Below are 136,959 nucleotides of genomic sequence, written 5' to 3' on the forward strand. Positions count from 1 at the left end.
CAGAAGGAACTGACGCATGCACAAAAGCAACAAACTGATGACACAGCTTAATACAAATATGAGTTTATTAATGATATCATGAAATTGTGATGTTGCATGGAAGGACTTTTAAAATGTAACTGAAGGCTAAAGAAGATTGAGTGAGGTTTTGGTGGAGAGATCCACCTCACTCCCAGCACTGAACAAACAAATACTTGCTCTGTAGCTGTCTGACAACAGTTTTATTTTCTTGCCCAGTTTTGGGCTTCACATTTACAGCAACACACGGGGAATTGGCCATTCCCTCCATGACCTATTACACCCTCAGTGACACAGGGGCACCTGCCACTCACTCAGGGACACCTGTCCCCTCAGTGACACTCATATTCCCTCAGCGACACTCACATCTCCTCAGCATCACTTGGAGCACCCACCTCTCCCTCAGTGTTTATTGTGGTCCCTACAGATTACCTCAGATTTTCCTTCAAAATGTTCTATTCCATTGAGATTACCTCCAATTTCCCCTTCATAATGTCCCCATCTGCACCTATACATTACCTCTCATTTAAGCCCCAAAATGCAACCTACTGATTACCTCCAACTTTACCTCCAAAATGTCCTTTTTGTCCCTGACTGATTTCCCTCAGATTTTCCTTCACAAATTTTCCCTGTTTTTCCCATACAGATTACCTCGGATTTTGCCTCAAAAATATTCATTCAGTCCCTTGCAGATTACCTAAGATTTTACCTCAAAAACTTCTTTCAGGCCCTTAAAAATTACCTCAGTTTTTATCACAAAATTTTGTCTGCCTGTCCTCCCCAAGTTACCTCAGATTTTTCCCGCTGTTTCCCACAAACAATTTTCCCCTCTAGAGATTGCCTCAAATTTTCCTGCCAAAAATGTCCTCCACAGATTATTGCATCTTTTGTTGCTACAGTCCAGTGGGAATAAAACTCCTCCACTTTACCCCCAAAATGTTCATTCTGCACTGTCCAGGTGATGCCAGGGAATTCCAGCATTCCTCCCCTCTGAAGTTCTTGCTGTTGCCTCTGAGTTACCTCAGCGTTTCCCCTCACAGACTGAACCACCGTGCAGTCCTGTGATGGTGCAGGCACATCCATTTTTTACCATAAAATCCTTGTTCTTGGTTTTTCAATTGTTCACAACCATTTCACCCCAGTGTGACATTTCTTATAGTTCTTTCTTTCCCACTGCACAGGTTTCCAATTCCTGTTTTACATATCCATCAGAGTTTTACTTCTCTTCCTACCATCTGTGTTCCCCATTATCCTTTCCTATTTTCTCCCCTTAGCATTCAAGTAATCTTCTTCCAGCTTGCTCTGTTGTTTCTTATGGACATCTCCAATCACACCCAAAGCTTTACTTTCCTCTTCCTGAAAAGAAAGCACTTAACCCTTCTGGATGCTCTCTGGACAAACTCAGTTAGGGAACAGGCTAGTAGCACTTTGACTCTCACTCTGGGTAACTGCCTATAGCACTCACAGGTGACCCCACAACCATAACCTTAGTGTTCTGCCATTCCCAGGTCTGGAGATCTCAGTCAATATATTCAGGACATGTAACGACTAAATTACAAATCCATTACAAATGTGCAATTATTATCTTTTGTTTAAGGCTGTAAATGTAAACACTTTTGTACAGTTTTGGTACACAAAGAGAAAGAGTGTTCATCTGAAACAAAGCCTACCACCTTCTTCCCCCTGATAATTTTTAGCCCTCACTCCAGACTTTAGGAAATTTAGAGACAGGATTACCATCGGGCTTTGAAGGCTTTTTTGTACCTTGAGAGCACTGTTTAACAGCCTCACCTCTAGGATGGCTCTGTGCCCAGAGAAACTGCCAGAGAGCCGAGCCCAGTGGAGACAACAGCAAACTCTCACACGGCTTCAGAGCTGCTGGGAGAGGAGAATCTGATCGATTGACTTGCTCCCCAAATAGCACCCACTGGGAAGTGCCTGACTGGCCAACACCTGTGGTGTTTCCATCTCCAATTGAGATGCCAGGAGTCCTGGATGGTTTCCTTGAAAACCAGAAGAAATGCACAACCAAGATGCACATGACTTTTCAGGTGCTGTTTTAACTCCTGTGGAACAATGAGCTGCCTCACCAGAACTCAGATAAATAAAACCAAGGTGTACAGCCAAATGGTGAACAGCATTTATGTTCAAGGGCAAATTTGAGCTGAGCCTGAAATCTGCCATGAAGCAAACCCTCAAGAGAGCAAGCAGGCTGGAAGTATTTCTCCCATTCAATAGGGCAGATATCTTGCAAGATCTTTGTTATTTAATAGCCTTTAGATTAGAAATTTCAAGAGATGGAGGTATTTCCACTGAATATATAGATAAATCTAACATTGAATTAATTTGAATGTCCCTATTAAATCCAAAGGCTTCAAATTTCAAATTTCATTGCAGACAATGCACTGTTCATCAGAAGCACTAGGGGCATTTATTGAAATCAGAACATGTTTTGAAATGATTTTTACAAGACAGTGTAAATGTTAAGCCAAACCATACAACATGAATAGGAGCAACAGTATATTATTACTGATTGTTTGCATGTAGGTGTGGTCACAAATTTTCTATGGACAGTAAATTCACTGAAAAATTAATATTTTCATCAATTCAAGTTACACTGACAAGCATTTTTAGCCCAATTAGGGCCAGTATTTTTTTCAAGGAAGAATTCCATTATAAAATATCAAAATACATAAGAATTTCAAGAGGAAATGTTATTTTAGGTTTCATAGTTTTGGCATTTTGTTTGACACAAATTAGCTACTCCTTAAGGGAAAACTAAAAAAACTAAAAAAAAAGAGAGAGAGACAGCCCCAAGAAGCATTACATACAATACATCAACAAGTAGTGTTTAAACCAAAAATATGTTGGGGATTTGTTTGGCTTTTAGATGGAGGACCAAAATATTATTACTCCAGTTGAACAGCTTTATTTTTCAGTTTAGTAAATAGTCAGAAACATCCATTTCCCTGCTTTGTGCTTGGGAGGAATAAGCACATGTGAGGAAGGCAAGGAGAAATTGAAGGAGATGCTGTGGATCAAATAAGCAAAGTAGAGGCAGTAAAGGAAGGACTTATCAAAGGTGACAAGCCAGATGACAAATGTAAATGTTTTTAAACTCTATCTGCTGGCATCAGGATACCTCATAATCATTTCCTTTCAGGCCTTTCTGATAACTCTGCTCTTTCATTAATTCCTTCTCAGTGAGCTAATAGGGAATTACTTTGTTTATAAAGATCCAAGAAGGCTAAATATCCTGATAAGGCAGTTTTATTTCACAAATAATATTGCATTCACCAATATAATTAAATTGTAATGTTTTCTGCAGCAGGCCATGTCCATAGCAATAGGGTATGCAACATCCTAATCCACAGGAAATTTTGGCATAATGAACTTGTCCTTTCCCAGAGCTAAGTATCAGTCAGTGAAAAATCATCAAATAGATAGTTTATTCTGAGAGAATATTTAATATCCCAAGAAAAACCAGAAGAACCCTGACCACTGACTTCGTCTGGAGTAAAATTCCCCATGCCTGGGGTTTTGCAACAGCTTATATCCTCATTTGGTTGTAGGTGCAGCCTCAGGGAAGGAAATTATTCTCAAATTGTCTTCCCCCTAATCAAAAACTTCCCTTCTTCATGAAAAGAATATCATAGATGCAAATTCTGAACCAAGGTGTCAAGGATGACTTCTGCTCAAAAGTCAAAACTCACTGATGCAGCATTAGAAAAATCTTGCAAATAATTTAAGTAGCTGTTCTTTTACCTATATTTCTTAGCACTAATCAAACACATAATGTAGAAGTTGCCTTTAATTTGCTGGCATTCCGGAGATGTTTTAGGACAAATCAAATTGCCTGTTTAGTCCAGTTTACAGCAGGTTACTGCAGCAGGCACTGACTCAAACCCTGACAAAGTGCACTGCCACATCGCATCCTGAAACAAGCACAGAGAGGTCCCACAAAACCCCTTCCATTTCAATTTCTGGGGATCCCAGTGGTTTAGAGAGAAATTAATATATGCTTTTCTCTCAGAGTTAGGGCCCTCTATTCATTTGCAGAATGAAAGGTTCTCTAAGCTTTTAATGTAGGTCAGAATACACTCTTCATGGTGTATTCAACCAAGATGCAGCTATTAAACTTCCCTTCAAAATATTCTCATTTCCCAAGCCAAGACCCCCAGCTCAGTGCTATAATTATAAACTGCAAGTTCCAAAATTAGTGAGTGGTAAAGGTGAGAAAGGGTCAAAGCACACACCCATGATTCATTATTTGTTGAATGAGGTTCAACATTGGATGGGAAAACTAATAAACAGTTTGTGCTTTGAGCTGACTCAACAAAATGCATGGGAAGGGCAATTTTCACAGCAAGCAGAGATCCTGCTCCAAAGGCATAGATGTTCCTCTTGCGTTAGTGTTGAGGGGAATAGTGGATTTTTCTTTACAAACAAGCTGTGGGTCTGCTGGTAGATAAAACCAGCACTGGGAGATAAAAGAAACAATGGGAAGGATTCCACTGATTGATGAATGGAAAAGATATTTGCTTTTACAAATAAACTTTAGTTTTGCTGATAAACGAAATTAGACATTGAGAGATGAAAGAAACAATGGGGAAGAAAACCCCCTAAATTCCATAAGAATTAAAAATTTAAAAGGGAGGGTTATACATTAGAGGGAAATCTTTGGTATCAGGTGTATTAGAAAGTCTGTACCTCTCAAGTACCTCAGCCAATGGGGAAAGAGAGAAGGGAAATGCGGCCAGGAAATTAGGATAAAAAGGAGGCTGCATCCTCCAAAAATTTGAGAGATTCCGGTGGAATGCCCCATGGTCTCTCCCTTTATCTGAATAAAGTAAAAGGATTCCTCTGTATCCTTTTTGACATAAACCTCTGATGTTTGTGGACTAATTTTCCTAACAGTGTGGAACTCTGGTGGCTTCAGCTGACGAGGGACCTCTGCCAGATCTCTGCAGAGAGAGACACTGCAAGTGCAGGCATCAGGTGTTCAGACAACTCAAGTGTCTGGCAGAGACCAAAGCAACAATTTCACAGAAACTATAAAACTTCTGTATGTTGGAAACTGAAACATTGTAGTATTTTTTCATTTAAGACAGCAGTCCTTTCATAGCAGAAGAGGAGAATTCAGGCAAAATCAAAAAATGTATTTTGGGAAAAGCTGCTGGATGTGATGGAGGCTGTTTCCTAATCCAGAAGTGAGATTTCCTAATCTGAAGACCTTCCTTCTTCCACAGTAAACAGGCTTTGTTAAAACAACAAGGGAAATGCATTGATTTCATGTTTTCCTGTCTTGTTGCTTGACTGCACTCCTTTGCTTTTATCATGAGCAGTAATTCCCCCTCACATATCCCCTGCTTCAGCCCACAAGTTTCCACATTACTGTAGTAGGGTTTGAGTGCTGTTTAGCATGGAAATAGCATCAGATTACCCATCTTAATATTTTGCCAGGGTTCAATAACTGTAGTCAAAGGATGCTTTATTTGTGTATCAGTTAGTAAAGTAATAATTTTTCCTCTTTATACTTGAGGGGAATTTTAAAATCCTGGGTTTAGAACAAGCTGATCTTTTGTGTTGCTCAGGAGATCTGAAGTGTGTTTAAAAAACAAACAACCTAACATTTAAAATCTTCAAGTGTCCAAGTCATACCTGTCCTGTCAGAGCTGGCGCTCAGCACAGAGAGCAGGAGGCAGCCCATAAAGGAGTCATTGTGTGGGGAGCAGCAGGACACAGTCCTGCATGGAGGATTGACTGTTCTCTCAGTTTTTTAATCAAGCTTTGTCTCAGAGCACCACAGTCAAATATCCCAGTGCACCTTTGCCTTTCAAGTGCATCCTTCACTTGATTGTCAACATAATTCATCCTTGTGTAAAGACACTCCAGGCTTTGTTTTGTTAGTGAGATCACCCTCTCTCCACTCACCACCCTCGATGCCTTGAACTGAGCTGCTTTTTCAAGCTACCAGACTGATTTTAGTGCCATTTTTATTGTTAATTTTCTCTTTCTCAGCATAAGAACAATGACTAAATAAAGCTATGTTTTAAAAAAGTTTAACTTCTGTGTCTTGCCAAATTACTGGTTTCTGGAGGCATCTTGAAACTTAAAAAGAAATAAAAGAAAAAAAGGGAGGTGTAATTGTGTTTTCCTTCTCTACAAGCATTCTTTTTCATAAACAAATTTGGGAGAAAAAAATGTGGTGACAAATATCTGCTTTCCACAGATGCTGAATGCCAAGGTGCTCATTACCACAACTTTTTAAATTCAATTATTTGAAACTGATTTTCAATCCCTTTGCAAATATTCGGTGATTCATGGGCAAATTTTCTATGTATTGCTTAATTCCACTGCCTACCTACTCCTTGTATGCTTTTGAAACCACCAATTTCCACAAAGAACAAACAGTCTCTGCTCAGGTAATTCAGTTCTGCTTCTTCTCTCTTTAACTATAGACAGAAAAAACAATATTTCAGTCATCTCTTTTTTAGAGGGTCGTATCATGGTTTGGGAATGGTATTCTCCAATTTAGTGCTCCCAGTAAAACTACTCCCTCCTCCCTAGGGTGGGATGGAAAGGAGAACTGGAGGCACAAAAGATAAAACTCTCAGTTTTTTGTCTTCAGCTTTGAACTTAAATTATGTTAAACTTTATGCTTTTAGTTTCAGCATCAAGAAACCTGAATTAAAAGAACACTTTAAATTATATTTTGAAGATAATCAATGATGGCTATGTGTAATTTCTTAACACTCAGATTTCAGCATCTCTGGGGCAGACAGGATCTATGGGGCACAGGGGATTTATAGGGCAGGATGGTTTTAATTTATATTCTTCACAAAGTTTGGAATGGAAGCATGAAATAATTCTAAAGGGCTCCTCTCCAATGTGTTTATCATGGGCCAGCCTCCCTCTCTCATAAATAGACTGTGACTGGAAACTGGAATTACTCATTTAACACAGCTTTGTTTAAAAGCCTTCCCTCGGCACCCCCATCCCCCCTGAACCTTCCAGCAGGGAGAACGAGGATATTTTGCCTGTTTCACTTAAGAATATGCCTAATTTCATCATAGTCAGCAAAATGCTTGGACATGTGCTGTGCTTTATCTTTTGTTTTCTTTTTAAAGTGGCCTCTTTAACTTTGTAAGCCCTTAACTCCTTTTTCAGAAAGTAGAGGGATTTACAAGTGGTTTTATATCCCTTTGAGTTCTGTTAAAACAGAAATGAGATTTTTGCTTGTCCTGAAAGTGGAAAAAACCCAAGCAAAACAAACAACATAAATACACTATTTTTTCTGAGGAGAAAGATTTTCAGGAGATCACAACTTTTCCTGTAGCAGCTGGCACAGAGGGAGAAAAAAAAACATGGTCCAGATTTCCAGCCTGCAAACCCTTCTTCAATTCCAATACAGAAGATCTGTAGAGCACAAGGAGTTTTTCAGTTGAGTTTTACTGCACCAAGCATTGAGACAGATCCTGTAATACCTTGGGAGCCCCAGGGTGTTCCATGGACCTGGAGATTTTGTGTGTGCAGGAGCTCCAGTCCTTCTCTCCCACATTAGTGAAGCAAGTCCTGCAGTTCAATCACACATGAGAATCCATAAAGTACCACTCTTTTGCTTGGTCTCTTTCCCACTGGCATCTCTTGGCCTGTGTGGATTTAAATGAGGTGGTACAAGATAGGATTTTTTCCTATGTTTTGGGTGTTTTTTTCCCTTTCTTCCCCTTGCTTTTACTAGAAAGACAGTTCTTATGCCTTCCCATGAACATTTTATAATCATTTTACAAATTTGTACTTTGGGCCAAACTCATAACTAATTCCTCCTTGCTCACCTTGAAAAAATGAGTCATAAGTGGGACATACAAGCACCCAGGGAAAACACAAATTTTTTCCCGAGAAAACACAAATTTTAGGTAGCTGCTGCTAATTTCACATCCTAAAATGCAACCCTTTTCAGATTCAGCTGAAGTAAATCAAGGTGCAGACAGACGGTAGGAAATAGCCTTGTTTTGACAGGACCAGGAATTACCTGGAGGGTGTTTGTTCCTGCATAAGCAAAGGTGACTATTGACTGAGTCCAGCCCACTGGGATGATTCGAATTAAGCACCAGATTCAGGTCTTGATGTTCAGATCTCAGTCACAGAAACTTTTCTGAGAGCTGGCATGCAAAGCTGTTTGTATCACTTGCAAATAAGCATTTATGGCAGCTTTTCTGTGTGTCAGAAGAGAGAAATAGTTCAGAAATAGCTCAAAGACACAAGTAAAAGCTGTCAAATTTGTGTCTGAAAGACACAAATAGAAGCTGTCAATTGTTTGTTTGTTTGTTTGTTTGTTTACAAGAGGGCAAACAGGGACAATACAAGCCTGGGATAAGGGTCAGAGAGAAGAGGCTGGGAGAAAATGATAATGCAAGGTGTGAATGCAAAACAATTGCTGAGTGGGCTGTTTTGTATCCTAATAAAATATAGTGAGTGACAGGGGAGTTTTATGGTATAAAAGGAAAAAAAAAATAAAGGATACATGCAGTACTTAGAATGGAAGGAGCTGTAGGGAGGCAGAGAAAGGAAATTATCCTTTAGGAATCTGGCACATGGACAGTTATGCTGTTAGTATTTAATAATATTTCTGGGGAGAGAGAAAATTACACTTTTCTAGTCATTTTGCTGGCATCTTATCTGTCCAATTAAATTTTAATAACAAATGGAGTTCCTTCAATGTGCTTCAGTCAATTCCATGGGCACATGTTATTCCTGTCTTAAATTCCATGTCCTCTATTAAGATTTTTAATACATCTACTTATGGGAAATGGAGAGGAGCAAGAGTTCAAATAATAAATTTGAATAATTGTCTCTTCATCAACTTCAATGCAGTGACAACAATTGACATCACTAGTAGCTCTGTCCATATTATTCATTATTCCCCTCTGTGTGGTTGGGAAAAGGGGATGTTTCTCAATTGACTAATGGCCTTAGTAACCTCCCTTGCATATATATTTTCCATGGTTTCCTCCCTTGCATATATATTTTCCATGGTTTCCAGAGGTCTTCAGGTTCAGCTGCCAAAAATTGAAACCAAGCTGAAATTATATTCAGGCCCTCTTCCAAATCTAGCTTCATTTCAGTATCTCCTTAGGAAAGGATAAATAAAACAGCAGCAAACTGAGCTGGAGGGAGGAAGGTGGAGTACCAGACTCAAGAGTGCCAGCTGTGGGTACTCACTCCAAAAATACTTAGACAAAAAATAGAGAATACCTCTCACTTCTTTCCACCTGGTTAAAAATCTTCCTTTTGCCACTGACATATCAGACAGTCCTACAAATTATTGCCATTTTGATTTCCACTGTATCATTTCTATGGCTGAATATTCAGCTTTATCAAATAATTAATCAGTCTTAATATTGGTGTGATAAAGCACATCTCTCTTTTCAAACATGTCCTTAGGATCATGGCATTTTCAGACTGATAATATATTAAAATTAAATCAATACATAAATATATCAGCAAAACTTCTTCCTTTTTAATACAGACTTCCTTCTGAGAATTCAGCATCTATTTCTGGACATTTCTGTTTATGGATATTTCTGTTTATGGATATTTCTGTTTATGGATATTTCTATTTATGGATATTTCTGTCATCATAAGGCTACTGATTTTAAATATCCTGAATTTTGATCATATGGACATTTTCCCTTGAGGTAGTTGAAGACATTTGTAATTGTCTGTAATTGTTTATGGATTAAAAGGGGATTAAGTTGTATGAAGAACAGAGGATAAAATGTTCTGTCCTCTGCAACACAGTTTAAAGGTATTAAAGTTCCTTCTCAGGGTTTTTAAGAGTATGTTTTATACAGCATTTTGCAACACAGAAATAGCTGAGACAAATGTAAAATTTAGAGAGTTTTCATAAGTCTGTGATTATTTGTAAAAAAGTGAAGGGAATTAAAAAAAAATAATGATGAAAAAAATTTAAACCCAGAGATAAAAACCAAATAAGATTTGATGTCTCCTACAATAAAAGATACAGGGTGATTGTATTTTGTAATGAAAACAACTTGCTCTGAACCTGAGAATTCTTTGGTTACAAGGATATTTCCAACAGCACTGAAGGAAAATGCCAGCTTAAAGATTAGCCAATAAATATATTCTAAATATCAATTGTCAGTGCAATAAGTATGTGGCGTCACTGTCATAACAATATAAAAACAGATTAAACTTATATTGTTCTACAGCAGAAGATGCAAACACAATGGAAATGTGAACTACAGTGACAATAACAAACTACAATGACAATAACCTAAAAAATCAGACAAAATTATTAGCAAGATACTGGCAGAAATATTGAACTGTGGATAAATAGTCTCATATCTTCTTAGTGAATCCCAAATTTAGAGATTTGATACAGAACAAAATTTGTTTAAATTCCAGTTATTAGTGTTATGGACAGGAGATGTTCTGAAATATTGAAATTTGACCAAGCCAGGCACCTGCTTATGTAGCCAATAAATACATTTCATCACTACGGTTGCAAAAACAAATGCTGACTAGCAAAATGTGGCTAAATGAAATAAAATGATTGAGAAATAGAATGACACACGGTCTGAATTGCATTAGCCTCTAGGATGCTTGAGCAAAAGTGGATTTAACTGGAGGAACTGGTGGAGTTTGCTGTCTTAACTGCTACAGCAAGATACATTTTATTTCAATTTAAACTGCAGGACCTAAGAGCAATGCCTACTTCCTTGATCAGGGACTTCAGTCCATACTGCCACATCAGAGCGAGATCTGTTCTGAATCATCCCCTCCTGTAACTTCATTTCCATTGAAAGAAAAGCTAAACAAGTGTGCATGAGTTGAACCACAGCTTTATGAAATTCATCTGTCTTTCATTCTGCCCTTCCATTGCTCTTCATTTTCCTTCAGTAAGTCCCTTAACACTCACAGAAAATACCTTACAGTCAGCTCTAAGTTACTCTATTACTAAAACGGACAAATTGAAAGCCAACTTGTTTAGATGTTGAATGTTTGGACACAGTGCAGTGTTGTCAAATCTTTTTTTGATTTATAGATCCCCTAACTTTTTCCATTGATGGGAAGGACACTGTGCAATAAATCTGATCTACTGACAGTAGACTCTTGTTCTAAATCCACTGGTGGGCCACAGATGGAACAAAATCTCATTTCTGCATAGCAGGTTCCAGAGTAATTTACAATGAACCTGAGGAGCACACTGGACCTCCAGTGCTTGGCAGGAATTTCACCACCACTTGCAGTTTTATGGAGAGTCAGATGTTTTATTTTGGGGGCAAATCATTCAGAAGGAGTCAAGGAAAGTTAAGTTGGAATAATACGTGTGGTTTAAGTCTGATCCAAAGCACACTGATTGTCAGAGGGAGCATTTGCCCAAATATTCCTCTGCTAGCAAAGATAACTTTTATAAGAAGAAACCATTTTAATGACTCAGAGTATAAATGGATTACATGAGGTCATCAAGGTATTTCCATGAGGTCCATAAAGATATGTCCCTTGCCTCCACTGCAGATCTATGGCTCTTGCATGGCACAGCAGTACATATTTAGAGCCAGACAGGCTGCTCACAGAGGTTCACTCCCATTCTCTATAACCTACAGTGGCAGGACTCAGTTTTATGTGAGAAAAGGTCTATTTAAAATTAGTAGACATGTACTGAACCCAGCACTGATCCTGAGGCCAAAGAAGATCTCAGCAGTCACACAGCTTCACAGGACAGGTGATGGGTTCTCTGTCATGAAGTGACATCACACCCAGGCTGGATTTCCCTGTACACCCAGAGTGAGGTAAATGTGCACTTTAATTAAAGGCAATGAAGTGTGGTATATATAAAAAACCCATCTAATTTAAATATTTGATTTAAAATTTAGAAACATCTTGCTGAAAGTAGACCCTGAGTTTCTGCTTCCTCTAAAATGATGTATTCCAACCCTGGTGGAATTAATTATTTTAATTAAATTCAAGAACAAGTGGAGAGTACTGGAAAAAAAAATTCTTTTTGACTCAGTTTGTGTCTGTGCTATTAGAGGATGAGAGAAGAAAAAGTTACATAATTCCTTAGGACAGGGACAGGTAGCTGAGCCTTTCCCAGCTCAGAGGTACCTGCATGCTGTGGATCTCAGTTTCCTCAGAGTATGTCAGCATCCCAACCAAATCCCATTGCCATGCAGTGTTTTCACCCTGTGGTATGAGATCACAGTTTTCTCCTAACTTAAAAATTGCTATAAATTACCCATGAGCACCATGGCTGCTTGCTTTTTCAGTGGATGAGTTCATCCCTAAGGAATGTCTAAGAGCTATAAATAACCCTTAACCACCTCATGATTGAACTGGTGGAATGAGAGCTGGCAGTCAGAAGCCAATGCTTTCACTATACACTGTAAGTATTCTTTTCAGTAAAATAAACTCCAAATATTTCAGGACTTAAGACACAGAAGCTCAAAAAATCCAACGCCAGGACAGCCCACTTTGGTAAATAATTACATTTTGGAAAAATGCAGGATAAATTTCATGATGGGCAAAAGTGTATTAACTTTCACAGACATTTCAGATAAGCAGAGGAGCTACACCATTGGTGTCAGAGGGATCTAGACTTGAATATGCCTCAGAGGATGGAGCCACTGTCATTTTTGGCCTTTGCTATCCCACCAGAAGTCCTGAGCAATCCCTGCATTCCCAGAGCCCACTGGAGTAGCAGCTTGTGGCAGCAGTTATTGAACAGGTTTAGCTGAGCTTGGAAAACCACAAATCTCATCTGTTTGAGATCAGAGGAGCTGATTTTGACAATTCCACATCACCCAGTTTAGGATTTTATCCAGCCTTTTCAAAGGCCAAACAAATGCAAGGAACAAATTTCAATCCCAACACAAGGACCAAAGAGAACTCATAAACCCAGCCTTTCAGAATGTTGGATCTGGGAGTATGTATTAGCAATTTAAAGAATCAAGGTCCCAGATCAGAACTTTACTTCCCTTTATCCCCAGATCACAGGAGTGCAAGAGGCAAAGTCTAAGTGTGATTGTGCTCATTGGGAGCTCTGCTGACCCTCAAGCAAACAGGCTCTTGAATTGAAGTTAACACCCTGAATTAAAACCAGCAGCAGAACAGAGGCAGCCAGCAAGGCCAGGGAAGGAGAGATACAAGTTATTTACATAAATCAGCTCTGGAAGGAGTTAGTAAAACCTAAAATGAGAAACATTTTATGTTCCCTGAAAGCAACAGGCAAAGCCAGGTCTAAACCATAGTGGAATCCACCTTTATTCAGCACTTTGAGATCTAAATGGGAGATCTAGAATATGGGGTTCTTCTTCAGAAACAATGAGAATCAGTATCCACAATCAATATAAAAAAATCTGTCACTGTCACCTCTCAAAAAAACCCAAATACTACCAACACCACATCCCCCCCAAAAGATCTTTTCTTTGAAGACAGACAAAACCAGGTTGTTATTACCTTTAAAAGCTGAGTCACACCATGTGGGCAGTTTGGGATTGCAGCAGACCTCTGAAGAATGGGAATCCCTCCACGCAGAGCTCTGAGATGGGATTTGATGGCTGCTAATGGTAAATAACTTTTCTGGGGGTAGATGAGTATAGGATGATGTTCAAGCTTATTATTTCATAGCTCGTGGATATAAATTTTAGGTAGAATAACTCTAACTGATTTATCACTGCATATTTGTGTTATCTAATTTTTTGTTTCTTTTAAGGGGGAATCACATAAATATGAATCTTTCCCTGAAAATAAAACAGTCCTTCGTAAAAAGAAGTGTGGCATTGTCACAGATCCTCTATTCACTTGGAAAGTAGAAATTGATACATTTTTAAGAAGAATTTTAAATTTCCTAGGTGAGCTTTTCCCTGGCTGCTTTAAAAAGGGGAATTGTGAAAAACTTTGATCTGCTGGGTAATTTTTCTTGAAGACAAAAGTTCTTCTCTGTGAGGGTGCTGAGGTCCTGGCACAGGTTGCTTAGAGAAGCTGTGGCTGCCCCTGGATCCCTGGAAGTGTCCAAGGCCAGGCTGGATGGGGCTTGGAGCAGCCTGGGATAGTGGAAGGTGTCCCTGCCCATGAGGGGAATGAGAAGAGCTTTAATGTCCCTTCCACCCAAACCATTCTGGGATTCTGTGATTTAATGAAAAGAGTGAATAATTAACTGGTAGCATGATTTTGGAAAGTTTGATGAAATTGGCTTTCCCATTTATGCCTTTTCTTCAGCATTTGTTGTATTTTAGGACCTCTGTTAGTTTCACAGCCTTGCAAGAAGTCAGAGATGATGTTTTACAGCAAACTTTCCTCCAAAGGTATTAATGAGCTTAAAAAATTCCACCCATCATTTTTTCTTCTTTTGCTCCAGGTCATCCTACAGTCAGGAAGATTAAATATTTTTTCTTGTGTTTCTTAGATTAATTTGAAATTCAGGTTTTCCAGCTCTATCACAGAGAAGCCCTTCTTACTTCAGCCTTGCTCTCTTGCTTGTCTTGCCCTTCTAAAAGACAAATGAAATTACTGAGTGATGTTGTTTGGCTGCTGCTCAGCTGAACTCAGGGACACAGGGAGAAAGTGCAAGTGTTCCCAAATGAAAGGAAGAGAAAGTAATTTTAAATTATACAAATAATGATCATTAGTTGTGTTTCCTGTCAGCTGCTGGATCCAAAGGCTTCTTTCCTCAGGAAGGTGAATGAAATTGTGGAAGAGTGAGGGACTCTGACAGTTCTAACAAGCCAAAATTAATCCAGAATTATTTTCTTCTCATCTTCAAGAAAATGAGGCCCACAAGAGAGGTGTTGCTGTCCTGTCCTGTTGTAAATACATCACAACATCCTAACTCCTCCCTATTTGTCGAGAGAAATTCTCATCTGCAGTCTGAGAACTGTGGCTGAGAATCTGAGCTGGAGCTTCCATTTTCCTCACCTGCTTGTGAGCTTTGCACCCACAACCACAGTACATTATAAAAGTTGTAGATGTGCAAAATCAGACGACTCCACACAAAGCCACTGTGCTGTAAGAGCAAAGCTCAGACACATTTTTGCAAGCTGTGTGTTCTGGTTTGCTAAGTAGGCCACGTTTAAAAATATTATTTTCCATATTTACAAAGGGCTAGTAGATATAAGCTAATAAGCCCAAATTCTGAAGAAAGCAAGACTGACCACACCAATTTGGAGTCTGGCCAAAGCCCTAAATGTGATGCTGCTCTCCTGAGTCTGTAACCATCTAACCTTTATGAATGCAAGGGCAGTACAACCTCACCAAGTCCATGGAGCTCTGCCTAACAGATCTGGCCCTTTGATTACATTTATTTTCTCACAACCACTGCAAAATTCAAGAACTACTCCATGCAATTTGATAAGAGGCAGAGAAAAAAATCAGCATTCAAATGGTCAGAGCATCAAGTCACAGCTTTCCAGAGGGAAATCCAGCAAGACATGGGCTGGCCAAATCTTGGCTGTGCATGAGGTCACACCAGAAAGATTTGTGATGAAGTTTTCAATCCAATCATTCTTAACATTTCCAGGTTCCTGTGGATATTCCTGTGAATCCCAGCCTGGTTTTTTAGCCAATGAGATGAAGGGCTTGAATTTACCTCATTCTGGGAATGTGGGACAGTAACAAGTTCAATGTTTGCCTCACACTACTTAGAGCTGAGTAGCAGGCTACTGCTAATAAGTGTTGGCACTGCTTTTCCTGTTTAGACTGTGCTAAATAGGAATTTGAAGATGCCTGGAGGGAAATGTGCTCCTCTGCCACGTTCCCGTTTTGGACAGGAGCAGGAGACCACCAAGAGAAGAGATGGGGTGCTGCACAAACAAGGTTTGTGACTCGATAGCTTGGCTGGTCCTTGACTGGTGCCTCTCTCCTCACACAAACCAGGCTCCATTCCAGTCCCATTTTGTGTTCCACTGCAAACTCTGCAATCACATAAAGCTGCAAAATAGGCTTCCAAATCCCAGTGTAGGCTTTAGAAATGATGATAAGGCTGTGGAGTTAATATTTATTTACATAACTTTTCAGGCAATTGACATAAACATTTGTAAGTTGTATGGAGGAATGTCATGGTGGCTCACAGGGCTGTATGGACACATGGACAATCCTCCAGACAGATTTAGGGGCATCTGCTGCTACTTGTTCAGTCCAAGAGAAAAGCACAGCCTTCTCTCTCCATATTTTTACATGTGCTTGGCTTTTAAACATGTGAACAGTGTACACAGACCCAGTGTTTTGGCAAAGGGAAGAGAAAGGGACACATTCCACAGGGATTTCATGGATTATATTCATTTCCAAACCAAGCCTATTTAATTAGGGTGAGAAGGAAAAGGGCAGGAAGAATAAACACCACAGGCAATGGCAAAAAAAAATTTACAATAAAATATGTTCATTCCTTTAAGCAATGGCCACCAGGATCAACCACACTACACAAATACTCCAAGCCACAGCAGAAGGGGAAGAGGATATTAAAATAAAAATCAGCCACACACTGCCTTTGACAACAGACTTGGAAGAAGAACCAAAGGGGATCACACCTCACCCCTGTGGCTCAGAGAAGCAGGGCAGCAGCAGCACAGCCTCCCTCTGGCACAGTGCTAAATGCTATAAGGCAGGAGTCAAAGTCCAATAAAACAGAATGCCCAACTGGGTTGATCCAGATGAGAGCTCTTCTGGGCCCCGTGTTAGTCTTGGCATCCTTGGCAATGCAACCAAAATGGAGAACTCTTCAATTCATGCTGAGCTCACAGCAGTACAGACTTATTTTAGCGTAAGCACCTGCCCTACAGACCAGGGAATCACTTCAAGAGGAGTAGGAAGACAATGCAGCGGGATTTGTTCAAGTTTATGAAAGCAGAAGGAAGGACAGATATCCTACAGGGGGAAAAAAAGGACAGCATGTCTGTATGGGCTCTGGGATCCTCTCCCACTATGCAGCTCCGAGTTCTCTGCTGATGGCAGTCCCATGGGGAAGGAAGGAAGGAAGGGCAACTCTGGTCTCCTACAGCTGGTGGAGGGTCTGTAAGAGCATGTGGCGAGCAAATGAACAGGAGTCAAGAGCACGGTTGGGTCTGTGGAAAGAAGGGAGAGAGAAATTTAAAGTACTGAATTTAAGAATGGCTTTGTGTCTGCCTTTGACTAAGCAAATAAACACTGTTTCCAATGCATTGGATGTGTATGCCCCAAAACCTGCAGATTTTGCCCTGTTACCTTTTCCAATACCATTCCATCACTGCTGCCCAGATCTCTGCTTGCCATTCAGAGCCTGCTGTGGAAAACTCTCTCCTGAGAGTCCAAGTCAGGAAGCCAATGGCCAAGAATCAGAACATTTATTTCCATAACTATAAACAATCTGCTACTGACTTTTATCTCTGCAGCCCAGTGTCTCATTCTGGGTAGAATGATGGAGGTGGAAACCCCCTTCCCTCTCTTCTGGCAAAGGGTTTTTCCCATAAAGTTTCACTGTTTAGAGCCCCAAAACAGAGGAGATGATCCTGTGAGCACTCCAATCTTTTCTCACCAAGTCATCTGCTAGCTATCCAATGATGACTTTGGTCTCAGGACTTTTAAAGTCTTTAAAAGAGGCAGCATAACCTTCTGTTACTCTTCCCTGATGTCAAGTAACACCTGACTGGCTTTGCTGGGCTGACGCTGTTTATGTTTTGCCTTTTTTTCTATGTTCTCTGTAATCTTCACACATGCATTTGCAGCTCTGTGGTCTATTGTATTAGTGACCAGTTTTCCCAGTACTTTTCCATAGCCTTTCCTTAAGCAGAAAGACAAAACAAATTCCAGAGCTCGAAGCCTCAGGAGGTACAAGGCTCCATACTATCTTGGTTCTTCCTGGGAACCAAGATAAATTTTCATGGACAAAGTACAGCCAGTGCTGAAGGGGGAGGTTCCAGAGAAGGGGCTTAACCTGGGGGGAATTGCATCACCACTTGTCCTCCTAATTGGTGCTTATTATCAAATATGCTAGTTTTCTAAAACCTATGAAATGTACTCACCCCTGGGGGGATGGACTTTTGTGGACATCTTTCCATAACTGCCTCTGGAGGTCTTCAAATAAAGATCCCCTTTTATATTACCTCCTTACTAAAATTATCTCAAGTTTCATTTCCAGGCTGGGAAAAATGCAACAGGGTCACCTTTCAGGGCGCCTTACAAACAGCCCACAGAACATGCAGAACATCACCTGAAAGGGCCCAAGACAGAGGTTGCAATAGCTAAGTCAGATTTACACAGAATAACCTGCTCCCTGAAATTAAACCATGGAAATACACTCACAGCAGGGTTAACATGAGGCTAAATTTCTGTAACGTTTCCATTGCCTCCCAGTAATGTATATTTCTGTTTCTGCAGGCTAATTGCTGGCTCAGCATCACTGAAACTTTTACCAGTCTCAATCCATCCATTAGGGAACTTCCTCCAAAGAATTTTAATCCAATATTTTCCACTGTTCTGAGAATAGAAATCATTCATTTTACCTCTCTCCCACCTCACCTCAGCAAAATAACCTTTAACAATGCACAGCTGTGAAGCCTACTCAATTTGGGGAAAGGGGTGAGCTGAAATAAAGAGAGGAATTTCTAGGAAGGAGCAAGGAGTTCACCTCCAGGTGTAGAGCACAACCAAGAGCTGCAGAGGTTGTTTGGTACTTCACTCCATGGCTGCTGCTCTTTAACAGAAGCACATCCTGGAGAAGACTTAACCCTTTTTATTCCCCCCCAGGACCATTCATACTGAACACACAGTGTCCCAGAATCACAGCTTGGAGCTGATCTTCAAAGTGCTGGAGATATATTTCAGCCCTCATCTCTGGAAGACCCAGCCCTTTTTGCAATGAGGGAGCTGGTTCCATCCAGGCAGCTGCCCATTTTTGGAACTAGAGAACCTGGACCACTGATGTTGATCAGACAAGATCCCTCAGCCCCCTCTCTTGACACTAAGCCTCCTCTAGCCATAAAATTCTCCTTATTTGCTGTGGAGTTACCAGCCTGCCCCTCTATGCTACAGACTGTTGGAAGAGACCAGTGATGTGATGCAATTCAACAGCAAAGAGCAACATTAAAAAAAATACCCCAAAAAACCAACCAAACACAAACCCATCACCTCCAGCAAGTCACAGGTGGGCAGGCAGACATCCACATACTTTCAGTATTTCCACTTAAAAAATTATGGAAAAGCACATGTGGATTCACAGCACCCTCTTGCGTCCAAAAAACCCAAATAAGGCTTGACAGCAAGCAGAGTAAGATGGATGCTGTTTACAGTCTGTATCCAAAATTCTGTAATTATTATTGAATAGAGAACACTGCCTACAACAACAAATTGTCACAAAAGGAAGGAGGTAAGTGCCTGTTCCAGAAGCCCCGTGCAGTGAAAGACAGCAGAGCTCTGGCCTAGGCAGCTACAAGAATTTTACAGCTCTAAAAGCCCAGAAGATCTAACTGCATACCAAAAGGAGAAAAGAAAAATAGAAAATACCACAAAAATGCACATTAGTTTTCTGCAAGTGAAGGAATCACAGGTTTGACAGAGTGGAATTGGATTTGTTGCAGAAACAGAGGCCAGATGAGTTTTGAACATTACTAGGTTAACCAGGCAGAGGTTTAATTTTAAGATTGCAATTTTATTCTGACTGAATTCCAAGAAGAGACAAGGAATAGAGGTTAATTGAGAAGCCGTGTGTTGGTGTTGGCTGGGATAATTTTCTTCACAGGAGGGGCTGTGTTTTGGATTTGTGCTGGAAGCAGTGCTGCTAACACAGGGATGTTTCAGCTGCTGCTGAGCAGGGCTCACACAGCATCAAGACACTTTGTTTCTCACCCCAGCCCAGCAGCAAGCAGGCCAGGGGTGCACAAGAAGCCAGAGGGGACAGCCAGGACAGCTGACCCCAGCTGTCCAAAGGGATAGTCCATAGCACATGGCATCATGCTCATCAGATAAAGCAGAAGGAAGAAGCTATGATGGAGCTTTCCTGGAGGTGGTGGAAGTGATAAATTAATTCCTTGTTGTGCTTTGCTTGCAGATGCAGCTTTTGCTTTACCTATTAACCCACCTTCACATCAAGCCCCATTTGCCCACTTTCAGTCTTTCCCTGCTCTTCCCCAGCCCCTTGGGCTGAGAGTAAATGGCTGTATGGGGCTTTGGTGGCAGCTGGGGTGAAACCACACCAGGCTGTTTTAAACTGGACTGGGGGGTTCTTGAACTGTTTACATTTACCCAGGCACAGATTTAAGAGCTGTTGTCCTTGTTCCCTTAAGGGAAAGGCCTATGTTCATATAACAGAGATAGACTGCTTGTATCTAGTATGAACTTCATTATGCAGCACAGGACAAAAGCTTCCCTATAAAATCACAGCTTGCAACAAGTTTGTAAAGCAGCAAACCTCAGCTCCAAGCATTTCATAGCACCAGGGCCAGTGGAGGCTTGGATTAGCACTGGTCCGTACCATTGGAAGGCAGGAAGATCTGCCTTTCACTAAGGGAGGCTCTCAGCTCTCACTCGGCTTCTACAGAGCCTATGAACAGTCTGAACCTTCCACCAAGAGACTCTCCCCTCTTGTTCTTGCAGTGAAATGCTGGCTCTGGCTTCAATAGGGTTGTTGTTGATGAATTCATAAAGACCCAAATTTTACTCTTTATTTTATCAGCTACAGCTTAAAAACATTTTTTTGAGAAAAGCCTACATGCACATATATAGGAAGAGGGGAGACAAGTGTCTTTTCTGAACAAAATGTGTTAGGACACTTAGAATTAAGAGGCTACTCTGGGCCTTGCTACCTGACATAGACTTTGGTTCGGGGCATTTGACTGTCCTAATTGTTTTTCTCCTGTACTCTCAGCTTGCAGCAACTTAAATTCCATTTTGAGGGCTGGGGCTTGATCAATAAGCAAGAGCAAGGCATCAGTGTAGGAAAGAACAGAAATTCAGTGATATGGCAAGTCCTGGTACTTGCTTAAACCTATAATGATTGAGTTGGAGGAATACTTGTTCAGTTGGCAAAGCACATGGTCACTGGCAAGGTTAAGTGCCTTAACCTGATCAACGCAAAGAGAGGAGGCAGCAGGTGAAGTGTTCCACAAGAAGGGCCTCCAGTTAGCATTTGCACATGTGTAAACAAGATGCTTTATTTTCCAAAGCTGACATTAGTATGGTTTGTGTCCCTATCAGTTTTGACAGCTTCAGCCACACCAATGCTTGGAAAAATTCTTTCCCCCCATCACAACTGGCCAGCTTCCAAGCCCAGTAGGACCAAGACAGATTAGCAGTATCTGACTGCATTCCTACTGTCCATGTTTCATACTAACCACAACTGTCGGATGCCTCCACCTTTCACCAGCAAGGGATCCTCAGCAGCTCTGCCAACCCTTATACCATGAAATTCAGGAAGGCTTAAGCCTCATTCTGGCACCTGCTCTCACCCTACGCAGCACATGGTCCATGCTGAGCCAGCCACCAAGCTCCAAACAGATTTCAGGCCTCTGCTGTTTTGCCTGGGTAACATTTTTGGACTGCTTCTCCTCTGACTGTTGAACAGTGGTGTGCAATCCTATTGTAAATTTGTTTGGTGGGGGTTTTCCCCCTAAATATCAATACTGAAGTTGACACTAATTTAATTCAGTAGAGATATGGTTTCCATAGCCATTTAAGACATCAAAAAAGCTAAAGCTGGTGGGGGCAGGGGTTGGTTCTATACCTCTTGTGGATGTAACAACATACAGTACAGGCAGTCAGTAAAAGTAACTTCTTCAGTACTTATGCTCCCCATTCAGTTCTCAGAAAAATCACTAGCTTTGTTGCTGTCACAGTAGGAAGTTCCATTTAAAAACAAATTCAGTCTTTGTGTTTTGCAGTTTTCATCTGCTGGTGTTCAGTGTCACACAGCATGACAACTCTGGCAGAGCTCTGCTGACCCTCTGAACTCTGAAGGAGGACTTGGAGGGCATACTTAGATCCAGTGTATGCACAGTTCACTCATGCAGTGGCCAGAAACCCAGCAGGTTTCCTTAAGCTCAAAACAGCTCTTCTGTGAGAGGCATTAGCAGTCTCTCCTTCAGAGCCACTTCCTTGCAAAGCCAACTTCCCACTTTTCCTTCTTTAGGAGTTTTTTTTTTAACTCTGAACCTCACATACTGCGGTAAACAAGATAAAATAGAGGCCTATTAAACTGTTAATTCTCACTTTCAGAACAGACATTCAGTGGGCTTTCACAATAGCTTACATGTAGATATTAACCCTCAAAGAGTTGCACAAGCTCCCACAGAGAAGACTGCATGGCAAATACAATACTCACTTTGTAACAAAAGCTGAGAGAACTGGGGCCAGGGATTTAGGGAAATAATCCTGCTGGACCATATGGTTTAAGGTCATAAGAATACCATAGAGGCTTGGTACAGTTTTGATCTTCTCTTCACTCTGAGAAATGGACAAGAAATCAGACATCAGACAAAGGGGATTTGATTTAACCACTGCAATTCACAGACAAGGAATTCTCTTCTGAATGAAGTGCTCCCACATGTTGCAGGAGAGAAAGCTGGTCACTAGATTAAGTACAAGACAAAGGCAGCCAATCCCATAGTCTCCCAGCACCTGAAATAATGCATCAAGAACATTCTAGTACTTATCAACTGACAGTAGTACTAATAGGGAAAGGGAAGTAGTGAACCTGCAAGTGAAACAGCCACACCTTCTCAGAGGCTCTGTGTCAAAGTGCTCTCCTGAGGAATTTCACCAGACTTCAGTCCATAAAGAATTCAGTTGCCTTAACAATTTTTATTGTATTATTCTGTAGCTCATTTTTATACCACCTCCAGCTCTTTGACAGGCTCCCTCCAGAACATGATGCAGTGTTCCCAGAACTGGTCTCACAGTTATGTACCAGATAAGGCCAACAGCCACCCCCCTTGCTTACATGATGCTTAAGTTATTCTTACTCCTAATGTGATGTTACCCTGCACGTCCCAAATCTTACATTGTTTTGATTTATTTCTCTACTGGCATTTCAACAAAACTCCTCACTCTGCAAACAGGGCCCAGACCTGTGTTCCTGCTGTATGACCTTGGAGTTCACACTATTAAGAATATCTGTTGCTCACATGCTTCCAGCTACACAGGACTGAAAATGGAGTATGCCCCTTCTCCACATGCAGGGGACTGGGGATGAATTAGGCACATCACAGATGTGAATCAGCAGGCTGATCCTCCTGGGCTTTATCCTCAGTGCCACTTCCCAGCCTGAAAGAATTCTTCAGGAGCACAGGTTTGTGCTTTGTGCCTCATGCTTATTGCTATTTTCCATATGGGCAAGAGGTAGGTGGCAGTGCTCATAACAGGCATTCTGCAGAACCAAATGCCACCTTGGTTCCACTGGCCTTTCTGGGAGTGGGAAGCTCAGTGCAGGTCCAGTATGCAATGAATATAGGGAGAGGCAAAACTGATTTTTAGGAAATGAAGTCATAGCCACGCATGTCAGTGAGGGTCTGAACACCAAGTTGGATACTACCAGAAGGACATTCATAAACCTGCTTAATAGCAGGCTGCTGTAACAGCTTATGGCTTTTCTGTAGTTTAGAATTGTCTTAGTCCAAGCTTATATTCCCAGCTTCCAGGCCTTAAGGCAGTGAGAAACACTAGCCCTTGTAGCTCAAGCAGGCAAAGGTGTTTAAGGCTTTGCAGAGAGAACCACTCCACGGTCACCTCACTGAAAATAAAGCTACTAATTCTATGAAAATCACAGGCTTCCTACTGACCCTCCATCTTCTCACAATGAGTTTATTCCTTGCAACTAATTACTTAACACTAACATTTGGCAAAGAGTCTCCAAAGCATGAAGTTGAATGCCACTGATCTGGCATGAGTAGATGATACACATTTTTGAGACATGGTCTCAAGAAATGCCCTAAAGGACCCCAATAACTACTAACATTGACATGGCTTTTATAGACACCACAGTCCAGCAGCAGCATTACTGCCCTACCTGAGCCTCCCTACCTTCAGGGAATGACTGAAAATGCAGAGCACATTAAGCAGGAGAGGTACAAAAACGAGACATCCTTCATCCTAATGCAACCTTGCAGGTCCAGCAGAAACTGCAAATTGCAGACTTCCATTGTCCCTGGGCATCAGGCATGCACAGGCACCCAGCTGCTTCCATGGCAACATAATTACCCAAAATCCTGCCAGTCTGGCCTTCAACAGCCTAAACAGACCATGACTTAACTCTTTCCTGCTTTCTCACCTTCAGCAGTCCCATGTGGACCAAGAGGTTTGAGATGAATGCATCTGAATTAAATGTGGCAGAACTGAAGGCTTTTTTCATCAAGGCATCTAAAGAGATAAGCACATTAGTTTAATCAACACAAAAAAAGGACATTCATGGATTTCAGGATTAAAATAGATCATACAGAAACTCAGCTGTTAAATCAGTTTTGTGATACAGTATCTGTTAAGATTTCATTTGTCTCTGTAGCTGTAAGCTTTGAAACATTAAGACAGGTAAAACCCCTTAAGTATAAAGAGGAAAAAACATTTAAAACATCCAGCAAAACACACAAAGCCCACATGAGAATTCCCACACTGCCAAGCTTCACATGCAATACCCCCCCAGTCCTGTACACCACCAGCTGCTCTGCTCAGTGCATTTGAGCATACATACATATAAACATGCATATAAACATGAGCAGATGAGCTAGAGCTCATCAAGAGGCAGAGCCTTGACTTCTTAAAGGCCAGCAACAATTCACCTTTCATTTGAAACCACAAACAATGAGAGAACACAATGAGAAAGTTTGTTCAGCTGTTTTCTGGGCTCCCTCAGGACCAATGCTATGCCACAAACAATGGGCAAACCAGTGCTTTAATCTCTCATGCGTACAAGGTAGCAAGGTAACCCATTTTTGACCTCTGACAATTCTGTTTTCTTAGAATGGGCAGAATTCACTGGAGTGGCTGTAGAACAGTGCCAGACATTAACCAGGGCCTTCACTGTCAGCTGATGGCTGCTTTTATGGAAAGAAAGTAATTGCCAGGTTCTACCTTTCCTGAAGAAGCAGGAATAAATATGTAAACAAACAAACTCAAGACAACACTAATATCCTTTGTTCCATTTTTTACTGGAGACCACCTGTATTTTTCACTGATTCAACCCATAACCAACTGCAGAGAGCTATTGTGTTACTCTTTGTAAAACAGTTTCACCAAGTCTGCGAATACCAAACTAGGGAAATGCACAGTACACCACTTGAAGTGGTCTTCAAAATAATTGATCCAATTCTTTTGAACAATGATGATGGGTAGCTCATGTGTGGGAGAACTGAATTGCTGGGAGATTGGAAAAAAATGAAAGGCAGTGGTCAAATGCCCAGGACTATTTGGAAATTCCCATTTCCAAACAAAACCATGAAGGGATATACTAGTAGTCTACAGATTAATCAGACCTAACCCAAACTACTACTCCAATATAGTGTGAGAAATGGTCCTTTCTTTGAAGATTGGTTTCTGTGTCTTGCCCCATGTTGGAAATCTCTGCTTCCTGAAGAAATTAAAGATACGAGACATCAACTAGGAGGTCTCTCTTTACAATCTCATAATACTACACTAGGGAGGCACTTCCTGCAAAACACTTTTTAAATAAACAGCCTTGTAAAGGTAACTGGCCTTAAAACACAGAACTACTGGCTATGGACAGCCCAGCATCAAGAAGATGCAGTAAGGGCAGCATTGGGCCACTACAACAGAGACAGGCTTTGGCACCACAAAATATGCCAGGTTCATAATGAATCTTCCACTCTACACAACAGCAGGGCACAGCTTGGAACTTTGTTATCTGCCAGGGACAAAAGGCCAAATGGCCCAGCTCAGAGGGGCCTTGTGCACCTTGCAGTGGCACCTGTGGCACTGAACCAGGTCACACCACAAAGTGAAGAAAGGCCAATCACCTGTTGTTTCATGCACTGCTGTTTTCACTGGGGCCTCATCTTTGAAGACTGAGGATATCCTTAGGAGGGTTGTAACTACTTTCTCTACATCAGAGATATCTGTCTGAAAGAGGAAAAAAATAGAGATCAGTTAACTGCTAGACAGTGACACAACATGGGTCTCTACTAGGGCTGTGGAAAGAATTGCTCTTCAGCTGACTGAAATCAGCTTTGCCTTGGCCCTGTCACAAGGCACAAGCAACACAAACACTATTATTTTATGTAGAAGCTCTGATGCCAGTTTAAGCATTATCTGCATCATTTGCTTCCATAAGGTTCTTTGGGATCACTAAAGATGCAAATCTAGGTCAAGTTATCATCTCCGGCAATTAAACAATTTTGAGAGAAAAAATCAAGCCCAGAGAAGCACCAGCTCACCCACCTGCTGAGCTATCAGCACAGAGCACTTTGGTCCTAGTCGCAGCAGCTTCTCTGGTGATGGGAAAGCAAGGAACGTGGCAACATCCACAGGAGGAGATGGCACTGGAGTTGAAGCCTGAAACGGGTGGAATCCATCTCAAGTTTATTCTTGGGAGTAAATAAATTGGTTCAGCAAAAGCAGATGGGACAGCTTAGGGTACAGCTATACCAGGACAGAACCTGTTTGGAAACAGCCTGAGGCTGACCTAAGCCCAGAGCTGAAGTGGCCAGGATATGCTAGCATGAGGGGATGGCACTGCATGTACAAGGTCCCCACCATTTCTGATCATGGAAGACTTGTTACCACCACTACTCAGCCCTTCCCTCCATGCAGGTGTACAACAGGCCCACTTTAACAAAACACACTTTTAACTGATCCATTTTATTTCCTGAATGTTGTCTCCCTGGTGCAATAGTGCCAGCCCATGCAGGAATGTGACTGCCTGTCAGCACTTCAAGTTCAGACTTCACAGACTCATTTCCTCCTTTACTCTTCTCCAGCTGATGAAACCAAAATCCATCTGGCAGTAAGCTTACCTGTGAATCAATTATCTTCTTAGGAGTCAGTGACTCCTGCTCTTCTGCTCCTCTCTCCTTCAGCTGTTGCTGTTCCTCCTCCTCTTCCTCCTCCTCATCTTCATCTTCCTCCTCCTCCTCCTCATCATCCTCCTCCCCTTCATCATCACTAAGGTTAGAATGTTACACATTCCATTAATTACACACCTGGAATTCCTGTACACTGGAACTCAAAACTGTTCAAGAAAAAAAGAGCAGCCTCTCCTCAAAGTCCTACTGCAAGAAGCACATCCCACCTACAACACACCAAGAGGACACTCAGACATCAGTCACCCAGCTGAGAACAGCAAGAAAAGACCAAACACAATCAGTTACTTATGCTGAGGTAAGTCCATCAATGAAAACAAAACAAGTTTAAGACACATCCTTGGATGTGCTCCACACTCAGATCCACATCCACCAGCAATGAGAGAGTTCTTATTTTAAAATGAGATAGGTCAATGAAAGTGTTGATGAAAATTGTCAGAAAACTTGTGATTTAAACTCTGGTACCATGCCTACCTCAAAGATCCCAGCACTGATGCCATATTGAAGCCTTCAAGGATCTCATGGAGCTGCTCACACACCTCTTCTCCCAGACAGTTACCTAGGTTGACAGAGGAAAGGGAGTGGACTTGACAGATGCACACAAGTTTGTTCTTGAGGACTTAGCTGTATATTCTTGTCTATCTCTTGTTTCTGAAATCAAACAGTTACATGCCATTTCTGCACAGCACCTTAGAGGCAGCAACACAAACTGCACTTATCAGACAGAATCAAATGATTGTTTAACAAATTTCAGCAGCATTACACAATGGTTGGAGATGAAAATCCCCTAATGCTTCAGAGTTTGAGAGACTTGCTGTTATTTCTCTAAATAGCTCTTGTTCTTAGTGATTCTAAAACAAGGGCACACAGCACAGAACCAGTTAAATGCAGTGACCCAAGGTATGAAAACCAAAAGCCAAAGGCAAAGTTCTCACACTCTTCTGCAGAGCTGCACAAAAGGTTTTTGTTTCCAAGTATGAAGTATCTGAGATACGACTGAATAATTAAGAGTTTTACTGAAAACTCTTAATTATTAAGGTATAGGTATCAGCCTAATCTCTCCACCTTATCAGATGTACCAAAAATGCTTACCAATTAACTGAGTTCATGGTTTAAGAAAACTTTCAATATCTAACCATTTCCTGTCCCAAGGTGATGCAAGTTCAGCTACTGAGTACTGGTTTTTATATGCTGACAATTGCAAGACTAGAATATATGGTTCTGTCAACATTTTTCCTAGTGGTTTCTGACTGGAATCAAACTACACATATTTTGATCTAGCAAACCTACATACCATTGAGATCCAACTTCTCCAATTCTGTCTTATCTTCAATAGCTTCAGCAACAGTCAGAGCAGCATCTCGCTTGATCTCACAGAAAGACAAATTCAGTTCCTAAAAATGCAAAAGAACATTTTGTCTGCAGAATTCCTATTAAAATTTATCATATCCATAAAATTTATGTCCTCACAAGTGTCCTGGAAAGACTCATTTGAAGAGGCTCCCAGCAAAAAAAGAAGTGTTATTAATTGAAAATAAAGCCTGACATATTCCTAACCTCATATACTTAAAAGGGGAATTTTGAAACATACTGGTGGCTAAGAGCAGCACTATTAAAGGTGGCAATTCTAAAATACCTACAAATCACTGCACACCTAAAAGGTAGCAGATACTTCAGTGCTTAGCAGCCAGCTGACTGAAGATCTTCACTTATCAAGGGTCTCAAGAGCACTCCAAAACTCCCACTCTAGTAAGTCTAACAGAAGAAGGGTAGCTACTGTACTAAGCATATTGCATATTTCTTTTGACACCTCAGTTGCATGTTAAGGCCTTCAAAAAAAAAAAAAAGCCATGAGTGGTACTACTTCTGACAGAGCCAGCCAGCAGAGAAACCATGTGGACTAGTAAAAGTAAAGGAATTCAACAGCCAGACACCATCCCCCACCATTCCACATTGTGCTCAATCAATCCCTTCCTGAGAAGGGATTGAATATTAACAGAAGGGAAGCAGTCCTTGAACAGAATGAATCAGCTGCAATTGCTTCATGCTACTTTCCCTTAACCATTTCTGCTCTGGAAAAAATTATTTAACTTCTGTCTGTTCATCTCAATACTCCATTACTTAAGTTTGCTTGGGAGATTAAGACAAGTTCCAGTAGAACCAGCAGAAACCCCAGCAAGGGATCACAAACCACAAAGAACCTGCTTCTTTCTATACCAGGTTCATACACACAAATAGGTATTAGGTTAATTTTTGTCTTTGCAAGAGTAGGAAATCACATGTTCAGCATCTGTCTCAGGGTAATTATGACTCATGGCAGGTGTTTCTAAAGATCCTAGTTTGCTTATGTTATCAAATTTGACTTCAGCCTATCCAGAATGTTGTCAGATTCAAGTCCTGTGCAAATACTGATGTAGGAGGCTGTTGTATCACCAAAAAAATAAAAATACTTGAACCCTTGATTGATGCTCTAACAAAGAAAAAGCATTAACTGTATGAGCTATGAAATGCTGAAAAGACAAGCTGCTCATGAAGTCCCCTTCATGTCAGTCTCCACTCTTGAAGCTCTGGGAAGTTCTAATAGCAGGTACTGCCATGATCAGATTTCTTGTGTAGCACTTGCTGAGTTGAGCCAACAGCAGCAAAAAGATCAAGCAAAGACTAAAGAGATCGCTGGTACACCTCCACATAGCACAGCCCTCACTGGATGGTGGGATGCCACTGACCCATAGCACAGCCTGTTGGTTTCAGCTGTGAGCACAGAGCCTGCATGGGACTGAATCCTATCCTAAAGTAATCAGTAGCAGTAGGAGAATGAACAGAGAAATAGGAAATGGAAAACTTGGCATTTCTGCAAAGAACTGAAGAGCAAGCAGACATTACCTTTAATTTATGAAGCCCTTCTTTAACAGCATCAGCAATAGCAACAGCGCCCTTGGAACGCACCAGGCAGTCCCCAAAGTTGATCACCTCAATCTGACGGAGTGCCTTCAGAGTCTGCAGAGCAAGACAGCACAGATGTGAAAGTGGACATGCAAGTAAGTGAACATCCTATTCCTTCTGGAATGTCATCTTTCCTACTGCAACAGGACATGGTTCCACTAAGCCAAAGGTGCTCATGCCAACCAGACTTGAGACAAAACCCAAAACAATTTCTTAAAACAACTCACGTCTGCCATGGCCACAGCTCCTTTCTCCGTGAAGGTGTTGTCATTCAAGTTTATAACCTTAAGCAGTGGGTTGATAGCAAAGGCCTGTGCCAGTGCTGTTATGCCAGGATGGTTGATTCCATTCTGTGGCATATGAACCTCTTCTAGAGTCCCAATGATCTGGGAAAGGACGTAGACAAAAAAAAAAAGCTTTTAGAGAGCATTCAGCTTCAATTCAACTTCAGCTCAAGAGTATGCTGCTCCACTCTTAGATTTACTTAAAATTGTTTTGAGTTTCAAAACTCCATTGGTTCTTCTACAGTGAATTATTTACCAGCAATTCTATCATAAATCTAAGTAAAATCACAGACACATGGCAACTGCCAGATAAATACAAAGCTCTGATTCAAAGAGACACAAGTATCATTGTCCTATGTGCCTACTCTAAATAACTTAAAACAAGAGTTCTTCACCAGTGGTTCAAGAACACTGAAATAGACCATACAATATCACTTTAATTTTCTAATTAAAATCTACATTTTGCCCTGACCTGAGAAGCAAACATGTAAGAAACCTAGTACAAATATTGTTTATGGACTAAACAGCATGTCATGTAACACAGTAATTAATCGCATGTTGGTAGTGCCATTCAATCTTGATTCTCCATGAATCACGGGAGATATTTGTTGTTATACAACTCTAGTATTTAAAAAGTCTTATTTTTGCCATGATTACTGAATAATCAAAATCACATCTAGGCAGTTCTTTACAAAAAAAGTCAACCTGTAACCTGTGATATCCTTGTCAATATACCTGACAATATGCATTGTAATCCCAAAGTCACTTCTAACAACAACTGAAGTATGAAGAGGGAATTACACAGCCCCAATCACAGTTAATTGTTTTCCTCCCACAAAAGTGCAAGTGGGCCAGTGACAGCTGGAGAAAGCCAGGCAACACTTCAAGCTCTGACCAGATGATCCTAGCAAAAACACCAGGCTGCTTTTGCCAGAGGACTGAGTAAAGCAGCACCCATGAGAACAAGCTGGGATACCCACCCCAGTGCCAGTCAACAACCATTAGCACAGAGAGAGGAAAAGGAACAGGACTATTAAATTACTCAGGAGATGACTATTTCTCCCTCAGGTAACTACTTTACACAGCAACTAGCTATGTGTTTGGAAATTCAGGTCACAAAACCACTCAGTCAGCAACTCTAATTCCACTTGTTGAAGATTCCAGTTTCAGCAGCAAGAAGCACCATGACTTTGGTGAACAGACCAGCAGCTCCTGCCTCCTAGCTGAGGCAAACTCTGTGCATCATCTTTAACACTAGCACTGAATCATACCTTGCTCCACTTTGCTGTCAAAGCAGCTCTGGTTTGATACTCACCCCGAAGGCTTCAGCCAGGGCAGTGGCACCATCATTCTCCAGACGATTTCTGCCAGCCACAAATATTTTTAAAGCAAGAGGTTTGCCCTGGGCACTTGATTTCCTGTGACACTCTTTCAGAGCAGCTGCCAATATCTAAAGATAAAACAAGCAGCTTATACTCCCCCAGCATATCACTCTACAGGAGTCCTACTGTATTTCATAGATCCACCTCTTGAGAAATACTTTGGGCGTCACTGACAGGTACCTGTTTCTACAACAGGTATACAATAAAACTCTCTACCTACAACACTTGCACACTGGTCTCAGGCAAGAACTGATAATTTTGCAACACTAAAACACACTGAGCCATCAAGAACATTTTGCTTCTAATCAGGCAAGCTTATATGGGTAGGAAGTTGACCATAAGCTACCAATACACACTTGAAGCAAAGAAATTCTACTGGGCTGCCCTGGGGAAAAGCACTCAGAGAAGTAGAGATCCTTCTCTACTTAGCCCTGTGAAATGCATCAAGCACAGTGTCCAGGCTCCTACATGGATTTACTGGGGCAAGTCCAGCAAAGGGTGCCAAGGACAATTGAAGAACTGGAGAATTTTACTCACTAGGATAATACTGACCCCTGAGATTAAGGCTGGAAAGAAAAGGCTGTGGGGGACATATCCATGTGTAAAAATAGCCAGAACAAGATAAGGAGATAAGGTGGTATAAAGAAGGCAGAATCAGACAGAACTGCACACAAAGTGCAGAGAAAACACCGCTTTAACACAAACTCCCTTTTTGACTGTGAGGGTTGTTCAACACTGGGCTAGGCTATTCATAGAGCTTGTGAAGTCTCCATATTCAAAACCTGACTAGAGCAAGCTTGAAGAACCCGGTGTACTTGTAGCTGCCTTAAGCAGGGGAGTTGGCCATCACCAAAAATTGCTTCCAACTTCATTCCCAAAGAGGAGATAACCCTTACCTTGCCACCACCAATGCCCATGCCACAGTTATTGAGCTTGAGTTCCTGCAGGGTGTAGCATGCAGGGCTCTTCAGCAGAGCCTCAAAGCCCCGCACACCGTCAGGCCCAAAGGCATTGTCACTCAGGTCCAGCTCCACCAGCTGGGCTCCAGCAGCAATGAGTGCATCCCCCAAAGAGATCTGTAAGGAAACAGATGGCAGTGGGAGGGAGGGAATGGATTAACTTTTAGTGACAGCATCACTGCAGTGGCTAGGTATGACAGTGATGCTGCAAAAAAAATTTCCACTCTGAAGACATTTCTGCAAAGCTGCTTGGGAAAATAAAAGTCTACTACTAAATCCAGAGAGGAAGTTACACAAATTAAGCTAAAGATAACCCTAATGCAGTTACCAAGACTCTATCCCATCCCTTTAAGTCAAATACTCTTCAAAGTGAATTTCCTGCTCTACGCTGAAGACTGTTTTCATCAAGGTTGAGCTATGTTCTGGCTGCACAGGACTCGAGGAGACAAGGAGCTCTGTAATGGTCTTAGAAGACATAGCCATATGATTTACTTTAAAAGCTTAGCTCTCACTTTATCTGTTGGGTCATGAAGATGGTTTCTCCCAGTGAAAAGCTCCTTCACCAGCATGGACTCACATTTAACCTTTAATCAACTCCTCTCCATCTCACACAGGAAGAGCAGAAGAGAACCCCTCACCTATTCTGAGACATTTAGTGCTAAGAGCACAAAGAAGGATCAGCTCTGTACCAAAATACAGACTCCCACAAAAAGCATGACAGGTGAGAAAAGAGGTTATATTAGTTAGAAGTCTCAGATCTAGTTTTTACTTACCAAAGCAGGAGGGATCTCAGACCTTAGCCTGCCTGTGAACATGTCACTCCAATGACACCTCTAAAATAAGAAGCATACAGATAAAACCCACTAAAATATTTAGGTCAACTCAGCTGTAATAAACATCTACACATACAAGATGCTTTGCATCACTGGAGACAGCTTAATGCTGTCTCCCTTCCCTTGGGTTGTCATTTGGTTGTACTAAAGAGTTGCAGGAACCAGTATTGCAATCACTTCACTTGCAAGGACAAAGTAACTGGAATCCACACTATAAACATTATACAAGAATTCTTGTTTGTGTTCAAGTTTCAATTATTTTCTACTGAGAAAATTGCCACTGAAAAAAAACAACAGGAAACAGAGGAATACATTAGCAATGCAGATTTTACTAAGGTATGAAGCACAACAATCTGAACTTACTTGAAAAGCCACATTTGGGTGATTAATACATATCAATGCCTCATACCACTCTCCTTCAGGGGACAGTGTAGTGCTTCTAGTAGCACAGCATCCCCTTAACATTAGGCTAGAGCAACAATAGGAAAACATAGCTTGTGCAAAGATGACCCTCCTGTTGCATTTCCTCCATTATTTCCTCTCCACTCAGACATTCTCTGAAGACTCACTCTCCAGAAGATTTGACTGAGTTTTTCAGAGAGCTTCATTTGAACTTAAGTCTTTTGTTGCCATGGCTTTGTTTACAGATGCTGCCTTCAATAAAGACCATTCCTCACACAGCTTCCCAGCTTTAAGATTGGAAGCATTCTACACAGGAAGCATTCTAACAGGAAGTTAGGAATGCAGAAGGTATTCCTATTATCCCAAAGTCTCCAAGTAATGTTGTATTTTCCAAAGATTGTTCTTCCTCCTGGAAGAGCCACCAAGCAAGCTTCAGAGGTAACTCAAGGCAGGTTTTTGCAGGAAGAGCCTAGACAGGCCTTCAGTATTTCCACATTATTTCTTCCCCTTGACTACCTGATACTTAAGAATCTCACCTTGAGCTCCCTTTTCTTCTCCAAGGCCTTGGCAATAACCTTTGCTGCCTCCACTCCCACTGTGTTGCCTTCCAGGCGCAAGGCTTCCAGGCCATCAAATTCCTCAATTTGCTTGATCACATCTTCAGCTGCAAGAAGCAGATAATCTAGTTGGTCTTTTAACCATTGTCTTGGTTACCACAGTAACCCCCTGAGATCCAGTAAAACTTGCTCAACCTCTAGCAAAAACAGCTAGAACAAAATCTGAAACAGCAATGGGAACAGAGCTGAAGTGTAAAGAAAGAACACTCCCCATTCCCCACCCTGCCTTCTCATAATTCTACTGTTCTATTATATTCTATGTTTTATTCTGATAGCCATCCTTTTATTTGCAAAAGTAAGTTTCTTTACTTCCCAAATAAAATTCTTCTGCCATTCAGCACATGCTTTAAAAGCTAGAGTGAATGTCGCTGTAGAAGTGCAGAGACTAAGTTAAAAGCTGATGAGCATTGGTATCACATCAACAGGAAAAAGTTCCCACTGACTGGCAGAAGTAATGTCTGTTTAGCAAACATATCAGGGTGAAACAATTTAGCTCTACAGTAATCCTATGCAAGGCAAAGAAGCAAGCTGCAATCTCTACTGCCAATGGGCACTTGCTATTGTTCCCAAGCCTTTCCCCATAGTTCAGTGCTTTTGAACTACGAAACCAATCTAGAAAAAAGCTCCACCTTTGGCATTAGCAAAAAAAAAAAAAAAAGGCTATATAGTATATATATACTACATATATATTATTTGCTATATACTATAGCAAATAACCTCTCTGAAAAACATGCTGTTTTTCTTGTAATGACAGAAATGTTGATCTAATACATATAAGTATCTGGAGAAAATGTATTAGCAGCCACTCTAAGACTTATTGTGAAACACACATACAGCAACAGGACAGAAAGAAAGTGAATTATTGCAGCAGGCTAACACATCAGCTCATTGCTCTATGCACCTCTTGCTCCAAGAGCTGTGATACACTCATTTACTGTTCTTAAAAGGAGCACTGACTTCTAATGCCCAGTAACTATCAAAAGCGCTTAGAGAGAACACCAAGAATACAACACCTGCAAACCAGGCACCCAAACCCCAGTTACAGCAGCTGCAGCACTGCCAGGGCACCAGGGGAAAGCAGGGTACCAGAAGGGGAGGAAACATCCCTAGCAGGAGCAGCTGTAGCTGACAGACCCCTCCATCAGAGATATGTTATGACAACTTGTCGATGCAGGATTAGCAGGAAGTTTAGCACAAGATTTGACTACTTCAGGGAGATGCTTTCAAAGCACAAGGGTATTTTCTCTTACCATCTTCAGCTGTGTTGAGTTTAAGGCTCTGGCCTTTGAAGCTCAACTGTCCACCACCCACTTTGGTTTTGGCAAGTGACTCAGCAAGCTTAGTGATGTCTTCTGATGCCATTTTCCCGCTTTTCCCGAAAGTTAAGAACTGCCAATTAAAAGAAGCGGTCATCATAAAACCTCTCAAACTACAATACATAATCTATACAAATAACCATATTTATTTGAACACTCATGTGGTTTTTGTTACTCAGATATCTAATTGAGTTTTCAATGTCATTACTACTTTTCCCCAGAGCTCAATTAAGACAGCTAAGCTAGATTAATATTCCAAAGCCAGCCAGTCAGATGGTGTTGACTCTTCCAACACTGACAATATACTTCATAAATAAACAGAAGGTAAAATTATGGATTAAGGCCACATTAAGACATTACTCTTTGTGCAAGATTAACAATTACAATGCAATATTCCTCTCATTTCAACCTCCATCCTATAATTATATGTGCTGCATGCTTCCCCTGCTCTCTCATTCTAGCAAGCTGGAATGAACACAGTTGCTTTTCCTTTTCAGTGATATTCCCAGAAGTGCCCTTGTCAGCACAGTTCCAGAACCACCGAGTTGCTGAAAACACTGTGTGTGCTGCATACAAAACTCTCTCAGCTTCCTGGGTGCTCTTTCCTTTCAGATGTTCCACACAAATTCAGCACATAATAAACAGGATGATCTTACACTTACAATAAATTAGTGAACATCTAGCCTTGAGACAAGTTTGAAGCTAGCCATGCCTGGTAGCATCTGCATAGCATTATTTAATGAATATTAATCACTGTCTGAAGGAACTGGCCTGCATCCATTGAGCAGGATAAACAGAGTGCATTTCTTATCCCACTGCCTCTGTTGGGATAAAAGGCTACACACAACTAATGCTTAGGAACCACACACTTAGACTTTAGATGTCAGAAGGGATGAAGTTCCATTCTTCCAACACAAAATTGGTTCTCTTCCATTCCTGTCTGATTAGAAGTGACTTCACACTCTTGTAGCTATTCGAGGCCAACAGCACTGGTTTTAAAATATCCTCTATACAAAAACTCTGACTTTTCCTCCACATACTTTCCTTCTGATACCCATCTGTAAAGCCTCCAGCTTCCCCAGAGTATGACTTCTCTTCAGGGCTCTTTAATTTTAATATTCCTTTTGGAAACAAGGGGTGAAAATCTCCAAGGCTGAAGAACAATTTTTCTAGGATTACTATCCTCTCAAGTAGGTGCTGCCACTAGAAAGAAACCTGATGCCTAGCGAGGCTACCTGGACCAGAGGCTAGACAGTGTTAAAGGAATAAAGCAGGTATTTATTAAAAAGCCTTCAAAGGATACACCTTGGGCAGTACAAGAGCCCGGCCATGGCTCCACCAAAGATGGACACCCGGTCATGAGTTTTCCCACTTATACTCTAAGTTTTGGTCCATTTACATATTGGGGTTAATTTTCCAATTACAGCTTATGAAGTTCCATCCTCCCAGATTGCTCTCCTCAGTTTGCTGTTGTTTACACTTTTTGGGCCTGAAGCTACAACAGTGTCCCTGGTTCTCAGGCTGGAAAAGGATTGCTGTGCCTAACTGCCCTGTGAAGAGAACTTGCTGACACTTTATATGAAGCTCAGAGTTACACACTAAGGCAGTACAGAATCTAAAAAATATGAAAGCTAAAACTTAAGGCATCAAACCCACATAACTGACTCCATTCCTACCAGACCACCCAGACACCAAACCCATGGACATTCCCAGCCTCTGCCAACCCAACACTGAGAAGGAAGAAAAAGCGGACATCCTCCAAACCATAAAGGCTTTACCAGACAGGAACAGAAGTTAATATCTGCAGAAGTTAGTCTGTCCACCTAGTTCAAATAAAAACTTTAGTCATAAAAATCAGTTCCATTCTACTATGATCATCTTCCTTACAGATGTTCACATCCTCCCCCAGCTTCTCTTTCCCTTGAACCTCCTTTGTCGTTCTCCACCTTACACACAGACTACCTCCTAATCTCAACATACAAATCCAGCATCACATCCCGGAGCATGTTTTATAGCACATGTCAGCCACACCCAACTGTCAACCTACCAGAGGTCTCTTCACTGTTAAGTCTTCCGCAGAGAAAGCTTGGGGGGGGAAAAAGGAAGAGTTAGTCTGTTTGGCAAACACAACCAAGATCTGAAAATGCCTAAAGACTGGTTTCCTTTTCACTTAAGGTTCGTATGAAACTTTACGCTTCCTGATGATCAAAAAAGTTAGTTCAATACTTTAATTACAACACTTCGTCGACCCCAACAGCCAACATCCCGGCTACCTGCAGCTCACCCAGCCACGGGGCGCTGGCAGAGCGGGGTGACAGCCCGAGGTCCCCGCCCCGCCAGCCCCGCTCGTCCAAGGGTGCCCGAAGGCTCCTCTCCTCCTCTCTTCCCCCGCGGGAGGGGAGCAGCCGAGCGCCGGCCGCACGCTCCCGCCCCGCGCACCGGGGCCAGAGCACGGCCAGAACGCCGGATCGCCCTTCCCGCCCGCGCGGGGAGCGTGGAGCGGGAGCCGCGGCCGGACACGCGTGACGTGAACCCACGGGCGGGGACCCCCGCCCGCGCCTGGGAGCGCCCCCGGCAGGCGGGGCCGAGGAGCGCGTCAGCCCGCGGGATCGCCTCCGCTCACGCACGGCCCCTCCCAAGCCGCTAACGGCAGCGGCCGCCGCCGCCGCTCCCCTCCCCTCACCTGCTCGGGGGTTCCGCCGCCGGGGAAGGCGCGGGAGCCTCACGCCGCCGCGCCGGGGCCGCTGGGTGAGGGGCGGGCGGGGGAGGCGGAGGATTTGAACGCCGGCAGTTCTGCTCCCCGCTCCGGGATTGGCTGCTGCCTCGGGACGTCACGGGACGCGCTCCACCGCCGCGCCGCAGCCGATGTCGCCACGGCGGGCGTGGGCGGGGCTGCGGGGGCGCGCGCGGCGGTGGCCGCGGGGCACGCCGGGAGCTGTAGTCCTGTTCCTGCCCTCGGCTGCGGGCGCGGCTGGGGCCTGAGGGGGCTGTGCAGGGCCACGCTCACAACTCCCGTTCGCGGAAGGGTCGCTGGGAGAGCTTCCGCAAGCCCGCAGGTGGGACACGAGCACCTTCTGATGTGATGCCTCGCCTAGATAATGTCCCTGGGGCCTCCTGTTCATACTCTCATGTTACTATTGTTAAAAACGCCAGTCACTTGTTTCTAAAATTTTAAAAGTTTAATAGTAATAAAGTGGTTATAAAAATAGTAATACAATTAGAATAATAATAATTTGGACAAACTGAATTAGGACAATATGAGACAATAAAGACAAAGAGTTACGGACGTCCGGGTACCTTTTTCTGGGCAGCACGAGCCCGAAAAAGGACCCTTGCTAACAAAGGATTAACCCTTAAGAACAATGGCCCGTTGCATATTCATACACTTCGTACATGATGCATAAATTCCATTCAAATACAGGATTCTGTCTGGTCATCTTCAACTTCTTCCTTCTAATCTCAGCAGCGCCTTCAAGGCGGGAAGAAATTTGTTTCTTCTGATAAGAAGGCAATAAATTCTTTTCTTTGAAAGATTTAGGTGTCCTGTGGCTGTTGTCTGGTGCGAGTGCCTCATTCCTTTCTTAGAAAAACACTAACATAGTTCTTATTTTAACTACCAAAGTTACTTTCTAATTGCAAAACTACATTTATTATTAAAATGTTAATACAGCACTACTAATCAATACATCAAAATACAGATGGTAAATATCTGCATAGAGCCATATAATAGGCACTTTTCACACTGTGAGACGGTTCTGCTAAGGAAGGCATTTCAGAGAATCACAGAATCTGTTAGCTTGGAAAAGATCTCTGAGATCATCAAGTCCAACCTATGACCAAATAATACCTTATCAAATAGATAATGACACTAAGTGCCACATCCAGTCTTAAACACCTCAAGGGACAGTGACAACACCACCTCCCTGGACAGCCCGTCCTGATACCCAATCACCCTTTCTGTGACTAAATTCTTCCTAATGGCCAACCTAAACCTCCTCTGGCACAGCATAGGACTATGTCCTTTCATCTGTCGCTTTCACCCTGGAGTGCAAAGTCATTCCTGCTTCAGGAGGGGAAAAAGCCTTGGTTTGTGTGCACATTGTGCAGGACATTTTCTTCCTGAGTATAGAAACAAAAGTACATGGGATGAGGCAGGGTGAGCTGTTCACAGCCCTGCCTGCTACTGCAGTGGGTTTGCACAGCACCTCTGTCCCTTCTCTGCAACCTGCAACCTACAGGCACCAATGTAGGTGGCATTTCAGGTGACAGATACCTGGAGAGATTGCTGTTGAGGAGGGCCATAGATAGGATTTATTCTGCTGTTTAGTCCCAAAACATTGTAAGAGGCATTTTTCAGTCTCTCACAAAGTTCCCAACTGTGGTTTCAATAAGCAACAGCAAATGCTTATGGACTCAAGAATGTGAGTAGTTGATGGTGCTGGGTGACCAGCCTCATAAATAGTAAGACAAGTTTCTTTTGCAAATTAAGAAAATTAAGAACCTTAATTTTAGACACTAGACTGGCTGTATGTGAGAAGCATAAAGCTGCCAGAATACATACAGCTGATGAGGAACTAAATGAGTGTGATCTCGAGAAGGAGCTTGAACCTGGAGAATATAAGCAAGAAATTTGGCACTGGATATTACTTGCTCACAATTTTTAGTAATAAACAGGATCTTATCAAAAACATCAGATTCCCCTCCCTGTCATTCTCCCAAATACTGGTTTTGCCAGAGGGGCAGGAATAAAGGCATTGACTCTAGGTGCAGCTATATTGGATAGTAGGTGTACCATGCCACTGTAGGATATCTCCATACATTCATTCTTCCTAAAAATAGCTTTACAAAACAAAGTAATTTCTATGACATTGTATGTGGTTTGTAGCAGGGATTTGCAGTGTTTGACTCTTGCTGACTACCTGCACATGAGACTGAGACCTCAATAACGGCGCTTGCAAACTGTGAAAATCTTCATTTTAACTGCTAAGGAAAGATTTTACTTCATGAGAGGAGTGGTGCATGCCCCATGACCTTGCAGGACACCTCTCAGTCTTAGAGACAAAGGAAATTGGGATGGAGGAAAGCATAACATGACTTTCAATTGAGAAATGCAGTCTTGGAAATGAATGCTCTTGAATTAAAAGCTAGTGTTTATTCCAGCATAACTCTTGATTGTGTGTACATTTTTGTTTTGTTCCTCTTTTTTCTCGTCTCCTCTTAACCTTTCAGTGATGTCTTTTCCTTTCACAGGTGCTGCAGGATTGGAGGTGTCCTGGGCTCTGTGACTCATTTAGTGATGGCTCTGTAGGGCTGCCCTCCCACTGTGATCTGGCATATCTGCTCTCCCTGTGTTTGCTTTCTGCCTCCAGACCTGCTCCACCTTTCTTCTGCCCAAAATCACTCCATCAATAGGGTTTGTCATTTAATGTACATTTTACCCAGCAGCTTCTGCACCAGAGGCCCAGCTTAGTTTAGGTTCTAGACATTGTCACAGTGTCACCACCTTAAATTAAGAAAAAACAAATCTTCTGAAGAGTTAATAAAAATAAACATTATCCATAGATAGTAGCAATCTTTGGATCAAAACCAATACCTAAAAATGCACATTGTAATAAAATATTGTGAAGAGCATTAGATAATGCTCTCCAGTGTCATAAGGTACACTATACAAGTCACAGCCTGTATTTCATAAATTATCAGTTTATTGTGTTGGCAATGCTGTCAGAAGCCAATCCTACTCCGTATAATAAAGTCTTTCCTTTTCTGATCAATGCGTTTTAAATATCAAGCAAGGCTAGTATACTTCAGGTGTTCCTTCTATCTGCCTTTGAATCTTGGCAGAGTACACAGTTGCCAAGCACAAGCTGACATTCTTGTGGGTCACTGTAAACAGAGAAGTGAGACACTCAGGAGTAAACATGTCACTGATTAGACTGGGAAAAAATTGGTAATTTAAGCCAGTGTCAGTCTGGAAATTATTAATCTAAGGATATACAGAATCCTTTAGGGAGAGGGAAACTATTCTAGCAGGGAGGCTGTAGGAGCATAAAACTCCTTGCAGAGGGTTATTTGAAGTTAGTGTAGCTTGGTGGGGATGGGTGACCCCCCAGCTAAGATGTCTGTGCATCTGGATCTTCACAACCCATGGTAGAACAGGTCCCACTCAGCCTCCCTTTCCACCAGCAGTTCTCTTCCTGGAGCTCTGCTAGCATGGACTGCTTGGAGATTCAGTCCACTTTCGGAAAATATTGAGGGATTTGGGATGAAAACAAGCAAAAAATCCAATTCCAAAAAGTGTCTAAACTCACATGTGTATGCATAAACATAAAAAAATGTATGCATCCACATAGATATAATATATATGTAGATTGTATATTACCCAATCATATAAAATTTAATATTAATATGGTTTATTAATGCTGTATATATGCATCTACATCTATATAACATATATATATACGTGTGTATATATATAAAATATATGTAGATTGTATAATATCCAGACATATAACACATAATAATAATTGAGATTTAAATTTTTTGTTTGTTTTATTTTTGTGTTTAGTTTGGTTTTCTTGTTGTTGTTTTGTTTTTGTTTTTGTTTGTGTTTTTGTTTTGTTTTGTTATTGTTTTTGTTTTCTTTCTTTTTTTAATGCATATTCCTTTCCACCCAAAGATTTATGTTTTCAGATTATTTTATTTACAGGGCACCCCCTCAGCAGTGCAGGGTGGAGTGAGTAAGGTCTGGCTGAAGCAGATAATTGCTCTGCCATCAGCGATGGCCCTGGCCCCCGTCCAGCGAGCAGAAATGGGTGGGCACAAGGGTCACTGCTTCACGGATGTGATAATCCCAGGGGGGGTCTCACAATTCCTTCCCGCGTTCGTATGCATGCATTCCCTCTGCAGAGGCAGCTTTGCTTTCTCTTGGAGTATATTTTTTTGTATCAGCAAAGACAACCAGGAAGAAAAAATGTTTCATTAAAATTAGAACGGAGAGTCGACTGCTGAAGCGCTTTATTTTTTAGATGTTTTTGTTTTTGTTTTTAAAGCCTAATTCACCTTAAAGAATCTCAAAAGCAGCCTCAAGGGAAAGATTTGTGAGTTTTTGTAATGGAAAGCGGTAGCCTCTAGGGCCCAGTGGATATGCAGGGAGGCATTTTCTCTTGCTGGTGCAGCTGAGAGCGAGCGAGAGAGAGCGAGACCTGGAAATGAAAGTAAAGAGATCAGGAGGCACATGGAGGGAGCTGCAGGGGCAGCCGATCCAGAAACAGAATGCTGCCTTCTATAATTAAATAGCACTTACTATTATTATTACTTCTAGTAATAATACATTAATAATATCTCTAGTAATACAATACCATTTATCAAGGAAAGTTTATGCCTAGTGTGGGGGGGAAAACCCGAGGAGAGGTGAGTTCTTTATTATTATTTTGGGGGGATTATTTTTGTCTTAAATCAATTCTCTGTGTGTTTGTGTATGTAGAAAGGGGTGGACTTGAGTAACAAGAAATTCTGGATGTTGCTTCATTAGAAAGTAAAGATTTCAGATAGTAGCTGCATAGATGAAAGGTTGTGTAATTGGAAATGTAAAAAAATGTGGTGAAAAATAATACGGGTGAGATTTTGAAGCTAAACACTCTTCCGCCAAAAATGTGGGGTTTGCAAAAAAAAAAAAAAAATATTGTCAAAGATCCTAATCCCACCCCCTGGAAAAAAATGTGGCAGTCTAAAATTGCATAGCTAGGGGGAAAGACCCTGGGTTTACGTGGAAAACTTAGTATTAATCGCGTTTGTGCCTGTTTGTGTTTTGTACGTTCGGGATGTGTATTCTGGTCTGTATTTAGGCTGCAGTTTCCCCTCTTGTTTGGTCCAAACCCCATGAAACGGCAGAGAAGCCCTTTGGAATTGCTTTTTAGATGGACCTTCCTTGGGGTCTTCTAAAGTTTATCAAATAAGAAGACTATGTTATGGCTTTTTTGGGTTTTGTTTTGTTTGTTTTGGTTTTAATTCTTTAATGTTTTAGACAGTTTCCGGGTGGCAGGGGACGTTATATGTTGGATTTTGGTTTTTTTTTTCCTCTTAAAGCTGTCTCCCAGACTCTTGAAGACGCGTGATTTTTATTTAAGTGGATGGGGGTGGGGAAGGAGGAAGAGTATGTTTTGGTTTGTTTTCCTTTTCCCGGGGAAACATGGATGTCTCCTGCCCTGGGAGACCCCTCCCAGCAGGGCCGCAGTGTTGGAGTGCCGGGGTGCCGGCATTCGGCAGAGTCGCGGGGGTGCGGGAGGCGCCGCCGGCCCCTCTCCGCTCCAGCGGCCGAGGTGGCGCCTCTCCCGGCTGCGGCCTCTACGCAAGGCCGGGGACCGGCGGCCTAGTGCGGGCAGGGGGGGGAGGGAGCGAGCGAGGGCTCCCGCGCCATCCGTGTGGGAACCAGCCCCCGGATTTAGTTTTTCAAATGAGGCACAGGAATGCGAGCTGGGTGGGCAGAAACCCAAGAGCAAGTGGCTTAGGGATAGGCAGCATTAGCCCACAGCTCTCTCCTTGCTCCTTGCCTGCGCTGCAGTGGGGGCAGGAGGAAGGGTGGCCTGTGGTACATGAAGGTGTTATGTATGGAGTGGTTACGTGTGGAGCTACTATGGAAGGGTTATATGTGGAACACAAGGCTAAAGGGGCTGGAAAATGAGGTAATAGGGGCTGATGTGGTCAGTTGAGGCTTTAGCCCCCACCACCATCCCCCTCTCTGGGAAACTTAAGAGTCACAGCTTTTATTTTCACTGGAGGGTGAGCTGGTTGTTGCTACCTTGCTCTGCATTCACTGGGTGCAGTGAATATTGCTGGGTGCAGCTGGTGGCACCCCAGTGACCCCAGTGATGCTGCAAAGCAGGCGGGGCACTAGTGGGGTGCTGGGATGTGAGATGGTGGCCATGGAAGTAACTTGGGGCGGCAGGTGTGGGGAGGGACAGAGGAGTCTGCCCTGGTGGGCACAGCACAGCGGTGGGGAATCCAAGAGCGGTTGGCTGAGAGAAGCAGTGAAACCCAGGGAGTGGGACATGTCAGAAAGCAGCTGCAGGAGTGAGCAAGAGCCCAAGTTTGTAGTGGGCTCTGCAGTTTGTCCTTTACTTAATGTGTGCCCAGTTAGCTATTCTGCTGTACCACTAAGGTGGCCAAACTGCAGGCAGTGAAAGACTCCCATGTTTTGGACCAGTGTATCCTGGAGTCTTTTCCCTGGGGAGCTCCAGTGTCAGCTCTGCAACCTGCAACTTGCATCTGAGTGTGCTTATTTCTAGCTGAAATGTTACAGTCAATGCCTGGAAGTCAGTCAAGCGTCAGCTCCTTGCCATCTCAGAAATACAGTATGAAAAACTTTGCCCAAATTCAGTTCTGACAGGGTTATGAATAAGAGCTGTGTTCTTGATAAGATAAACTCAAGTCTTTCCGTTCATCTCGTGTTTCTACCATCTACCCATCTAGAGGATATCCACCCAGTTTGTGATTCAGTCACCCAGTTCACTGGCTCATGCTTCCTTCTGAAGGCAAGAAAACTATTTTGCCTGTCTGTAGCATTATATTCCTCTCTGGCAAATGGTTTGTAATTTATTGACAAACTGTGAATAAAGTTCTCTCTACATGCTAGACCAGGGAGGATAAATGTCTCTGGACTGAAAGGATGAGAGCTTTGTAATGGAGGTATAAATACTTGGTATTTGAATTTTGCTGGTGATTTGAGGCTGGAACGATGGGGGAGACAGAAGTGACTGAGTTTGCTGGTGAGGCAGTGGAGGAGGAGGTGTGAGGAGCAAAAAGAAGAGTCTGACTGGCAGCCTCCTGCAGTGGTTGGGGCAGGCAGGACAGATGAGGAGTCTGCCACACGTGAAGGAGATTGTTGATGTGGAGTCACATTGAAGGGGAAAGAAAGGTAGTTGTTCCTGAGATGTGCAAGAAGTTGTTGGGTAGCAGTACAGAGTGAGTGCTTTGAAGGTGCTGCCATGAGGGTATGAGTCTTATGTGCAAAGTCATGACATAAGCCTGGAGGTGCGACAGACCTGTAGCAGAGAAGGCTGGTCACCCGCTTGCAGGGAGGGAGGAATGTGAGGAATGGAGCAGCAGTCTAGAGTGGAGATCAGGCCTTTGTTTTATGTTTAAAGAAGGCAATGGAGGGTTTTGGGTTGAAGAACATTCACTCTGGAAGATGAATGTAGAACTGCAGAGCATAAACAGCGTGCAGGGCATGGAAGGTTGCCTTTTATCAGGGTTTTATAGCAAGGAACAAACTGTAGCTGTGTGTTGTGGCACTTACAGAGATGCAATGGGCTGGTCAACCATGGGTGAAGCAAGGGTGGGGATATTCATGCTGGATGCAGTGGCAATAGTGATGAGGAGAGGAAAAAACAGAAGGGGAACTTCAGGATGGAAGAAGAGTTGGGTAACTCTAGAAAGCAGACATTCTGTAGCCATTCCCAGTAGTCCTTTGGCTGCACTCCAGGTTTGGGTCAGTAACTTTTGAATGCCCTTCTCTCTGGGCAAGCAACAGTAATCAGTTCTCACTGTAACACAGACTCACATCCCGCTGTGTAGGATGTTTTAGCAGCAGGGTCAGGGTAGCTGTGAGAACAGGTACTGATCTCTCCTCTCCTTGCACAGTGTTTTAAAGGCTGAGCTCAGAAACAGAAGTAGACCATGTGTATTGAAAGCTTTTATAGGTGGTCGTGTGTTTTGTGGATATACACAATTGTAAAGGTGTGCCATGGCATCTTTGGAATGCAGCCATTGCCTTGTGTTGACCAGCCAGTGTTCAGCTGCCCTCCCCACAGTCGCCAATAATCTCCCTTTTCATCAGATCTGTGGGCTTCTGCTTCGCTTTCCTGACTTTTGTTCCCCCCAGCATGACTCAGGGAGCAGCAAGAGCAGGGCTACACCTCCAGGCAGGACAAGTGAGTAGCAGCAGAAGGTGATGGCAGTCACCAGCAATGCCCTCACTCACGGGGTACAGTCCCACCACACGTGAACAGTGTAGGCAGAACTAGATGCCAGTAGGAGTGGTCCATCAACAGTCCCAGAGAGGATGAGGTGGTGAATCTGGTCCAGGTCCACTCAGTGAATCCAGTGGTAGGAGATGGTGCCAGAGACTGGACTGGAGACAAGCTGCCTGCAGTGGAGGTCTAAGGTTTGTCCCAGAGGTAGAACTGAGGACTAATTCACCTACAGCATAGCTCAGATAAGGCAGGACCTGGACCTCTGCTGAAATTGAGCTCCTACACCATGGACAGAGAGGCATAGGTGGGGGGTCCAAGGTGAGGCTGTTTGGAATGCTTCAAGACTTTTAGTGTATTTAGCTAGAAATTCTTCCTTCTTCCCTGTGCTCTCCCCATGAGCCTTTGGGAGGGTCCATTTGACTCTTTTGCCTTCTCTTCTCCCCCAGAGTTTCTCTCTTGTCATTTCTTGTGGAGGCCCTTTCCTCACTCTTGTCTCAGATGGCCCTCACAGTTTCTTACAGTGATCTGGGGTGGCTCTGTCCTTTCATGTCTTTCACTGCTGCCTTTGTGGAAATGGTTCCTACTGCTCCTCTTCCGCTTCTCTGTTCTCTCTTTCTTCCTCTGTCTTTGCAGAATTTCACACAGGGAGAAAAAAAAAAATAATTATCTCTCTCCTTGTCTACCTCTCAAGCCTGTCTGCCTGTATCGTTAGTGATCATATTAACCTCACAATCTCCTTGTTAAATTTCCTTCTTTCTTCCTGATTGCTCATTATCCAGGCTATTTAGGAATCAATGCAGGCCTTCTGTTGATGTTGTACTGAAGTATATCAGCTCTTCTCCATCACTTCTGTTTAAAAGCCTTTGTAGAGATGCTGATCATCCCTCACCTTGTCTATTGGCTTTCCCTTTCTTGCTGCACTGCCCATCCTGTTCCAAGTTCAGCTGCTTAAAGTCTCCTACCTGTTGCTTGAACCAGGTTGCTCCCAAATTTACTGTCTGATGACTTAGAAACTACAAAGTATCACTTTCAAGTTCTTGCTTTCTTCTGCTGCCACTTTCTCTCACTCCAGTCTTTTCTGCTTCCCCCCACTCTTCTTGGTGGTAAAGGGCAGGTTCAGTTCTACATTTTGCATGGCAAAGAGCACAATCAATTAAGGGCTTGCTGAGTTGTCAGGATTGATTCTTATGTACCTTAAAGGCCCCTTCAACCTGTGTCATTGATACTGCAAGATATCTTAGAATGATAGAGATGGTCTTAATGTAAAAGGGAGCTAGATGATAATCCTGTCCAAACTGTTGTGGTGTAGAGGTGGAGAAATTGCTTTAATATCTTCTTAGAGACAGTTCTGGGTTGGGAAGGTACAGGGTCTTCATCTCATTTCAGTGTTTCTGTGCTTGCTGCCTTTGTCCCCAAGTTCCTGTTCCTCAAATGCTGAGCATTATTTGTGGTCAAACTGGTTGATGTGAAATTTGCTGTCATCAGCAGCTCAGTTTTACCACAAAGTGCCATCCTTTCTCACCTTCATTATTCTTTTCTTATGTGACAGACCTGTGTACCTTGGAGAAAGGTCACTGGGGAGCCATTTCAAGATTTGCTTCCAAACTGCAGAGGATGAAGTGCAGATAACTCTTGAGCCTTCAGAAGGGTGCTGCCCACCCCAGTTTAAAGCACTGCAGGACAGGGCTCTGTTCCCTCTCCAAAGAAGTGTTCCCCAGTCTGTGCTGCTCTTGCCTGCTGATTTTCAGCATGAAATCCCCATTGCACGGATTCAGTGCTGTCCTTTTATGTGGACCACAGCAAGCAATTTCATCTCCTCCTTTGCATCTCCCTTTGTGCTGTACCTCCATAAACCTTATGTAGATAAGGTATATTTCATATGCTGTGCAATAAACCAATTTAAATCTGTTCCAGATAAATAGTGGTCAGAATTGTATCATGGGAGGGTCTAGGCACACACTCCTGAAATGACTGCCAGTGCAGGCAAAGATGGTATTTGGTTTCTTCCCTTTCCTAGAAGGCAGTCATGATAACAGTTCCTATTGCTTTATTTACTGGCGGCCTAAGCTGGGAGCTCAAATTGAAGTAATTCCTCTTTGCCCCTGTATCCTGTCAGTGGCATGTGAGAAAAAGCAGATACTTGGTAGCGAGCTGCTTGCTGTGCTGTATCTGCAGTATGGATAAATCATGGGCTTTGCTGTTCAGGGCATCAGGTCTGGAACATTTTGTTAATAGTAAATTCGGGCACAAACAAAATACTTTGCTGTTTAATTGCCAGCAAGACCTAAAATGACTCACTTCATGTTGTTTCTTTTTCTTCTTCCTCCACAGCAACCATAATGGAGAGGCAGAAGAGAAAACAAGAAATAGAGAAAGGACTTCAGTTCATTCAGTAAGTGGACAACCTCAGTGTTCCCTGTGGATTTGGAGGCAGTCATCTTTCTGTTGAGGATTGCAGGAACTGAGTTTTTCCTATTCACTGCTTTGAGTTTGCTGCATGGGAAAGAGATACTGTCCTGAGGATTTTGACTGTGATTTTTTTTCAGAGTGTTTCTTGTCCTGTTAGAGGTCCCTAAACTTAAAATTCTGTCATTTTAATTTCCTTTGGTTTTGCCCTCCACTGCAGTTCCAGGATTATCTTTACAGTCAGCATAATGCTAATAGTACTTGGATCTTCTACATCATCTTCAGCATGAAGATCTCAAAGTGCTCTCTTAACAAGGTTATCCCACCTTTGTTAGGAAGGGAGATAGTGTTTTAGCTCTTTAGGTGGGGAAACAAGGTACATAACTTGTTAGGCACCCCATATGGTGCCTATGGGAAAAATAGATAACCTGGGTTCTTTTACAGTTGCCAACCTGCAATGTAGATGTCTCAGATCACTCTTCTATGAATGTCATGTGGCCTTGCAGAGCTTGAAGTGTTTGCTTATGTAGTAGTTACAAATCCTAGTACTTCCTTATAAGATACAGTAGTATTTCTCCCTTCAATGTTTGACTTAGCAGAGGCCTCAAACTCAGGTCCAGGTTCCATGATGAGTAAGGAAGTAGTAAGATTGTAATCAGATTGGTTTCGGGTTTTTTAAGGTCTGCTTTGTGTCCTGCAATTATTATGCCTGAAATCTGTGCCACTACAATAGGAAACCCCCTAGATTTTCCATGTTACATATTTGTATCCTGTAATATGACCATGATATTTTCATCCCAGTCAGAGACTAAATAAGGCTGATAGCCCAGTTTTGGACAGGTAATTGTGAGATTTATATTGGTAGCATTTATAAAAATGCCCAAGATTCTGAAGAAGAAAATAATTTAGAAATATGAGGTGTAGTTCATGCATCTGGGGTGTATCTTGCACTCTGAACCAGGAGCAGTGCCATATGTTGGTTTGTTTTGATGTGAAAGAGGGAGTCCAAATATGTAAGCAGCATGAATATTTCTTACAAAGCCATGACATTTCCTGTAGTTAGTTTTAAGGAGTGATTAGGTGAAATCTAAAAAATGTTTATTCTGTAACCAGTAAGATCAGGTATGCACTGTATGTGAGAAAAGCTATGAAAGGTGCTGAGGATTCCTCTAGCGCCTATTGATTTGTCCTTGAAGAGAAGCAATAAATATATGTGGACCAAGCCTGCATGAATTGGGTGGTCCAATTTGAAGAACAGAACCGTTCTCTTAAGTCTCAGTGCTGTTGTAGGGTAGGTGTTATCCTCACAAGCACTGCCAGTTTTTGTGTTTCAGCCTTGGCCAAGAAAGTTGGAGTTAAATGAACTGAACTCCTGAACCTGCACTGTTTTCTCCCTTCCTTTTGTGGGGTAGGCCTAAAGGCATGTGGCTAAGTTAAGGCAGAGAAAAGTGATTGCATTTATCTCTGTGTGTGTCTCTGGTCTCACAAAGAATTTGAAGAGATCTTGGAGTGCCACTCTGGTGCCTCTCATTAGAGCCGGATGCACATAAAATACACTTGTATTCTTCATGGCAGTCTCTCATGGGACTTTATTAAAGATGGGTTTTTTAGGTGACTGTCAGAAGGCATGTTACAGAGGATCATGTATGCACAGAAAATAAATGAAAATAAGACTCCTCTAGTCTCAAGTCCTTCTTAGATGTGACCATCGCTTGACACCACTGTGAGTGTCACTGAGCATAATGCTCCCTAACTGTATTCTCTTTGCCTCAGCTGCCTTTGCAGTGATAAAACATTCAGTAACTTACTGAGATTACCATCACAGGACTAGAAAAAGGAACTCTTAATCAGACAAAAGCCCTTGTTTACATAGATGCCTGTTTCATGAGTATTTTCTCTTCTTTTTCTTCAGGTCCACATTACCCCTAAGCCAAGAAGATTATGAGGTAATGGAGATTTTGTTTGTTGAAGCTGGGAGCCCTCTGGTTAGCATTATTGTTCTGTTGCACAGCCGTTAGTTTGCATGCCAAAAGTGAAGAATGTGGGATGGTCTGTCACAATTTACCTGTGACTTAAAGTTTTAAGGTTCTGATGATGACAACTTTCAGGCAAAGGAGAAGACACTTAAGTACTCAAGAAGAATGGGAATTTCACTGGATTATTCTCTTCTACCAAAAAACCTGATGTTTTACAGGAGGGTAGGGATGAAGGAGTATCTTAGTGGGCAAGCAGTTTGCTAAAAGATACAGAAAGGAATGGGAAATTGGGAAGCCTCTCCTGTCTCTGAATATCCATTTGAGTCTATTTGTTCTCTCCCTGCTGCCCAGGCCTTTTTGCAGAAGCTGGTGAGAAACTTGTTTGCAGAGGGCAATGATTTGTTCCGAGAGAAGGATTTCAAGCTTTCCCTGGTCCAGTACGTAGAAGGGCTGAATGTGGCAGATTATGCAGCCTCTGATGAGGTGACCATCCCAAAGGAGCTTCTCTGCAAGCTCCATGTCAACCGAGCTGCCTGCTACTTTGCCATGGTGAGTACTTTCCCAAGTCATCCCCAGGAGCCAGGGTTGCAGTGCTGTGCAGTTGGAAAAGAGATATTTCAGCTGGTTTTGTCCACTCCCTGTTCAAACACTGGAGGAGACAACAACACACTGAAAAGTCTGCATTCTCCTCACAATTGCACTATGTCTTGCAAGACCAGAGGAAGGATGTGAGTAGAGGAGGCCAGGCCTAAGGTTCTAAGAACAATGCAGTTCTGCTCTTCAGTGGTGAGGAGTTAGAACTGTCCAGTGTCTTCCAGTGTTGAACAAGTATTTTTCTGGAATACTGTTTATTGTTCTGGAGGCTCTTGCCTCCTCCATTGAGACACTGGAAGACAGTAGGAAGGCTTTGGGTCTTGAAGGAACTTGTGCAGCATACACATGGAAAGGGATTCTGAAATACCCGGGCTTTGAAAGGCTGCATGCTTCCATTTTACTCAGGCATGTAATAGCTTTCCTTCATGGCACAACCCCAGAGCCGGCCTGTCCTGTCTGTAAGGACACTGAGTCCCTTGAAAATTAGCAAGCAGTCACATAATTAAAGACTTCAAGTGTAACATGCTCAGGGTAGAGGGGAAGACAAGATAAGGTTGCTCAAGCAACCTTAGTTCTGTCATTCCTTGACTTTGAAGTGTTTTGAGTTTTGCAAGATTTAACAAAATGTTCTGTTAATGTAGGTGTGTTTGCACGCTGGTCTGTGCATGAGGTAGCATATGTACTTCCACCTGCTGCTTGTATTCCTGTTTTCTGCTGAGAGATAGAACATTTGCATTCACAGAGAAGGACAGTTAGCCTGCTGTGCCTCAGCTGACTGCAGGTGGTCTGTTCCATGCAGGGGTTGTATGAGAAGGCACTGGAAGACAGTGAGAAGGCTTTGAGTCTCGACAAGGAGAACATCCGAGCGCTATTCCGGAAAGCCCGTTCCTTAAATGAACTTGGAAGACACAAAGAAGCGTATGAGTGCAACAGCCGATGCTTGCTGTCCCTCCCACATGTAAGTTTTTGACATACAACTCATCTTGGGTTTTGTGGCTCACAATCTTCCTCTCCTCAACGTGCTTAGTGTGAGGCCAGAGGATAGTGGAAGAGAAATTTTGTCTGTTCCCAAGAACATGCTTATGCCCAGAAATTCTGTCTCTCCGACTCAAAGTTGTTTGTCCTCACATGTTTCTTCAGGCCAAGTCACCTCTTACAGATAGTGCCAGCCAGGGACACCAGCTAGTGACAGCAGGTTCATGGTCTGTTTGTGAAGAACAAACCCCTACTCTAACAAAAGGTGAACTAAAGCCATGAGAATGTTTTAATTGGCTGCTTTTTTATCTCTAATAAAAGTGACAAGGATAAATGGGAACTGGAGCTCTGAAAGGAAAACTTGTATGGTTTTCCTGTGTTGGATATAAATGTCTCACATTTCACTTACTGATTGCTAAGGCAAAGTGATCAAGCTTTTTATTTCTTGAGGAACATGCAAAGGTGCCCTTGACATCACATGGCACACTTATTTTTGTGTACAGTGGTGTGTAAATTTTTGCATGCGGAGAGAACTGTCTGCATATATTAGGGGCTAAATATTTTCCTGATAGTGCTTTTAAGCATCCTCTTAGGCCGGATATTGATCTGGAAAGCAAACTGTGATTACATGGATTCAAGTGAGCACTTTCCTGATGTTGGTTCTGATCCATCACAGTAATGTTGTTAGAAGAAAAATGCTTCCACCTCAGCAGGAGAAGTTAACTTTCCTTTATTATTAGTGGTATAGAAGCAATCTTTGAAAGCCTTGTTAGCAGTTAGTTATTCCTTTTGTGCTTGTAAATTCTAGCTTCTTTACTTGGCAGAACAGGGTGACCAAACCATATTAAAGATATCATTTTTGGGGAGTCCCATGGAACTGTTTTATAAACAAACCCTTGATTAACAAAAGCATCTAGTTTAGGTGTTCTTGTAAAGCTATATTTTACATTGCAGTTTAGCCACTTAATTTAATTTATATTTTAACTATATAGTTATGTTTACATAGCTGCCATTATTATCATTACTTTATCAAACTTCTCTGTGCCAGGAAAGTTCAGCCTAAAAATTTCCATATTGAGTGATCTGTGTTTCCTATTCTAAACAATTCAGCCTTGTAAATTAACAAACATAAATTAACATTGTCTTGTTACCTGCTTAACAGAAATCATAAGCCTTCTCTGCATCAAAGGCTATCCATCATTTCACTCCTGTTTGCATTACCCTCTGGAGCACATGGGTACTTCCATCTTCCCATTGTTGTAATTGCTGAGAACTTTGTTGTGTTCAAAACAGAGCCTGTCTTAGAACTTCTGATGTTAAAGGATGTGCCACTCATTTGGCTCACTGTCTGTCAGAGTTAACTTATTTCTGGGTGCAGACACTCAGTGCTGCTAGTTTGCAGAAGTTCTCAGTTTGGTGAAGTTAATACTTCTCTGTGGTACACTTGTGTTTGGTATGGCATGAGGTGTTTTAGAAGAAGAAATAGACAAGCTAGATTTTGTTTTCATTGAGTTCAGTGAAGATGGTGCCAAGACTAATGTTGAGGGTGTGGGGGAACACAATCAAAAAATGACACTCCAGATTGAAGGGAAAAGTTACTGATATGGTGGGCTGGAAGAACCAGAGGCTTCTCAGCTCTTGAAAGCGAAAGGACTCAACCTGCAAGGAGAAGGAGATTGGAAAGACCAGCATGGAAAGTAGAGAGAAGAGGGCAAGCTTCAAGGTTGGACATGAGGGGGGAAATTCTGGGAGATTAAGGTGAGCTATCACAACAGGTTGGGCAGATAGATACCTTTTTTCTTTTTTGAAAAAACTGTTGAAGTACTCTGATATTTTTGCAAACAGGGAGAGAGAGGAAAACAGAAGGAAACAGTTGCTGGTGATATATAAGTGTAGAAGACTGTGGCAGGTTGTTAGTCTGGGCAGGAAGCCCATGGTGGTGTGTGAGTGGGCATGGACACTGGGCAGGGAGGATGGTAAAATGCTACACAACAGGGAAAGCTCAAGATCTGCTTGACTAAGCTGAGGCAGTTTAGCTGGAGCTGGAGACAGTTAAAATGCCTTCTAGCTAGTAGGTTGAAAACTGAGACTTGGTTTCAGCTTTAAAAACAAACAAGCAAAACAGGCTAGTGGGTACTGTCTGCATATCAAAACTGATGATTAACTCTGCAGCTGGCGGAGAGGGAAGACATGCAGGCTCCTTCCCAGGCATGGAGACCTTGTGGAAGCTGAATCAGTTGCCAGCCTTGGCAGCTCCTTCAGCCAATTTGCCCTCAGGACTCCTGAACCCTGTTTTCACAGAGTGGGTGCTTTGTTGGAAGCAGGTACTTGATTCTGATTTTCTGCATCATTGAATGAGTGTAGGGCAAAACTCCTGGTGCAACTGCAGCATCTTGGCAGGACTAAATGACAAGAATGCTGAAGTCTGTCTGGACTCTCTGGGGCTGTTCTGGAAATTATCTATCTGCTGCTGTCTGAAGTTGAGGCTTAGTGCAGCCCAATGTGCATGACTGCATTCCTCCTTATTTTTTGTTCTGTGTGACACAAAGGCAAAACTGAAAGTGTCCCATCAATTGTTTTGTCCCCAGGATGAAAGTGTCACACAACTGGGGCAGGAGCTTGCCCAGAAGCTGGGACTGAAGGTTCGAAAAGCATACAAAAGACCTCAGGTATGACTTCTTTTGTCTTAAAGGCTATCCTTTGCTTGTACAAATTTACTTTTGCAGAAGTGGTAGGTGCTGCTCTGCAGTTACAGACATGTGTACACAACCCTGCAAACTCTAGCAGGCTGCTGGCAACCCTCCTCGTCCTGACCCTCTGACTCACTTTGCCTTGATCCATTTCTAACCCCAGTGCTGCTCTGTGTCTACTGCCAGGATGTTTTCTGAGTCCCCAGCTGGTGCTGCAGGAGAAATTTCCAACACAGCAGATGCCTGCTGTGTTTTTTGCAGGAGAGGAACGTGTGACCTGATCCCAAAGTAGGTTTTGCATCACAATCATCTCCCTGTTATGAGATGAGAAGGATGGGATCCTCTGCTGCTTTGGAGGCATGGCTAGTTTTGTAGTGCAGTGGATCATGAAGGGCTCCTGCCCCTTTTCTAGGTGTACATTTCTTTGTGGTGGGGGAAAGGCTTGGCTTTGGGAGAGCAATGGGTACACACCTGGTCAGAAGCTAATTGACCCCAGTGGCTGGATCTGTAACTTTACAAGGAGGTGCTGTAGGTGTTTAAATGTGTACCCTGGGATGGAGCTAGAGGGCGTTAGGCCACTGCCAGCGATAAAGCTGCTCTCCCATAAGCTGCCTTGGTCACAGATTTTGCTCTCAGCAGCAGAGAACATGAGCTAGTAGTGGAGGCTTGGAGGCTGATGTTTGTGTTTGCATCCTCGGCCCCAAGCATGGCAGTGTTAAACAAACAGCGTGTTCCAATTGCAGAGGGGCACCTCTGTAGCATGAGGTGGAATGATTGGTGGGCATCTGGTTTGCAGAGAGCTTTTAGGGTAAATCTGGCTGTAACATGTTAATCCTCTCCCTAACAAACCTCACATGTGATTTGCCTACGCTTAGAAAACTCCTTGATCTCATAGCAGTTTTCCACACTCCAAAATGTTTCTGTCACAAAGAAAGGGAAGTTTATGTGGAAATACTTTTTGTAGCTGTTCATTGTATTGGCCTTGCCGCCTTTTTTGCCACTGTCATGTTACTCAGCTGAGATGGGCTTAAACCACCTGCATGTTAGAAATTTAAAAATTAAACACCCTAGAATGCTTTTTATTATTTGAAATTCTGTGATTGGTATTTTGTTAACACTTTTGATCTTTTATGTTGAGTTCCAGCTTTCACTCCAGTGTGGTAATGCCTTCCCAAAGTAGTAATTTCTTAACAAAAAGCAAACCCATCTGTTTCTCAAGGAAGTTTTTTGCCTCTTGGTTGTGGGTTGGATGTTCTGAGGTGTACAGAACAATTAAATGTCCCTTTTCAGTGTTGACAAATGTGCACTCTTGTGTCACAGTGGAGTAATCTTTCAGGGTGAATTTTATTTTTGGGCAGTGCTTGGAAGGAAACCATATTGTAACCCAGCTTTACCTAGTTCATGAGCATTCACAGGCTGAATTCTGCTCTAAGACCTCTCTCTTCCTTGCAGCAGGAATTGGAAACATTCTCACTACTCAGTAATGGCACTTCAATCAATTCATCAAACCAGGTAGAGTTTGCATCCTGTGGTTGTTACTCTTTATGGACTATGCTACTAGAATGCTTTAAAGTTTTATTTACATGCAAATTTATAACTGTCTTTTAAGTTTGAACTGTTTTAATTAGTGTTTTCTGCTCTTAAGGGATATTTCCAAGAAATTAATTTCTTTGAAAACATTTCTGCTGACATAATTTTATGTTGGTAATTAGATCACCAGTGATGGTTATTTCTCTTAGTTATTGTGGATGTTTGCTATCTCTTGCATTTTAAATAAATTTTTGTTTTCAAGTTTTGAATGTCTAACAACAATGCTAAGTAAAAGTCAGAAAGTGCAACTGCTGAAGAAACATATAGAATTAAATCCTGTGATGTACTGAGTAAGGTACATACAGAGTTTATGTATTGTTTGTATTGTCCTGGGAGACCCAGCTGGGCAGGGCAGTGTACAAATACTAAGGTAAAATAGAAGAAATTTCTGGTTTCCTTGGTCTACCACTGGGCAAAAAAAAGTCCCAACAAGCACTTGCTGTTTTTACATGCTGTTTGGTATTCCACAATGCTCCTTAAAGCAAATAAACAATAAAACTATAAACATCATAATTTTGTACAACAAACTACTAAAGAACTACTTTACCTCTCACTGTTCAGTGGTTTGGCTTCACATCTTTCTAGGAAGGCCAGTCAACTTTCTTTAATAGTTGGGCCTAGTTTTTAATTTCAAAATCTTTACCTTTTATAAGAATTGAAAATAGGGCAAACCCCACTGTAATAGATGCAGTATTACAAGACAAATGCTTTACTTGTGCCTTTTTAAGCTTAATCTGAAGGCACATGTACTTACCTCGATTTATGTTTCTGTAAAATATGGACTCAATTTATTCCTTGCCTTGAGCTCCAAGTCAGCAGTTGTCTTGGCAGAAACATTTTCCTGTTTTGAATTTGCTGTAGAAGTTTGTGGTTGTTAGATTGCAAAATACGTGAACTAAGAAAAGGAACGTTGTGTAAGATCAGGCTAATCAGATCTCCCATGCAGTGGGCTGACCAATTGATGTGTCCTGGGACTTGGGACACAGTGTTTTCATCCACACATGAAATACCCTGTTCTATGTATGGAGTTGCTCACATGGTTGGATATTGTGCAGACATAGTTTTCCTTTGTAGCAAAAGGATTTGTCATCTGTTGAAGGTAAACATGAATAGATTCCTTGGATCAATGGCCTCCTAAAGTTCATTGGTTTTACTGTTCCAGCCCAGAAAGAGGCCATAAAGGAAAAGAAGGGGTCATACACATTTAGGAGTAGTGAAGAGTCCCATATGTAAAGTGTGGATGTCTATTTAAAGATTACCTTCTCACAATATTTTTTGTCTACCTTTTCCTACATCCTCTTTGCAGGCTACTTCCAATGGATTGGGCTCAATAGATGACATTGAAACAGGTAAAGATATCTCTCTCCTCAGACTTTTGTGGCTTCAGTATGGTATATGATCGGGCTGGCAGGCTTGAGAGGTTCATCACCTGCATTTGTGTCTCTTCTGCACCCTCCTGACTTTGGTAACTGGGAGAAGGAAAAAGTGGTGGTGCAAAGCAGGAGTGTTTTTCTTACAAAACCAGCGTTTTGTCCTGGCCCTGTGAGAGACGTGTCTGGGAGTTAAAAGGGTCTGCTGAGGTACACAGCTCTCTCCAGTTGTGCTTTCTTGAAGCTGCTCTTGGCAAAGCTTCTGAAATTCTGCTCCAAGACAAAACAGTCCAGATAAAGTGAAGTTAAGGTTGTTTTGCTCTGAGTGCATGTGGTCCTCCAAGACATTGAGGTGGAAGAATTGAAAACAAAGGAGTTGGGAGGAACCCAGGGAGAGCCGAGTTCAGGGTTAGGCACCCAGGAGGAGAAGGAAGATTAACAGGGTTGCTTTTCTCATGCTGGGAAACAAGTGACCTTAACTCTGCCCCTGTAGAAAGGCTTGCTACCTTGTGTGCTGGAGCACTGAACTTCTGCCTCTGAGCACATCAGTCTTTGTTCCTTTGTAAAGTAGCTCTGTGTGCGTGAAGGTAAGTGTGAGGACTTAACACCACAGGTAGCAATTGCTCTTTTTATAGAAAGAAACTAATTTCATGATTTGGGTGCTTTGGAAAGCATGTTAGTTCTCTGTTGAATGCCAGTTTAGTATCTGCTTGCTATATGAGATCATGAGACCCAGTTCTGTGAATTAAGGAGAGTTTTTCACATTATCTTGCTGTGCTAAAATTAACTGGACTCCTCCTACAGACTAATGAATGACCACATCCAGTAAGCTCTTCATCTAATCTGGATTTGGTGTAAGAGCAGCATGCCACCTTTACTGCAGATCAGGCAGACAGAGCCTTTACTGCTAGGAAATCTTTGCAAAAGCACTGGAATTATGTTATCCAATTGCCTTGAGCATGGTGTGCTTCCAGGACAACTGTGGGTGCTGGGTACCCTGAGAGTTTCAGATTAGAAGAGTTTTTAGCAAGGATTTCTGTGGTTGTTGTTTTGTTTTGTTTTAAAGTGCAGACTCTTGAAGCCCTTTCCTCCATGTTTTGCTTGAAGTTATCTGATTAACTCAGCCCAGTCCTGCAGAGAGATCATGGCTCAGATCTGGCTCAGTATGGCCATTGGCCAGCTAATGCACCAGGGAACCACTGCTGTTTTGGAGAGCAGAGCTAGAAACAGTGCTTTTAAAAGCCCTGTGCTTGCCCCTCGGGGACAGGCAGGTGTATGGCCAGAGAAGCTACCAGCTGGGGGGGCTTGGTATGAGAGACTTGGTTCATGGGTGTGTATGGACAAGCCCCTTGTTGGCCTTATAATAATAGTGGGGCTGACTGTGATGGCAGCGGCAGAAATCAGCAGGTGTGGGTGTGCCTGTGAGCTACTCATCAGAGAAAGCTGTTTTATTCTTTTAAGATGGAGCAAAAGTTAGGGGAATGCAGAGGATGCCTGAGCATTCTGTAAGGAGAGTATGTGAGATGTGGGTATCACAGCTGGTGAGTGAGGTCAGCAGATCTGGTGTCCTGAGGAAAGCAGGAATGGGAAAGGAGAGACAGGGAAAAAGATTGGACAAAGTAGAGTGGGAGGAAGTGGCTGAAGGAATAACAGTGTTTGGGTGGTCAGGGAGAGGGGAGTGGACATCTTCCCTCCTCCACTTGCAAGTAGTGGAGCCTGTTGGTCCCTGCTCTTTTCCTTGCCCTTCACATGCATTGAGCTGTGGGGGTCTCATGTTATTGTCTGCCTTTTGGTTATGCATTCAGCATTTCCGGGTTTGGGGCCTCTTAGGGTGTGTGAGGGCCTCTTTTCTTTGCTTCCCAGTCTGAGTGGAAAATGCAGGGCCTCATTCATTCCTCAGAGAAGGTCTGAACTGCTGGATCCTTTGGGGCCCTGTCATTGTGCATCCTTTTGCTCCCCGCTGCACGTGTTCCCTTCCCTTCCAGCATGTTCTGAATTTCTTGTTGGCCTCTGTAGGGATCTTGACAGTACTCCAGATTCAAACATCTGAAAAATGGGAAGGCACAAGCCATCCCTTTGTACTGCAGGGAATCTGGCCAAGATTCCAGCCATGAGAAAAGCTGGATAGCTGGCTCCCTGGTGGCTGGGGGTTCTGCACCAAAGGATGAGATGATTGAGATGAGATGAGATGAGAAAGTCATTGCAAAGGGGGCATGGGGTTGGAGCTGAGCCTGATTGGTGGGGCAGCTGCAAAACTAAGGACATGTACAGCCTGTGGGAAATGCATTCAGGTGCACACCGAAATCCTGTGTTGGATCCCATAAGGTACAGCATGTGTTTGCTTTCGATGGCATGCTTGAGGATGTGGAGAGGGACCTGTGTCTGTTCCTCTCCACTTCCCCTGCTTCCCTGTCTTTGTCATGGTTTAGCCTCCAGTGCCTTGCACAGTGACCTTTGCTGAAGTCCATCCATGTGGACCATTCACAACAAATACTGGAGGAAAGGTTGTAGGGGTTGGTGCTGTGCTCCAGGGGAGGTTAGAGATAAGGGGTCGTGCCTATGTTTGTCATCTCTGCTGTTGTTTTGTTCAGGACTTGGGGGTTTGCTGGAATTGCTAATTTGCTGAGCTCTCTGAGAAAAAGCTCTCAGTTTGCAGCCAGTAACAGGGCTCACTCGCCTGGTGCCTGATGCAGAGGGATGGCCAAGTTCTTATGGGGGTTGAGTGAACAGACCTGCTACAGACAGGATGCAGCATTTCTTGCTGGATCAAGTTTTGTGTCTCTGAAGCTTGTCTAGTTTCTTTCCCAATTTTATCAATCTTTCTAATAAAAGCTGTTGTCTCTCCTTCCAAACTTTGCCTTGCTTTTATAGCCTTACTCTGTTGCAGTTACAGTGCAGCCAATGGAATATCGATGAAGAAAGTAGCACCTTTGTCTTATTTCTTTTCTTTTATTCCAGGACATCTGCACAGGGGCAGAATTAAGGTAGTTTGGGTGCTTGGTTTGAGAACTGCAAATGTAACGCTGCATTTTCCAAATTTCTAACATTTGAACTTTTTTTTAACCTTTAATTTTTTTGAGAATAAAATGCTCTTCTGTGAAGAACATGTGCTTGCAACCTTAACTTCACTTAACAGAGGTTTATATTGCATGATGGGAACATCTTACTACTTCAGTAGTGTACTGGACAGGGGAAGAAACATTAGGGAAAACCACTGCCTCTTTCCTGTCTCAGCCCTGCCTCACATGAGTTCCCAAGGGCATGTTTGCTGATCAGATATTGAGGGGGGAAATGAGTAGCAACCTCCCACTTTTGGACATCAGGAAGAACTCAAGAGCAGGGAATTTACTTGGGTAAAGACAGTCTGATGGGGATTTTTGGGACACATTGTTAGCACAACCTGATCTCACCACTCAATCTCTGACTCTCGTCTCAACAGGGCCTTGTGTTTTTTGTCTTCTTCCATTTAGGATGCCTGTGTTTTTAGAGAGGGTGTGCAAGTAAGCAAGCTTTCAGCTCGGTTATCAAAGCTCCAAGGAGTAGAGAAGGCAGTGATCTCTGCCAAATGCATTAATGAGGAACATTAAAGAAAAACACCAGGTGGTGGGTTATAGAGAAATTGTATTACGTGTCCCTGGCCTTTAGTCCTGGCCATAATGAATTTGGTAACTGCTCAGCCACAGGTTTTGTGTTGTTCCTGGTTGCTCTAGGTGCTTGCCAAATCCTGACAGTCAGACTGGGCACTGGCCCTTAGAATGTATTTCAGCTCTTGGTGAGCCATTGGAGAGTGGGAACAAAAATGAAAGGGCAAGTACTCTTCAGAGTAGAGCCTCTCCTCTCAGAAAATTGGCATATTTGGTTTTTGTGATTTGATGGAGTTGTACAATATTGGTTTTGCCATGTTGTGCTCTATTTGTCTCCTGCAAGAGGCTCTCCTGGTGACTGGCTCTGTTTCTCTCTCATCACAGACTGCTCTATGGACCTGCAGTGCCTCCCAGCTCCTGTGGCCACCTCCATCCCTGTGAATGAGGGGCTGGCCCCTTTGCCTCCTGACTCAGATGCAAAGGGCTTGCCCACCTCACTTCCTGCTGCCAGCTTGCTCCCGTCTCCAGACTGTGTACCCTTGCCAGTGCCTGAGAACACAGAGGACTTCACAGATGGGGACATCATTGGGGAAGAACTAGACTCCCTCCTGGATTCCCTTGCTGAAGGGTCACCATACCCTCTGGTAAGAGCAGGTGCTGCATGGGTCTGCTGCTTCTTTATTCCTTGGAAGTCCTTGGAGCATGAGATGTGCATGCTGCCTCTCATTCTCTTTCTGTAATTCTTTTCTCCTATCTCTTCCTCTGGAAAAACTCATCCATTCTTTCCTTTATTTCTGCTACTGTGAGTATGTAGAGTCCTCCTCCAAGCATGCTTTGCTGTGTGCAGCTTCAGGGAGCTGCCTCTCAAAATATACCCAAGGTAGCCCTTCCCTGACATCTCCTTCCACCTGGCCTCTCGTGTCCGTGAAGTTGAAGGAAGTCTGAGAGTAGTAAAAGGAGTGTGGTGAAGCAGGAATGATGGATGTATTTTATACAGTAGACATGCTCTAATCTCCTTGTATTTTGTGCAGGTTGCACTCAGCCTAAGCTCGTTGAACAGGTCTGGGAGCTGCATAAACAATCTGTATTCATACTTATGTTGGATTTTAGTTGCCAGCGTTGCTTATGTGACCCACCTTGGGTCTGGAGGCAGTATAGTGATTTTCATGTTGGAAAAGCCCTGGTGAGAGGTGCCACGGATCGTGATCATTGCCCTGACCTTTGCACTGGGTGTACTCAGCTGCCTTGTTTCTCAACCTGAGCTAGTTTAAGTGCCCAGCACAGGGGACTGCCTTGCAGACTGATGAACTCAGGTATCCCAACACCTCCTCAGAGATCCTGGTCCAGATTGTTTGCAGTACAGAAAAACTGGGAGGACTGTGGGAAGTCTGCAGGTGGATTGAGCTGCCAGGTATCCTTTTGCTCCAGCTAGTACAACACGCCCTTCACTGGGAGCCTGTTGCTCTCTGTTGTCATGGTTTGACCCAGTCAGCAACTAAGTACCAGACAGCTGCTCACTCACTTTCTTCCTGCCTCTTCCCCAGTGAGGAGGATAATTGAAAAAAGCCCAAATCTTGTGGCTTATCTTGTAGCTTAAGATAAGAACAGCTTAATAATTGAAACAAAATAAAATACAATATTAACAACAGCAATAATAATAGAAAAGGAGAGGGAGGAATAAAACCCAAGAGAAACAAGTGATGCACAGTACAATTGCTCACTACTTGCTGACCAGTGCCCAGCCTTCCTTTAGCAGCAGTCAGTGACCCTGGCCAACTTCCCTCAGTTTATATCCTGGGCATGATGTTCTGTGGTATGGAATATCCCCTTGGCTTGTTCGGATCAGCCCTCCTGGCCATGCTCTCCCCCATCTTCTTGTGCACCTGCTCACAGGCAGGGCATGGGAAATGGAAAGTCCTTGACTTTGAGTAAGCATGACTTAGCAATAACCCAAACATCAGTGTGTTATCAACATTATTCTCATGCTAAATCCAAAACACAGTGCTGTACCAGCTACTAAGAAGAAAATTAACTCTGTGCTGGCCAAAACCAGGACATCTCTTTTCAGTCTTTGCTCCTCAATACTAATTCGCTATTTTTCCTTCTTCCTGCTCCCCTGAAGTCTCTGGTCCAGGGCACCATTCCCACCAACCTACCAACAGAGATGCCCCAGTTGATTCCTGTGTTTCCGGGGGGAACTCCGCTGCTGCCTCCAGTCGTGACAGCCAGCATCCCTGTCTCTACCCCTCTGCCACCTGCCTCCTTTGGCCTGGTGATGGATCCCACCAAGCAGCTCTCCTCCTCCTCTGTCCTGGATGCCTTCGAGGCCCCACCAGGAGGAAATGGTGGCTCCACTTTAGATTCGCTGGATTCCCTGGATCTGCTTCCATACACAGATACAAGGCTTGATGCCCTGGATTCCTTTGGGACAAGCAGGGGGTCGCTGGATACCTTGGATTCCTTTGCCATTGGTAGGTGCAGGGTGATGTGGCTTTTTGTTGCCTTAGCTGTGAATGCATGCCAGAATTATTTCCTTCAATGCTGAGGACATATGTCTTGTAGCTTTCTCTGCTGGTGTGGCAGAACAGGAATATAAATGTAGAAGAGAGCAGTGAATTGTCTTGGACAGAATAGCTGATAATGTTTAGCTCAAAAGTAATGAGAAAAAGCTAGGTATGTTATCCCAGATAACCAGTACCTGCATGGAGTGAAATCTAAAGAGGAGAAAGGAACATCAAGGTGTATAATGATGAATGATGAGATTTGAACTTGCCTTGGTGTCCAGAACACCTCCCTTGGCACAATTTGCTGGACTATAGCATGATTCCTCCACCTTCCTCCTCAATGACTCTTTGACATTTTGCACAAAGTGAGCAGAATGGTGGTGACTGTTTTAGATGATACAGGACCTTGTTGTGCTGGGCAGAATGGTAGAGGCCAAGGTAGGTCTTTCCCATCTCTGGATTCAGGGCAATGAGTGTCCTCTTGAATGGGGCTCTGAACTCTCATGTCATAAAGAGAAAAGCTGTGGAGGATGGTGGGCAAAGACTAAGTTGCCTCCTGTTCAGGAGGGAAGTGGGCTTCTTCTTGGTTAATTTGTTCCCAGTATTGCAGTATATTGGCAACAAAAGTATTTTGAGAACAGCAGAGATTGGCCAGTCAGCACTTGAACACTCACATTCACCTCAGCTTTGGGTTGCCACCTTAGTAATGCCAGTTCTCAGCAGCAGAGAGTTGGGTTCAGTAGGATTTTGGGGAAAAGAAAGCATTTCCTGGAGTTTTTCTGAGTATAGACAGATGCTTTGGGAAGAAAGTAGAACTTTCTTTGTGAGTAGAACTGCCTCTGACAGGGAAATGATTGTTTTTGTTTTGTGGGGCTCTTTTCCCCTTCTTTTGCCCAGAAGAAACTAGCTCTCAGGAACTGCGACACCCACCTGGCAGCCAAAAACCAGCCCCAGTGGTGAGTGAGCTACTGCCCCGTGCTGACGTCCCAGGGTGCTCTGGAACCAAGGTAGTAGTGGTGGTGGTAGTGGTCACTTGGGTGATGTAGGTAATTTGGGCCCCTCCTCTTACCCTGCCCTGGTGAGTGTTGCCTCCCATGTTGTGGCAAGGCAGGTAAAGATTCCCACTGAGTCAGCAGGAAGACATTTGTTCCATCTTTGTTTTTATCCATAACTCCATATTGCCCAGGTAAACATGGTGTGACCAAGGCTGTAGGGTCAGCAGGGGATCAGGGAAGCCGGGGTCCCACTGGATCTGGCAGACACATAATGCTCAAGGATGGGGCAGAGTAAGCCAACTTCGACTTCAGGCTACTAAAGTTCTTTGTTGCTCTCTGCCCCTGTCAGGAGACTTCTCCAGATGTTCTGCCTCTGTCCTATATCTCCAGTCTTTGAGAAAAAGGGGAGGATTAGTAAGCTTGGAACAAAAGTTATTCTTGAGTTCCTGTCACCTGCTGGCCCTGTTAACATCAATGTGAATATCCCTGAAGATTGACTGATAAGCAGTTGGGGTTTTTTTCGTAGCTTGGGATAAGGTTGATTTAAAAGTCTTTCATTGCAGAGTAGATTGTGATGGAAGGAATGGGAAGGAGTGAGGAGGGCATTTTGTTCTGTGGCTCGTGATAGAAAACTGAGGTCTCTTACCAGTAGGAAAGAGGCCTGTCTTTGAAGTGAACACACCACAGTGTTCATTCTCTTTGAAAAAGTTGCAGTTATCTGTTCTGGAAATGTCATTTCAGATGTGAACATTTTGATGAGAGAGGAAATGAGAAAGGTTTTGAGAGACTGGAGTGGGGCAGGGGTTGGAGAGGTCTCTTGCCTGTGTGGTTGCAGAGCTGAACAGAGAGCTGTGTGTATTTTCACTCAGGTCAGCCTTGGTGGAGGGAGTCACCCAGCTGTGCCCAAGGCCACCGAGCACCTGCTGTCCCAGCCAGAACCAGTAATGCCTAACACGGCTCTGCTGGTGAAGAACCCCCTGGCATCTACTCATGTTTTCAAACAAGCCTGTCATATCTGCTACCCCAAAACAGGTGATGCATTTGCTCTGCCACCAGAGCACTGGCACAGACTAGGAATTGGCTTTCCCCAGGCTGATGGGGTTATTCTCTCTGGCAGGGCCCAAGGCTGGTGATTACACCTATCGGGAAGGCTTGGAGCACAAGTGCAAGCGGGACATCCTGCTGGGCAGGCTGAAGAGCTCTGAAGACAAGACCTGGAAGAGGATCCGTCCTCGCCCAACCAAAACCAACTTTGTAGGATCCTATTATCTGTGCAAAGGTGATCTGTGGCAGTTGGTCGCTGGGAAAGGGCTGTGCTAGGGGAGACTGGGAGGGAAATTCTGTTTGATGTTGCCTGCTGGCTCTAGGGTGTCCTGTTCCATCAGTAGCCTATGGACTGGATGGCTCAGTACAGTGAAGGGCAATGAGCTGCCATGTCGTGGAGAGCAGGCAGCTTCTAAAGTGGTGGAGCAGAAGAGTTCCAAAGGCTCAGTGAGTTGAGTGCTCAGAGCTGCTCTGCTGACATGGGCTTTCCTGAGAACCTGCCTCCTGGACATGCGCTCACATTAGTCCCACTCACCCAGCCGCCCACGGCAGGGTTCTGGTTCTGTCTAGGGAAAAGCATTCTCTGCCTGCTCCTTTGCTCCAGCCCATCCCACAGTACATGCAGGCAGTGTGACCAGACTGGTATCCCAAAGCAGTGTCATTACAAAGTACCTAATGAGGTGGGGAGATTGCAAAAGCCAAGCTAAAATGGCTCCTTACTGCTGGGCCTATGGAAGAACTTAATCCGTATTTGCTTTAAAAGGAGTTAGATAAGTCATTATTCAGGCCAGGCACTGAATGAAAGCTGGCCTCTTGTTTTGAGACAGTTTCCCCCATAGCAGCATTACTGGAGATTGTCCCCATTCAGTAGTTTGCATTAACTCCTGAATGTCTTGATATAGGTGAACTTGGGAGGAGATGTCTTTTCCTTTTCTTTTAGCTCTCTGTTTTCTTGCTTTCAGTTCCATGTGGAACTGTGGGCAGTGGGAGAAGACAAAAGAGAGTTTAGTTTCTGACTGGGCCGCCCTGCCTGTGTGGTGGTGTGTGCTGTTTGTTGCTTTGTAGATATGCTTAACAAGCAGGACTGTAAGTACGGGGATAACTGCACCTTCGCGTACCACCAGGAAGAGATCGACGTGTGGACGGAGGAGAGGAAGGGGACCCTCAACCGTGACCTCCTCTTTGACCCGCTAGGTGGGATCAAGCAGAGCAGCCTCACAATTGCCAAGCTCCTCAAGGAACATCAGGGCATCTTCACCTTCCTCTGTGAGGTACAGAACTGGTGGGAGGGGGCAGGCATCCATCATCTCTTCAGTATGTGTCTGGACCACTGATATGTTGGTAGTTGCCACCATGAAAATACGGTGGGATGACTTGCACAACTGGAATAACTTGGAATGGAAACTCTTCAGGAGGGACAGATGAGGAAGGAGAGGCAGTGGGGGACCCCTGTGTGTTAGGGAGTGTTTTCACTATCTAGAGTTTAACGATGATGAAGATAGGCTTGAGTGGTTATGGGTAGGAACTGGGGGAAGGCCAATAAGGTGAGAGTCTGTTACAGGCCACCCAACCAGGGTGAAGAGCAGACAAAATATTCTGTAGGCAAATGGGATAAGTCTCATCATTGCTGGCCCTTTTTCTTGTGGGGAACTTTAACTTACCAGGTGTCTGCTGTAAGTGCAGCACAGCAGGGAAGAAACAGTCCAGGAGGTTCCTGGAGTGTGTGGAAGATAACTCCTGACACAGCTGGTGAGGGTGACAACTAGGGAAGGCATCCACTCGGTCTGGTGTTTGTGAACAGAGAAGGACTGGTGGGTGATACAATGGTTGGAAGCCGTCTTGGGCACAGCAATCATGCAATGGTAGAGTTTTCAGTTCTTGGAGAAATAAGGAGAGGGGTAAGCAGAGCTGCTACCTTGCCACTTCACCTTCTAAAGGGCAGACTTTAGCCTTTTTAGGAGCCTGGTTGGCAGAGTACCTTGGGAGGCAGTCCTGAAGGAAAAAGAGTCCAGGAATGTTGGACATTCTTCAAGAAGGAAATCTTCAAGGTGCAGGAGCAAGCCATCTGTAACTCTGTGTGTCCCAGCCAGTGCCCTGCTCCCAGAAGGACAGTGAGCATTGTACATAGGAGTGTGCAGGAGAAAGGAGTAGTTTCCCTCCTTAGCCCTGCAGCTGAACCAGGTGCTCACAGCCTCATGGGATCACCTGTCTCTTCCCCTATCTTGACATATTGCTTTGAATTGTAATTTAGCCCCAGTTACTTTAGAAATCAGAATTCCGTAATGCAACAAATTCCCACTTGATGTCTGTGCAGAGCTACTGAGTTGGTCAGTTGAGATTGCTTCATACCATCTTAATGCTCTGCAGCACAGTTTCCCATGTTGGCAGTGCATGCAAAGGGACGTGTTCTTTGCTGTGAAGTAGCTGTTCTTTTTTCTCCCTTGTTCTGTTGGCTAACAGGGAAAGAATATGCAGCTCTGACCAAAATTTTTCCAACCACAATGGAAAATATTGTGGAGAATAAGCCAAAAAATGTTGTCCGGAAGCTTTTCCAGAGATTGACTTGCTTTATTTTAAGCCCTACCACAAAGTTTTCACCACACTTCTTTCTAACTTTGAACATTAGAATAGGCTGGCTTTGGTTCTTCTTTCTCCTCTAAGTGAAGTCGCTCTGGTTCACTGCTCTCTAAGATTTTCCCAGTGTGCTACTTCTTCTCTTCTCAGATTTGCTTTGACAGCAAACCCCGGATTATCAGCAAAGGGACCAAGGACACACCATCTGTCTGCTCCAACCTTTCTGCAAAACACATTTTCCATGACAACAAGTGAGTGAACAATTTTTTCTCCTCATGGGAACCATGTCTCACAAGTCCAGCCAGTTTAACTCCAGGGCTCTGGTCTCTTTCTTCTTTCCTCCCTATGGGTTCCAATCATAGGACAGCTCAAATCATGATAAATAGCACTATGGGCTTCACCCTACATGTTTGCTTCTGGTACTGAGGGATTTCAGGCATCAGTAAAGCCCTTTGGAGTCACTCTGTTAATAAGTTTTCCATTGACTTAATTTGACTTTCAGTTTGGCCTTTACAAAAAGGTCAAAACAAAGATCCTCTAGCTCAGGATCCTGCCTCTGACTGTCTGGTAATGAATGTTTAGGAAACAAGTATAACAAACATGTCAAGTACACAGTCATACAATTCCTTCTGCTTCCTGCCAACCTCAGCTGTGGGGAGATGCTGAACCAGAGGAGTTGGTATCTTTGCTGCATATTTTTAAACTTGTCTGATCTCTGAACTTAGGCAGAGCATCACCCATGTGCTCAGGGTGAAAATAACTACCCAGGCTTGATAGGGTGGGAGGGCAGGGGTTTGCTTTTCCCAGAGGGAATCTGTCTCTCCTGGTGTGGATTTTCGTGTGTCCTTTGCCTGCCCAGTCAAATGTCTGCATGTCATATGTAAGGAGGAGGGGGGAGGGTTTGATCCTCTGGTGCTTTGTATTTTTCTGCAGGTGTCTGGTCCACATTGTGCGTTCCACCTCCCTGAAATATTCCAAGATCCGTCAGTTCCAGGAGCACTTCCAGTTTGACGTGTGCCGACACGAGGTGCGGTACGGCTGCCTGCGTGAGGACAGCTGCCACTTTGCTCACAGTTTCATTGAGCTCAAGGTCTGGCTGCTGCAGCAATATTCAGGTGAGTGGGACTTGGCTGGTGTTGTGTACACCTGAGTTTCTTCCAGTGTGTACCCAGGGCCAGTTGAGAGGCACAGAAGGTGGTTTGGGACTACTGAGAAGATGTCACTCGCTCCTGCATATTACTTACTCTGCCTCCTCAGGGACACAAAAGAGAGTACCAAGGTGTTCTGTGAGGTGATTTGGCCCTTGTCCATTTATAGAAACAGGGCTATTATAATTTGCAGACCAGAAAGCCTCTCCCTTGGGATCAGCTGAATAAAATTAAAATAATTAGGAAGATAGAGCTGAATCCCAAGAGCTGTTTGGTGCTTAGATCTTGTGCAAATAGCAGCTGGACCCCTGAGTGAACATGTCTTGCAGTGAGGATGGCAGCACAGGTGATGAAGCAGTTGGTTATATAAAGAAGGCTGTGAATCTCTAGTTTCTCAAAACAAATTCACCAACAGCAGGAAATTGCAAGATACTTGGTGTTTCCCAGAAAACCTTTGATGACATGCCTCAGGGGAGGGTTTTATGGAGATTATACTCAGGGAAATCATATAGTAACACTGCCACATCTGGCACTTTCAGTCCTGTCACTTTGTCTCATCTGATATATTGGAGGTTTTCTCTGGCTGCTGTCCTGTTGGCTGTGTAGATATTAGTCCACCCACAGTGCTACCTACATGTTTTTTCACCACAGGGTCTCATTTAGTGCAACACCCAGCCTGGTAATGGGTGTACTTCAGAGAGGAAACACATTATGCATGTTTCTCACCATTCTTTGATGTCATAATTGATGTTTAGTGCAGTCTTTGGCCTTGGCTTCAGCTCATGAGGGAGAGTGATGAACAAGGAGCACACTGTGGCAAATGGCATCTTTAATCTTTCTGTTTGCCCTCATTTACTTGTGGCCTCAGGAAATTAAAAAATTACAGCTCTGGAATTTCTAAGATAGCACACTGCCTGTGAGTCATGGGCCACCATTGCTGCCCTACATGCTTGTGATACTGCTCATTGTACTCTGGGCACTCTAATATTCAAGTACCTTGCTTTTATCTGCATCCCATGGTTGGTTTATTTTAGTTGTTTTGGTCAAGTTTTGTTACTTGAAAAGCTTCTTTGCTCCCTTCTTCCTTCCATCTGTGTTCCTTCCTCTTCATCCTGCAGAACAAATAAACTGATTTTTTTTTCTTCTTTCCTTCTTTTTTTGAAGAAATCATTTCAAAGGGAAAGCTGAGGAGATGAAACAAGCCATGAGTTAAACTGCAGAGTTGATCACTAAGGCTTAATGATCCACCTTTTCCAACAATAGGAGAGACATTATCTTGTGGGGTTTTTTTCTGCAGGGCTGTATATATGAGCCTGCTTTCCTTGTTAGTTTGCCTCTCTCAAGTGTAGCCTTCATTATGGAAACTGAGATTAAAGGTAGTTGTTGCCATTCTCTGGGAATGCTTTAGCTTTGGGGCAGGAAGTTTCATTTGAGCACTAGTTGCTCAGCAAGAATAGGAAGAGGGCAGCTTACATTTGAAACACTCCACAGCCATTTGAGCATTTACAGAGCTTTTGGCTTTGTTCATGGGGATAAAGGATTGTATTAGTGGAGTAAAGGTTCCCAAGATCTGAAAATTGGACAGGCAGGACTGTTTTCTTGTTCACTGTGGCTTTTCACAGGCATCTCTTGCTATCTTCTTCAACCAGTGGTAATAACAGACTCTTTGTCTTCACTAATGATATTGCAAAAGATGCCGAAATATTATAAGTAATCAACACATGGGCCTTTTGGTTCCCAGCTCATTTCTTTGTGACAGTTCTTGCTTTGAAAAGCTGGTAGATTGGAAACCATCCTTTCACATTTGTGAGGGTTTTTCTTTCCCAACCACCACATTTCTAGACTGTATTGTTGAGATAGTTCAGAATTCTAGAACTGGAAGAAGGCAGTCACAAGAACTACGTTTGAAATTCAGTTTTCTGACAAGACCTGTATATGCTTCTCCCTTTGGTTCTGCACCCCATGGATCACAGGTGTGCAGAATGGAGAAGGTGGGAGCTGCTTCAGACCTTTTCCAGCCAGGTCCAGTGCAGCATGTAAATTTTTTGTTGTGGTTTTCCCAGATTTAGAGTTTTTGTCCCCAAAATACAAATCATCCTTGTGTCTGACCCTGGAATACTTGGACATGGAAGAGGGAGTTACAATTTTTCTAACTCTACACCATTTCTTCTGGGATTAAGGGTTAAGAGGTAGACTATTCACCAACAGCTCTGATCTGTGAGCAATACCAGTTATGCAGTAGCTGCCATTTTAAAGACCTGAGCAAATGTTCTTGAAGAATGGTGAAGTTTTCTGAGTGCTTTTTATCCTGTTCAAACCCTGTGCAAATGGTAGTAGTGGTGCCTGATGGGGACATGAACATCCAAAATTACAGACAGGAAAACTGAGGTCAGGAATGCTGTGACTTACCCAAGCTACACACAGCCTAAGCTAAGATGAAAACTTTGTTTGGTGGCCCTTAAGTTCTGGAATGTGCTGTCTCCCAGATCAATGATTATGTTAATGTAATACTCCTGGGGAACACCTCACTTCAGTAATAAAAGCTGTAGGCATCAGCAAAGCAACCAAATTAGCAATGCCTGTGTCCTAGGGATGCTGCATCATGGCTATCCTCAGCACCCCCCCCCCCCCCCTTGCAGTCAGCTGCCTGTGCAAGATATTTGCTTCAGTTTGTTTTGGCAGCTGTCTTGGGTCTTTAGAGCACTTAATAACTCAAATGCCCATCTAGCTGGCTGGTGCTAACAGAGGCTGTTCCCTCACCACTTGAGCTGGTCAGGAGCTAATTCCTTAGATAAGGTCTGACCAATCCTTTTTCTTGTTGTCTGATGTTGTATTTCTGATATCTGAGACCTTGCAGATCTTTCCTTGCTGGTTATTTCCTAGCAGCTGCTCTTTGGTTAGTTTTGCACTGCTGCCTTGGTTGTGCTTGGCATCTATTTGTGTTGAATTTCACCTTTCTCTTTGCCTGTGGGGGGCCCTCTCAACTTGAAGGTGTAACAGGCTAATTAATCCCAGCAGGTAATAGGTGAGACTTCTGGAGTCTTGCAGATGCTAGATGTCTCAGTGGGTGTCTGTGATCCTCCAAGCTAGAAGCAAAAACTCCATATATAGTAGATCAATAGTAACAAAGCATTGCCTTTAGGACCTTGCTAGAATCTGCTGATATGGGGGTTGGAGACAGCCTTGGTCAAGCTCTTGACCCTTGTGAAGAATTATTGGCTTGGAAGCAGTGTCTGGGTTCTTTGCAGACTGCCTGAGCAGAAAGCCAAGTCTAAACAAGTCCAGGAGACTGAGCTCTTCTTTTGTTTTGCTTGCATAGAGAGGAGCTTGCTTAGCAAGGGATTAGACATATTCTGTCACAACTCAGTCCTGACATTACCAGGGGGACTGTTGGGAGCTGTCAGCTACTCAGGGGTTACTAAGCCCAAACTAAAAAGTCGTGCAACCCCTCCCTCTCTTCTCTTGGTCAGAGGAGTGTAGCTCAGTTCTGTCTCCTTTTTGTTCCCAGGAATGACCCACGAAGATATTGTGCAGGAGTCCAAGAAGTACTGGCAGCAGATGGAGGCACATGCCAGCAAACCAGCCAACAGCGTGGTAAGTAAGGTCCATCGAGGGCTTGGAGACAGATTTTGCTCCCAACAGTTCCAGCCCTTTCTCTCTTTTCCTCCCACGATTGTGCCTGACAGGTCCCAGGCAGACCAGGCTGGCCAGGTGAGAGCTGAGGTGGAGGAGATCTGAGAGCTTTCCTGGTTGCAGTGCTGGTGTTGAGCTTTGTGCCTTGTTTTGCAGTGTTGCGATCTGCTCTGTTCCCTGCTAGGGTGAAGCCTCCAGGTCACCAAGGGCAACTCACCTGAGAATGTTGTTTCCTGTGACACTTGCTGGTGAAACTGGGAGATTTTGGGGCAGTGGTCACATAGTGGGGACCAAATGTGTCCTGCTGCCCTTTAGTGGCCAAGGGGCAGTAGAGCAGTTTGAAGGACTGCTAAGGAATGACTCATGATGTCTGATCTGAATGCAGGAGTGGGTGGAACTGGCAGCCCAGGTGCTGTTGAGGCTGACAGAGACCTTAGTGGTGCTTTACCAGGAGGAGGCTGGGAGCTTTGCCTTTTTTTTGCCACTGGTCTATCAGTGTGGAGGGCTGAATGCTCCAGCACTACCAAGAGCATACCAGGCTAGTGTGAGAGGGTTAGAAGCAAAGGGCTTTTTCTTTGTTTACTTTTCTCTGTCTTGTTGGCTATGGGCAGTTCTGTCTTATTATTTTTTTTATCCCAGAGGGGATTTCTGTACTGTAGGAGCAGAGCCCACCCAGTGAGGACAATTCCCAGCCCAGTCCTGAGGTTGAACTAAAGCACTTTTTGCCATTAGAACAGGACAGTAGTGGGGAAAGTGGTGCAAATCCTTTTTGTTCCCATTTGACTGCTTTCTTTAACCTTGGCAAACCTGAGCTTGCCATCCCCTGGCCTGTGCCTTACTGTCTGAGCAAGAGTGTTTCACCTTTGTGTGGGATGGGTCACCCAAGAGTTCCTCTGCAGAGACCAGTGCCAAGTGCAGTCTGTGAGCACCCTGTGGAGGAGGTCTTTTATAGGAGAGGAATCTGAGTCACTCATGTGATGTTTAGCTGCTGTTTTTTGTCTTGGTTGTGTGCCATCAGAAGTGTTCTGGAGGCTGCTGGGGAAGCATCTTTGGGAAGGTCTGATGGGCATAGCTTAGCCTAACAGAAAAGATGCAGGTGACTACACTGACACTTGCAGTGGGCTCTGTGTCCACCTATGCACTGGTTATGCTGCATGAGATGGATTCATCTTCAAGGGGATGCTCAGCAATAAACCTGTGCAGCTGTTGTGGTCTGAAACAGTTGGAGGAGAGGAATGGGAAGCAGCAGTCCAGAATAAGCAAGAATAACCAAGGTCTGTAGTTCCCAGGACTGTCTGACTTGCTTAAAGGATATGTTCTAACCTCTCAGGAAGCTGAACAGGACAAGTTTCTACATCCTGTATTATATGAGAAGTGGATGATCTGAATGCTCCCTGCAACCAGAGCTGGCTGTGATCTCTTTCTGCCTGGTGTGGGGACAGAGGCAGTGACATGCATCTCCACATGGGAAGAAACTAGATGTGAATTTGCAGCATTTTGTGACAGCAGTTGAATTTATATCAGCAATCCCTGCTCCATATGTGCCTTGCCCCAAGAGCACAGTCCAGAGATTGGTTTTGTCCTGCCTGCTGTGAATTTACCTGCATTTTCAAGAAAGCTCTGTCTTGCCATTCTCTGTGAGTAATGAGGGGATTAAAGAAAAGATAAATGGACAGCTGTTTTCCTGTAAGCCTTGCAGCTTCAAATTCACCTTTGTCTGGAAGTGCTGCTGCTGGAAAAATAAGCTGTACAGCAGGCATGGTCAGAGCATGTACTCTGAAGCACGTGGGATCTGGATGCTAAGTGAGGGCTCCATTTCTGGCTGCTGGGGCTTGCAAGGGGCAGAGGATCAGGAAAGAAAATGCCAGAGCCTGCTAAATCAGGGGATGGGTAGAGAGCTACAGTTTCTGGGTCCTGTGGACAGTGCTAGGGCTAATGACCAATGGCAAAGTCTGGCTGTGCCTCACAAATGCCTGTCACAGAGCTGACTGCACCCACAGCCCTTCCAGGGTGCAGAGGAAAAGCAGCAGCCATGTTGGTACAGTGAGAAAGTGCCTCCCAGCAGCACCACCAGCCGTCCCTAAGGATTGGCAGCCTGGTACTGGCACTGTGCAGGGAGACAGTCAAGTCAGTCAGATGCATGTGTTTGCAGTAACACACCATGGCTTTGGCAGCAGCATGTCCTCAGCCAGAGGGCTGTGCTTTGGGATGAGACTCGGGCTTGCTGCCGAAGGCCCTGTGGGCAGGGCTCGCTATCTGCTGAGAGATGTTTACTTTTGCCATTGTTTTCTCCTGTCCAAGCAAGCTAACGTGACTCAGAGTTTTCTCAGCAGCCTTCCAGCTTTCAAAGTTGGCTGCCTGGCAAAGACAACTTCCCAGGAGTGCTGTAAAAACAGACCCCTCCTTTCCACCATCCCATGTGATCCACTCTCACTCCAGTGCCCTCTGGTCAGTGGAAGCGAAGTCACTCTGGGGGATTTTGCTACAGTTTTGTCACAGCTGCCAGCTGGACTCAGCACCCAGGGCTGTCCAGTTGTCCAGGAGAAAAGAGGCAGGCAGCATGCAGGGACCCAGTAGCTGTGACAGTGAAGGTCAGGAGGCTTAGCAAGAAATGAAAAATGAAGATACACTGCTTGCCAAGCACCTGCCGAGAATCTTGCACTTGGCCCCACAAATTTGGCCTCACAGCAGCTGCTGTAGGAGTAAACCCAGTGGCCACAGATTCAGGAGCCTGTCAGCGGGGAGAGGCTGTTGTAGGGAGCTGGGTGTCCTCTCATTGCATCCTAGCAAACTGAGGGGTTGTAGCCCTCATTTTTTCTGGTTTTCAAGACCTGCTTTGTTGTTATTCCCCTAGCCTGCACCAGAATCCCCATGAAAGCTCACCTCAGAATTATCAATTTAAGCATGGAGAGGAAAAAACCTCACCATTAAGGAGTACTTGCACCTAAGTACTACTCACTCAGTTAGGTGGCTGAGTAACCTGGGCTCCTCATATAGTCCTCTGAGGTGTGTGGCTCCTCCAGAGAACATTTCAGTATCACTTAGAGGAGTTCCTGAAGATGGGAGACATGAATGGCCGTGCAGGGTCTGTTGCTTTCTGCAGAGCCTGAAGTGGAGAGTGGCCGTGCCAGAGACTTGTATTTATTTGGTTGCCATGGAGCACAGCTAGCACTATATTGTCTGGCTTCATAGCAAGGGGCGGTGCCATAGCCCACGGCACTTTTGCCTGGCTTCATCTGCTGGAGCCTCATGTGATATAATTTCCACACTGTTGGTTATCAGCAGCCTGCCAGGTATGTGTCTTGCCTTTACAAATACAGTCATATAGCATTAACAGGAGCCGCTTTGAATTTTTGCTTGGTTCCTAATCCCCTGGGAGCACACATGCCCACTGGATTGACCAGCAGTTTGCATGACTCAGATGAAGAAATGCACAGGGCTTCTTTTGGTTAAGAATTTGTGGAAAAAGCAGCCCAGATTACCAGAACTACCTGAGAGATATTTTCTTTCTCTCTGATCTCTTGTCTCTTCTGCAGGCACTCAGTGTTTAGTTTTGCTGGGTCAGTAGGTTTGAGCAAAGCTTCCTGGCTGTGCTGAGAGAGATGTCACCAGGAGGATAGCATGGGGTTGATAAAAGGGAATATGCCAGCAGTGCCATTTTGTTACCATAGGCCTATAGGTTTGATAGGTCAGTAGTGAGCGGTCGTGGAATTTCCTTTGGAGACAAAGTGGAGATTAAAGCTACTGTTGAAAGGCCACATATCTGAGAGGGAGGCACCTTACTACCTTTCATGATAGCCCAAATCTCAACTCTGCTCATCTCACAGCCAGCCACTTTTAAGTGTTCTTGGTGGTCACCAGCACAGGTGACAGCTGACAGCAAGTGGTGAACGAGTCATGCGCTGGGAGCCACCAGAAAGGTCATTCTCTCAGACGAGAGATTGCCCTCTTTCAAAATAGATTATCTCTTTCAAAAGAGATGCTGGTTCTCTCAGAGGGTCCTTTTGCTGGGACATCAGAGAACTGATGGCCTCATGTATGCAGCACAGGTGAGGTCAGCTCCCCAGTCAGCTTTTCACAGTGAAAGAGGACCCTTTGTCCTCCGTCACCCTCCAGAGTGCCAGCTCTGGTTCTCCAAAAGACTATGTCTAGAGGATGCAGAGTGGTAGTTGATAGCTGATGTGGTGTCTCCTGGGAAATGCTTTGATTCTGTGCTGCCTGTGCTTGCTGTTTTCCCTTCACCAAGGGGTGCAGCCAGGCTCCAAGCTGCTGCTAATCAATTGCTGGCAGAAACCTGCTCTTCAGGGCCACGGCTGGCATGTCTGGTTATTGTGAGATGCTTAGGGTTAAAGTCAAGGCATGGCAGGTGGCACAGGCTGCTGATGTGGCTGACAGTCAGAGAATTGTTTTGCTGGTGCATGACCTTTGTGCTTCATGGCCAGCTCAATGACCAGGGTGTTATATTGTACTCTCACATACTCCTGTGCCCAGGGCCACTGGCATCCAGTCGGGTTTGTTTTTTGGTTTGGAAATGAACTGGAGACACCAGCCTCATGTTCTTCCAGTGGTGATACAAAATGCAAGCAGTTTTCCAGAGATTTGCTCAGAAAACATGAGGCAGCAGTGATATGAGATTGGCTCCTTTTCTTTTCCTTCTCCACAAGTTAGTCATAATCCCAAACTAGCCTTTTCAGGTGGGGTGGGGGCAATAAGTGCAATGGCTGAGAAGATATGAAATATGTGCATTGTACCTCTGTCCAGAGACTGTGATTCAACTGCCTGTGAAACACAGTGCAGAGGAATTGTGAGAGACAGAAACCTGCCCAGAAAAGGCTTGGAAGGCTATCAATAAGAGGACCCAGCTCTGACTTCATTGTGTCAAATGTTAGGTGTGACACGAAGTTCTTGGTGCAAAAGCAGGAGTTTTGTGTCCTGCATTGTGATATGGTACAGCTTCCTCCCAAGGGGCCTCTCTTAGCTGTGTGACCAAGGGCTCTCCACAGGCAGTGGGACATGGATTGCCCTCTCTGCAGGGAAGTGGGGATTAAGCTCTGGGGCAAGTCTCACAGAACTTGTCTGTACACGGAGGTACACTGCCAGGGTTTCACAGCCAGGCCTGGTCAGTGCTGGAAGCTGCCAGGCTGTCTGTGCTTTTGGCCAGATGTCAAAGCCCAGGAAATCATGCTGAAGCAAGCAGTGGTTTTGCTTCTGTCTGGTATCTCATCGGGCCACCGGCTAACACTGGCAAAGGAGAGCTTATTTAATCTGGCTTGTTGCTGGCACACAGGCGTGCCGGGAGCTGCCAGCATCTCTGTGGCAGGTTTGGGGGTGCATTTTGCCTCTGTTGGCCTGAGGCTGTGGTTCTTTTCCCCAGGCTTCTCCCCGGAATCCCACGTCAAGCACCTTTGACCTCCAGATGAAATTTGTGTGTGGCCAGTGCTGGAGGAACGGGCAGCTGGTGGAGCCAGATAAGGACCTCAAGTACTGTAGTGCCAAAGCCCCTCACTGGTGAGCAATTCAACCTTCTCTTTCCTCTACCCCTCTTCAAGGGCAGGAATTTTTCATCCTACCTTCTCTACGGCTTCATTTGGCATGTGTGGAAGAGGCTGTAAGGTTTCCTAGCAGCCTCTCACTGCTCGGGGTGTTTGTCACTATAGCAGGCATTGCAGATAGCTGTTTTCCAGCTTCCTTCTCTCTTTACTGTGTGTATTTGCTGCCAGCAATACAGTCGTGCAGACTGTTACTCCTGGCACAGGAAGTCCAGATCCCACAATTCCCTTTTCTCCCAGTTCCTATAATTTCTTTTTACCAGGGCCACTAACAGAGTTCTCCTGTACATGTGTTTATGCACTTAGCTGTTTGCAGATGTCTGTCAGGTCACAATTAGAAATTATTCAAGATACCCTGCTTCCTTTTAAATTAGTTTCCCTTGGCTCTTTCATTGCTTTGGTTGCTCCTCTGTGATGGATCTATGATGTCTCTTTGCACCTCTTGACTCCTTGGGGCCCATGAGAATGTTTGGTGTGATAGAAGCATTGAATCCTAGAACAGTTTGGATTGGGAGAGACCTTTAAAGGTCATCTAATCCAGCCATCCTGCAATGAGCAGGCACATCTTCAACTAGATCAGGTTGCTCAGCCTGACCTTGAATGTTTCCAGGGATGAGGCATCCGCCGTCTCTCTGGGTTGTGCCAATGTTTCAACACCCTCATCATAAAAAATTCCTTCCTTACATCTTGTCTGAATCTATCCTCTTTTAGTTTCAAGACACTACCCCTTGTCCCAACACTACAGGCCCCACTAAAAAAATTGTCCCCATCTGTCTTATAAGCCCCCTAAAAGGGAAATATTGGCTGGGAAGTCACTGTTTGGTCATGGAAACTGTGGCCTGTGTCACCTAGGCAGCCTGCAGGGATAGGATGGAAGGGTTGATAGAACTTGTCTTCCCATAACACAAACCACAAAGGCACAGTCCAGCTTAATATTGTAAATGTAAAACTTTTGTTGAAGAAGAGACAGAAGCAGCAGTTTCTGGAGGAAGTAAGTGGGTGAGGATTGCTTCCTCGGATGGGAAAAATAACACCTCCTTGTGCAGCTGCTGAATAGAGCTGGGGTTTTTGCTCAGGGTATCTCCTGGTGATCCCTTGCTGGAGCTGAAGGAGAATAAATACTTCCTGGCACTGTTCATAAGGTAGTGCTTGTAATGACTTGCATTTCTATTGCACCTTTCAAGCAGAAAATATTCCCAAGTGTTCTTCATGGATCTGATTGCACAAGAATAGGCTGTGTCAAAGGATGGAATGCAGCTGTTTAATAATCTGTGGTGATGCCATGTGAGATTTGGGGGAGACTTTTGTGGCTTTATGAAAGGAGGTACCCCAGGAAATAGGTAATATTTACAGGGAGAAGTCCTCCTAAAGCAGCCTTCTTGTGGCTTCTCCATCACAGATGTGAATGTCTAGGAACAGCCAGATAGTGCAGGGACAAGCTGGACAGGAGGATCTGCTCATCTCTCAGCATTTAATGGTCTCTGAGGTAAAGAACATTAGTTCTGCTCTTTTTTGTGTCTCTCTTGATATATTCTTTCTTCTTCAGCTGGACGAAGGAACGCCGTGTCCTGCTGGTGATGTCCAAAGCTAAGAAGAAGTGGGTGTCGGTCCGACCACTGCCTTCCATCCGTAACTTCCCGCAGCAATATGATGTAAGCCCCACGCCCACCATGGCCAGGTGCCCCATCCCTTTCCCTTTCCCTTCCACCACCGTGCAGTGTTTTGAGGGCTGCTCCCTTGAAGATTTGTCAAGGAAGCAAGCACGTGATGGCTGAGATGGGAGGTGAGGACAGACTGATGGCAGCAAAATACATCCAGCAAAAAAATGGAGCAGAAGAAGGAGCAGCGCCCATTTAAACCATTCTGTGCACAAATGCAAATTTCCAGTGTTGCTGTTAATGCATAACAAAAGCTGTTCATGCATCTCTGGCTGGTACAGGGTTTGGGAATGAAATTTAAGACTCCCCTTAGGTCAGGGTTTCTCAATGTGGGTGAGAGGCGAGATGCTAAGAGAGAAGCCTATCCCTGCCTTTGCTGTGACTGCTATAGATTGTGAAACTTGCTCACAATGGGTTTTGAAAGCAAAACTAAGAACTCAGCTAAAAAGCCACATGCTGAGGAAAATTACAGATATCCAGCCTCCAACCCCAGCCCCAAATGTCGTGATAGAGAATTCCTCTCTCCCTCTCCTTTCTTTTTTCTCTGGAAGGAGAAAGCTCCTTCCCCCTACCCTATGGTAGGTCCTCCTTTTGTGCCAGGACAGGGGGAGAAAAGATGATCAGTAAATACGATGTTTAGAAAGTTTCACATTTTCTCTGGGCAATGATGCTGTTGGTAGCTGTGTGTGCACCAGTGTGGTCTAAGCAATCTGTAAGGCCACTCTTCACCCACTCAGAGATGGTGGAGAATGAGTCACCTTTGGGGACCAGCAGCTTCATCAGTAGGAAACACTATTGGGTCAATCCAGGATGCTCCCTGCTGTTGCCCTGTATCTGCACCCAGTCACCTATGGAAATGGCAGCAGGTGCTGAACTGCCTGTGTGTTTCTGTCATCAGGAGACTTTGGAAAAGAATCATGAGTTAATGATATATAAAGTGTCCTGTTTGCAACCTCTCCTGTGCAATTTAATGCCCGAGCTGGTTATCAAACCCACTTTCCCCTCTAGCAAGGACTGACTGTGCAGATGCTAAATTTTTCTCTCTGTCTTTTAACAGTTGTGTATCCATGCACAGAATGGCAGGAAATGCCAGTATGTGGGCAACTGCTCCTTTGCCCACAGCCCTGAGGAGAGAGACATGTGGACCTTCATGAAGGAAAATAAAAGTGAGTGAGGGAAATGTGGACCAAAAAGTCTGGGGAGAGGGAAGAGGACATTTAGGCATCTGGAGGGTCTGTTAAGACATATTCTTGACAACAGAGATGGAGCTGAACAAGGCTGCTGCCATGAGTTTATGTGGGATTGTGGGTCAGGTCTGTCTACAGCTGCTCTTTTCATAAATGGGCATGTATCTCTTGAGTCCCTTGCTGTGGGACTAGTGCACAATAGTTTTGTCTTACATTGCTTCACTGCTGCCCTCTCTTTCTGCATCACTTTTGAATCCACCCTGTACTGTCCTTCCAGTTGCCTGTAATGTCCCAGGCCTGGCTCTATATGGAGCTCTGCCAAAGCACCAGTCCTGGCCTGTAGCTGCTCCTGTATCTTTCTTGTCAGTCTTCTATCTGCCTTGGCTGTCTTACTTATTTCTGCTCATATTCCTTGGTCTTGGGCTGTGGCACTCCCTGCTCATGGCATTGTATTCAAAGGGGTGGAGTTGAGATCCTGAATGAGAACATTGCTGGGTGGTGCCTTTGTGGAGAAACTAGTCTATATTTAATTCTGCAGGCTTACCTTTTGGGCAATAGCTGGGGGGGGTTGCCCATATCCTGGACAGCCAGCTCTGGCAGAAATCCTTGTTTATTCAGATCAACAGGAGGCTGGGGAAAAAACGCCAGCTGTCCAGGTGTTCATCTACCCCTGTTGGAGCTGCTGGAAAGCCTGAAGGATTTCAGGCCTGCCCTGAGTTTTTTTGGTTCTGTAGAGGGTCCTTCTCTCTGCTGAGCCAAACTGTTACTTGTTGCAGTTTAAAGCATTTCATTGCTGGGGCCTTTAAAGCACATCAGTCTGTGTATGTTTTGCTCAAGCACAAAGGTGAATCTTCAAACAACAGCGTTGTCTCAGTTTGGGGGAATTTGCATTCATTATCCCCAGTTACCTCAAGTTCCTCAATCACTCATTTAGCAAGGAGTAAATCACTAATGCATCACACTTAGAGCATCATATTGATATCTGCAAACATTTATGTTTCCATAGCCTCTCTCAGGAGCTGATCTTGCAAAGGCAGATGTCTAGTTAAAGCTTCCACCTCAAATTTCCCTTCCCAGAAGTATGTTGAATGGCTTTTAAATCAAAAGCCAGGAGAGACATTGACTGCAGTTCTCTGGGCAGGTTTTGAACTTAGAGCAAGCTATCATTAGGTCTTCCTCCCCTCTGCAGTGCTTCCTGTGGCCAACTTGCTTAGGAGCTCTCCTCCCTCTCTAGTGCTGAGGGTGAAGCTTGGGCTTAGAGGGAAGAGATGGATCTGAAACCAGCCATGCCTTAGCTTCCTGATTGGATGAGATGTCTCCTGAGGTCAAGTAGAATCAGGCCTCTTGGAGAATTATCTTGTGGAGTGAATTCCAATGAGATCTTGCAGCACTTTGCCATCTTTTTGAAAAGTTTGTGTGGCTGTTGTCACAGTTGCCCCTGGACTGATAGAAGACCCCCCCCCAGCATGCCAGGTGGCATGCTGTGAATTTGGCTCTCTCCCCAGGGGTCCTGTCTGAGGAGGTGACATGGGGCACAGCCCTTCAGTCTGGTGCTGCTGCACAGGCAAGGGGAGGGAAGGGCTGCCCCAGCATTTGTCCTTTTCTCATAGTTTGTGCACCAAGTGGGAGGTTGTTGAGTGGCTTCATGTGTCACCTTTGTGCAGTACTAGATATGCAGCAGACCTATGACATGTGGCTAAAGAAACACAATCCTGGGAAGCCTGGAGAAGGAACACCACTCACCTCGCGAGAAGGGGAGAAACAGATCCAGATGCCCACTGACTATGCAGACATCATGGTAATAAGCTGACCTCTTGTTCTTCATTCCTTCTCCTCCTCCTCCTCAGTGCTGCCAGCCTGCTTCTCTCCTGTGCTCCAGGTGTGGCTAGCAGGGACTGCATTTCTCTAGTGGAGCAGAGCCTGTATTAACACAGGTTAAATGGACAGCAGGGGCAGCACAGCTGAAGTGGGAAGAGATCGACCTGGGGTCAACAAGGCTCTACAATGGCTTTTCTGTTAATCCCCAAGTCATTAGGAGTCTACCTTAGGTTCCCTTTTGTGTGGGCTCAGCCTCTCTCCAGGGTTCCTGCCTGCTCCTGGGCAAGCTGGCAAAACCATCGCAGGCCTGTCAGAAGAGGGAGAAACTTGGAGAAGAGCTGTCACAGAAGCCTTGAAAAACTAGAGGCACATGTGTTTCCTTATGCCATGGGTGGTACTGATGTAAGGGTGTGTGCTGCTGAAGAGTCCTGCATGAACTGAGCTGCCCTGTCCCCTAAGCCTGTTTGAGCCATAGATAAACTCTGACAGAGCACCTCCTCTGTTCCCCTTTAGTGTCAGCACAGTTCCTCAAAGACAATATGGCAGAGAAGTGTGGGTAGTCATAGACTGAGTGGAGCCTTCCAAGATGCTCTGGAAGGAGAGGGGAAGAGGCAGTGCCAGCATAGGGAAGGCCAGTGGATGTGAATGTTATTGCACTGACTGGCCTTTTTCCCTGTCTGCACTGGTTAGATGGGCTACCACTGCTGGCTCTGTGGGAAAAACAGCAACAGCAAGAAGCAATGGCAGCAGCACATCCAGTCGGAGAAGCACAAGGAGAAGGTCTTCACCTCAGACAGTGACTCCAGCTGCTGGAGCTACCGCTTCCCCATGGGCGAATTCCGGCTCTGCGAGAGGTACTGTTGTCTCACCTCCCTCCTGTGCTGCTGCTGCAGGGACAGGGTAACAGGCCCAGGGCCTCTGTCATCCCTCCTCATCCTCTCACAGAGTTCTTGGTGACTTCTGCATGGAGGAGGAGTGGGATGAGATGACAGGTTTGGGTGACAGTGAGGCTGCTGTTTGATCACAGAGGTGTTCAGCCACAATACTGAGGGATAAAAACACATTCCTGAGCATGTGTCTTTAGAAAAGGAGAGCTTCCTGTCTGCACCTGTGCACTTCATAGCCAGGATGCCCTCTGCTCTCAGGCTGCTGAACAGTCTCCTTGGCCCAGTGCTTGGGGGAATCCCAGGTGCCTTATTAAATGGTTTGAATGTCTCACGCCCTCTGAATCAGCACCTTAAGGTGCCTTCAGAAAGCTTGTGATGGTTAAAAATGCTACTTTGGTTAGCAAGAAGGTTCTTGTCTTTCATGCTGGTTACCTGGCATTTCCTCTCTTGTGCATTGTTTTTTTCTCATCCCTGACGGTCCAGTTCCAGCTCACATTTTTTTGTGCTCTTGACTAAATCCCCTTGTAGCCACTGCTGGTTTTGCTGCTCTGTTTTTTTTCCAGCCTTGATGTCTTTCCCACCTGCACATGGGTTTGTAAAGCAATCAGCTCACCCTTAAAAAGGAGAGTTCACAGCATGTTTCAGTGGGTCCTGCTCAAGTATCCCAGACAGAGAGCTCAAACCCCTGTACTGGGGGTGCCCTTCTGACTGCGCTCCTTGTGCTGGCAGGTTCCAGAAGAACAAGGCCTGTCCTGAGGGAGAGGAGTGTCGCTACGCCCATGGGCAGGACGAGCTGACGGAGTGGCTGGACCGGAGGGAAGTGCTGAAACAGAAACTGGCCAAAGCTCGCAAGGACATGCTGCTCTGCCCCAGGGATGACGACTTCGGGAAATACAACTTCCTATTGCGGGATGACGTATAGTGTGAGCCGGGGGGAGTCTGTCAGCTGCAGAAACACGGGGTGGGTTTTCCGAGGGGCAGTAGCAGGGAGAGCGAGATCTGTGTCTCGCAATGAGAACTTTTTCTTTTCTTTTGTTTTAAGATTTTGAGACAATGATTTATTAGTGAATGAATTTGTGAATTTAATTCTCGTTGGCCAGCGACGCCATGCTCATTGAGTTTGTGATCCATCTTTTCTCTCTTCTTTCCCCCAAATTCCCGTTCCACTTCATCTTTTTGTTTTCACTGTCCTTCATTCAAAGGAATTAATTCAGTCTGTATTGGGCTGCAAATCAGAGAATTTCTCCTTGTGTCATTCTTCTGTCTTTCAATTCAGAGTATGACTGCAGAGGTCTGGAGGACAAAGCCAAGAGAGTGAGACAGAAAAGTTGTGGATGCCCCATCCCTGGAACTGTTCAAGGCCAGGTTGGATAGAGCTCTGAGCAATGTGGTCTAGTGGAAGAGGTGTCCTTCTAAATGACAGGGGGATTGAAACTAGATGATCTTAAGGTCCCTTCCAGCCCAGACTGTTCTATGATTTTATGAAATCTGGTTAAAAGGAGGTGACCATGAATTTTATATGTTCCTTTTCTCAGTGCTGCAGACTAAGCGCCACTTACTCTGCTGCAGCCCTCCTGCTCTTCTGGGAGTTTGGTACCAAAAGAAATAGAAATTGTGGTGCAAAGAAGGAAAACCACTAGATTTGGTTTAAGAGATCTAGGTTTATGCTCTAGCTGTCTGTATTGCACTGAGGCATCAACTGATGCTGAGGAGGATAACAGCTGTGTGGTATAAGGAGTGCAAGGTAAAAGCAGCAAAGTAATGAAACTGCTTGCAGCAGCGGGAACCGGGTTGTAGGTGACTTCAAACTTCAGCTGACTGTACTCAGAAAGCAAGTTGGTGACTTCTCATTAGATGTCTTTTTCAGTGTGTGGCAGGTATTCAGGGCAGATAGCTTGTTTTTTTTTTTCCGCTGGTGTGACTGGTGCAAGTAAAACAGAACCCATGTAGGAGGTGTAGTGGAGTCTGTGACACACTGTGTGTCACTGAAGTCCACACAGCAGTATCAGTCAGGAGGGAGGTGGTCACCAAAAGGAGCCTATGTTTCTGTGTTGCCTTGTGTCCTGAAGAAAGGGAGGGAGGGAGGTACTGGTGTTCTTTCTTACTCTTTAAATGGCATGTGTTTCTGGTTACTTAGAGCTGCATTTTTCCCTGCACTGCCAGAAGAACTGGGTGGGGACCCATTTAAAAGGACACCATTGCACAGCACAGGCAAAGTTAAGCTAATGGGAATCCAGCTGGAAGCGCTTACCAGTACCAGAGATCCAGCTCCCTCCTCCTCAGAGCCAGAGCAGGGAGCTTGTGGATGCACAGTGCAACCAGGATGTGACCCAGAGCAGGGACAGTGGTGGAGAATGAGTGGGACCCAGCCATGGCCTGCTCTTGTGCTGCCTGATGTGTGCTCTGATGAGGTAATCAGTAATGCTGAACTCTGGGACAGAAGTTTTGCTTTTATAAGAGGTAGCAGTGAGAAGCAGTACTGCTCTGCATGCCAGCCTTGTCCTTTCTGGCAGTCTCATCCTGTAAGCTGTAAATGTGTTCCCTGTTCTGAGCTTCCCTCACCTTCTCTCTTCTGCAGTCCAGCTGTGCTCTGCAGTTTTGCATGCATGGATGGCACCATCCAGTCAAACACAAACACATCTCTCTCCCAGCCTTCATCAGGGATGTCTTTTTCATACAGATTCTCCTGGGACAGCAGTCTCAGAGCCCTTAGGGCTGGTAGGGCTGTATCCATGGTAAATACAATCTGGCCATGAACTGTTTGGTGTTTTGGCATTGCTGCGTCCTCCCATTCCTCTCTGCTCCCACATCCTTGGGGTTCAGAGCTTCAGGAGAGATGGGATGAGGAAATCGGGAGATGGGGAGATGGTGTGGGGCATCTTCCTAAACCAGCCTTCAGGAGGGTGCTTCAGCTCCACTGGGATAGTTAGGGTCCAGTTATGGAGCAGAGTGCTGGAATCTCTCCAGAGACACAATGTGCTCTAAGCAAACTGAATGCACTTCTGCACTTAGAATCATTTAGTTGAAAAAGACCTCGAAGATCATCAAGTCCAACTGTTAACCTGGCACTGCCAAGTCCCAGACTAAACCATGTCCCAAAGTGCCACATCTACATATATTTTTAAATACCTCTGGGGATGGGAATTCAGCCTCTTTCCTGGGCAACTTAACTACTTTTCTGCTGAGTTTTTTTTCCTCTCCCTTAAAATATGGATGGTAGTCTCTGGTTTGCTATGACCAATATCAGACATGGCAGTTTTTGAGTGGTCAGGTGCTGTATTTTCTCCTCTGTTCTTCATGGTAGCTATGGTACCTTCTCCTGGTCATCCTTGTGCTCAAGTGGTCAACTTTAGAGATGGGAGGAGACAGGCATCAGCTCCTGGGTTATCTTGTTCTGCTCTTCTTGGGCAGAGATGCCAAGGAAGGAAATCTGGATTGGGGGACACTGGAATGTGGCTTTTATTTTTAAAACAAACCTGCATCTCTAGTGTGACTCTGGCATTCGCTGAGCCATGATTTCTCATGTAACCTAAACGAGTTACAGAGTGGGTCACTCTCCCTTCTCCCCATCTCTGCAATGAGAGCTGAGCTGCTCAGTGGGGCTTCAGAGGTTCAGGCTGGGGCTGAGATGGGGAGAGGGTGGGGTGAGAGTGAGGTGAGGTGAGGTGAGGTAGGCCCACAGTCATGGGGGTTGCATCAAGTGTCTCTTTGTTTTCCCTGATATGATAACCTGGTCTGTGGTGTTGCAGTACTTCGTCACCAGACTTGTTTTAGTGTGTATATATGTGACCCTTCCCATGAAGCATATATACACAGGTATTAAATATATCGCTCTATATAATATTATATGTGTGTGGTATCGAAGGAATCTTTTAAATGAGGGTAAAGGAAAAGGACTCAAGCCAGGAAACGCAGCATCTCCAGTTTAATTATGAAGCCTTTTATTTGGGATAGGGAAAGGGAAATAACAAAAGAGGGGAGGGTTTTATATAGGTAGGTATAAGCTTTGAGATGGGACAGGTTTCCCTGTTCACATTTTTGAAACCCTTTAGGATGTCCTTGCAGTCCCATCTCAGTGAGAGAGTATTATACTGCTAACTAGTGAGTAAAGTTTTAATATAAGGCTTTGCTTATATTATTTAAAGGGACATTGTGAAAGGCAGGAAGTTTCACACTTGACTTCCCAGGCTTGCTTTTTCAAGCCAAGAGGGTTTTCTTCAGCACGTTATATGCTCTCAGCAGAAATGCTCAGTGCTCTAAGCTCTACAGCAGATAAACCTCAAGTTGTAGAGGCTGCTTTAGGGGTGTGTTCACAAGACCCTGTGATAACTCTCTCTTCTTTATTTGTGTGAGAGAGGAAGAAGAAAATTCTGCAGCACAGAACCAAATTTGAGAGTTTTTAACAAAGGAAGTGATGTTTTAATTTTATAACATTAGAAGGAAATCTCATATCCTGTAAAATAACTACAGACATTCACACAGAGCAGAAACTTAATAAATGCTGAAGGACTTAGTGAAAATCTTTTCCCAACTTCTTTGGTAGGGGCAGGGATTTAGGTGACACTGGCATTGGAGTTAACCAGGCCTTTACAGGGAGAAGTAAAAAAAACCCAAACCAACAACCAACAAAAAATACCCTACTTAGCTTGTATGAAACTGTATGTCAAAAATTGTTGGGTTTTAGCAAGTGAAAGGAAAAGATAGCAAGGGGATGCTGCAGTTCTGAGCTGGGTAGTAATGATTTTGAGTCCTTTAATATGTCTTCATATTAATATAAGAATACCACGCTTTACTATTAAAAAAGAACTTAGTATCTTTCATAAGGTCTAGTATAAGGATAAATATGTAGATGTTTTAACAACATTTTTGTTTTTGTTCTTAAATAAAGAAAGAAAAACCAAACTTGCTTCTTTTAGCCTTTGTAATAGAAAATAAAAGTGTGCACTTTAAACCCTCTCCTGATCCAGAGTGTGTTTGTGTTTTTCAAACAGCCTGCAAAGGATTTTATCTTGCTTTCGGGTTTCCCTGCTGTGAGGAGGGAAGCAAAGGGAGCACGTCAAGCATTGGACCACTGTGGCTTTCTCCCATCTTTAAGTATAATCTGCTACTCTTCTTGCTGAGTGGAAAATTGCCTATGTGCATATTAACAGTTGATGCAGTTCTTCATCAGACATGCAGTTCTTCATCAGACATACAGTTCTTGTGAACTTTAGGTTCACTAGATTTAAGATATTTTTCTTTCCCCCTAGTGCCAAGAATCCATGTGCTCTGCATTAACACATAGTTTCAGGTGTTTGGGTAACCTGTGTTTTGAAACCTTCAGTAAGCGGGTAAACACCTTCATCTAGAGAGTCTTCTGTGTAGGCTGCTCTGTTCAACTGGGTTGGCCAGTTCTTTTGCCTGGCAGTGTGCACCCTGCTAGGGAACATGTCCTTAGCCCTACTCACCAAGTTGCACACAGCTTGGGCCATGAGAAGCATCCGTGCCCTTACTTTCCTCCCAGAGAGGATGCGTGTGAGGAAACTGCATTAGGGGAAGAGGTCACTGTGAAAACATTTATTAATAAACCCAGCTTCTTTATTTTTTGAATCCATCACGATGCAGATTAATCTAGATTCTTGATAAAATCAAAACTGGAGATGTGAAGACACTGACAGGGGGTCCCATGGATATGCCCTGTTAAGGCTGTATAAACTGGTAGTGACCAGAAGGTCATATCCAGTGAGGCCTGAAGAGACAAGATTTGTCACACTTCTCCTTGATGTGCCTTCATGCAGACATAAGAACTCATGTCCTTCTGGCCAAAGAAGAGGCCTGAACACATTCTTGTAGTGCAGGGGGAACAAGGAGCCATGTGCACTTCCAAGGTGCATCAATTGAATACATACGATGTAAGAGACATTAGTTTTACATTCCAAAGATTGTTGAGGTCATGCTGGTGAGAGTTGAGGGTAGCTTTTCCAGTACAATTGAAATCAAAATTGTCAAATTGTGAGAAAGACAAAGCATCAGGAGAAGAACACCTGTTTTCCTTGTGGGTTTGAGCCTCAGCTGTAAACTGGTGTTTTTTCACTGAAATAAACTTGTATTTTGGAGAGGAAGAAAAGGAGTGGTGATTTCAGTAATCAGATCTTCCTAGGAACTTCATCAGATACAAAGACAAGGCAGAGAGACCCAGGTTAGCCAGGAAAAATCCAGGTTCTGTGGAAGATTGAGAGGAGCAAGGTAAAAACCCCTGAGAGGTGGGAGGAAGGCTTCTCATTGAAGATGGTTAATGCCATCACACAGCAGCCTGGAAGAAGGGGTTTGCTGCAGATGAGAATCCTAAGCAATCCTGTAATGGAGTCTGCCTACTACACTATAGAGAAACATTTCTGGGCAGTGACAGCAGATGATGCAAATGCTGTCATCCCCTTCATTGTGTTTGCTGCTGCCATTGCCACCAGGAACAGGGTCATGTTGTGTAGTGTCCTGTGCACAGTGAGCAGCAGAGAGTTCCTGACATGCATGAGTTGGGGAGGTGTGTTGGTCACTGGGTACAGAGGATGTAACTATGTAGGGCAGCTGGGGGGAAAAAAATGGGCCAGAAAGCAGCAAGTAAATAGTCAAAGAGGCCTGGCTGGGAGTGACTAGTTGGAGGGAAGTGGAGGAGGAAAGGCTGTGGGCACGCTGGCTGAAGCCCACAGCTGTTTGATATGTGGTGGAGGAGGGCACTGAACAGACTTGGTTGGGTACTATGGGATGGCTCTGGGCAGAGGTCCTGTAGACACACAGCTGTTGGGGCTTCCTGGAAAGCTGCGGGCTCTGGTCAGGAGCTGACCATTCAGCCTCACCCTTTTCTCCCCAGGATGGGAGTGGACAGGACAGGACCTGTCCATTCCACATAACTTCTCTCCCTCCCAGATTGATTGTCACCTCTTATTTCTTTGTGGTTCTTCCTCCAGGCAAAAGCAGTGTGTCCTGGTGCCTCTGGGACAGGAGTGGTGTTTCCTGAAAACAGCTCTAGGTGCAGCAAAGACAAGAGCAGGGACCAGACCAGATGACAGCTCCAGCTGACTCATTTCCCACCACAACAGTCCTGTCCCTGGCAGCTCCCAAGATTGCCTCTTTCAGGAATGCTCGTATCTGCAGTTTATCTTGTGTATGGCAGTGCCCCAGAAAACTACTACTTGTTCCAGAGAGCCTTAGGAGGCACAAACATAGCAGAGACCCCATAAATAGGGTCATTCATAGCCATCTGAATTAATCCTCCAAAATATTGCATTTACCCAGGGGTGGGATAGAAGTCTCTAAAGCTAGATGCCAGAGTAGATTTGGCTTGCTTTGAATTGGAAAAACACTCTGCTCTGGAGGTGCTCTTTGGCATATTTCCTTTGTTCTCAGTGGATTTCCTACGTCTTCCTTAGCTGTGGGCTTCCAATAGCGCTGCAGCCCTCCAGGCAGATGGCTGGGAAGGATGAAGGGCTGCATAGTTTTGCTAATTGAATACCAAGGCACATGCCCCCATCTGTACCCCAGCAAAGCTCTGAGACAGGGAGAGAAAGTCCTGCTTCCATGGGACTAAGATGGCCTCAGTTTGCCTCAGCAAAATTGCTTGAGAATAACTGCAACACAGCTGGGCATTGCCCCTGGGAGCTGTGGTGGGGATTCAATACAGCAGCAGTGTTTCAAAAGAAGCTCTAGGCAGCCTGGAGCTTCTCCTGTTTGAGACCATTCATGTCTTGGTTTTTCGGGTATCAGTGGCAGCCAAACTGTCAAAGCCTTTTTAAGGGTCATTGTTTTCTTTCAGCCCACACACCTTCCCCAGACTCAGCTGACTCCTGTATCTTTCTGTCAAGCTCAGACCTCTTGTGCTACAATGCTACAGGATCCCTGCTCTTGCTGGGGACCATGTTGTCCTTAGCAGATGTGAGTAGGAAGAGATGACTGACAGACAGCCTAGGTCCTTACAGACAGCCTTGGTTTTGAGAGAGAAGCAGCCACAGGAATGTGTGTCTTGCTGTCTCACCCAATGATCTCCCATGGCCCAACATCAGAGACCTTGGATTTCCCTATCCTGATTTCAACCCCTTGGTTTATTGCTGCTCTTGGCACCTCCTGGGCTCTGCCTCCTGCCAAGGCTTGTTCCAAGAGCTCCCAAAACTGTCTCTGTCCAGGCTGCCAGAGTGTTTTCAGAGCAGGGGAAATGCAAAAAGGCAGCTCTAGGTGTCCTTCCTGCCCAGGACAGTAAAACTTCTGGTGATCCCAAGGCCCTTTCTCACGTTTTCTCCCTGCCTAGCACCTAGTCCTCTGGCTAATGGCACCTCACAAGGGAAGGCCACGTGCAGAGAAGCAGAGCTGTAGTGAGTCCAGCTGCCATGTGAGCACCCCAAGAAGGGGGAGAAGTCTTGGTGGGAGTGGTGGGGAAGCAAAGCTCATTAACTTTTTGGCACTCGTTTTGAGGAATTAGTTTTTAGAAATTCTATTGCCTCAGGCAGGAGGTGCGGGCACTTCCTTCCACTGAAGTTCACTGCTTGCCTGGGAGATCCCAGCGCTGCTCCTCCACACAGTGAGGCAGGCAGGCACATTTGTACACACACATAGGCACATGTATGCATGCCATACCCTGCTGGGGAACGAAGCCCTTTTAGAGGTGGGAAGGGAGCTCTGAGGAGTGAGGCGTCTGTGTCACATGTTGCTACCATCAAAAGTACCCAAAGGCTTGCATGCCCATGTTGCAGGCACCAGGCAGGGTCTTTAGCCAATACAGAGCCCTGGTCCCACTTTTCCCTCAGCTGTTCACCCTCCCATGCTGGCTTCATTACTCCTTCTCTCACCTCCTTTTCTTCAAACTAATCCGCTGTGGATGCTGACACCCCTGTGGTCTGGCCACAGCCTTCCCTGCTGCTGCTGTTCTGGGTATTCCTGCAGCTCCATGGATGTTTGTTGGCACTAGCATAATCTCAACAAAGAAGAAGACAAGTTTCTGGGATATGGTGCAAGTGTCCTTTCAGAATGGTCATGGTGAAACTCAGTTTGCAGGCCTCTGCCAAGGTGAGAAAAATTCCCTACCAAGCCCAACGTACCACACAAATAAAGAGTTAAGTCTGGAAGCTGTAAGGGGAATGTACAATTGTCCTAGGAACTAGCACAAGAACAAAAAATTGTACAGATGTCTGTAAAGAAGCAGTGATTAACCTCTGGCAAAGGGTTTGCTTGGATAAAAGAAAGAGGAAACCACTTACCAAGCTGGGTTTGGTGCAAGAATCAAACCCTGTGGGTGGGCCTGGAGCCTCCACAGAGACTTTGAGCAGTAGGCTTGATTTGTGGGATGTGCAGCAGAAGACATCTCATGTGAGGAGGAACGGAAATTTCCAAGTAATGGCTACGCTGGCAATGTGAATGGTCTTGGGTGACTGAAAGAAATGGAGAAAAAAAAAAGGGAAAATAGTCTTACTTCAAGAACAGCAGAATTTGCAAATCTTCTAGAGGTTTCTAAACATTTTTATCCTTTTCTCCAGATTCACTTCAGGGGAATGTCATCTTGTATGCCACCATGAAGTCCCTTCGGTACTGCTGGCTCCTGCCTGTCCCTTGTCACTGCCAATGGGCCCCAGATCATACAGAACACATAACAGCAGGTTTTATCTCTGGGGAGGCATTAATTTGACTCTCCTCTTCCTAGCTTAGCTTTCAAACAGAATAAGATATTTAAATGTATTTATCCCTTTGCCAAGGTGGGGTAGCATGCTTGGGGATGGATGGATGGATGGATGGATGGATGGATGGATGGATGGATGGATGGATGGATGGATAATACTGTTGTATAAGCTTTGTGTCCTTAGAAAATAAGCCAAAAAGTTTTTATTTTCTAAGAGGACACATTCCATTAGATGACCAAGGGAAACTTTCACCTTATTGGAGGAAGCTGAGATAAAAGCAATTAGTAATAATAACCACTACTGCCTTTCTTTGGTCAAATGTCATTGCTGCTGCTGGGTTCCCCATCAGCTGTGCTTTCAGACACACCTGAGAAACAATTAAATTCCCTTTTGCAGTGGTAGCCTCATAAATCAATGAGCAGCCAAAGAGAAGACCCACAGCAATAATCTGCAGGAGTTTCTGACTGGGGAGGCACACAAGTGGCTCTTGTTTTTGGGTCTGAGGGAGGCTGCAAGACACTGGCAGGAGCAGAAACAGGGGAAGGGCTGCTCCAGAAGCGCTGTGAAAGTGGCCCTGTGGAGGAGTTGAGGGAATACTCCTGAGGCTGAGGGAAAGATGGCAACTTGGACCCATGCACAGAGAACCCCCATTCCCAGCTCCTTATAATGAGCAGAGTTGTATCAGAGGTTTGAATGTCTGAAAAGATTCTTCAGGGTCTCAAACTGCCAGCAAGGCTGTACCTATGAGTGACTCCTCAGCAGTGTTGCTCTACAGTTCTCTTTGGGCCCAATGGCACACCTCTCTAGAGAGGTCCTGTGAGACACAGGAGTAGAATTAGAGGTTTTAAAAGAGACATTTACATGCTTTGGTGCCAGCAGAAGAACCTGAACACTGCAGGAAGGCAAAGAGGTCAGAGGAAGGAAGGTAGAAGAATTGGTTGCTTAAAAAAAAAAAGAGCAATTCTTTCAAATAAAAATGCAAAAGGAGGGAGAGTATGGACCAAGGCAAATGTTGAAGGACCCACAATCCTCCCCTCAGGACTGCTGAACACTCCTTGGGCAAATGTGCTGAGAGGTTCAGCCAGCACAGCTGGGTGTGTGGGTAGATGCCCAAGAGACCTGCAGAAAATACAGTGAAGTCAGCCCTGGTCTCTGCCAGTTAAATTGGTGTTCCTGGAGTTTGGCCTTTGCCATCACATTAGGTGCCTCCTTTTGTGTGCCATCCACTCAGGGACAGTATAAGTTGACTATGGCTGGTTGAGTCTGTGAGAAAAGTGCTGTTAAGGGCTGACTGGGCTTCTGAGTGATGGCTGGAGCAGAGCTGCTGGCACCTCCACTAAAATGGGATCACAAAACCAGTAAAAACATATCTGATCTGACAACAGTGCAGCCAGAACAAGTGATGCAATCTGTGGCCATTCCTGCATCTTTCCAGAGACAGTATTTCAACTTCATTCACTAAAGCAGCTCAAATGCTCTGCTCTCCATGGCAGGGACATGGGGGCAGACAGACATTCCCTACTGCTATGACTCTACTCCATATGTACTACTACTACAAAATGTACTACTTTTCTGATTTCTGTTAGGGGTACATGTTGTACTAAATGTACTAATTTTCTGATTTCCTGGGGCTTGAAGACAGGGTGGTTCCAGCTAGTGATGTTACCCAAGCTCTTCTGGTGGGCAGGAGCTCACTGTTCTGGGATTCTGAATCAAGAGGGACATACAGTATTGGTAGGAGACTTTGTGGACATGGCAAACACCAGATGAGATGTTTATTTTGTCACTCTCAGGTCTCTAGACAAAAATTAGAGATGTCCATTGCAGGCTAATAATTCAAACTGCTAAGAGACTATTTAGATGATCTTTAAGGTACTTTCCAACCCAAACCATTTCATGATTCTATGAATTTTCTCTGAATTAATGTCTTCATTTTCTGAAGCCATAAAATGTCAGTCAGTTGCTGCAGCAGTGGCTGTGAAGTTCTTGGGTCCCTCCAGACATGTGGTCAGATATTTGTTCAGCTTTCATAACAAGTTTGAGCCTGGGACAAAATCAGGGGGTCCAGCTGCACCTGGCACTGGACAGCTACCATGTTCCCAGTGACTTTCCCATGCCAGCCTGTGATAAGAAGCAATACTAGGGATAATGTGACAGTAGCTGTCCCAAACATCAGTGATGCCTGGCATGACTGAATGGACTGGAAGATTTCAGGAAAGGACATGGATCTCCTGGCTGGCAGGCTGTGCTCCAGGAAGGAGAGATGTGATCAAGTCTCTTGCTCACAGGAGCCAGAATGCACTGACCATCTGCAGACTCTGCTGGCTCCAGCTTTGGGTGGGTGGAGAACACTGTAACAGCCCAGGTTAGTATGATACTGTTCTCCCTGAATGGCTTCAACACTGATGGTTATGACTGGCTCAAAATCTGAAGGGGTTGTATCATAATTACAAATTCTACTAAACTAACTACTGTTAGTTGATTTCTGTTAGTTATTGATTTCTGAGCCTGATTAGATTGGGATCTAGATCACGAGTCTTCTCCAGCTAAACTCAAATTCTCAACTACCCAACCTGGCTAGATAATTCCTTCCTTTTGGTTTCTACTGGGTTAAATCAAATGCATTTCCTTATGAAACCAAACACCATGCCTGATTTTGCTGGGCTGTGTCCAATTGCTGTGGCTCACAGACCACTGTAGGAATACCTGGTTTCTACCGACTCACACTGGCACTCTAAGGCTGAGCCTGGCAAAATGGACAGGAACAAACTGAGAAATAAAGGCACTTCTGTTGAAATACCACACTCAGCAAAAGAAAAGACCACAGCACATGTAAGATGCTTCTTCTCACACCAGGTTCTGAAAAAGAGGATCAGACCTTTATCCTCCTGTCTCCAGTCCTTTTCTCCATGCTAAAAATTTCACTGACAGGAGAAGAGGGGCTTTGTGTGCTCAAGATCTTACTCAACCAGCTGTTACCAGGGTATTTGCAGGGTTCATGAACTCTCTTCCTGTATAGCAGTGCTCTAAGAGGAGGCTGTTTGTTTCCTGATAAAATTCTGTGGCACTTCAGAAGAAAAATCCTATATTTTGGGGATGATGCACACTTTATAAGAAAGAAACCTTGTGCTATTATCAATATTAACTTAGGAGGGACACGCAGTAATTGTTGCATCACATACAAATAATGTCACTATCTCAGCTAAAAAGTTAGCAGGCAGATGCAGACAGCATGTGTATCTCCCTGTAACAGCCTGCACAGCTTGGAGCTCCTCAGAGCCTCCCAAGAACGTGCCAGAGGATCCCTCTCCTGTTGTGTTTGCAGCCAACATGTACCCCTAACAGCACACAGTTGCTTTTTTTCCCCTTCAGACACATGTATTTGTTATAACACCTTGGGAAGGAAAAGGGTGCTGCCTTTGCAAAGTTAGATAACTGGCCCAGTTCTTTGCTGCCGGATTGGCTGGGAGAGGCCCTGTAAAACCACGCTGGCCAGGCGCCCAGCCCAGCCCTGCAAGGCTGCAAGCTATTTCCACAATTGGCCACTTCAGAGTGGGAGAGGGGGAGGTGAAGACAGCCAGGCAAGCTGCATCTCTGCCAGGCTGCTTCCCATTCTCCTTGTTTTTTCTGAGCCAGAGCAGTTCGGCACACCCGCTCCGGGTGCCTCCGAGCCCATCTCGCAACGCCCAGGATAGTGGGGTGTGAGACTGGTGGCCAGGCACCTGGCCCTCCCTTAGCTCTGCTGGCACAGTCCCAGGACAGGACATGTCAAGCTGCAACACCCCTGGGGGCCCCACTGCCCTGGACTTTCCGGAAGTCCTGAAGTCCCTACTGGAGTATTCCTTGCCCTGGACCAACAAGATGACAGGTAGGATTGAGGAAATATGTACTGGGGGTTCTGTTTTGATTTCTCCATCCCCTCCTTCAGTTGCAAGGTGAGAAAGGGGCAGATGTTGTTTGCTGCAAGCCCTGCCAGGGTGTGTTTCCTCAAAGTGTCCAAGTCAGACAGGGAGTCCTGGCACTGTGCGTGTTGTGCAGCTAGGAGGAAAAACGGCGGCAATGGATGGATTATAAAATCATGCTGAGCTCCTGATCCTTTTAATCTCTGTGCTCAGCTACTTGGAAACCCTCAAAGATTCATGCACAGAAAAGGCTTGGGCACTAATGTTCATGCTCCTATAGAAGCAACTTCCAGGATTGCCATTCGTTGTTGTCCTATGGTTAATAACCACTAAGTCTCCAGACATTGCCTTTTCCCAGACTCAGACTGTCCAGAGAGCCCAGCCTGCATGGAGCAGGCTGACTGTGCAAACTTTGTTTAATTGTTTATCAGTGAAAAGCTGGGATAGAGAACATAGCAAATGCTGCATTTTCTTTGCAGGAGTACTTCTGTACTCCTAGGCTTTCTTACTCTCTGTGCAGCATCCTAGAAAACAAATGAGAAGAACCCAGGAGGTTAATTAGTTTGGGCTTTCACTATGCTGAACACTTTGCTCATGCTGCACTTATGGCTTTGCTAATGCTGGGTCTGCTCCAAGCACCCATCACAGTCTGAGTACTCTCTGGTTTTGGATAGGATGCTACAGACCCTTGACAAGCCACTTTTTGGTTGCTGTGTTTTAATGTTTGCTGCACAGTGCTGGGGAGGTGTATGGGAACACCTCAGCACAACAAGCCTATGTCTGGGCATGAGAGAGTTGAGCTCACAGAAACAAACATGCACAGAGCTTGCTCTTCTCTAGGAAGTTGCTACCAGGACATCCAGGCAGCTCTGCAGTGTTGAGGGGCAGCAGAACCCAGGAGCAGAAAAGCCAGACACAGTGTGGAGAGGGACCCTGCTCTCGCTCCAGGGTCAATGGGAGAAAAGGCTGCTCCTGTGACAGTAAAGCATTCATGTAAGGAAAGGTACCTGCCTACACCTGCTGTAATACTGTGAGCCCTATGGCACAGGCACAGCTCCCTGTGGAAAAGGGAAATAGGGCAAGGGGAACTGCCCCACCCCTAAGGGGCTCATTTTGTCACATTGCTCTGCTGCTGCCTCCTGTGAGCTCTCTCTCTCTTCTTTGCTGAGACTGCCCACTAAGAGGTGTGTTTACATACCACACGTATGAAGTGCCACTGTTTGTGTGGACCAGGGCATGTTTTCCCAGCTGACAGTACCCAGGTAGAAAGTGGAACTGTCTGGGAGGAGGCAGTAACAGCCAAGGGCAGCTCATGTGGTGCAGAGCTTTGCTGTGGCTAAGTTGAGTTTGGCTGCTTTTCTGGGATCTCTGCTCTCCACAGCCAAGTGGATTCAATTAATCCAAGGGAGGAGTGCTGGCAAAACCTATCTGTTTAGAGTAGGGGGTAGAGGAGAGATCAATGATTTGAAGAGAGAATAATTTAGTCTTAACTGAATGTGACTTATTTGGCAGCTGAGAGTGCTGTTTTGTGGCAGCTTTCTTCCTCAGCTCCAGGACCACCCTGCCTTTCCGCATCACTTCCCACAGTCCTCAGAACTGTCTTTATTATGCTGCCTCCCTCTCCAGACCAGCATTCCCATCATGGCCCTCTTCCCACAGAGCTCAGTTCTCTCCTTCTGGGTCTCCATACTTGGACAGCACTCATCTGGATTTGCTAGTTCTCAGGCCCCTCTCTGAAATTCTCTATTCTGCTATTCAAACCTCCCAGTTGGGCTCACTGTACATCTCTCCCTCACACCCTGTGCCCAGCAGAGAGCTGCTTATCACTTGCCTCCCTCCCTGCTGCACCCCAGAACTGGGCTGTTCTGTATCATCTGGCCCTGACAAGACTCCCAGCAGCAACAGGCAAGGCTGCTGCATTCCTCTCCTCGCATCTCATTGTCCTCCACTCTTCCTTCTCAGCTGCAGAGTGAAAGCAAATGTAAAAATCCCAGACAGATCCCCTCTTAACCAAGAAGGTAAAGCTTGTGGTACAGTGCCTGCTTTCTGTTGGCAATTGCTTTGAACACCTAATCCCCAGAAGCAGTGAGGAAAAGCTCTCAGGGCAGCCTGCCTCCTAGCTGGCAGGGCAGTGCTAATGCTGGAGCAGGGTGATGTGAGAAGCAACCCACAGGAATGTTCCTCAGGAACTCCCTCCCTCCTTCCTGCCTTTGGGAAGAGCAGCTAATGCTGTGTAGTCTAGACCCTTTCCAAGGAAAGTCACAACTCACAGGGGTGCACAACAAAACTTCATACAGTGGAGCATGGGTGGAAATGTGCTGGAGGAAGAACATGGTCAATCTAAAGGGAAAAGCCCTGGAGTAAAAGCTGCTGAGTGGTTTTAATAACCTCCTTTCATACAGACATTACCCAGCAAAGCAACTGCCATTGAGCTCTGCAGGGGTGATGTGCACAGACCCTGTTCCTTGAAGGAGTGTTGTACACTACTGAGGCACAGCATCATCCTTGGGGGCCACCAGCATTGACAACAATGGAACAAAGTGACCATGAGAGCCACAACTGAATGGGAAGCCTGCAGCCTGCCCCACTTTGGCTGCGTCTACTTGCCTAAAAGCTGCTCCTTTGTGACCTCACTGGGTTGTGTTCTCTATCACCTATCAGTAGCTGTTTCCTAGACAAAAGCACCGCTGTGGGCTTGCTGCCCCTTGCCAAGCTGCGTGTGCTGCCTCTGTCGTGTGTGGTCTGACATCTGTGTCTCATTACCCTCTGTGAAGTGGCATCTCCCTTTCACACATGTGCCTTTTCTTCCTGCCAGCTGAGCTTGGCAAGGCGGAGGGAGTCCATGGAGCACACTGGGCAGCGGAGCATGACCTGCTCTGCCTGCTTCTTGCAACTGGATTTATCAGCCTTGATAAATGATGCATTAACCTGCGCCGTTGCAGCCTATACTAACAGGGTGGCCTTTTCCAAGCTTCCCGTTGGGCAGCATGTGTGCAGGAGTTGCATCGGGAGTCCCGCCCGTTCCCTGTGAAGGAGGGAGCAGATCGGGCCTCCCAGCCCACGCAAGAGAAGTAGCTGCTGGGTAGGGCAGCTCCACATCTGCCCGGGTTGGGTGGAGATGGCCTCTGGTCCTTATTGCAGTAAGACATTGGAGAAAAACACCTACCCTGTGTGACTTCACATTCCATTCCTTTTCCTGGGGCATGTGCAGAAGAGTTTAGACCTGATTTTGGTTTTGGTTTTTTTTTTTGGTCACAAAGACCATCAGGGTTTATTAGTAAGGGTCAGGTAAAATCGTGCCTTGCCAATCAAATTAAATGTCTGAGGTTTGTGGCAGGGAAGTTCAACCAAGCAGATGCCCAAGTGCCTACCTGAGACGAAGATGTCTTTTATTTCTGCTGGCACGGATAGGAATGCCTCTGCTCTCGCGGCTGTGTTGGATGCAGAAGGGCCGATCCCTCCCTTTCCCGTAGCTTCGCTGCAGCCCATCCTGCCGAGGGAAGAGCAGCCGCTGCTGACAGGAGAAGCCTGTGGCTGCAGCATGACATTTCTGCGAATTTATTCATTTGTGGGAGAGGCTCCTCAGTATCCACCTGAGCTCTCGGGAACGAAATTGGCAATATTTGCTCCCTTCTTGTGTTCAGCAGCTTAAATCCTAGCACGGCATCCTTGCTGCTAAAGCAAGGGAGCCGCTTGGAGAATCACAAGAATTTCTTGTGATCATGACAATTTGGAAAGGCGGCCTCTCCTCCCTTCCCCCAGCAGCCCGCCCATGCCAACACTGCAGTGAAGTCCCTCTCCCTGCCCATGTTATGTAGGGCACGCCGCTGCGGGCATCGTGTGGGACGGAGGGAGATTAAATCCAGGGCACGCGCGAAAGGTGATTTTAGGACCCTAAAGGAGGATACGCAAGGGCGGGCTGGAGCGCTGGCACCGGGACAGGGCGGGGAGGGGGTTCGCAGCCGTCGCGCTGCCGGAACGGCTCTCACGGACGCCCGCTCGGCCGCGGTCCCCTCAGGCACCGCCGGGCGCGCGGAAGCGCAGGGGGCGCGCGGAAGCGCAGGGGGCGCGCGGCCTCCCCCCGCCTCCTCCGCCCTCCTGACGGTGACGCAGAGCCCGCGGGAGGAGCGGGAGAGGGCGGGGCTCCGAATGCTAATGAGCTCCGTTGAGGCCCCGCCCCTGCACGTGCCCTGGAGGGCGGGGGGCGCGTGCCCGCGCCGGCCGCGGGGAGGGCAGGGCGGGGAAGGCGGGGCCTATCCGCGCGGGGCCACATCCCCTCGGGGGGCACGGGCCAATCCCGGGGCGCAGAGAGGCCGGGCCGGGGCGGTGCCCCAGAGCTCATGAATACTGAAGCACGCGCCGGGCGTCAGCTGGCCGCGCCTGCGCCGTTCGCTCCGCGCTTCGCCGCTGCTGCCGCCGGGTCCCGGGGAGCCGCCGCAGCCCCGCGCCGTCGGTGACCGCTGACAGCCCGCCCGCCCGCGGGGAGTATGCCCGGCCGCGCCGCGCACCAGGAGGCGGCGGCGGCGGCGGGAGGACCAGAGCCCACTGCGGCCGGAGGGAGCGCGGGGGCCGCCGCGCAGCAGGAGCGGCGGGGCCTGGCGGGCGCGTTCCCGCTGGTGCTGAAGAAGCTGATGGAGAACCCGCCGCGGGAGGCGCGCCTGGGTGAGCGCGGGGGCGCGCGCGGGGGCAGCGGGAGCGCGCGGCGCCCCCCAGTTATCCGCCCCCACCGCCCTCTTCCCGCCCCGTGGCTCGGAGGGCGGGACCCGCCGGGTCACGGCGGGACTGGCCGCGGGGGGAGCACCCACGGGAGAGGCCGCACGCCCCGGCCCTCTCCCTCCGCCCCGTCCCTCCCTCCCTCCGCCCCCTGGCCGGCCGAGCCAAGAGCCGGCAGCACGGGATCGCTCCCCGCCTCCGGGGATCGCCCTCTCCGGAGCGTGTAGGTGCCTGCGCTGGGCAGAACCGAGCGCTGCGGGAGCGAGGGGTGGGCAGGAGCCGAGACGCGCCACGCTGGTTTTAGTCCCTCGGCTCTCTGCAGCCTCCCCCGCCTGTAGACGCGTAGCTGGGAGCAGCAGTGAGAAGGTTTCCAGGCTTGCTTGACCTTAATTGCTGGGAAGTTGCCCGATAACACGAGTAAACAGCGGATCCTCTCAGATTAGATTCGGTGATAATCCATAAGGGTATGAGTGACTGCCTGCACATGCAATCCTGCATGGGCTGGAGCTGCCTCTCTGCCACTGCTGATGTGGACAGCAGCTGTGTCAATAACAGTGCTAGTGCTTGTAGTCTTCGGTACTCATGGCACACTTTCTTTTTTCTTGGCTTTTCTTTTCTTTTTTTTTCCCCTTCTCATCTGGCAGTATTTTTGCCTTTCTGAGTATCAATTTTATTTCGAGGAAGGCTCAGGATTATCTGCACTGCTGTTCTAGTGTATAATAAAAGAAGTCCTTACACCTGTGTGTTTTGAGGTTAAAAATAATTTTTTGGAACAGTAGACAACATCCAGGGTAAACCACGGCATAAGCAAGGTTGTCAAGATTGTTGCCAGTGAGGATCCTATCTACCTTGCATGTCTAATATTGCACAATACCCTATAAATCCATTTTGTGATTCTGGAGACTGTCTTTTTCTCCTTTCTGCTAAAAAAAAAAGTCAGCTTGTGGTAAAGGTTTTAGTTATGTTGCTATGGTGCAGGATGCTGCAGCACACAGAATCTTGAATCTGCAAAATAATAGGATTTCTTAAGATATTTCTGCACCCAGTCCTTTTTAAAGACATCAGTGCCAGCAGTAGCAATTTCAGTATGGTTGCTGATAGGGATTTAGTGACTTTGTCTTGGGGCTGATTTTTGTGTTCAGAATCATGTGATGTGGCCTATGGAGATGTAAAAATCTGAAATTAATATGATTGTGAGGTAGTGCATTTTTCTAAAATTAGAAACATTTGATGCTAGATTGATTACTAGATGACCCCATTCCAGCTCGTGAGGGTGCTCAGCTGAAGCTTGCTAGTGAGTCCATTTCATCTTGATTATCCCTCTCCATTCATGGTGTGATAAAGTTCAGGTTGTTCTTGTTCTTAAAATTTCTCCATAGATTTCCTTAGTTCACTTTGTTCTGTTTCACTTCACACTTTGTGGAACTTGTTGCTCTGTGTTTATTTTGGTCTCTGATACTTGTTTGCATATTCAAGACAAAAGAAAGAATGCCTTCATTGTCAGCAGGTAGTTACTCCTAGTTTACAAAAGGTTTGTCAATAGACCTGTGACTCAATTGACTTCAGAGGGTCCTTGATTATTTTCTGTTCTTTTAATTGTGATACACTCAAAATGTTAAAAAATTACTCATTCACTTAATCCAGTGGTGCACTTTCAGCAAACTTCCTGAGAAAAGACCCTGTGCTTTTGTCTGGAATACCTATTGACAAAAACACAGTTTTCTGTCTTACTCTGTAAGGAATTGTATCAGCTAGCTGCAGTGTCTGTCCATTTGTAGTCTCTGCAAGCTACCTGTGGGTTTTCCAACTGCTGTGGGTAATTTGACTACCCACTCAAAGCAAGCAGCTTTCTAATCCTCCTGAGCAGCAGAGGAGGGAGGTCAGCCAGTTCCAGCAGAATGCCATCCCCTTGAACACCCTGCCATAGACTAGGTACAGCTCACCAGCCTTGCTGGGAGTTGGAGGGATTAAATAAATAAAAATAATTCTATTTCTATAAAAAAAGGAAAAGTCCCGTGGGTTAAGGGAAGGCAATTATTATTCTGGAGCAGAAGTGTAGGTCTCTTCCATTAGTAAGGAGCTGCTGCATACTCTCCAAAGGATGCCTTAATCACCAGTTGCATGCTGCTGTGGCAGGAGAAATGCCTCAGCAAACATCACAGTAATGGGCATTAGGGATAGGGAGCCCTGCAACCTGCCTTGTTCCATCCTCACAAGTGGGACTAAAGATTTATGGAGCAATCAGCCCATACATACATACAGATATATATATATATATATATATATATATATATATATATATATATATATATATATGTGTGTGTGTAGTGGTTTCAGTATAATTTCACAATTTTTTTTTTGTGAACAAGAGGAAGTTTGTCAAATAAGTATTTGTTCTTTTGTGGCTGGGCTAGCTCGTGACAGCATGGTGGCCAAAATCTTTTGGTTGGTTTTTGGTTTAGTTGGTTTTTTGGTTTTGAGGAAAAGCCAGGACAGGGAATAAAGCTCTTTTCATGCTGCTACTTATGGTTAAAACAGCAGTATTTCCAACAGTTCAGTAACTGAAACGGTCCACTTAAGTCACTGAGCATAACCTGGTGTCCTCACTGTTGACAGCAAATGTAGAGCCCAGTTAATAGGTCACAGTAGCAGAATGAGGGGGCTAAATCAGACATGAGCCATCATCAGCAGAAGTACAGTCCAGATTTATCAGGGTGACCTTGAATCACTGCAAATGGAGCCTCTTAGGATACTGCAGCCCTGCTGTCAGGTAATACCTGTTTACACTATAAATATCTTAAGAGAATTAATCTTTCAGGTCCCTGTGCTGAGGTAGGCAGAAACTTCTCCCTCAAGATGTAAGAAGTTAATTAGTGTTTCATTAGATGTTGTGCACCCAAGCAGGATGTTGTGTGGCAGAAATAAAGATTAAATTAGTAGAAAGAAACCCGTGGGAAAACATCAATGCAAAAATGATCATACAAAGGTTTTACCATGTTATGTATCATCTTTGAAACAGATGAGCTCCCAATGTGTGTTAATTTCTGCTGTTTTATTTCAGATACTGTTAGAAGTGAGGGAGGAGAGAGAGACAGCATAGCTAAACAAAGACAGCACTGGGGGCCCAGTGCTTGCTGAGTTGTCAGCTTGTAGAAAAAGGACAAAAAATTTCAGATGCTTTTCTCTCGTGGAGGAAGGATCTAATGTGGTGTGAGCCAGGGACAATCACAAGAGGAAATTGGAGGAACCACAGTTTTTCCAGGTTACTGCAGGACAGCAGGGTGATCATGCATGTCCAAAAGGCATTAAAAGATCTGACAAGAGCCACATATCCAAGTAGTGTAGTCTTTTTAGCTTCTGCCTTCTGAAAAATATTTTTATGCCTTATATCCAGTCTAACAATCAGTTAATATTTTTTTCCTCTCTTGGAGGTGTCCTATTAGATGTTGCAAAACAAAAGCACTATTAAAACTGGCTTAACTTATAATGGTGTACTGTTGTTTTCCAGAGTTAAGAAATTTTTTTCCTTTTAGTTGACATTTTGACTTGACATTGCACAAGTTTTTTAATCATGCTAATTAAAAATAGTTATTTACAAATAATTAATTAGTGTTGCTTGGATTTGTTTTGGTGCTACCTTTACTAGGATATCATCCACAATGTCCAGTGCAAATCTGGGTTTGCTTGTGCTGGGCACTGTGAAGTGTTGGGGAGTACACAATCTCTATTCACAGGTGAAATGTTGGTTCCAATTTGGTGGGGTGTGCTCCAGTAGTAAGGGAAATCCTCCTGATATATGGAGTAGGTGCTGTTTCTTTACTGACTTCAAGTAGGAGCTGTTTAGAAGCATTCTGGTTATTTACACCATTACTGTTAATCTGCATGTTTGCTTTGTCCAAGCAAAGGGTAGGAAAGCTGCAAAACTCCCCATGAGAAGGAGTTTATAGCAGGAACAAGAGCTGGAAGATGGTGATTTGAAGGGAGTAGTGTGAAGTGGCAAGGAGAAGGCCAAAAGCTACAAGGTGATATTACCAAAGTTTAGGTCCAGGAGCTACTGGTCTGAATTCAATGTATCCTTTAGGTACTTGCTCTTGATCCCAAGCTGGTGGCTGGTGAATACTTTCTCAGCTCCTTGGTTTAAAATCAGTATCTTCTTTTGTATAAAATATTCAGAATATGGTAGATAATTTTCTTTGTATGGCAGCACCGTTCTTTAAGCCATAAAAAGCTCTTTCAGCCACAGATCCACACCAGCTAAAGCAACAGCGGAAGGAATGCCACTTTTATCAGAATAGGTTTTATATAAATAGGCTTTTCTGATTTAGAGCCGAGTTTCACCCCCACTTCCACCCCCGATAAAGAAAAATGCTCCTTTTGCATGTTGTAGCCAGTCTAGAAAACCCTAATGCCAAAGATTGGTGCGTTTTATTGGGCTAATCTCTCTTAATACTGGAGATCTAAACTTGGTCCAGTGTATGTCCTTGGAGTCCTTGTTCTATCGAACAGAGTATTTGTTGGCTTCCATGGTAATGCCCAGTTTGCAGGTGATGAGGGTACAACTGGTGACTGTTCCTTCCTTTTGACAGCAGTGCTGGCTCAGTGCTGGCAGTACTAGCACTGTTTCTGGAATGCCTCCTTCACTGCTGATAGAACTGCATGGCTGCATGGAGAACTGGATCAGGAAAATGGCTTGGATTTTTAATTTTTTTTCTGCCAGCTTATTTTTATCTCTTAAATTATGTAATTATTCCATAACTTGAGTTTTCTGCTTGGATTCTGTCCCAGACAATTGTTAAGATTCAGTAGCTATGGGGAACATAGAAACAGCCATTTTTCTGTAATATGTGCACTGTAGCACAGTAAATGGAGAAAAACTCATCAGTCTCTTGTGACTTGGGGGTGTGATGTGGGAGTGTGCCTTATTAGACATCTCCCCAAAGAGTGAAAATTGTATGTAGGTACTCTGAGCTATCTATAGTGAGCAGCACTTGGAGCTATTGCTTTCTGTGGACATGCTGAGTCATTTCAGAGAGAAATGCTTCTAAAATGCTGAACAATAAGCATCCAGGTCTCTGGTGTCCTATGGACCTTTTGACTGATTTTCAAATGCAATCTGAAAACCCATGTTCCTCTCCCATTTGTATTTAAATTATTGTTCTGCACCTTCCTTCTTTGTGCATAGAATAAGCTACTCTGCCTCCTCAGAATTTTCTTAATGGTTTCCCATGTGATCCTGCTTAGGGACACTCGCTTTTGTTGTCTTCTGAGATGGGTATGTGAAACCCAGGCTGTGTTGCAGTGACTGGTTAATAAGCTCCATGCACCTTGGTAAGTTGTCAGCAAAGATGCTGCTCTGCAGAGCTGCTCAGCTGCCTGGGGCCCAGCCATCACAGGGGGTTAGAGCCTTCCATACAGAAATGTTCCTTTTCAACATCTGGTTTTCCAGATCATGTCATGAGGCAGAGCCATGAGCTGAATTTCCTTTCATGGGGATTTTGTTCGACTCTTAAACCTTGAGTCTCTCCTGTGTTTCAGCTTGCACAGTGACCTACTTGTATTTTTCAGATAAAGAGAAGGAGAAAATAAAGCTTGAAGAAGATGAGGCAGCAGCTGCCAGCACTATGGCAGTCTCAGCTTCCCTCATGCCACCCATTTGGGACAAAACTATTCCTTATGATGGCGAGTCTTTCCACCTGGAGTACATGGATCTGGATGAGTTCCTGCTGGAGAATGGAATTCCTTCCAGCCCTACTCACCTGGATTTGAACCAGAATCCACTCTTGCCTGTGGCTGAGCTGGAAGGGAAGGAATCTGCCGGTGCTTCCACTGGTTCTCCTGCATCATCCTCTTCCACTGCAGTTTACCAGCAATCTGAAGCAGCCTCCAGCACAGGTACATGGAATAATATGGGGCTCTGAGGGATTTCTGTTGTTCTCATATTAAAAGGTGTCTCTGTAGATCAAAGAGGAGATATGCTAACCTGTCAGTGTTTGCTGTGGCAGGTTAAACAATTAAACATGCTCAATGTAGAGCTGTAGTTCATGTGTCAGTTCATGAAGATGCTGCCTCTCCTTTTCTTTCTCTCTTTCCATCCTATAAAGAATGAGTGTCTATCAATGTGCAGTCTGTCTATCGGTGTGCCGTCTGTTTTGCTTTTGAAATTATAAGAGCTGAAATAGCAACATAAAGTATTTGCTTTCTGGTATTGCTAATATAGTATTTTCTCAACTTGTCCAGCTTCTTACTTTCTCAGGTAATTTTACAACAGATTTGATAGCTTGTCATAAGTCATTTTTACTACCTTTGTCTGCTTGGGTGAACTTATGTGAACTTAATGTACCTCAAATAACAACGTTAAATAGAAAAACAATGAAGCAATCGTTATTGTGGTAGCCTGGGAAATGTGAAAACAGACACTTGGAAAAGGTGTTTTAATGATGCAGTTTGATGTTTTCTGGTGCTTTGAAGTGGGAATGGAGGAACAACAAACAAAACTGTGCTTAAATGGTACTAGGAAACTTCATTTGTACTGTGGAGATCTTCTCTATTAAAGAATTCAGCTGCTCAGTTTGCCCTAGATTTGGAGTTTAAACATGATAGCCATCACAGTACTATTTCATGAGCAAGCTTTAAAGAAAGCATTTTGCTCTGGACCTCTTTTGTGAATCTGTGGGAAAGATAACATGGAATTCCTTCTGTAAATTACAGGGTGTGGCTTTTTTCCTAGGTGATATATGCAAAACTTATTTATTGATCACTACTGCACATGGCAGTGACATGCAGTTTTGCAACTCATGTATATGAAGTTTTGTAAACAATAGATTAATATGATAAAGCTCATGTGAACACTACCAGTGTCAGACTTCTCTGTTGGGACGTTTATTTCCATGTGGAAAAGAAGAAGAATACTGTTGCATTTGTAGCAAAGTCTCCTTTATTTAGTCAGTTGTTTGGAAATCTACTTGTCTGACCTTTGAAGGTCCCAGGGACTGGGGTCTTTGGGCAGGCTTGTTTCTGTAAGGATTTGTATGGCACAAAACTCAGGCTGATACAAGTTTCTCCCTTCTTACTGCCACTGAAGGTGCTTTTTGTGTGTGCAAAGCATGTAATTTTTGCCAAGGAAGTATTAACTCCTGTCCTGCATCTGTCTACTCATGTCTGTTATTCTGGCATATGCTTCTAGAGTTATATTACAGACTGGACTGTGAACTCTTTCTCTGTACCAGCAGCAGTACAGCACCCACCACACCTCAGGGAAGCACCAACTAATTCGATGAGATATTTCTCACCACTGGGCAATAAAGTTGGCTTCTTTTGTTGATTCTTTTCATCCAGCTGAATATATTGTAATTTCTCCTCTTGTTGCCAGAGTCCCCACCACAAAATGAGAGAAATACACCCAGCCCCATTGATCCTGACTGCGTAGAAGTTGAGGTGAATTTCAACCCTGACCCTGCTGATTTAGTGCTGTCCAGTGTGCCTGGCGGTGAGCTCTTCAATCCTCGTAAACACAAGTTTACTGAAGAGGACCTGAAACCACAACCTATGATTAAAAAAGCCAAGAAGGTTTTTGTCCCAGATGAGCAAAAGGTAACAGATTTATTGCTGCAAACTCTTCTAGGCTTTGATAAAAATTTCTGACTCTTTGTCCAAACACTTTGACATACAGAGCTAATGCGGTTTACCTACATGATTGGTCAGAAGCACTGCCAAGAATAGAGTTGGCAAGCCAGCTGCTGTGCTTGCTGGTTTTCAGGTTTTGGTATCATGAGCTAATTACTGGCAAGGAGCAACTGATCATGCTATACACAGAAATTAGAAGAGCTATCAAGTCAAATCCTCATCACCTGCACTTTTGAAGGCCGTTGTCTATATTTGCCCAGTATTGTGTCTAATCTGGACAGATTAGACACAATAGAACAGGTGGTTTTATGTAAAAGTTCACTCCTGAATTGAAACTAAGTAAAGGAAGCATTTCAGTTGGACAGCTTCTTAATACCCAAGTCTCTAAATCTCTTTAGTTCTAGCAAACCACTTGGTTAATGCTAAAAGAAGACTTGTGTAAAGATGAAATCTTACAGTACTGTGTGGTCTCCATTTTGATGTCCAAGCCCTGCAAACCTGTGGAGGAGATTCCTCAATGAGCAGTCAGTGTGAATATCATTATACAATAAAGAGGTGTCTCCAAAACACTTGTCAGTTTGGCATCTTTTTTTTAATACAGGATGAAAAATACTGGACAAGGCGAAAGAAGAACAATGTGGCAGCAAAGCGTTCCCGTGATGCCCGGCGGTTAAAGGAGAATCAGATCACAATTCGGGCGGCCTTTCTTGAGAAAGAAAACACAGCCCTGAGGACGGAGGTGGCAGAGCTGCGCAAGGAAGTGGGACGATGCAAGAACATTGTTTCTAAATACGAGACCAGATACGGACCCTTGTAAGCACACCCTTTTCCTTGTTAGGGCTCTTTGTTTTAGCCTCTTAGACTTCTCTGCCTTCTGTAGAGACTCCCAGAAATAAAGTTTATGGAGGCTTTGCCATTTTGCATCTACACTAGAAAGAAACCAACAAAACACAAACCCTGTTTCTGTTGGCACAACTCGTTCAGGCCCTTTCCTGATCATTCTGTTGTCCATAATCTTAGTGTCCATATTTAGAACCTTGTTTTCAACACTGATAGAACATTTTCTGATGCCATACAATTGAACAGATTCACCTGTCTGGAGGAATCAATGTGGATCCCTCCAGACTGGAGAGAGCTTTTGCTATCTGTTCTAACCTTCATTTTTAAGTGGAGAAAGAGCCTAGGAGACTCTCCTCTCTCTTTCTTTTTTTTTTTATGTTTAATTTTCAAACTCTTGCTCTTTTCTCCTCTCCATTCCACCTCCCCCTCCCAGTAAAAGTGTAAAACATAATTTTAGAATATAAGTAGATGTTGCTGGGCAGCATCATGAAATTGTTTCCTCTCCCATTCAGAGGCACTAGAAAGTATCTGTTGTATAGAACTCTGTTCCTGCTGAGGAGGAATAGGAGAACCTTTAGGACAGGAAGACAGGAAAACATTCAATCTCTTGTAAAAACAGAAGTATTGCAAGGTGAATCTATGAATGTTATGCAGAATGGAGTCAGTGCAGTTTAGATTACAATACTGTCTAAATGTCTTGATAGGTTCTAATCCTGGATAACTTGCAGAAACCAAGGAGAGAGAATAGTGAATCACTCGCTTTACATATGTGGACAAAATAATTTGATGTGGGTTCTAGACTGTATTTCTACCACCACCCCTCCTTTTTTTCCTTAGGGGGTCTTTCTTCTTGAACTGCTGATAAAGCAGCATGTTGCACTTAACTGAGAAGTAAGGGAGATTTAGAAAAAGAGGTCTGGCTCATTAGGCTGAACCTTGAGTCCCAGCTGTTAAAAAATGGCCAGCACCTTATGCTTTGAAAGAAGGGGCTTTTTTAAAGAAGTAAACAAGCCACTGTTATTTTACTGCACCTTACTTGTTGTGCAAGAGATTGAGAAAGAGTTTTGGTCCTTTGCCTCGTGAACACACTATGGGATAAGCTACACCCACTATAAACGTGAACAGTTTACCTCACTGTCTCCTGTGTAGCAGTATATCTGGTCTCTCCACGCTTGCTGGTTCTATCTCCAGCATGTTTCCTGATAGAAAATTAGCACACAAGACTTGCCCTCTGGGAAGTAATCCATTCTCAGCACCAAGCACTGCTTCAACAATATATGGTGTTAAAAGAAAAAAATACGCTGTGTGTGATGTTGAGACCTTCTACACGACCTACAACTGCAAGAAGTAGAAGCTTTACCAGAAGTATATGTCTAGAAGTCCTCTTAACAAGAGAAGCTGTCTTAAGAGAGTGGCCATGTCAGAACTCTTAGGCTATACTTCCTGGCATAATATTTATATTAAGGAGTAAATGTGGGATGGTGATGTTGCGGGTAGTTGCAGTTCCTCTATTGAAATCTGAAAATACAAAAGCATTAGGGCTTATTTTCTATGCTAAAGACTAGCTTGTCTTTTAAACATAATGTGGAAATTATGAGTTTAGAGCAATTTTGTGTTGAATTCTTAAGGAAGTGGAGAAGCAGGCTAATCCACAACACCTAATGTATGCTTTGAACTATTCCCCCCCCACCCCCCGCTGTTATGCTCTTAATTTGACTAGAGTGGCTCTTGATGCAGTGTTGGTCTAATTTCTTTCAAACATACTAAAAATTGTCACCCTTTCAGCAGGGGTTTTTTCTTTCACAGGGTGGTTTGTGGTGGTGATGGTGGGAAGTATGTTATAAATAAATTGTCACACTAAACACTTTGCTTTGTTTAAAGTGACTTATCTGATTCCGAGTGATGCAACTTTAAAGACTTTTAAAAACAAAGAAACTAAAAAGCACACATGAATCGCCAGTCTTCAGAGTGAGCAGTGAAATCTGTGAGGTGTCCCAACACAAACAACTGATGATGACCCTGCCTGCCTCCTTGCCTGCAAGTACCCCATCTGACTACCCAGGGCTGGGCATGATGAAAAGTGCAAAGTCTCCTTAATTCTGTATATGGCTTTCTTATCTGTCTTTCTCACTGTAACTATGAACTACAATAAGCTTACCTACTGGGGTTTTGTCAAGACACTCAAAGTTCATGTCTCAAAGTCTGTTGACAGCCTGTGTGAATAGTGACTCTTCGTTTTGGCACTCAAGTGGAAGAAGAGAGGGAGTTTTAAATGAAAGTGTCTGTATATATAAAGAACTGCTATATTTTAAGACTCTTTTCCCTGCAGTATAATGAATTTTATTTAATACTGCAGCTCACTTCTGGTACAGTGTAGCGTATTGTGGAGTACTGTCAGTGCAGAACTAAAGACACCGGGAAGACAGCAGCCCATAATGTGTGAGGCTTCAGTGCAGAAGATTACAGCAGATGTACTGAAATGATCCAGAAAGCACCACAGTGTGCCATACAGGGAGTAATAAACCTCTATCAAATGACCCACGTAATAATAACCCACATCGGTGGCTTTCCTGCTCCACAGCTACACTGCTGTAACCTGCCTTTTCCTTTAGTTCATTTATGACGCTCACTTTCTTTTATGGTATCTTGCTGAAAAAGGATCTATTCTTCTGCTAACAACTTAGCAGTCATGGAAAAGGTGCTATTCTGAGCTGCTGATCTCCAAGTCTTTTGGCAGTCTGAAACTTCCAAATGAGTATTAGCTCCAGGAAAACAATGACTATTAGTTGCCATATTACCATTTTCTGTCTCTCGACTGCAGGACAACTGTGGTGCTGAAGGTGAAACAGCCAATGATATCCCACAGTTACAATGGGCAGCTTAAGAGTGAGGACCCTTGTGCTCGTGTGGGAGGGTAGATGAAAGCTTGGATGGATTGTGGTGATGTTTATTGTGTTTAGAAGATGGAGGAAGTAGGTGGAAGTTCCGTTGTAAGAATTTCATTAGCATAACAAGAATCTGCTCTTATATTAAGGGAGCTTGAGAACTAAATCTGTGTGGGAAGAGCAAGAGTAGTTACTTTCTAGGAAAGGAGTACAGGGCCATGCTTGTAGCCAAAATGGAGCTTGTAAGACAGGAGTGTGTTCATGCCTGGAGATTATTGAATAGCATACACCTCAAAAAAAAAAAAAACAACCTTGAAAGCTTTCTGAAGCACAAGTGCCAAAATTATGAGGCATGACTAGTTACCAGCATAGCTCAGTGCTATCATATTGAACAATTATTTTGAGTTTATGTTTACCCAAGAGATTCTACCCCTGATTTCAGAGCAGAAATACAAAGAGAAAAATGTGAGAAGCAGCAGCTAATATTGTAAGCTTAATAAAAAAAAAAAAATATCAAAAGCGAGGATTCATAACCTGTGTTTGACAGCATAACCTTTGTACAGAGCTTATATATTAAATGTAGTTTTTGACCTATCATTTTTAATGGACGATGTACTGAAGTAAAGAAAGTGTTTTTAATTTTTTGCTGGTTACCAAAGTATACCTATGAGTGTATTATTATAAAGCTCTGAGATAATCGTGGGATATTTTTATCAAATAGATAAATATCTTAGTTCCATGTTGCTGATATGGCAGCATATGTCTCTACCTGTATTGAGTACTGCTGATTTGGACTGATATTTTTGGTTTGTACTGGTTTTTGCTTTATTTTGGTGATAAAGGCCCAAACCATGGATTAAGAAAAACAAACCAGCAAGAAAACAAACAACCATGACAGCATGTAAATGTAGCAACTTTTTTCATTTATACTTTCTAAATTTTCAGTTAGCCCTGGCATGTTCTTAAATGTCATGCTTCTGTTTAAATCACAAAGCCAAAAGCTAAATAGCTGGGCAAAGAAGTTGCTTCATTTGGATCCTACTGTGCTTAGGAATATCTTTTAAATACTTACATATTGTATACAGGATTTGGTTTTGCAGTATGTCATGACATTTTAACAGCAAAATATTCAGTCAATGAGATTAGTATGTGCAATTCTATTGTTTTATTTCTGTTATCCTAAAAGCTTACACAGTGGAAACTAACAGTGAATGTTCATTAGATCTTTCTTTCAGAGAAGACTGTTAGCAAACATTTGTGCTTCCCTGTAGGACAATGCAGATTTGCACAATCTGTGATTTATGTGTCTACGGGTTGCAAAACTGGAAAATCGCACTTTAGGGTGAGGGCAGCTCAACTTTTGTAGCTGGAGAACTTGGTGGTGTTGTTATTAAGAAGCAGTATCTTTAAAGATAGATGAGAGGGTAGTAACTATTTAAAGGAGTGCAGATATAGCCACACAGAAAATACTGTGCAATGCTGAACTCCTTTCTCAGTTTTTTACAGTCTCAGGGAGTTAAGTTTATTGCTCCAGAGCTCCCTGCTCCTCTCGGAATGATTCACTCTATCATTTTGTTTCTTTGACTAGGATGACAATCCTATCTGTAAGTGATAACTTGGGTATGTTTTCTTAGTGATCATAAGAAGAGAAATACTCTTTTGGCTCAATTTGAATATTAAAAGATGCTGAACTGACACTGTTAGGGTTTCAAGTTCTCTAGCCTTGGAACATACTCTGTAGAGGCCATAAGTTTGCCTGATGCCAACCTACCCCATTCCACAAAGGGACCATCTCCGAGGGGAGAGAATAAAGGGCATGTGCACCTTTCAGCATCACTGCAGGGATTGCCAGGAAAGAGAGCAGTTCATGACAACTGTACTTTCATTAGGAAGAAGATTGACACCACATGGCCATTTCGTAGTACTAACTTTGAAAATATATAAACTGTGGATGAAATTTGTGGACAACGAGTGTTGTTTTACTCTACAGAAGACAGCAGCTATGAATAAATAATGTGCAATTTTTAATACAGTATTGCTTTCATACATGATGATCTAATCTACGTATAGTGGGTTTGTGTCTAAAAATTCCAAAAAGCTTAGTCTTTCACCTGTTGCCAAGATCTGCTCCCACTTAAGCTGGTGAAAAAGATCTCATTAACTCCCACAGGAAAAAGTCTTTACTCTTATGTGGTTATTGTAAAGTTTTAGCTAGTGCTGGAGTCATGGGTGTCTTTGCTTTCCTCTGAAGCATTCTGTGCTGGGATCAGGTGGATACATCTCAGATTGCAGGTGTAGTGTTGGTAAACTGGTCCTGATAGTTTTGATATTCAGATAATATGAACTCTGCTTTTTTTTGGTCCTCCATGGACAGAGTGAAAAAGTAGTGTATTATAAACTTGTGTTGGAGGAGAAATGTTTTCGGGTTGTTTGGTTTTTTGCTAAGCGTCTTTTTGCAGTAACATCTTATGTCTTTTCTGACAATTCTCCATTTCCTTGCTGTGCTGTTTGAGTGCCCAAGGTGTTCTAACTAGAAATCACTTTCAGCATTATCTGCAGGCCTGCTACTAATTGTACCAAATCAATTTCAAGTTGGGAGGTGCAGTGGAAGCCCAGCAGCTTTGGGAATGCTGTAATAAAACCACTTATGCAGAAATTATTTTTTTTTTTTTGTAGATAGCAAAAAATAATGGACCTGCACAGAGGAGAATATTGCTGCTTCAGTGTTGTAAGCCACCTGAGCTTAAAAGTTCCTTGTGATCAGGTGCTTTCATTTTTAGTGAGAGGAAGGTATCTCAGACCTTTGTAAAATCCAGATAGGCTTTTGTTCACCCTTCTAGTTTTAGCTGCTAAGCACAAGATGAGAAATGCAAATTTATCTTAGTGCATAAATCTCATATTTTTGGCAACTTACACCTAAATCCATAAAGAGCAAAATCATTTGTTAGTGCTAGCATTGTGCCTTTGCAGCACTACAAGACTCAGACTGGCTTTCTAGATGTTCAGATAATTACTCTGGTCTGTATATCTGCCACTGTAACATGGTGAAGATAGATAAACTCACAGTTGAAGACTGGGAGAATGGTAGAAAGAATAAGCTTAACTAAATATCTGTGGAGATGCTAACACAATGCTAATTGAGAAATTACAGTGATTTAACTCATCATAATGCAAATTGGCATACAGATGTAATTTGTTAGTTTGATAGTCTGCTATCCCTCACGAGTCACTTTTGGAATGCAAACTTCTTGAAGTTCAGACACCTACAGGGAAAAAGGAATCCTTTGAGTAGGTACATACATAGATAGACATAGATACTTGGCAAGGAGAGCAAAGAATGAAAGAGGAAGAGGAGAGTAATGCAAAAGTCTGACCTGAGTGAAATTGCTAAAACTGACTCCTCACTGTTTACAATTTTAGGCCAGTTTGAATCCCCTCAGTTTAGCATCATACTGAAGATAAGTAATTATTTAGGTCTTGGGAATCTCCTTGTCTTGATCCTACTTCCACAGTCCCGAAAGAAGTGAAAGGAATATACAGATAGGGAGAAGAGTTACTGCAGAAAGGCATGAAAAAATAACTGTTGCTTCAATTAAGTGTGCTGTTGCGCTGGGACTTGACCCGCCAATGTGACCTGGTCAGTGCTGTCTCGTGAGGAAACTACTATCTGAGGCCCCAGTCTTTTAAGGCCTCAATTCTGCTGTCATTTCTGCATGGGAAGAGCCCTATATCTGTAGAGAACCATGTGGACTTCACAGGATCTGTTATTGAATGTGAAGCTCTGCCCAGGCAGTCAGCTGCAGAATTTTGTCCTTAACACACTGTCCAGTTGTAGTTATAGGGCTTATATTAAGTGTAATCTGGGTGCCTGTTATATAGCCAAAACCCTTGTTACTTCATTTTCCTAACTAAGGCATGAGCAGAAGCCCTTTGCTGTACAACATCTGTAAAAAACTTTAAAATGTACTTCACATATGTCTAGTAAATTAAGGCATGTGATTTTGGTCTGTGGGTCTCAACAAACCTTGCTCGTGTACCTGCCTGAATGTTTTCCTAGATCTGCAGCTCTGTTTCAGTGAGAAGGATGGTGGGATTTGTTCTCTCCAGGGGGCACAATAGCAGCTCTCACCTGTCCCACTGTGGTGACTGCTCGCTACTGGCCAGGATCAGGGATGGATGCATCCTCCGCACTTTTATGTGAAGTTGTCTGAAATATGGTGATTAACATAATTATTGGAATACTGTATTTTGTATAACTTAGAACATGTAAATACACTTTTAAAACTAATCTGTTCTATGAAGTAATAAATAAGTGCTTCCATTGTAATATCTGAATATTGTTAATGCTTCATGTAGCTTGATTTGGGATTATTTCTTTCCTAGAGAACTACAGAAATCAAAACAAAGATTGATGTTGTGGAATTCTAGTCTAGTTGTGATGCTTTCTATCAACAAAAAATGTTTTAAAAATAATAATGAGCTACGTAAGCAGAGAAACTAAGATTTTGAGGGAACTGATTCTCTTCCAGTCTTTCTTTAACAGTAGTCACTGATTACATTCATAATTCTACTCTTCCCATCCTGTTAGCTGGACAGTTGATTTGTTTGTGAGTAGCATTTGGAAAGTAGCAATATTAAATTATTTGTAAACTTCAGTGACTGAGGAAAACTAAAGCTGGGTGGTTTTTGTTGGGTGTGTTTTTTTAACTATTCTCTCTTTTGGCTCAAACAGATCTGTCTCCACCCTTCAGCCAGACTGCAGCAAGTTGCAGTGCAACAGTGAGTGACTGTTACTGAAGCTCATTTGTGACTTAGATAGTCTACATCTTTATTAGTTCCATTATGTACATAGATGACACAGGTTTCCTGTTGTGGTGTGGAGAGAGAGAGAAAGGGAATAATGACTTGTGCTTTTGCTGAGTACATGTTCACTGGATGCTGCACAGCTGGACCTTTCATCAGATTTCATGACCTTTTCTATCTTGTGTTAAAAAGAAAAAAAAATAGAAAACAGTGGAGTAAGAATCATAAGTAGTCTGCTAGGAAATCTGAACGCTTGGGTTTTGAGGAGGAGGTGAGATTAATCCATCAGCCTTCATGTAAAGAAATTAGTCTGTGATGACACTTTCTCCAGCCATCATGTAACTTTGTCTTTAATGCTGTACTGGAGCAGTCTCTTCTCTGGTAACAGCTGTGTCTGCAGTGTTCCATAAATGACAAAGCCACATCTTTTGTAGTGGGCAGAGACAACGGCATCTCTTTTTATTTTCTTCTATTTTCTTTCCTCCTCTCTCAGTGTCTGTAGGCTGTAAAATAGCTATGAAACAGCTAAGCAAATGTGCAAGTTATTCTGAAAACTCTGTTCTTGTTAAGCTTTTTCAGACACATACAGTTTTTAACTGAATAATTTGAGGGAACTCCTATCTGCTATATTTGGCCTGAAATTCTGTTGCCTCTTGGATAAAAGTATTTTTTTGTCTTCAGATGTGACACTGATCTGTCCCATTCGTTCAGTGGGATGGATGATAAATCTGCACAGTATTTATATAAGATACAAATCTGATCTTAGTTTTACTGTGCGTTAAGTTGTTTAATCTCTTGGATGTCTACTCCTTGAGGTTGTCTATATAATTCCTGTATATGTAGCTGCTTTTTGAAGCAGTCCATCAAGAGCATTTGAGATCATCCTGACTGAAAATTCTATAGAAGTGAAAGTGATAATAAAGGTTGTAAAGCAGCTGGGTAAAACTGTATTACCATAAATGGTTTTAATTTATATATGAATCTTCTGTCCCAAACTGCTTATTTTGTACATAAACCTAAACACTCCTGGCAGCTGATGGGTGAAAATAAAGGTGCTTAAACAGCAATCTAATGAGGAAAGGGCATTTCACTATTACAGAGTTGGTATTATTTTATATTTCCATTTATTACACTTTTTTAAATGTATAAACCACAGATTCTCAAAGTCTTCGGCTTGGATTTTGTGAGTAGTTTAAATCCTCTCACCTCTCTGCTCGTAACTGGTTTTTAAGAAAAAGAAAAGCTTTTGTTTAAAATGTAAAATTTTGACTGTATTAAATTCTGTTAGTACCCTTCCTTTTTAAGAAATAAAATGTATATTCCACTATGCTGAGATCCAGTAATTTTGTTCTCTAGACAGCATACTGTGTGGTGTACAGCTCCACTGCCAGCATTACACCTGCAGTTTGCAGTGAAGTTGGTAGACACTAAAGCAGCTGATCACCTTTTGGAAGCAGGTTCTTGCTGTGTATTTCCCATGTGTTAAATGTGCTTGGTAACAGGTATACAATTCCCTGCTTTTATTTTCTGGATTAACTGATTTCAAAAGCATTGCAAGGTTTTGTGTTTGTCCTGCAATGACTCTTGGTTGAACTCTCAGGTAGGGGGAAAAATCTGAGAACAAGTCAGCTGCAGACAACTTGGACCATGCTTTGTTACACTGGGGCTGAGAACATCCACAGAGTAATCAGAATTTTACTTTTTTTTCATGGGAAGAAGTAAGGTTCTGAATAAGTAAGTTTTTTTCCATGAGGACAGCTTTCTCTGTACCTTTCTATGCGTTTTTTTTAACTAAACCTTGGTTGGTCGGTTGATTTGTTGAAGGATTTGGTTGGTTTGTTGTTGTTTTCATTGGTGGTTGGGTTTCTTTGTTTTTGTTTTCCAAAAGCTGGTAATTGAAGATCAACCTGGTAAGAAACTTACGATTTCTATATATTCACTGCATCTCACACGTGCTTTCAAGGTAGACAAGATCACTGGTGCTTCAGTATAATCTCTAGATAAACTGCAGGAAGGATCTTTGTTGGATCTTCACTTTTATAAAAGGTATCTTGGATGATTAGTGATGGAGGGTGGTAGCAAGGAACAAACAAACTGTCAGTGAGTTGTTTTTCTTTGGCTGTCTTCCAGAGCCATGGCAGGATTAGTGACCCAGGCAATTTGTTTATGAAAGCAGAAACCTTTCCTCTTTAGAGGGAGGGGCCTGACCTATACTACATACCAAAGGCCAAGGACTTGACATGGCCAAGGCAAGGATTTGCCCTAGAAACTGAGTGGATGCAAGGCTGTGCTGGATGTATCCTTCTGGTGTTACATGGCCTTAACAGAGTGGAGAATATTTGGCATTTTTTCCCTGTTGGGATATCAGCTGGCAGCAGCACCAATGTTTGTTACACTGCCTTCTTTTCAGGGAGCTTGAATGTTCTCTTGGGTGGGTGGGGAGTAAGTTTATAAATGTACTAACTCTGCACATTATATTACTAGTTCCCTTTGGGAAATGTTGCAGCTATTAGTGATCTGAAATATGACAACTGCTTACTCAGCCTTTTTCCTGTTGTGTTTTGGGAAGATCTGCTGATCTTGGGACTTTAGATACATTGGTACTCATTTTTGCTCCTGCTGGCTACACCAGAAGATCAGAAAGGATCTGTCTCCAGTTGGGTCTGTAGCACTCTGAAGCAGCAGTGGAATGCTGTCGTTGAGAAATGTGCAAGAGCTGCAGCTGCCAAGTGCTTTGGGGCTTTTGCTTGCTCTTGGCTGTGGTTGTTGGCTGGACATGGCCATTGAGAAAATGTGTCCTAGGCTTCTGAGGAAATGGAGAACAAACTGACAATAAGAGAGTAAAGCCAGAAGCTGATGGTACAGCTATGATGTGCTTAAGTGGGTGGAGTGTCCCTGGAAAATAATTGCAAAAGAGCAATTATGGGACTAGCCTTCCTCCCATAAGGAAAGGAGAGGAGGTGAAAGAGGCTGGCTTGGGAGGTGTAGTGGAAAGTTGCTGGCAGTATTCCAGATGTTGCAAGAGATGAATTCATGTACCTTACCTCTCTGTGCCTGATCACAATTTTTACGATCAAAACTGGCTCTTGTATGCTTTATTCCCGAAACATGCTTCCAGCTTGCAGGAGCAGGCTCATCACCCACCCCCACCCCCGGCTGAAGGCTGGAGCAGCAAGGCTGTGAGCCAGATCCATGTGCGTGTTCCTCGGTGGCAGTGAGGGGGCGGTGGGGCCGCCCTGCCCCGGGCTCGGTGCTATGGCTGCGCCCGGGGCCGCGGTGCTGCTCAACCCACCTGTGCTGGAGAAGGGCGGGGGAGCTCCCAGGCAGCTGCTGCTTCAGCCTTCGTGGTCTGCTGGTGCGTTTATTTTGTCCTGATGATTGCTAATTTTTTCCTAAAACTTTATAGGGTGTAAAATGTAAAATACATCATTTGAGAAGACGTAATCTCATCTCCTAAATTCGCATACTGCCTCAGTCCATCAAGCCATGGTTGCTCCGGTGTCCTGCTCCTGCACGCTGCTTGCAGCCAGGGATAAGCTGCCGTTCCAAATCTTCATTCTGAAGGAAAGGCTGGCTTCATCAAGTCCTAAGACGGCAGTCGTACTGCAGGGCAGACCCGTGGTGTGACATGGTCTGCGGGCGCGGGCAGGGAGCGCCCGCCGTCCCCTCACGGCCCCCGCGGCGCCGCAAATGGCGGCCGGGCCGGGCCGCGTCCTCCCGCGGGGCCGCGAGGTGGCGCTGCCGCCGCGCGCACCGCCCTGCCCGGGCCCCGCCCGCCCCAGGGCCCGGCTCAGCCGGGCCGGCACCGCTCGGCTGGGGCTCCGCAGGGTAAGGAGTGGCCTCAGCCTCCTGCTTTCCGCGGTCCGCCGAGCTGACTCCCCGCAGCCCTCACGGAGACTCCCGCGTCAGGGCAGGAGTGCGCTGCAGCCCCAGCAGTGAGGGGACAAGGGGCAGGCACAAATAGCAGGTCGCAAAGGCTGAGGTGCTTGTGACAGTGCGGGCCCCGTGCCGCGCTGAAACAGGGCTGAGGCTTTGGACTCTTTTGGGTCTGCGCGAGTCAAGACACTTGGGGACCACCCCGGGAACGTCCTGAATGACTAAAGGCACCCTCTCCCTGCCCGTTGCCAAGTCCACAGAAACCTAAGGCTGCGAACAGCAGCAGGAGTGTGTGGGAGAGAGTAAAAGTGTCTCTAGTGTTCCCCAAACACCTGCACTGGGGAAATGCGGCCAAGGAGTCCCAGAAGGGCATTGCCTGCCGTGGTGAGCAACACCTCAAGCTCCCCGGGTTGCCACAGCACACCAAGCCTGAGGGAAATGCTTCCCTAGCCCTAGAGCTGGCTTTGTCTTGAGCCTGTGAGCAAGGCAAACCAGCACACCCAAAGTGTGACTAAGAGCAGCAGGAGTGACCCTATTCTCCTCCCTGCCTCACCCCAGCTCCGTGGCGGCTGTGGCCAGAGAGATTACAGAAATGAAGGAAATTCATTTCCTAAAAACCCAGAAGGAAAAGAGGTGACCTCTTTCTTGCCTCTTTAAAGATCTGGGAGGACCCTGAAGCATGACATTAATGATATGTAACCAACCTACAGAGGTTGCAATACACTGTGGTTTCAGCTCTGTACCAATACCTCTGGGGACCAGTTTGGGGACATGATTGCAAGCTTCATTTCAGACCTGTGTATGGCTCATTCTGGGCTCCCTCCTCTTCTGCCATGCAGTGACTACCAGCCTGCTGAGTCTCTTACCAAATTAGGCTTCTTCTGCCCACCTTCCAGCCTGACAGGCTGTCACAGAAGTTTATACCATGGCTGGCTAGGAACTTCTTTCTAATTTTAATTCTAAATGTATTTATGATCCAGATGAGCCTCTAAGAGAACAAATTAGACATTTGCCCTAGCATATATTTTTGATACACGGATGCCGTTCCCTCTCAAATTCTCCTGTTTTAGATTAAACAAGCTCCACACTCAAAATGGCCACTCACAAACCTGCTCTGTACCTGCTACAGGCCAGCTCCAACTTTCCTAAGGAGGGGTGTCTAAAGCAGCATCTGCAATGCCAGGTGAAGAGGTACCTTGCACTTACTGGTCTCTCCAGACAATTCTTTGATGGGCAAATCCTTGAACCAAGTCTTTATTCAGAGCCAAACTGGCAGCACATGGGCAGTGTCCACCCCCTGCATGCCTTCTTCCAATGCTCCGACTTGAGTGGTGTCTTGTTTATAGCATTCTGGGGCAAAACACTGCTGGTTTTGACAATTCTCCCTGTGACTGTCAGAGCCCCTTTCTTAGACAGCTCCTCACCCACCTTGCCTCTTCCCTACTGGTCCCTGTGCCAACAACACTCAGTGGGAGATGGGACAAGTATCCAGGCCCTTGCTCCAGACCATCTGTCTCTTGCCCTCACTCTGAGGGACAGGGTGGTGCTGGGGTATCATGTTTCTGCAGTAGAAGATAGGTTTTTCCCCCTCTAGATCCCTTCTTCTCTTCTCCAAGGAACTGTGATAACCCTGTGGCTCCAGGAGGAGGGAATGACCTTTCTAAAGTTACAGAGAGAGGCTGGGGGGAAAGAAAGGAACACTGCTGGTCCTGCTGACAAGCAGGGCTCTGAGAGGTGAAGGAGAGAATGTCAGGGGCCTGTTGATGGCCCAGGAGGGCTGGAAGAGGATACATCCTTCTGGGTACCACCACCCTGTGCTGAGGTGCTGCATGTACCTCTGTGGCAGTACAAAGAGTGGCTCAGGACCTGTTCAGCAGAGCCCAGCAGGACCAGTTGCCCTCATGGGCTGGCCATCCACACAGCCTGGCTGAGGCTGTGGGGAAAAGAGCTGGAGAAGGAGGGAAGGGGGAAGTTTAAAAATAGTTCCCCTCTCATTTTTGCAGCTGTCATTCATGGAGCACAAGCCAGCCCGAGGCCTCCCAGCTTGCATCCACATTAGGCCTTACATAATGGGAGACACGCGGGCATGGCTCCGGGCCGGGAACAGGCATCAGCCTGGGAACAGGCAGGGACGTGACATTTACGCTACCCTGCCAAAGCCGATGAGCAGCTCCGGGGTGTCCAGGTCCTGAAAACAGCCTGTGGGCTGGGGAAGGCAGCTCGTGTGGCTGTCAAGGGCAACCCAGCCACAGCCACAGCCTGGAGAGGAGGCGAGGGAGAGCAGGATGCAACCCAAGGTGAAGGCTGGCCTCCCTATTGGCTGCTGGTAGAAATCTGGTCCAGCCTGCCAAGCCACTGTGGTGCTTCTGGAGGAAACAGCTGTGGGAAGGGGTTGGCAGCTGTGGGGAGGTCTGTGGGAAACACCACAGTAGGTCCTGAGGGGTGACTGTTTGCCAGAGGGGAAGATGTGACCCCAGGCAGCAGACAAGGAAGGAAGGGTGCAGAGATGGTACAGAGAAGCAGAAAACAGAGATTGTAGAGTGGCCTTCCAGGGAGGGGAGCTGCAAAAGAAGCACAGGAGGTGTGGGAGGATAGGTCTGGGGAGGAGCAAAGGGACAGGCAAAGAAGGATGGGACAGTGCTGAGGGGAGCTGGTGTGAGAAGGGGGCTGAGAGGATGGGGAGAGTTTTGAGAGTGAGGCAGGGTGGGAAGGGCAGTTCTGGAACTGTTGGGGGTTGGGGAAATGGAGGATGATTGAAGTGCTAGAGGGAAAGGTGAAGGTCCACCACCAGTATCACGAGAACTGCCTATCCTTTTCTGCCACCTCGGTGCTACAGGACAGATGCTGTAAAGGGCAAAAGAGCATACGATGTCCCCCTCATGTCAGCCATGCTGGGCTCAGGCACTGCTCCTGCATGTTTTTTCCCAAACCCCCAAGCCTCCTCAGCTTGGAAAACTGCTAGCTCAGGAAAATTCCAGAGGCAAGGGGCTGTGCATGTGGCAGCAGGTCAGGAGGACAGAGCTGGGCAGCACTGGGGAGAACTGTTCTACACCTGCAAGCCTCAGCCTCCCAGCCTATCTCATTTAGAAACGCTTCCACCCCTCCCACCTTCTGGCCAGGATCTGAGCCATATGTCTGCTCACTGTAGGATCCTCTCTTCTTTCAAAGATCATCGGCTTTCATGCTTTATATGCCAGCAGCCAGACTGCCTTGGGTAAGGCATGAGTCACTGTGGTGTGGTTATTTAAAGTGTGTCTCCTTAGCGCCAGCCACGTGCCTGTGCTGTGCAGGCTGAGAAGGAACGCGCTGCTGGACCCCAGAGTTTGCACACGGAGGGCCAACCGCTGAAAGGAAGGCTGAGACTGGGCTAGCTTCTCCCAGAGCAAAGGGAAACCTTGACATTTCTCAGCAGCCCCCTGTCAGTGGGGAGAACAATGTGGCTTATCCCAGTCTCAAACCACACCGGGCTATTTCTGCATCCACAAACCAGCCATACTTCACAGGATGTGACTGTGTTGCCCAGGGGCTCGGCAGATCTGGGGCTGGTTTGGCAGCCATGCAGTCAACTGCTGCACAGGAGGCATGACCTGGACTCACTAGGATGGTGCTGGGATGGTGCTGGGATGGATTCTCCTAAGGCTGGAGCAGAAGATGGAGTCCAATCCTGAAATTTCAAGCATCTAAGGACTTCTAATAATTGTTAGGGAAATGGATGCCTTAGCTAGTAAATATTTATGGCATATTCTAACTCCTCACTGCTGTTTTCCATTAGGACTGACATCCCAGAGCAGTGAGTAAGTCCTACTGTATGTCCTCCCTGGCTCTGCATCATTCAGCAGGACCCGCTGCAAGGGTACTGGCCTGTGAATGAGTCGAGGTGTGGGGAAGCTCGTTCTCCCCCTGCATCCCACTGACACCAACTGAGACCCTGGGCACACACTGTGCTTGGGCTGAGCCTTGCCATTGTGCCCCACTGAGGAGAGGTGGTAAGTAACAGTTAGCCTTGGCAGGAAGTTTGAGGGGCTGCTGTTGGCCAAGCTGAGGCAAAAATGGGCATTTGTAACATAGGGAAAAGGAGGCGTCTCTGGTGAGCGTGATGTCTGTGTTGGCAGTCAGCATGAGGAGCTGAGAGAGCAGAGCAGAGTTTTGCAGGGGCACCATGTGCAGGTCAGTTAGATGGAAGATCTCATCTGTGTTTCTTCATACAAGTGATTTTCTCTGGCCCAGAGCAGAGACTGCACCTCTGATCTCCCAGTCTGGGGCAGCAAAAGCTCAGAGCTGTTGTCACTGGTTGCAGGGCACTGAGATGCCAAGATGTGTCTGCATCTTTCTCTTCCTTTGGACCAGGCCCCTCAGGATCAAAACAGCCCTTTCCCAAAGCCTGGCTGCTTCTGCTGCCTCTTGTGCAGGCCTGGACCCACATTAGCCTTTCAGGGAGGGCCTTTTCACAGGGGCGAGATGCCTCGTTGAACCCATGCAAGATCACTTTTCTCTCCTGTAACATATGTCATTTAGATTCAGAGTGTCACAGAATGTATCAGGGAAGGTATTTGTGGTGATTGCTCACTAGGCATTTTCAGAAGAAGCCAGGCTCATCTCTTCTAAGACAGCAGCAGCAGGAGAGAAATGTGCCTGTTATGGGAGCTGTTGTCCTCTTCACACCCAGGTCCTTCCTGCCTCCCTTCTCTGGCCTGTTGGAAGGCTGCTCTGTCTCTCTCTGTTACCCTTTGCTTTCCTCTCCCTCTATCTCCTTTGCTTGGCTAGATTTCCCACTAATGACATTGTTACCTTAATCTTAAGCATGCCACTCTGAACTATGATCTCTTTGCAAGCTGAGACATCTTAGGCCTGCCTGGTATTAGCCAGAAAAAACTATAGTTGTTGGAGTTGGCACCAACCACTTGGGAGCCAGCAGTGGAAGGCTCTGACCTGATGCCCAGTGTGGATGGTGGGTAGCCTGGAGCTGTGTTCAGGCAGGATGCTACCCTGATACCTTGACAACAATGTGTCCAATTAAGCCCTGTGGTATTTTTGTAATAGCAGAGCTGTGAATTGCAGCTTCCCTGCTAAATTGCACTTGAGTAATGCTCTCATGACTTGACTATCTCTGCAACATTTTAATTAGTCATTTCTGTCTTCCCTACCATGACATGGTATTAGTACAAAATTATTGTTATTAGTACAAAATGGCTGCCGTGATACCCACTGTCACATAGCTCTTTTCAAGATGGGGCTGTGTTTCAGCAGCAGTGGGTGGTTTTGGAGCCACTGGGGGAAAGAAGCATCAATATAATGGATGCAGACCCAAGAGCAGACTTTTTCACTCCTTTTCTTTGCAGCCCACTGAGGGCCTGACACCCAAGGGCTGTAATGCTCCCACAGAAGTCAGCTCTGATACTAAGTGCAGCAGAGGCAGAAACAGGCCCTGGGGAAGGACAGCAAAGATGGGGGCTTGAGATGGAAAAGATTCAGACAATCCATGTATCCTGACTCCTCAAGCATAAGCAAGTAGAGCTGGATCTATACTCCTGCTTTATGCAGAGTCCTGAAAGGAGCAGTTTGTACTTGTAGGGTAACACAGCATGGTGATCATAAAAACCTGCCTCCCTTTTTGGCTTGAGCAATTAGCCCATACTCAATGTTTCCATTAGTAAGAGAACTGAATGACGGCATTAGGTAGTTTGACATAATCCTGTTTGCCTACAAAGAAGGTACAAACTCCTGCTTCTGTAAGCACAGCAGGAGTCAAACTGCATCAACAGCTTCTTTGGTCATAGCTCTAAGCCTCTTTTTAACCAGTTCTTCAACCTGCTTGGAGAAAGCTCCTCAAGCTCTTGCTGCATGTCAGGTTGCACGTTCTTCACTGCACCGCCTGTACACTTCTAGACAGTTTCTACCACCACTCTCCTCTCCTCTCCTCTCCTCTCCTCTCCTCTCCTCTCCTCTCCTCTCCTCTCCTCTCCTCTCCTCTCCTCTCCTCTCCTCTCCTCTCCTCTCCTCTCCTCTCCTCTCCTCTCCTCTCCTCTCCTCTCCTCTCCCTTCTATAGCTTTGCTTTAGGATCAGTAATTCCCAACTACCTCAGGTCATTTGTGATAGACACACAGTGCAGGAATTTGGTAAGACAGAGCTTCTTTCAGCAGACAATGACATATTTTCCCCTCTATCATAATGTTGCATCAACACAAGTGACATGTAAATGCCCTGTTGCCACTTTGCTTCTGATTAAATACCTTTGGGATTTAATGAGTTTTCCTCCTGCTGTAAACCAGTGGCCACAGCTATGGTCACTGCTATAATCCCAAAATAATTTTGGACATCCTGGGAGGGGTGGCAGAGCCAAATGCAGCTGCATCATCCTTCAGAGATTTAAGGTTGTTTTGGAGACTTCTTCAAAGCAGGAACGCACCTTGCAAAATCCATCATCCCAGCTGGTCTGCAAAGATTGGTCTTAACAAGCTGCTCCAAATGTGCTCCCCTCATCTCTAGCCACCTTCTGCAATCCCCACATCTGCCACCTGCTCCATCATTAGCTCTTGGGCTGCAGCCAAACACCGTGGCAACACCTGAGCTACTAATTGGGCTGTTGCAGCAGTGGTGGCAGAGCAGGGAGGCGGCTGCCAGCCAAGCCAGCTGCTCCAGGATAGGCAGAGTGCAGCAGTGCTCCCACTGTGCCACACAGCCCCAGCTCCCACAGCTGCCTGCTGGGGCCGATGGTTCTGGAAATGCTCTTTCACTGCATGGAGGGCAGCTGCTGCCAGACCGGCAAGGCATATGTGGGAACTGGAGAAGACTGGGAAGAGCTGTAGAGGAGGAAAAAGGGGAATCAGCTGCTTACAGGTGAATGGCACAAGGGGGATATGTACAGCAAGAGTCAAAGGGAGAGATAGGGCCACTCACTGATGGCAGAACTCTCCCTAACACCCTGCTGCTGGCTGCTGTTTGCTCCTAGGATCAGGCCCCAGCATTTAGGGAAAATAATCCCTTGGAGCAAGGAAGATAGAGAGGTGAGGGAGAAGAGAAGGATAGAGCTTTGGAGAAGCATGCTTCCCAAGTTCCCCAGGTGGATGAGCTCCTACCTGGGGAATGTAGCACCCAGAGTGGCATTAGCTGGTGTCATATCCAGAGGGCTGGGAAGCCTTTCCATACCCTTGGGATCTTCCTATAGCTTTCGGCAGCATGTGCATGTAACAGCAAATATTACAGGGGTGCAGTTACATCTGTTCACCTTCCTTTCTACTCTGCTGAACAGATCCACAAAGCAGAGCAGACACCCTCATCTGTGGGCCAGTTTGAGTGTTTAACTCCCTGAGGTCAGACCTGCTTTGTTTGGAAAGGTGTGAGAGGCCAGCATTCACCCAGCATGAGTGAAGGCTTTGGCAGGGCAGGCTCCAGGCAGGAATGAAGACAGCTGCACCCCTGGCTTAGAGGCTTTTAAATGTTTGCAGGGTGGAGAGCCACAGCACTGCAGCCTGCTTTGCTGGTGGAAGAGCCTAGAAAACCAGCCCCCGTCACCACAAAGATGAGTAAGATCCTGCCAAGTGCCAATTACCTCTAGGAGGAACAATTACCACTTCCCTCACCAGTATTTGCAGGGTAAGAGAGTGGTCTCACCAGGCATGGGAGCAAAGGAAAAGCTCTCTGGGCATTTGGCTGGCAGGGGAGCAGCACAGCCTGCAGTGGAGACCCCTTTCTGTCTGCAAACCTTGCAGGTAGAGAGGATAACATTAAAGACAGGGAAAGAAATGGGGGAGGGGGAGAGGGGGGGCTTGCTAATTGTACCTTCTTCAACAGAGTTGTATCACAGAAAAGTACTTGGGAATGGTTTGTTGGGGGTTTTGTGAGGTCAGAGTCAGCTCCCTGTACTCAATTCTGTCAAGGCTAACACGCGTCACTGGATAAAATCATTGGGTTTTTGTCATCTAGGCAAACACAGCGACACCCCTTCCCTTTGCCCTTTTGCCTCCCAGCTCTGGAAGCCAAAAGGCACGTCCAGCCAGTTGTGGGAAGCTTTGTCACACCACTGAGGTGACACGGTGTCCTCCAGTGCAGTGCTGTGGTCTGGCTTTCGTGGCTTCCTCTAGGGCCCACCCCCAAGAGCTCTTGCAGCCCTGTGAGAGCAGAGCAGCTCTGAAGACACTTGTGCAACTTTGTAGCACATTCCAGGTAAGTTAAAGGAAGATATCCAGCTCAAACCGGTTCTGGACTATGAAGCTCTACTGGCCAGGCAAGGCAAGGGTCAGCACACAGTTCCAGCAGAGACCTCCACTTCCTAGTCATGCTTTGAAGACTGCTATTGTGGCCCTCAGATGGCCTCATTCAACCAGTTCGTTCCACCTTCCAGGAAAGCTCCATCACAGGTAGAGATCAATCAGGTGCTGCTGGAAAACCCACAGGTCTTAGCAATTACCCTGTGCACTCAGAGGAGTCAACAGTTCAGTCTAAGGCACCTCACAATACTGGAGTCAAGCTTGGATGGACTCGGGTCCTTTCATATAATTTTAAGGTGCACACTAGGAAGCCTGGAGTAATTTCTTTAAAAATATAAAGTAACAAAATCTTTTCAGCTGTGATGTTGTCTGTGTGTTCACATGAAGATGTGGTCAGTGGCTTTCTCCTACAATAAATACTGGCCTCATGTGACTGATGGAGTCCATGCTGGTTACATGCTATATTATTCTCTGCTGGTGATGGAGCTCTTGTAGCCCCCACTGTCACCTCTATAACCATTGACTTTGGGAAGGTTTCTACTTAAGTTCTGTGACTGGTCAAAAAATTTACATAACAAGTATTTCCATGAAAGAAAATTGGATTTTTCAAAGAGTATGGTACCTTTGGAGACAACAATAATTCCAAGATTAAAAATAAAACCTTATCAAAATAAAATAATCTTTCTTAGCTGGCTCTGATTGGTTATTCTCAATGGTCAAGTCTCTCATTTGAAGAACCAAGTGATGTCTCTCTTGCATGGTTGATCTGCAGTGTGATATATAATCTAGACTGTAAGAAATTTTCTTTATGTTTCTAAAAACCAGCAATTTGTGCTTCCCTGTGCTGATGTGTTAGCCCTTAGACTGTGGGTTATAGCATCCAATGCCTTGTCCAACAGCAACAGCTTACATTGTTCTCCTCAGCAGTGCAGTTCACTTTCAGCTCTGCCTTGGAGCATCACAGCCCACCTGTGTTCTTTCTGGTCTTGTTTTGTTAGATCCTATTTTGTCTGGATTTGTCAAGCCCTTTCCCTTCCTCAGTGGTGGCTGGTGGTGGCATGGCTGCAAGGGATAAGCTGCCCTTCCCCAGCATGTCTCCCTCCCATAATTTTGCATCACCTCCTTTCCCATTCAGAGCAGCTCCTGGCACTGGAGGATCAGCGTGAGGCAGCAGAAGAGACCAATGGTTGCCAGCCTGGTGCTTGTACTGCCTGGGAGTGCAGTGAAGCCATGGCTTCCCCCCAAGCCTCAGCATCTCCACGTCTGTGCTGGAGGCCAGGAAAGCACCATGATAAATGGCCCCCCTGTAAGATCTGGCCAGGTCCCCAGAGGGGAAACACTGTGCCAGGACCATCCCAGACTGAGTTGGAGGAGGATCACGTATGAGAGTTCAGGGAGCCAAGTGGGGATGAAGAAGTTCTGCTTGGCTGTGCTCGCAAAGAAGGAGGCCCGTGGAGCTGCTGCCCTTGTTGGGTCACTGGGAACATGCACCTTTTCACCAGGTAGCGATGGGAAGAGGAGAGTTCCTGCCTTCCTTGCCTCCCCGTGACATCAGCACCTGTGTGTAAACACCTCAGATGTCCCTGGGGTGCTGTCCTCCTTCCCTCTGCTCCTCAGTCCTTCCTTGGCTCATGTTTGTGGCCTTCCAGACACAACTGCTGCTCTCTTCCCTGTGTTCTCCACTGTGCTGCCAGTCTGTCCCCACAAGGATGCCAGCCCCAGTTCTCCCCTGGCAGATTAAGTCTCTGTGGCTCCCCCCAATTTTTCTGTGTGTCCCTCATTTGCCCAGTGCATTATGCAAGTGCTGCCACTTTGGATGTTGTGGGGGACATCCGGAGTGTCCTCCCAGCTGCAGCTCAGCAGCCCAGCAATGCTGGACATGGGTAGGGACAGAGGATGACCTTGGTAGATTTTGGAAAGGTGCCCGAGGCCTGCTGTGACGCCACTCATGCTTCTGAGAGAGCCTGCAGCAGCACATGTTGACACTGAACCTGACCACAGGAAGATCAGGAAATGCAAGAACGCTTGTTGCTGAGGGAAACTGGACTTGGCCCTTGCGTGAATTTGCTGAGCTCTGCAACCGAGCCCCGTGAAAGAAGCATTTCCTGCTGCAGCAACATTGCCCGTTGCCCTCCCTACACCTTGTGTGGGTCATTTCAGGTTCATTTTTGCCTGATGAAAGCCCCAGCTGCACCTTCTGCAAGCAGTTTCTGGCTGATTCACTTGAAAGAAAACTTTGTCCTTGGTGGAAACACCCTGTCAAGTGGGAGGGACACACTCCCTCCTGAGGATCTGCGTCCTTCAGCATGCAAACTGTGCCAGCAGCGTGAGGCCAACAAAAATAAGCACAAATTTCCCCCCCCCTCCACTAGGACTCAGCAGCTGCAGAATAACACGGGGACTACTCTTGTCTTCTTGGCATTCGGTGAAGAAGGAGAACACACTGTCACCTGTACCATTCCCTGCCCCTGCTCAAGGCAAAGAGGCAAAATTCAGTCCTGACCCTCTCTTCCTACCTTGTTCCTGTGCCTTCTGAGGGCTTTTTAAAGAAGAAAAAAGAGTACATTCCTTCCTGACATATGCATGTACCATGCTGGAGTCACTTTTGGCAATGGCCACACACAAAACGTGCCCTTCACTAAGCAGTACAAGTCAAAAGCACTATGTGTGCCAGATGAGGCTTATCCTTCCCTGGAGTGTTGTAGGGATGGAGGGTGAAAGGTTCACTCTTTATCTGCTTTATAAAAATATCATGTTTCTGGAGGTGACAAGGCAGGCAGCAGTGGGGGGACACTAGAAGAATAGCTCTGCAAGGCTGGGGGTGAACATGCCCCCGGTTGTGTTTGAATTGGAGCCCTGCCACAGAAACGAAAGGAAAAACTGCAAGGTTTTGGAGGTGGCTAACCTTGGCCACAGCCTGCAGCTGGGCTGGTGCCTGTGCTCTGGCAGAGGACACGAGGGGTGGAAAGACCTGTCCAGCCCTTTGCAACCATGGTGTCAACCTTGCCCCTCACACCCGCTGGGGCCATGGGCAGTGCTGTGGCTGCAGCCATGTGAGCATGGAGCAGGTGGCATTGGCAGGAAAACTCCTTGGGGATGCCAAGGACTCAGCAGGTCCTGGCCCCCCCACTAGTGGTGTTTTTCCACCTCCCAGTCTTGGCATGTCGGCAAGCGCTGGGACACGGAGGCACCCGCTGCTGGCAGCGCCCATGCCATGTGTTATTCAATCCCGGTAATTCCAAATCTCCAAGAGGCTCTGGGGTAGCAGGAGATCCTCTCCTGTTGAACTAAACTCAAGCTATTTTGTTGGGCCTGTATTTTAAACACAGTCCAGGGAATGGCTTTTCCTGCTTGTCTAAGGCTTTCCTCTGGGCACCAGTCCCTCCCTACTCCCCAAACAGCCCAATTTGAGTTAGACACTGCTGCTGCTGCTGTCACAGACTGAAAAGCCCCAGGTTGAAGTGTGGCATTTTCTACTGTCTCCTCCTTTCAGGCAGAAGCCTGCCTTCTTGGTGACTCAAGTTGCAAGTTTCCTTCTTAATAACGGAGCCCCCTATCACAGGTGTCTAAACAATAGCCCCACACCTCTCACTTCGGAGGTTTCAGGAGACAAGTCCCATCTTGTTGCTGTGCCTTGCTGGAGCAAGCTGCTTGGGGATTGACTCAGTCACTGTCCAAACATCCAGCAAACACTCCCACACCCAGGCACTACCCCACACTGGCCCAACACAGGGGTCCAGCAGCTCCCCTCTGAAGGCTGATGGAAGGCAGAGCCTCTCCCTGCACACTGCACTACATGGGGTTCAGCTCCCTACACTCCTCTTGCTCCCTGAGACAGAACAGTGACAAATACCTTGGGAGGAACAAGGCTATACTAAAACCTCTTCCCTAATCCCTGCTCAGGCTGTGCAGCTATCAGCTGTAAGCCAACTCCAGGCCCTACCTGTGCCCAAAAAGGGAAAGGCTCCGTGCCTCCCTGCGTCACAGCTGAGCAAATGCAGGGCAAGGATCAGGAAGGCACATAGTCACCCTTGATTTTCCATTTCCAAAAACATGTCTAAGGGCAAGTGTTGTGCATGCTTTAGATAAATGATTACAAGGAGTTTGAGACACAAAGGGGAAAAAATAGTTTTGTTGCCTAGTGCAGTGTGACAGTCACGCGGCACACAGTAGGCATGAGCAGCAGCCCAGCTCCTGGGGCTCACAAAGCCAAGGGCATAGTGAGCTCTCCCAAGAAGAAATTTAGGCTAGAGGGGCTGAGGAGGCATGGGGGATGCTAGTGGGACTCAGCTCCAGTTTCTTGTTTGGTTTCCTCAAGGACATTCAGAGCAGCTCCCTTCAACAGCTTTTTAAGGAGGCAGCATAGGGAACTTGAGGCACTCCTCAAGCAGGAGGCAGCAGGAGTGTGGTGGGGCTGGGGAAGCTGGGTCACACAGCCAGCAGCACATGTGGGGCATGATAGGCATTTCAGCACCTTCCTCAGCCATCTCATCTTTTGCTAATAAGGAGCTCTCTTGAACAGAAATTCTGATTGAAACTGAGCAGTGAGAGTTTACAAAGGAAAACAAAATCAGACTACTATCATTACTGCATGTTCTCATATCCAACCTCAAGCCCACGCTACTATGGGAAGTCACCTTGGATTAACGTTCACAGCAGGGAGGACAGAGCCTGCATACGTACCTCGATGCTCACTTTGCTTAGCAAGTACCCCAGCCACCCCAGAATAAACACAAACTGGTTTGTGCAGAGGGGAAAGAAATCAACCCAAAATCAGCACCTCTCTGCAGGAAGCACTGCCATGGGGGGCTTCATCTACCCCATGAGTTACACCAGAGGGCTCCTAACCCTGCCTCAAAGGTGATGGTCCTAGTGAGCTGCCACAGAATTTGGGTATTTTAAGAACTTTGGTGCTTGATTGAAGGCTCCCAAAGCACCATACACCAAAGGCTCCCTCCGCTCCCCCCCCCCACTCCAGGGAGCTGAATCACAGCAGGAGCAGGGATAGCCAGGCACATCGCCACTTTTTCCTATGTGCTGCTATTCTTGGCAGCAGGAGAGGTCACTGAGACAGCTGTCCTGGCCATGTTGCACAATCCTGGGCATCACTGAGCTATTCCTAATGCTGTGAAACCAGGACCTTGCCTGCAAGGCTGACACTGGGCACCACTTCATCCAAAGGTGGCTGTACCCCTCCTTACCCAAAACTAGACATGTCCGAGGTATTCTCTCTGCACTTAGCACACATCACACGACAAACCGTTATTATATCATGCTTTTAATACAAACTTAAAAAAATCTGGAACAATAGAAACTGTACAGATTTGATCAACCTTTTTGTGGGTTTTTTTTGTTTGTTTTTAACTAAATCTCTAGACACACCAATATCCCGTTCCAAAATATTGCACAACATTCTGAATACAAAACTCTGATTGTATTCCTCCTTCGCTAAAGAAAAAAAAAAGAAGGAAAAAAAAAAAGAAAAAGACAGCAACCCCCTGGTTCCCCCTCTCAGTAGTCCCCTTCTCCAAAAAAACCCCAAGCAGAG

The 136,959-nt window shown here is 44.9% G+C and overlaps 4 protein-coding genes and 1 long non-coding RNA gene across 19 annotated transcripts in view; 2 read left to right on the forward strand and 3 right to left on the reverse strand.

The window, feature by feature from the left end:
- Window positions 1–16,016: 16,016 nt before the first annotated feature.
- Window positions 16,017–38,621, reverse strand: RANGAP1 (Ran GTPase activating protein 1). Of its 4 annotated transcripts, none has more exons than XM_071422986.1 (17): window positions 38,452–38,619; window positions 37,816–37,853; window positions 35,703–35,841; window positions 34,372–34,499; window positions 33,374–33,433; window positions 32,538–32,717; window positions 31,575–31,709; window positions 30,203–30,361; window positions 29,916–30,029; window positions 28,327–28,426; window positions 27,507–27,591; window positions 26,967–27,114; window positions 26,392–26,505; window positions 25,971–26,073; window positions 24,272–24,360; window positions 22,328–22,449; window positions 16,017–17,099 (listed from the first exon to the last, which is right to left on the reverse strand). In XM_071422986.1, exons 3-17 carry the CDS (start codon window positions 35,812–35,814, stop codon window positions 17,030–17,032), a joined length of 1,719 nt encoding a protein of 572 aa, XP_071279087.1. In that variant the 5' UTR covers window positions 35,815–35,841; window positions 37,816–37,853; window positions 38,452–38,619; the 3' UTR covers window positions 16,017–17,029. The 4 variants fall into 4 exon arrangements, with proteins under 4 accessions (XP_071279087.1, XP_071279091.1, XP_071279088.1 ...); XM_071422990.1 differs by lacking the exon at window positions 38,452–38,619 and adding an exon at window positions 38,053–38,299; XM_071422987.1 differs by lacking the exon at window positions 38,452–38,619 and adding an exon at window positions 38,042–38,138.
- A 4,027-nt stretch (window positions 38,622–42,648) lies between these two features.
- Window positions 42,649–89,876, forward strand: ZC3H7B (zinc finger CCCH-type containing 7B). Of its 6 annotated transcripts, none has more exons than XM_071422991.1 (23): window positions 42,649–43,178; window positions 49,070–49,130; window positions 51,057–51,090; window positions 51,472–51,669; window positions 52,514–52,672; window positions 55,278–55,358; window positions 56,832–56,891; window positions 58,276–58,318; window positions 62,308–62,567; window positions 64,046–64,394; window positions 65,325–65,434; window positions 66,292–66,454; window positions 66,540–66,701; window positions 67,532–67,737; window positions 69,191–69,291; window positions 69,974–70,155; window positions 73,697–73,782; window positions 79,196–79,329; window positions 80,917–81,022; window positions 82,086–82,194; window positions 83,880–84,013; window positions 84,724–84,887; window positions 85,650–89,876. In XM_071422991.1, exons 2-23 carry the CDS (start codon window positions 49,078–49,080, stop codon window positions 85,840–85,842), a joined length of 3,087 nt encoding a protein of 1,028 aa, XP_071279092.1. In that variant the 5' UTR covers window positions 42,649–43,178; window positions 49,070–49,077; the 3' UTR covers window positions 85,843–89,876. The 6 variants fall into 6 exon arrangements, with proteins under 6 accessions (XP_071279092.1, XP_071279094.1, XP_071279093.1 ...); XM_071422993.1 differs by having other exon boundaries at window positions 65,328–65,434; XM_071422992.1 differs by having other exon boundaries at window positions 56,835–56,891.
- Window positions 84,007–102,512, reverse strand: LOC139588066 (uncharacterized). Of its 2 annotated transcripts, none has more exons than XR_011678554.1 (3): window positions 101,835–102,512; window positions 94,145–94,315; window positions 84,007–84,135 (listed from the first exon to the last, which is right to left on the reverse strand). It is a non-coding gene; the product is annotated as an uncharacterized lncRNA (long non-coding RNA). The 2 variants fall into 2 exon arrangements; XR_011678553.1 differs by lacking the exon at window positions 84,007–84,135 and adding an exon at window positions 88,897–91,121.
- Window positions 98,113–120,654, forward strand: TEF (TEF transcription factor, PAR bZIP family member). 4 transcript variants are annotated; one of them, XM_071423000.1, is made up of 5 exons: window positions 98,113–98,429; window positions 108,742–109,068; window positions 110,546–110,766; window positions 111,401–111,612; window positions 113,521–120,654. In XM_071423000.1, the coding sequence occupies exons 1-5, from the start codon at window positions 98,327–98,329 to the stop codon at window positions 113,540–113,542; spliced, it is 885 nt and encodes a 294-aa protein (XP_071279101.1). In that variant the 5' UTR covers window positions 98,113–98,326; the 3' UTR covers window positions 113,543–120,654. The 4 variants fall into 4 exon arrangements, with proteins under 4 accessions (XP_071279101.1, XP_071279102.1, XP_071279098.1 ...); XM_071422997.1 differs by lacking the exon at window positions 98,113–98,429 and adding an exon at window positions 102,826–103,125; XM_071423001.1 differs by having other exon boundaries at window positions 111,401–120,654.
- Window positions 120,655–136,673: 16,019 nt separating this feature from the next.
- The window catches only part of TOB2 (transducer of ERBB2, 2), an 8,867-nt gene continuing 8,581 nt past the window's right edge, over window positions 136,674–136,959 (reverse strand). For all 3 annotated transcript variants that reach the window (XM_071423002.1, XM_071423003.1, XM_071423004.1), the window contains exon 2: window positions 136,674–136,959. This exon is cut by the window's right edge and continues 4,152 nt beyond it. The gene's annotated coding sequence lies outside the window, so the exon portion shown is untranslated.

The sequence above is a fragment of the Agelaius tricolor genome, unplaced genomic scaffold (genome assembly GCF_023055355.1).
Source record: "Agelaius tricolor isolate 1412-34295 unplaced genomic scaffold, bAgeTri1.0.p SCAF_3, whole genome shotgun sequence".
Classification (NCBI taxonomy): domain Eukaryota; kingdom Metazoa; phylum Chordata; class Aves; order Passeriformes; family Icteridae; genus Agelaius; species Agelaius tricolor.

Excerpts from the sequence above, each read along its gene's own strand:
- RANGAP1 (XM_071422986.1), bottom strand. The coding sequence starts at position 35,814 with ATGGCATCAGAAGACATCACTAAGCTTGCTGAGTCACTTGCCAAAACC. Across the intron at positions 34,500-35,702 it reads ACTCAACACAGCTGAAGATG|CTGAAGATGTGATCAAGCAA; the intron begins GTAAGAGAAAAT and ends TGCTTCTTGCAG. Across the intron at positions 27,115-27,506 it reads TCAGTGCTGGGATCTTTGAG|TGATGATGAAGGGGAGGAGG; the intron begins GTAGGCATGGTA and ends TTCTAACCTTAG.
- TEF (XM_071422997.1), top strand. The coding sequence starts at position 102,951 with ATGCCCGGCCGCGCCGCGCACCAGGAGGCGGCGGCGGCGGCGGGAGGA. Across the intron at positions 109,069-110,545 it reads TGAAGCAGCCTCCAGCACAG|AGTCCCCACCACAAAATGAG; the intron begins GTACATGGAATA and ends TCTTGTTGCCAG. Across the intron at positions 110,767-111,400 it reads TTGTCCCAGATGAGCAAAAG|GATGAAAAATACTGGACAAG; the intron begins GTAACAGATTTA and ends TTTTTAATACAG.
- ZC3H7B (XM_071422991.1), top strand. The coding sequence starts at position 49,078 with ATGGAGAGGCAGAAGAGAAAACAAGAAATAGAGAAAGGACTTCAGTTC. Across the intron at positions 49,131-51,056 it reads AAAGGACTTCAGTTCATTCA|GTCCACATTACCCCTAAGCC; the intron begins GTAAGTGGACAA and ends CTTTTTCTTCAG. Across the intron at positions 51,091-51,471 it reads TAAGCCAAGAAGATTATGAG|GCCTTTTTGCAGAAGCTGGT; the intron begins GTAATGGAGATT and ends CCTGCTGCCCAG.